Below are 144,179 nucleotides of genomic sequence, written 5' to 3' on the forward strand. Positions count from 1 at the left end.
AGCGTGCGTTGCTTATTCACATGCAAATACAACGAGAAGGTTTGTGCTACGCCACCGCGACCGCGCCCCAGACAATGTTGTCCAGAGTACTCGAAGGCAGCTTTTGTGCTCCGAATTTGTATCGTAACCATCGTTATCATAGTGAACTTACTCTCATCCCGAACAATTATGATATGATTACGGTGTTAAAGGCTTGATATACTCGCTAAAGAACTGATGAATATTTCGAAGCAGCTCTTTATTGTTTTCCAACCCTTCCAGGCGTAATGAACAAACCCTGGTCTACTCAGGATAGCGTTCTATGAATTGAAAATTACTCTTACTCTCTTGTCCTGGACTGAGGACCCGACCCACTAATCAGCTGGATTTTACTGTTAAATAAAGTTTTCTCCTCATCCTTCTCCTCCTCCTCCTCTTGAGTGCAGTTTTCCTATAACGCATATCTGAATATTGGGAAGATATGGCTGCGGGAAATGTACCGAAATATCCCTCCAGGTCTGAACACAGTGTTACTGTATACATTTACCGTATACGTGACTCGTTTTGCTAAATAAACCTCCATACCGGTTAGAAGCCAGAAATAAAACCGGCATGCGCCTGGACACACAGCGGGTTGTTTGGAACTCGACCTACAGTTTTTGCAGCCCATAGTGCATGTAGGCATACTTTCATGCCATGACAACGTAAAGTAACGTAATACAATACTTTCGAGCGTTCGGCAAAGTTGCAAAATCTGTTTTACCTTACATATGATTACCGGGAATCATAATGCCTTCTGCCAAAGCCGACAGCCCCGAAGGCCTGGAATTTGTATTTTCGCTGTTGTCGGTTTCTAGCAGCTGGCTGTTTCTTTTGTTCGAAAGATTGCTTAATACAGAAGCTGACGCGCTCCGTACAGGACCGGCTTCGCAAGGAATGGGGCGACGCCGGCAATGTTTTTTCTGTAGCGGTATCCAAAACTATACTTTAACTCGCGCTTTGAGCTTGTGGTCTCTCTACCTCACAATATGCATAACCCTAGCATTGCACAAGGCAGGCATTCATGCACACTGCGAGGAACCAACGTGGGTTCGAGCTAGTTGAGCACGCTCACGAAACTGAAACGCCGTCGCGCCAACTCAACACCGCCTCTGTTGGGCAGGTGGAGAAAGGGGCGACAAAGGAATATGCCCAGGGTACGGAGGGAAGACGTTTTTTTACATTAACGTCCAGGTTACATAATTTACAGTAGAGGTACGCACTTCCCTTAAGTTATAGGGGCGATGGGGCGCCACGCGCAAGTATGCGCGCGTCGTCGGCGCAGAGCCAGTGGGCTCTTCGGTCAGGGCAAATTCCGGGGTGCGCGCACGTTGTGCGCGCGCGCATCGCCGTGCTGGCCAGATCGGCTCGCAGCAGCGAGAGAGACGGACCCATTCGCTCACAGGCGCGTACCGCACGGCGTGTTCGTCGAGTGGTAGGTACGGCCTTACTATATGCAAGCGTAGGGGCAACAGGAGCAGCCTTAGGCACGGGCCGCAGCCGGAAGGGCTGGTGGGCTTTCGCCGGCGCAACAGAGTTGCAGCCGGCTGGTAAGTAAGCGTCACATACCTTCGGCCAACGCCTTCGGCGTCCTGGAAGCGTCTCCCCGAACGGGCCCCCGCGCAGGGCGCGCGTTCGCGTCCCGGCGAGAGTGGGGTTCGGGAATCGTTCAAATGGGCCAATGAGGTGAGGTTAGCTCCACTACCAGGGCGGAGCGCCCGCTGCGTGACAGTGTTTTATCGCCGCAACGGTCGCTGCAGCCTTCACCTCAGGCAGGAGTTTGAGAAGACGGTTCGGCTGTACACAGTGGCGCCGAAACGAGCCGGCATGTCGGGGAGAGAGGGGAAAAGCACCATGCAATGGCACAAACCTAGCGATTGCGCAATGGCCCGGGCGCCAGGATCCCCACAAGCTAGTGTATGCAAGTTTAAGTCTATTATTGGTATTATAAAAAGTTAGGCACATGCAAAATCTGGTGGGGGCAAGCATGAGACGTCAACCGAGAGCAAAGAAACGGCAGGGAGAGCGAGCCCGAGTGAAGCAGGCGACAAATGCGAGAATCCCTAAGCCGACGTCACGGAGCCGCGCTTCGCAGCGCCGCCCGTGGTCGTGCCAACCGCCAATATCCTCCTTTGGCTTAAAAATGCGGCGACCAGACGTCCCGTTTGGCCGGGACAAACTCGTTTTGAAGGTCCGCTTCTTCCGTCCTGTCTTTTTGTCCCAGTAAACACTCACGTCCCGTTTTCGCACGGCGGCATAGTTTCAAAGTTTGCGCCTAGCCAGTTGTTAAAAGCAAAAGTGTGACGACTCGTATATGTTATAAATATGACCTCAAGTATTTTAAAATATATAAAAAAAGAGTTCACTTTAGATCTTAAAGACTTCAAAGAGCGCTTTGAAGTTTCTTTGCGAAGGCGACTTTAGAAAGGCATTCTTTCACCACTGGACCAATGTCAAGCAAATCACTGAAAAGAAACAACATTAGAAATCTTCAGGCATTTCGACCTGTGAGAGAAGGGTGCAAGTCTTGAAAGAGAGGAAAACAAGAGGATGTATACGCTGCGCTGAAATTTCTGGCGTCGCGGAACTGACCTTCTGTTTTCCTGAAACCACTTGTCCAGGGGAGCACGTTTTTTGTCCATTGTGGACTCGACATGGACATCACCCTGCTGTCAATATTGCGTGCAATGGATCTTGTGCAGCTGAACTTTCTGTACAAGTGCGAATAACTTAACAACCGGGTCTTGCGGCATAAAGTCGTGCTCGAAAAATGTAATCCTCGGCACCCTATCTCAACCTTTTGTCTTTTGTTCACGATGACGATGATTGCTATTGGTCTCCGCTTTGAAGCGGGGTGATGACATGTCATCTTACCAAAAAGGACTAATATAATCATGTTTTACACTTTTCGTTTAATACTAGCGCTGCTTAGGGCAGGCACTAAAGCTTATTAGGCCCGAAATACTTTTTTTTCCCCTGTTACAGGTGGTAACTGTCCTAGGCAATATTCCCCTCTCTGCTTTTCGTCCACCAGCATTCTAATCTTCTTTTCGTCCCCTCTACAGCCTCGAAGTTAACTTCCTCTGTGATACCCTTAAATCCTAGGGCTTCTGGAAGCCCAATATTCCCTTCATGTAGATTTGGATGGATACCCTCACATTCTAACACTATGTGCCGCATAGTTTCTGTTTCTTTTCCGCAGACCACACATACCCCATCATTTTGTGAGTACTTCCCCACAAAACTCTTAGTTCGCAGGCAACCTGCTCTAGCCTCAAAAAGCAAAGCGCTGCCCTTGAATTATCGTAGAAATTTTCCTGTCTGATGTTCAACTTCTCGGCCCTGTACATCTTTAACGACGTTTTAGCTTCCATTTTTTCCCTCCATTTATTTGTTTCAATCTGCCTTGCCTCTTTTTTCGTTACCTTGGCTGTTTTGGATTCTCCACTGTTCTTTCCGTATTTCATCGTTAGCCTTCTAGTCTTCCTTAACCACTGCGTGTCCACGCTTTTCAAGTATAGGTACCTAAAAACCTTAGCTGCCTACCGTCGTTGATCCATTGCTCTCAACCTCATTTCAAAGCATATTTTGCTCTGTGCTTCTCTAAAAACGACGCCCAGCCCATATCTCCCCGAAATGCTTCGTTAGTTGTTTTTCCATGCACGCCTAATGCCAAACGTCCTACCGTTCTCTGGTTCACTTCAAGGCCTGATAGAACGTCTGATTTTAAGCAAAGTACAGCATTCGCAAACGTGAGACCCGGAACCATTACTCCTTTCCACATTCCTCTTACTACTTCATATTTGTTATACCCCCACAGCGCTCTATGCTTCATTATAGCTGCATTTCGCTTTCCCTTAACCTTAAGTTGCTCCTCGTGCGTTCTTAAGTGGTTATCCCCTTCGTTTATCCACACTCCCAAATATTTATATTCCTTCACTCTGGGTATTTCGCCTTGCTGGATAGGCACTATGTCAGTGGTAGCATCATTGAAAACCATTATTCCTGATTTTTCTGCACTAAAATTTAACCCGAGGTCGGTGGCTTCCTGGTCGCCAATATTTATTAGCCGTTGCATATCGGTTTGGTTATCAGCTAAAAGAACAATGTCGTCTGCGTATAACATTCCTGGAATATGCTGTTGTACCCCCCCCCCCCCCCCCCCCAAGTTCGTGTGTCCAGTTTTCTACCTTCAGAAATATGCGACCCCAGCTAAGGAAGAGTTTCTCTGTTTCTCTGCAGGTCGTCAGATTATGGGCAGGGCTTAGCCAAGGAGCGCTAGTGATGGCGTTACTAAAACTGACAATGACACACTGGCGAGTTTCTCGTTCGTATGGCGTTGACATAAGCAACGACAGCTCGAAGGCACAGTGCCGAATCAGCCGAATGTCGGCCTGGTGCGAACACGCCTCTTATGGCACAGGGACGAACCAGGCGCGCTCCAAAGGCGGAGGCGAAGCACTTCGCAGTTGAGCGCCTCCGATAACGCGGAGGGGCGCTCTGCGTACGCCCGGGCTAGTGAACGTTACGATTTTTAAGCGGTGCTGGCATGCTGGCTGACCCATTCTACAGCCGAAAACATGTCAGATGCGCAGTATGCCTATTCCAAAAAGATATCAAGAATGCACAACCAACAACTTTAAAAGCCAAACATGTTGTTGCACGGAACTCAAACCGAAACTTGTTTGAACAGCTCCAATCCTGGACATCGTCCAATTACATCGCAAGACGAATGAGCGTCACAATGCAGTAATTCTTGCAGCCGCCACAAATGTAGCATGGTATTTTTTATTCTTTCCAGCTATATAAATGATTACTGTTTTACCGACCAAAGAAACGATGAAAAAATGTGTTTATTTGAGCCAGTCTATGCAATGAAAACAAAAACAGAAGTTTGACCAATTTACTTGAGTGTCGTTCTATCGATGCGAAGTAGTGCCAATGTTGCACCTAGGTGATGCAGTTTTACGGTAGCGCGCCGCGGGAACAAATGAAGAGCCTGAAATTGGCATACTCCGCCTGGCCTGCGGAATAGCAAAACTTGGTGTTGAGCTACATGATGTGATCCCATGGTGTGACAAGCAACAAATGGAGACGTGGATGCACGATACGTGCTCCTTTTTTGATCACTCAAAAGAGCACGATGGTTAAACCAAGCGGGATAGTTAGGAGGTTGGGTTCAAAGACAGCACATACAAGCAGCACGCAAAAGCTTCTGTACAAGAACCAGGCCATCTTGTTTTTTATTTGATTGATTGATTGATTTATTGATTGTGGGGTTAAACGCGCCGACGCAACGCAGGTGATGAGGCACGCCGTAGTGGAGGGCTCCGGATTAATTTGGACCACCAGGGGATATTTACGTGCACCGAAATCTCGAACACACCTTGCGTTTTGTAGCACCATCACTACCTCAAAACAGTTTTTCTTATTTTTTTACAGCGAAAGCTCTACTACATCATGTCTCTCAAGGTCAATCATCACGTTGCAATGATCTTGATCCACCGAAGCGCAAGCGTGGTAGGTGCGACGTCAGCCGTGTACGTGATTCGCTGCGGAAAGGCGCCGCAGATGTGCTGGCTCAGAGCCTCGCCGCTGCGGTACCACGGGACTAGGCGAGTATTTAACGGCTGCTTTGCCGGCGCTTGGTTCCTGAGTCTCGCCATGGATAGCGGGCTCCCCGGAGCGCCAGTGTGTAAGGTGTAACATAACTTTCATGAAACGCTGTGTGCTTAGGCTTTGCAAAAACAAGCCAAGCAGACCTTTCTCTCGTGGTAACTACGTTTACAAGCGGTGAACCTGACCCTTTTTGTTTGTTTGTTTCTTTGTTTGTTTGTTTGCAGCGAAAGGGACCACCAGGGCTGAAAACTTCAGCAGCTGCGGCCGCAGCAGTGGATTGTGGCTCTGTGAAGGAAAGGTAGCAGGCAAACTCATTTAACCGCGAAGTCGCGTGCTCACCAAATGTGCATGCCCCGCATGTCAACCGATAAAAAAATCGGCCGCGTATCGGCTCCTTTCGTTGCAAATGTCGTCAAAAGACGATAGTCTTTGTAGGCATTTGCCAAGGAAATGCCCCCCTTTGCTTTCCCGCTCACCTCTCGTGCTGTTCCTGTACTGTCGCGCTCACCCTAAGGTAAACACACTAAAGGTTTGCTCAAGGCGATTTGAATTTACCGCGTTCCACTGCTACAGGCCGGGTTTCTCTATGCCAGCGCTGCAGTACGGCGGAGACTCGCGTGAATCGATGCGGCCGACTTCAGTTTTTATAGAACCGCGTGGCCGCGCTCCACGTGCGTTCCAAGCAGAACGTGGAACCTAGCTAGTAGTACCCTTCGTTGCTGTTGCCGCGTGATTTTTCATATACCGTCAGGAGGTGGCGCGGGCAACAGCAGGCGGCAGTTTTCTGCAGTAGATGTAGAATATCATTTGCTATCGAAAAACCAAGCATCCATGAAATGTTTAATAAAGGAACGCTGTAAATATCTGTTGTGCACTAATTTCCTGTCTTATATTTGCGTAATGTCTTGTTCTTGTTCAACAAAGTTGACAAGTATGAACATATAAACCGGGCTTAGACGTTTGCATTTGGCTGTGAGTATATAAGACTATTGCGCAATGTCTATTATACTTTGGCCGGGTGGCTGAATCGACTCACAGACAGACAGACAGACAGACCAAAATTTCTGGGTTTGAGTAACTCAAGAAAGACTATCGTCTTTAAAAACACGAGCAAGGGACTGAGAAAAAAACTGAAAAAGTGTGTCATTGTCAGTCTGCCAGATCGCTCGCGGGGCAATGAAGATTGCAGTCAAAATGGTGAATCCATTGTACAAAACATTACCTAAACAACAGAATTAAATAACAGCCCTTACATCGGGGATTCAAACGAACTTACTGCGGAGCATTACATTTTGTGCTTAGATGACTCGGCCATAAGCCCACAGGTATCAAGGAAGGAACATTTCTTGAATAACGCTTGTGCATTAATCGTCCCCCAAATCTCCACTAATATCTTATCACTAGCTGCTACGTTTCTGAGGCAGAAAATCGGTCGCAAATTTGTGGTGCTGCTGACCACTGTGCTAGTTTACCCTGCGCAAAAAGTGCTCCCCATACATTGGTTTTCCGCTTAACAATAAAAGTTGCGGTTGATTTTATTTCTTTATTACCTATATTAACTTCGCTTACTCTTGCCTTAATCGCTTACGCTTACTCCACCTCTAATTGGCCTTAGATTTTCTACTAGCGTACCAGTCGCAGAGGCATATGCAGCTTGCAGCTCCAGCGAAACGAAGTGAGCGAAGCGTCGCATGTGCACATGTGGGGAGCTATTTTAACTGGTTTAACTATATCGACTTTAGTAAGCTTGATAAAGTCTAGAAAGTAAAGACACATTCCTCCGGGTACAAATTCTTGTCTTGGCTTAGGCGGCCGGCCGACTGACTCGGTCGGAGGGTCCGCGAGCCTGAGCGAGCCGCGCAGTAGCGCAGCCAAGCCAAGCTTGCTAGAGTATGCATCATACGAAACGCGATCGGAAATCGGCGAGGAGGAGGCAGAGAGGAGGACAGTACTTTCGAATTGATTTTTGTGCTAAATAAAGTCGCATACGCGCACCCTGAATGGTCGAAACGTGGCCTACGGAATTTGCGCAAGTAATCCCACAAGGTTTACAAATCTCTTCAGTGTCCGATTAAGACGCATACTTTCTGACCGATGCGACAAGCAAAAATAAGACGTAGAAGAGTGCCTATTTCATCTTTTGTAAAGCAGCAAGTGGGATAAATACAGCAACTTTGAATGGGTGGCTTGTCATTATCACGGTCAATTAGGCAACTCGGTTATGCCGATATTTTTACAGGGAAGCGGTCTGTGGCTAGTTTCTGAAAACTTTTGCGTCCCCTCGCGTCAACAGCGAATTTTGAATCTTGCGACAAAGCCGTCTTTCTCGTGAACGGTCTACATCTCTCAGTCTAACGTAGCTATCTTGAAAAGAATCACACTGAAACTTATCGCCGGGATAACTTTATCATTATGCGTAGCTTTATTTACTTGTTGCAATTATTTCACAGTGAAGTAAACGTTACAGGATTCCCGCCGGCTGTCAATGCATAGCCATGTATACGGACGAAGTATGATTACAGAGAACGCCTGCAACTCTTGTTTCATTGGAACTATCCCTAAACAAATTACATGATAATTAGCCGCTAATACGACTCTATCATTACGTCGAGTTTCATTTACTTGCCATCACAAGTTAGTCCACGGTGAAGTGGCAGACGTCACAGAATTGACTGTCAACGCAGGGTCATCTGTGCGTAGGGCTGTGACTCTTGGTTAATCGAAACAATCGCGCAACAAAGTCTGTGACAGCCGCTAAGACGACTTTATGATTTAGTTCGATACGATTTGGCTGCGTCTTCGTTCTTGCTAGAAGCGTCATTGCCGTGTAGACAGTGCAGCAGGACCGCGCACGCAAGCCACACTTATCGTGGGCGTTTCCAGTGTCGCCACGCGATAAGCAAGAGCGGGGGTTCGCGACACTTTAGCGGCTGTGACTAACGATAACACGGCGCTCCTCCTTCCTCATCGAAGACTGCGAGAGGACGCCGTCGCTTTCATGGGGAATTCTACGGCGAAATACCGCACTCACGTTGTGGCGTTTGGATTGATCCCCGTGGTTCCCGATTTCTGCAGAAATCAACGCACAAGGTACGCAAAAACAGTACGGAATTCGCGCGACGTTAACAAGTCCCGTTATCTTTGTTTTAATTCGAGATCACTTAACTTGGCGGGCGATGCTTAGGAGTGAGAACTGTTCTGGAGGTTTTAATCATATGAGGGCGCGATAAGCAAAATGCGAGCGGTATATGTCTGAGTCAATGCGCCATTCTGGTTCAAGTGGCAGCTTTGGATGAGCCCTTGTTTCGTGTGTTTTCTTGGGTGAAGCGTTCATCTTCTGAAGACCTGCCGTCTTACGGAGATGCGTGCTGAAAAAAGCATCTGTAAACAACTCCGTATATCCTTTTCTAAGCAGCGTTCCGGAAAAATAACTGCCGCTGAGGCGTCCCTGTAATGGATTTCGGGATTTTGCCTGAGAGAGAGAGAGAGAGAGAGAGAGAGAGAGAGAGAGAGAGAGAGAGAGAGAGAGAGAGAGAGAGAGAGAGAGAGAGACTTTATATGTGGTGCAACATGAAGAGGAGGCTCGCTTATCGCATTGCACCCATTTGCTGCAACATGCGCGTTTAGGAGCCGGGGTGATAATTTTATTTCTGTTCCGTATTATTTTTCTTCCGAATACATTAACCAAATATATAAAGATTTGCTCAAAATTGAGTGAGAACTTGTTGAAATCTGCTGCAAAAGAGCCTGTGGGATTTCCCCACGCTACCACGACATCGTACACTATTATCGCTTCTTTCTCCACACATTCCCCCCCCTCCCTCCCCCACCTTCCTCGCCTCCTCCACTCTCATTGGCGGAGTAGAGAAGAAGAGACCACTTTACGCAGCATGAAAGCCAACGCTCCCCTCGCCAGGGAGTACGCCTTCACCCACCTGTTCCTACCGTCCCACACCAGCCACCTTGTACCTGCAGCTAGCATGTGGAAAGACACAAATGCCTCATTCCTCCCGTGAACCCATCCCCCACCCTTGAGCAGCGAGAGCACGGCGCATTGGCCAGCTCCAGGATGGAGGACCAGAGGACCCTGGTCTCTAGAGTCCGGTCAGCGGTCAGATCCAAGGGGTACCCGGACTGAGGTAATTCACCCACAGGATAAACACAAACCAGCTCACCGTTTTGCTCAATGAAATTGATTTCTCCTCCTCCTCCTCCTCCTCCTCCTCCTCCTCCTCCTCCTCCTCCTTTTCTTCTTCAATAAGCAGAAGCATGATCGTCGTGTTTCCTCCCTTACGGAAACTGCAAGAAAATTGCTGCAATACGTGGCGGCGAGCTACAGCTTTTCATATCCTTTCAGGTACTGGCTACAGTATAGACTTTCGCTGTTAGTTTTCGCCAAATACGCCCCTCATGCAAACCCATAATCGCATGCTGCCCGAAGTCGCGCTTTCGTATATTGCTGTGCATCAGAATCCTACCCGAAAAGGTTAACTCAAGGAAAGAGTCACGGGTAGCGCAGTTTGAAATGTATTCGAAGTTTTTGCCATGGCGCATTTTCCTGCGGAAGCGGGACATCAACAAATGAATTCATGATAGGGGCCCCGCGCTTATCCCGTCTGCTTCTTATTCGGTGTCTTCGTCCCGCTTGCTATTGCTCGCGTACTTCGAGCTTCGCTATCGGTCGAAGACCCGACATCATCGTGTGCTTTGTCGTCCTACGCCTCGCTAGCCTGCACAACCGTGCGCGTATCGTCCATTTCACAGCTACGGCTTCACGTATATATACTCAATGGGCTCGCCCGAATGGCACGTGCATGAGAGTTTGATATGTAGAGCTCAGCTTAAGTCGCGATAAAGTGTAAGTGGCTATCTAACATGCGGCGTTTAAGCAGAGAAGACATTTTCAAATACATTGGTAAATCGAATCGTACTATATACCACTATATACATGCAATGTCTCCGTAACTGCTGCCTTTGTGTTCTTCCCCGTAATTCTCTTCCGCTTTGGTTTCGTGTGGTTTTCGAATACTAGCTTTACTGCCTCTGAGCACTGTGTTTGTCACTTGTTTTCGAATGTTCTGGATTACTTATCCACGTTTTTTTTTATTTTACTGGTTCAGTGGACGTATTTTTTCTTCATTTGAAGACATATTGTTATAAGCTCGAGGGTGCGAATCTTCCGCATGCACAAACCGGTGAGATGAAACACTTCCCGTTTGCCGAAACAGCCGAATCCATGAAAGGAGAATACGATGAACATCGATGAACATCGATGAACATGCGATTGAAGTCGCCATTGCTTCATCGGTTTCCTGTGATAGCTAGATTTTGTTGAGAGAGAGAGAAATATTTATTTATTGGAGAGTTTAGCTCCAACCCAAACAGGAGCTGGCTACTCCAGGCATTGGAGTATAAAAAAGGTACAATACTTGCCCTAAGGAACCACAAGGGGTTAGATTAAGTACATTGAGACAGCAGCGGATGAAAGATGCGCACTCAGTAACTACTTGCTCTGTGTAGTACACAAGCACACCCATATATATATATATATATATATATATATATATATATATATATATATATGATTCCTTACGGCAGTGGAATATAGTAAAAAAAAACCAAGAGAACTATATACATCTATATGCAGACGACATCCACGACGCGACACAGATAGTTTCGCCAATATAAATAACACCCTTGTGTGTTTCCACACCCATTTCAGAGCGTTTCAGGGGAATTTGCACGCATTTAATAGTGTTCACACATCTTCGTCATTTGAAAAAAATCCCTTAAGGCAAGGAAGATTTTGTTGAAGTCAGCGATAAACTTTGTATGGTTAGTACCGCAATGAAGAAGTTTTTTTGACGGACAAAGTTTTATTTCGTCTCCTATTCCGTGTCCCTTCACTACGGCGCGTCCTAGACGCAAATGTCGCTAGTTTCGGTTCGTCAAAGCGGCAAAATAAGAATTTTCTTGTTAAACATTTCCCATTCCACCTCACGAGGCTAAGGCGAACCGAAGAAAATTTGGTGTAAGCATCCGAGCTAATTCGCATATTTGCTCTGCCGCTTCCGGCTGCCGGCACTTGCAAGACCTTTCATGGGGAAGAAATGTAACAGAGCGAGGCATGTCGTAGTGGCAACGACGGAGGACACGCTTGCAACGTTAGGTTTCTTTTATTAGTCGCTTTGGGCTGCTCAGGCCTGCTTCCCCTTGGAATTTGTATTGCGAGGTCGCTTTTGTACGGCCCAGGAACTGTTTAAAACTGTTTTGTGCGGTATATTATTAGTGGGGGAATGCGAAGAAGATGAAGAGACGTACACAAGTGATTTCTTACCTCGTGAAGCTTTCTGGCCTATCTCTGTTCTTTCAGTAGTGGTTACTCTGGAGTTTTTCAACGGAATTCGAAATATTTTCGCACAGCGAATACTGGGGGCGAAAGCTTGCTGGCTTCCTGAGCAGTTTCAGTGCCTAGCGCGACCGGGCTCCATAGCTACGGAAATTATCCCGTTGAAATGCATGGGCAGCAACCGTTTGACAACAAATTACAGGGAGAGTATTTAGAGTTCTGCAAAGTATTTTTACAGTGCCCTATTACAACGCACGCATCCTCCACGCTATCTCCCCTAACCAATACACACTCACCTGTCACTTCTGGCCCTCTCTTAATACAACCTATCCCATGGTGTGGGCCTGTCAAAACACCCTATCGCTTACCCCCGATGCCAACCCTTCCCCAGAGCAGTGGGAAGGCCCGCCGGCCAGCTCCCGTCACGCTGACCAGATCTTTCTGGTCAACCCGTGCCAGGGCTACAGCCAAGGCCCAAAGGTATCTGGACTGAGGTGAACCCACCCCACCGAGTGATGGCTCAACAACCACCGTTTGCTGAATTAAACGTTTATTCTGTCATCTCAAGGTATACTCCTTGCTCTATGAGAAATATAACTTCCAGCAACAGTTTCACTATATTCCTGTGGGCTCGGAATTTTGAGCCAGAAAGCTGGGGCTCGTTTAAAACATTACGTCGTAATTAAGGGGCCTTCGTCCTGCAGTGCGCATCCAACGGGTGGTGCTGGTAAAGTCCCTTAGTTGGCGGTAATGATGATCGGGATAATGATGACTACGTTAGATGCCGAGAGCGTCTGCGTGCACTGTACTCCACGCATTTGCGTCGAGGTGATTTTGACCCGAGTCGTCGCGCCAAGCAGCAGAAGCTGACCGAGCCAAGCGGCAGCCCGTGCCCTTGGAGAACTCTCCCTTATCTCGCTCTCCGTTCTCTATCCCTCCTTCTGTTTGTCTCAACGTTCCCGCCGCTCTCTCGCTTGACGGCCCTGACACGGGCCAACGTTGACACGGGCGACCGAACGTCCCGGGACTTTCGATTTGGCGCCCCGATTGATGCCAAGGCAGCTGCTATCTGTTAATAGCCTGCATCCTAACGCAGCTAGCAGAGTTCAGTCTCTCTCATCTGTTCCATACGACTTGCACAAATTTCCGAGAGCGTGCTCTTCTGCGCAGCTGTCTGGTCGCAAAAAAAAAAAAAAATGCAGGGGGCGTTTACGCGCACGTGTTCGCTTCCGCGGAGCAGTGTGCGCAACGCTCTTACGTGAGCTGTGTCACATCGGTGCGGTGCTGCAGCGTCGGCTCGGCTGTGCGCCGAACGTCGACAGCTGTGGGCGCTGCGTGTCCTAGTAAACGGCAACTGGTTTGTGCGGTGAAGAAACCAATGTTGTTTTCGCCGCGACTGCGATGCCATTGTACCGAGGATTACACGTCGTTGGATATGCCGCTCGCAAGCGGTGAACACAGGTGAAGTGGCATTCTTGCGGATTTTGTGACCGACGACTTGGATAAATTCCCTTTCGCGCTTTAGCTGTGTTCGTGTAACCCGCTGTCTACGTCCCCAATAATTCGTGCGTGCCAGAATCGTCATCGCAAGTTGCATTTTTCGCCAGCCTGTGGGTCGATGCAAACCAAGTAGGGGCAAAATTTGACCTGTTTGGACGAAGCGTGCCTTGCGTAGAATTGAGCATTTGTTGTTAGCTAAGCGGTAGCGGTGCCCTGACAGCTCCCTGCCAAAACTGTCGTATTGAGTTATTGTCGTTGCAGCTGATAGTGAAGCCGTGCAGTAAATACACTGGTCCAAACTCTGCCGTAAAACACGTTTAATCGCGCGGAACGTTGTGAGATGGCAGCTCACGTCGCGGTCGGGTAGCTCTCATAACGCAATGGGATGTCACGATGTCACACGCCATCATTAGGAGCACCAAGCACGCATTCTAGCTGATCACCGTCGTTTTCTAACTGTAGTTCACGCCCGGTGTCTGTGCTTAGCTATTAGCGGATGTTTGTCTGGGGAGGGGGGGGTGAAATTTTGACAAATAAAATATATATTGTAATATATAAATAAAAAGATAAAAGAGCAAATGTAAACAAATATAAATATATAATGTAACTAAATAATATAAATACACGCAAAAATAAATTTATAAACATATAGCACAGTAGAACTTCGTCGAGTTTTGAGCGTCAAAGCAGCCGCCCTAATATATAAAATTCGCCTGCAGGAGGTATATAATAATGGACACCACTTTACATAAAAAAAAACATAAACACAGGGGGAAGCCTTTTTGCCATTGCCCAAAGACTCGGACCTGCGTTTGGAAGTAGAATGGGAAGGAAGGAACGATGGGAGGTCAGGGCGGGAAAGAAATACAACTAAAGCATTCTTGAATGCCTTCTTTTCTGATTAAGTCAAGAGAAGCGTAAAGAACGTGCAGTCTCCTCGTGACCTTTTGCAAAAACGCAGAGTGAAAAAAAAAATGCAGTACAGTTACTATTCGCTGCTACAGCAGACACAAAAAAAGGCTGTTCACCTGTCTACCAACTACAAAATATGGTTTGCCCGGTGAAGCCAATTTCGAGGAACAAAAGTGGAGCCGTAAACTTGAAATACGTCTGAATGCGAAAGCTTACTTAAATTCAATCTACCTGCAAGTGAACGAAATCTGTTAGTATGCGTTGGCACAATTTGCGCTGAGCAGTCAAATTACCCTTATTTATGGAAGGCTAAGTAACACATCATTATTATCCGTGTTCACTATTTTTCCTAACTGTGCACGCAACGTTTCCGCTTTACTCGCTGGGATGTTATAAACTAAGGCGATATACATAAGGAACAACCGAACCTTTTTTTTATTTAATTGGGAGGGAGGGCTATTTAATCTGGTTTCAGTTCCAGTTTCAGTTTCAGTTTATTCTCCTATTGAAAATACAGTGTGTAAAAATACATATACAGAAAGGGGTCCCAGAGTAATAAACTGTAATGGGACCCCTTTTTATTTATTGTACACAACTAAGCAATTAGTAGCAGTCGTGAACGCGAATAATATGCATAAACGGACAGCTGCAGTAATAATAATTAACTATGACATGGAAAGAAACTCTATACATATGACAAACATGTAGAAATATTAAATACCAGAAAATGAAGTAGAAGTACAGGAAACATTGGAAAGGAATATGTTAATAAGCACCTACATCAGCGTAAATCGTCAGAGAAAAGAAATGTCCTGAGAGCAGTGCTTATTGAAAAAAAAAGACAGTTGATTTAAATAAAAGAAATCCAATCTGATCTTAATTAATTGGGTTTGATTTGAGGTCGGAAGGCAAGCTCGACATTACTGAGTCCCAGCATATGGGAAATTTCAGCGTCCATTTTCTAAAGTCGACGAATGACTCAAATCTCGTGACGGAAGTTGCGCACAAAATTTCAGATCACAAAGATGCATAATGTGGCCCTACCAAAATTATACTAATTGCAGTTTAACGTGGACTATGAGGCGCACCGTAAAGGAGGGGGGGGGGTGGCCATGGATTAATTTAAACCCCCCAGGGATTCTTACGCATCCAAGAATTTCCTACCCACGGACACTTTTTCTGTCACTGAGAGATTTTTTCGCTCTTCTTCCTAAATTACTTCGTTATACGCAAGTTGGTCCGCACAGTCTTCAAATCTCGTGCTCCTGTTTTCTTTTCCTTTTATTTTTTAGTACCAGCAAAACAATAGTATTCTTTTTCGAGATTTAACTAAGAATGTCCAACAATAGAACTTTCCGACACTACAAACTTCTCTCGGTCAACTTTGGTTGTCGGTTCGGTGGAAGAGGGGGGAGGGGGGGTTACAGAATCCCCCCCCCCCCCCCCCCCCCCCCCCCCCCCCGTAGGTGCGCAGTGGCTCAACCACCATCAGGAGGTGATGCCTCAACTTATGATGAAGGGCGGCGCCACAAAAGGCTGCACGTATACTGGCGGGGACTTAATATTCCGGACCACGCTGGCAAAAGCCACCGATGCGCACTGTGGAGGCCTGGCGCCTGTTGTCGAGACCGGCGGGGCGCGCATGCGCTGGGGGGAGTTTTTTTACTCGCAGGCGCGCTGATTTTCTCGCTTCCCGCAGCGGTGCTGCGATGGTCACTGAAGCACCATGGAGCGACGCATTTGTACCATTCCTTTCATACCGACGGCGCATCTGCGGCCTAATGTGACGATTGCGGCGGCTTTGGCGCAAGTGCTCCTCGCATCCTGATTAATACTTGCGCCGAATGTTTTCTGTTGTATTTATCTGCTTTATCGTTTATACACGATGAGGCTAGCGGCGAGCGAATGGCGTCTCCGCATGAAGCGTGTATAAAGCACAATCACAAGGTGCCCCGCTATCGACAGCAAAGTTCCAGCGAGATTTATTTTGTACAATACTTTTTGTACAATGCTTTTTGTATAATACTTGACCACTGAACCTATCTTTCAGCGCGCTTTCCGCGGGCGATAAAGTAGGCGATTTGCAAGGTTCATGAAGCAAATTATCTCGTTTTTTTTTTCTCTCTACTTCCTTGGTTAAAGATGGTTCAAAGACATACTTATAGAAATTGTCTGTTCGCTCTGCTCGTCGACGTTCGTCAAGATGGCCCTTCGGGTTCCCATCGAGGAACGCCGAAAGATTATTCGCTACGTTTTAGAAGGCCTCCCTCAAATGGGAAATTGCCGTCTTTATAACAAGTCGAGGGATGCTCTTATCCGAGCAATTCATGCCTACAGGGATGAAGGGCGGCTTGAAGATGCCCAGTGAAGCGGAAAGACAAGATCCACAACAGAAGAGGACAAGCTGATTGTTGCTGCAGAGGTTGAAGACCTGTTCCTTATTGCCAAACGGTGACGGTAATTACCGCAAACGAAGTTTGTGCCACGCTTTCTTCTTTAAAAAATACAAGTGCTGGCCTGGATAGGGTTTCTATACGTCATTTAAAATTGGTTGCTCATCTCATTTCCGACACGCTGAGTAACATAATCAACCTTATCTTCAAAAACAGCGTTTTTCCTTCCTCCCTAAAAAAAGCAAAGGTCATACCCGTCTTTAAAAAAGGCGACCGGCTGTCAATTTCTAATTATCGCCCAATCTCTATTCTTCCCACCATTAGTAAATTAATTGAGCAGTTATTTGCTAAGCGCCTGAACAGCTATTTATGTAAATTCAATCTTCTGAGTGATTGCCAGTTTGGTTTCCGATCGGGGCGTTCTACTAACCTAGCCTTACTTTCCTTAACAGACTATATAAAAAAATCAATCGACACCGGAAATTTTGTGGGTTCAGTTTTTTTAGATTTCAGTAAAGCATTTGATACGATTAACCACGCTGTTTTGTTCGAGAAATTACAAGCATATGGGGTAACAGGGCCACCTCTAACATTATTAAAAAGTTATTTGCTCAACAGGCAGTACACAGTATATGTGGCTGACACCTTCTCTGAAACCAAAACATTTAACCAAGGTGTACCCCAGGGTTCCATTTTGGGTCCGCTGCTCTTTATTCTGTATATTAATGACCTTCCGAATTTACTTCATTCCTTTCATTGTGTCCTATATGCCGATGATACCACAATATCCTTATGCGATAAATCTATAACTTCTCTCACCTCCAATTTGAATACTGTGCTCAATAAAGTCGTTAACTGGTGTAGCGACAATTACTTAGTTATTAACCCACAAAAAACTAAATTCATGATTTTCAGGACTTCCAAGAGGCAGACCAACCTTCTCCCCGCCATTATTCTCGGATCTCACACTATTTATCCGTCCGAACAGTCATCATTTCTCGGCATCGAACTCGACCCTAACCTTACATTTTGTTTTCATTTTGCACTACTTAAGCAGAAAACTGCATTTGGAATCCGGGCATTATTGAAGGCAAGGCCGTTTTTTTCTCATCATGCACTGCTATCATTGTATTTCGCTTTTATTCATAGTCATATTAATTATGGCATTACTTCCTGGGGTAATGCATATTCTTCCCATATCTCTTCCGTTCAACACATCCAGAATCAATCCATTCGCATTATTACATGTAATTCATATCGTACTTCAGCTCTACCTCTTTTGCGCGAGAACAATATATTACCAGTGAATCAATTATTTAACTATAACTTAGGCATATTTTTTTACAAGTTACATCACTGTTACGTTTCATACGATGCCATAGATCTTGTTCACTTAAGGGCAAGAAATTTCACCAGGTTTGCAGCCAATAACAACTTTTTATTACCTACTGTGCATACTAATTACGGCAAGAAAACGTCTTGCTTTGCAGCAATTTCATTGTGGAATGGCCTCCCTCTCAACATAGTCTTCATCATCCATAACCATCTTTAAAAAACGCCTCAAAGATTTTTTGTTGTCGTTAACATAGGAAATCCACCTACATTTCATGGTTGTCTGCAAGTGTATGTTCTTGTATGCCTTTATTTTATAATGTTGTAGTTCACGTTCGTTTCCTGTTGTTTATTTGTCACTTTGTTTAATTCAGTGTTTGCTGATTCTCAAACTTGTGTCTCTTGATATTTTGATTTCTTTTTCTTGACTAGATATGGTCAGGTATATTTGTTTTGTTTTGCTGCCTTATATATTTGCGTTGTGCATTTCTCATCGAGGGTCCCGTTACAGTCGTCAGACTCTGGGACCCTCGCCTGTATAATTATTTGCTTGTATGTTTCCGTACAAATAAAATGAATTTGAATTTGAAAAAAAAAAGATTTGGGAGGCACTAAGTAGCAACTAATCTTATGGCGAGAAGTAGCCAATAGGTAATCTTTCGGCGTTCTTCGATTGGAATCTGAGGTGCCATTTTGACGAATGTCGACGTGCAGAGCGGACAGACAATTTATGTGAGTATGTCTTTGGATCATTTTTAAGTAAGGAAGTGGAGAGCAAAAAAAAACCGATGTAATTTGTATGAACCTTGCAAATCACTTTTTGTAGCAGGAAGGGGGCGTGGCACAGAGACTGAAATGGAGGGGAGGATTGCGACCGGAGCGGGGATATCGGGGAGGAGGCGAAAGAACACAGGTGATGCTGATGAAAATGAAAGTGAGGGTGAAGGAGAGACATTGGTGATGCTGATGGGAATATGCGGGAGGGTGAAACATATTCATTCCTGCTGCAATATTCTTCTTCAAGGCTTTACCCCACTTCCTTTCCTCCCTCCTGCTACTCTCGTCTTCCGTTCTTTATCTCCCTCCTCGACCCCCTTTTGCTACCTTTTCACCCTCCTAGGAAGGTGAAAAAGTAGCGAAAGGGAGTCGGGGGTCGCGGAGGGAATGCCGAGATGGAAGTGGATGAGTGAAAAATAAGGGGGAGTGCAAGAGGGGAATGGACGGTGGGGAAGCAAATGGAGGACGGTGAGGGGAGTGAATGATGGGAAAAGGGGGATGGAAAGGCGAAAGAAAGCAGGGAGGAGGAATAGAAGAGGGTTAGGGTAATGGGACGAAACGGGAAGAGTGCAAGGAAAAGGGAAGAGCTGTGAGTACACATGCAGAGGAAAGGTAGAGAAATGGTTGGTGAAGAGAGATGGCGAGAGAAGTAAAATGCAAGTGGGGTGGGAGGAAGAGGAGAATGGTAAGGGAAAGGTTGGAGGGGAGCGCAAGAGATGAGGCTGCGAAGCGAGGGTTTTTTTGAAAGAACGGATAACATTTATTAGGAGGGTGGCTCAAGGCCACGTGGGAGAAAGGTAGGTGGGGGAGGAAGAAGGCATCAGTGATGTCCTAACATGAAGGAATCATGGGTGAACCACCATGTCCGTCTCTTTGATGCGGCCCTTGGAACGGACCCAGTCCACTTAAGCAAGGACCCATGCAGGCCGATCTGTCAAGTGTGGCGCTATGAGTCCTGTGCTGTTCCATACAAGGTGGGGTGATGTGGCGCCGCATCGGACCCAGCGGGATCGCCAGGCTAGGGAAAGTGGCCAGCACTAGAGAGCGCGATACCGAGATGCTTGGAGATCAACCTGCTCATGGCAGTATTTATTCAGGAGTAGTAAAGGCAAAAGGGTGGAGCAACAAAGACGAGGAGAATGGGAGGAAGGGGGAGACGATGAGCATGATGGGTATGAGGGAAAGAAAGGAAGATTCGTAGGTGGCTGCTATCCTGCCACACTATCTGAATCGGTTCCTTGCCTCCAGAGCCATAGCAAGAAATTTTTTCAAAGGGGGTTATGAGTTATTGAAAGGGAAGAGTTTTGCCCAAAGGGACACTAAGCCTCGCTTACGCACTGCCTTGAAAAATATTCGGTGGGTGTTCGAACCTGAAGCCCCAAATCTGGCTACGTCCCTGTTTGGCACCCAATTTTCTTATATTATCACTTATATCTGCCTTCCACGTTTCTATAGTCCCCTCTCTCGGTATCCAGGAGCCTGTTACATGGCTAAAACATTGCCAAGGTCACCTAATCATTGCCCCGTGCCCATGACGCTGCAGGTAGGGGTGGCAGAGGCGTGTCTTATCGTGCTCGGCAGAGCGAGACGGTAGCAGCATGCGCTTCCTGCGGATCGAATGGGCGCCGCTGCGGCTGCCCCTGCACCGGCGGCTGGAGACGCTGGCGGCGCTCTACTACACCTTCTCCTTCCTGGCCTTTGGCGCGCTCTCCTTCCTGCTGGTCGTGTACCTGCTGCTCTGCACGCGCTTCTACCTGCTCCCCGCGCTCTACTTCGCCTGGCTCTTCTGGGACAGGGACGTGTGCGAGCGGGGGGGTCGTCGCAGCCACTGGGCGCGCTGCTGGACTATCTGGAGGTGGGTGCCGCCATCTGGGCCTCCTAGCAACAGAAAGTTCGATTCATCTTGGTGGCATCGATTCATTTTTCTTCGTCCGTGTCTTTGAGCACCACTTTTTTCATCAGGATGGGCCTCCCTGGTTATAATTCCCGAACTGCCTGTAAACCACTCGAAACTCCATCCGGTATTTGTTTTTCATGTGTACTCCCATGGCACACCCTGCTCGAGGGGAGACGTGGGACTGTCTCCAGACTACCGACGAGTGGTAGACTGAGGAGGCCCAAATCTTGAGCAAATGGATTTTGATTGCATGAGCTTTCATGTCTACGCATGGCTGTTATCATGGAGAAGTGAATCGGGGACACTGACCAAGCATGAAAATGTATTCGATGTTTTGGAACCGCATAAGGGTTTCTTACATTTCTTCGTTCCCATGCCTGACCAGACAAACTTTCCCTGGACTCTTGACTCGGGTGCTATCATGGTATAGGTTACACCTGAACGGACAAAGTTGAATTCTCTTTAATGTTCTTTTTTTTGTGCAAAGTTGCAGTGCAGTCGCAACTCGTCAACAATCAAAATGGCCTTGTTTTAATGGGAAATGTCTTCAGGCTAGCTGTCGAAGATTTTGCGAAGCTCAAAAAGGAAAGCCTGGAGGGGAAGCTAGTAAATTGGGGGGAGGAGGACCCATTGTTGACTGTAAGATAGGTGAAAGGATAAGTTAACGGGGTGAGACAAGGAGGGTTGCAAGGAGGAGGCGTGAGGTTAATGGATGGTGGCGAGAAGGCATGAGGTATGTGGCGCCGATTTGTTCACTCAGGTTATGGAAGGTTCTGGAAGACCGCGGTGAAAAGGAGCTGATGGGTGGTGAAGTATGTGATCCCAATTTCAGTGTTTCAAAGGGGCAAAACAATTTTTCAGCAATTTTTCATACATTTTCCTGCACACTGGGATTCAGTAGCTTCACCTATATGTTCAATTAGAGGAGCCATTAGGTCTGGAGAATTGTTTGTGCATAACTTGAAATAAAATAAAAATGGTGTGCAAAATGTTAGTGTGTTGCTTGCATGCTGTTTTCTTTGCTCCCTTCTGACGTGTATAGGCATGTGTGCGCGACAGGCCTGGGGGTCTGGTAGGGCTATCCCAAATTTCTGTAGCTCACTCAAAGCTCAATAAATACATGTCAAGCTTTTTGAGACATCACGAAACTTTCACAACTTAATATCAAGGTAATCAGTGTGTTGCAAAGTTTTAACAGTACGCATTGGATGTGAAAACTTGCTTCATATACAACATCATGGCTAAGCGATGTTTCTGTCAAGCTCTAGAGGCAGTCATTAGTGACCAGTTAAAACACTACTGAGAACATCTTAGCAACTTATTACACAAAATACCTGGAGAGAGAGAGAGAGAGAGAGAGAGAGAGAGAGAGAGAGAGAGAGAGAGAGAGAGAGAGAGAGAGAGAGAGAGAGAGAGAGAGAGAGAGAGAGAGAGAGAGAAAACTTTAATGAATACTGAAGAGGTTAGCCCCACAAACGGCGGGGCTTGCTACTTCAGATGGGGGTGAACATAGTGAGGTGAAAAAAAAGAAGAGTGGAAGAAGTGCGCACCAACAATGAATAAGAGGGAGAAGAAAATAAAATCAGTTCGGAACGTAGAAAAAAATTACAGCACTAGGAGAAAAAAATCTCAGGATCCCTAGTTTAAAGAACATCGGTTAGTCCTGTGTCAGACAGAAAAGTTAAGAGAGCCTTTGTCCCTCGCGCCGCGTCAGCGTGATTTTGCCACGGACCAAGAAAGTGACGCAGCTCTAAAGAGTGTCCTCGTAGCAGTCGCACTAAAGTTCTTTTAACTGTTTTGCGTTGAGTTGTATGCTTCGGGCAGTAACACAAGACATGCTGTATGTCGTCTCTCACAGAGCACACAGAGCACAATGGCGAGTCCGCCCAGCCTATAAGAAAACTACCAGTGAAGGCAACGTTCAGGCGTAGTCGGTGAAGGACACCCTCAGTTTTCTTTTGCAGACCTCGCGGAAACTGGAAATTGCACTGAGGGTCAATCACGTGCAGAGGCAAGGGTATCTTAAGAGGGTCCTGCCAAGCTGATAACTGCAGTTTCCATCCAAGCGCATTCACGGCCGTACTTCCGTCTTGTCTGGAATACGGGATTCCAATAGACACAGGCAGATTGTGCGCCTCTTCCGCTGCTGCGTCAGAGATGACATTCCCCTGGATGCCGGAATGACCTGGTAACCATTGAAGCGAGATGCGGTGCCCGTCTCGTAGCCCTAGTGTGTGCAATGCGTTTAGCTCACGCACAAGTTGGCCGCAGCGGTGGGATGGCTTCATCAGTGCTTGCAAGGCAGGCCGCGAGTCGGTAAAAATCACCCATTGTCGAGCGGGACTATTGGTGATGTGAAGGAGTGCCGCCCTAATAGCAGCTAACTCAGTGAAGGTGGACGACGTCTTGTGACTGAGTTTATCTTTCACAGTTAGTCCCACCGACGGAATCCAAACTCCAATGGCTGACGAGTCAGACTTCACGGATCCGTCTGTATATACCTCAACGTAGCCAAGATAAGCGAACTGATATGCTCCAGCGTGTAGTATCGCAAGGCTGGCTCAGGCAGAGATGATTTCTTGCCTATACCTGGTATGGTGAGGCCTATATCCCATGGTGCAGCTTTCCATGGCGGAAAGGTAGGCTTGCTTGGGCGTTCGAAGTTGGCCGGTAGGAGGCTCCGTACATGCGGGGAAGACGCCTGTGCTAGAGGATGGTCAGCACACCGGGTTACGTGACGGAGGCTGGTGCGAAGGAACTCTTGGGCCTGGAGTGTCTGGGCGGACATACACCTTGCTTCGCAGAGAGTTCCATTCGTGGATGTGCACCTTGGAAGGCCCAGGAAGATGCACAGAGCTTGAGCCTGTGCACACTCCATCACTCTGAAGTTTGTCTTAGACAAACCAATCAGCGCTTGGAGGCTGTACCGCAGAAGGCCAAGGAATAGTGCCTTATAAAGTCGTAGTAGCGAAGGCACTGAGCAGCCCCATGTTTTTCCTGTCAGCATCCGGAAAATGGGCACAAATGAGTGCAGGCGTTCTCTAAGGATACGGATATGGGGGGGCCCAAGATAGTGAATGATCTAATGTAACTCCGAGAAATTTATGGTTGTGAACGTACGGTATTTCTGTTTCATTTATGACCAGAGCCCAAGATAGTGAGTGATCTAATGTAACTCCGAGAAATTTATGGTTGGGAACGTACGGTATTTCTGTTTCATTTATGACCAGAGGATAGCGGGATAAATCCCGCCTCGTAAAGGTGACCGCGGCACACTTTTCGGGTGGAATTAGCAAGCCGCAGGTGCTAAGGTACTTTTCAATTGCAAGAAGAGCTTTCTGCAGTTTTGATCGTATACTTCTCCGGTTTTTGCCAGAAGCCCAGATACAGATGTCATCAGCATAGAGAGATATGTTAACACCTTGGGGTAGCACTTTCGTGATCCGGATGAGACAGATGCTAAACAGCACTGGGCTTAGGACTCCCCCTTGAGGGACGCCTTGTGTAATCTCATACCGCCTTGTGTCGCCTCCCTTGGTGGTCATATAAACGTACCGCTTATGCAAGTAGTTACAGAGCCAAGTGTGCAGCCGCCCTCGTAGCCCTACAAACGCCATTTCCCTTCGAACAGCTTCATGAGAAACGCTATCGAAAGCCGCCTTGATGTGTAGGAACACAGCTACTGTGATCTTTTTCGCAGCCTCTTGCCGATGAATGTCCCTCACCAAAGCAATGACGTTGTCAACGCTGCTTCTTCCTTCTCTGAACCCTGACATCTCTGGGGGATACACTTCTCTGTCCTCAAGATCCCAGACGAGTCGCTGCAGCACCATTTTCTCCATTACCTTCCCTATGCAGCTTAGTAAAGCAATAGGCCGGTAAGAGTTGATGTCGGTTGGCGGTTTTCCTGGTTTAAGGACCGGAACTAGGCGATTTCCAGCTTGCTTCCACGCGGCCTGTCTCCCACGACTTGTTGTAGAAGGTAAGCAGTTGCCGGAGGTCGTTACCGCCGAGATGTCGCAAAGCTGAGTATGTAATGCCATCAGCGCCTGGCGAAGAAAGCAGGGTAACGGACGCAAACGCTAAGATAAGCTCGTGCATAGTGAATAATTCATCCGTGAGCATAGCATTCGTACTGGAGAGCCAATCGGTGAGGACTTCTGAAATCAATGCAGAGCTCCGGGAGCTGTAACCTTGGCGCAAAATTCGTCAGGTACGTCCAGTTCACTGACGCCACGCTGGAGAGCTACTGATGAGAACGGATGAGCTTGACTCGGTGTTCCTCTCAGGCTGCGGAAAACTTGCCAAATGCGAGTTAGCGGTTTGCGGGGATCAAGCTTGGAACAAAATTCTCTCCAACGTAGTCTTGCAAGCTTATTCAGGTGCTTCTGAATGCGCTTCTGGGCATGTCTTGAAGCTCGAATGTCATCTGGTGACAGCGTTTTTCTCGCACGGCGCTTTGCTCTCCTGCGAACCACGCGAAGGCGTTCGTACTCTCCGTCTACTGGTGCCCACGCCTTTGGCGCCAAGCTCCGCCGTGTTGACTGTGACTGGGCCCTGGCAATAGATTCCGCCAGCTCTTCGCTCGTAGACAATGCAGCAGCATTATCCTCCAGCATGTCTCGGAAAGTCGACCAGTTTACAGTCGACAGTGGCCGCTTGATGGTACCGCCGCGAACTCCATCAATCATGGTGTACGTTGGGATATGGTCGCTGCCGAAGCTTTCAATGTCTGGGTACCAGGATGCGACAGTCAGCAGAGAAGTGGACACCATAGTCACATCCTACACGCATGAAGCCCTGCCCCGAAAGAGCGTGGGACAACCACTGTTGAGCACTGATAGTCCTGCTGGGCTGGCCACATCGAGCAGACGGTTTCCCCTTAGTGTCGTCTTAACACTGCCCCAAGCTGGATGGTGCGCATTGAAGTCCCCCGTAAGCAAGTGCGGCAGCGGTGTAGTGTCCAAGAGGGCTTAGGTGCAATGTATCCTGTGATTACAGTGAAAGCCACCTGATTATGCTTCACCGTTGCCGCGACATACTCATTCGAGTCATCTGGCTCAACATTATGCCCTAGAAAAGTTAAGTCATTACGAATTGCTAGGAGCACTCTGCTGTTTTCTGAGCTCGTCAAAGACCGATGCAGAGAGTATCCCGAAAGGCGGACATCCAGACGCAGTCTGGATTCTGAAATGGCGACGACTGGGAACCTGTGCTTATTGATGAGTTGCCTAAAGTCAGACAACCGAGATGACAGTCCGCAGGCATTCCACTGAAACACTGTTGCCGGATTCCGAAGAGTTTGCATCGGCACCGTCATAGCACTCCTAATAGAAGTTACAGCCAGTTTCGAAGGAAGGGGGTAATGGTGTCATGTAGAGTAAGGATAACACGAGTCACAGGAGACGTGAAAGGTGCTAGAACTGACCGTACGGCATCAATTAGAAAGAGTATTGATGAGTCAGAGTTCGTAGATGATTGCACACTCTGCCGGCTCATGCGGTCTTGGCTGGCACGTGTCCAGGCGTGCTGCCGTGGGGCAGCAGGAGCGGTGGGAGGTGTTGAAACTTGTGGAACGTGATCAGGCGTCTGAGGTGGTAGCGGCGGGAACTCGGAGAAGTCAAAATCGGTGTTCTGACTTCGCCTCTCTTCTGTGGTTCTGGTGGTGTCGCGACGCGTGGAGCGTTTCTTCGACGAGACCGCCGCCTTCGCTGCCTTGTAGTCCACTTTGTTTTGGCTCTTGTACCTATAGATGCTTCTCTCTTGTCGAAACGTCGGACAAAAGTTGAAGTCAGCCTCATGAGTCCTGCCACAGTTTGGACAGCGCTTCTCAGTTGAAGTACAGGCCTTCAGCTCATGGTCGTCTCCACAGCGGGGGCAGCGCAATTTGCGTTTGCACGTTCCAGCGATATGACCAAAACGCTGACATCGCGTACACTGCACCGGCTTCTCTTCGTAGTCGTACACCTGGTGTCGAGTGTATCCCAGGATGACATATTCAGGTCTCGTGTCAGTGGTGAAAATAATTTGTATGACCTCTGATGTCCCCATGTGTCGCGCCGATCGTGCTGGGGTTCTCTGCCGCACGCTCTCAAGTATTTCAATGTCAGTGATGCCCTGAGGTACTCCTCTGATGACTCCAACAGCGCAGATTGCTGGGCGAGGTTCATATGCACGCACGGGAATGTCCCCGATCGCTGTTATTTGCAGGAGGCGTTCAGTAGCGTCGGCATTCCTTGTGTCTATAGCCATGAGATTGAGCCTGTAATTTGGTCGCAGCTGCAGCACCCCGTCCAGTACCTTGCCTTCTAGGCTTTCTTTCAGCAGCAGTGGATGAAAGCGAGTAATAATTTTTTTTAATCCAGCGGCTTTAAGATCACAGTAAGCCCATGCTTTGGGGCACTTGCAGCTGCGTTGCCTGCCGCGACAGACAGATCTCTTAGATCCTCGACGTCGTTTGGGAGGCACAACAAGTTGAAACTTATCGTCGGAGGGGAGTGTGCCGTCTTTGGCGTAGTCATAGGTCACGGTGGTCGAAGACTCGGAAGAGATTGAGCTGATGTCGTGATCCATACCTTCAGTGGTGATGTCAGCGCGTGTGGCTGCAATCGCATCCTTTGGTGCAATCCCCGTAGACAGCAATGTTGCAGGAGGTTGGAGAGGCACACTCTGTGGAGCATCAGAAGTGGACGGTAGGCCTAGCGCCCCAGGGGCAGCCGCAGCCATAGAGCCAATATGTGTAGCGGGCGGATTGGGAAGACCCTGAGGCTCCGCGGAGCCCGCGGGCTGCATCGCGAACGTTGGAGAACACTGTTCTAACCACGTTGTCGGTGTAGAGACTTGAGTTCGCACAAAATAATCCAGAGAGCGCAGAGCGGGCCGAACACCACTTCACTTCGTCGTCGTCGAAGCACCCAAAATACCTGGAGGTTTCTTTAGCAATATACCTTTCCAAAATGCCTGGAGGTTTCTAGAAAGGTATATTGCTAAATGACGGTTTATAAGGTCGAGGCTCACTGTAGGTGAATTATATTGCTGCTGTGTTCTTACTAGCATGGTTTCTGTAAGGAGCATCGGATGTTCAAAATAGCTTAATGTTTGTTATCCTTGTGGTTTGGTAGGGCTGGTGTAATCCACAGTGCTGAGCAGACCTTATAGCTTGCTAGTATCTACCTCTTCAATGCCGTCAAGGCCCGAGAAGTGTGTTTGTGCACTCCCTGCAGCAAATTTTTCGAAATGCTGGCAGCGTTATACTTGTTATGGATATTTACGACATCAAAGCACCGGCTTCCTTTTATCGCTCGCCCTCAGAGAAATGAACACCACTTTCAGGTACTTCCGTGACTACTTCCCTGTCCAGCTGGTGAAAACGTGCGAGCTTCCGGCAGACCGGAACTACCTGTTTGGCTACCACCCGCACGGCATTATGTGCGCCGGGGCATTCTGCAATTTCGCCACCGAAGGCACAGACTTCAGCGGCGTGTTCCCTGGCATAAGGCCGCACTTGCTCGTGCTACGTGGGCAGTTCTCGTTCCCACTCCACCGCGAGTTCCTGCTCATGGGAGGTACGTGTGCCTTGTAGCTACTCATGCCAAGTCTTGCTTATCGGCAAGGGAACATTACATCAGCGAGCATGCCGTTACATCTGAAAAAGTAAACGAGGGACAGGCTCTTCATTGGTGTTTAAGCAAAAGTAAAATGCTATTACACTCCAGGGCAATGGCAAAACTACACGTAAAGCTAATTAAAAATAAAGCCGTTCCACTCAATGTGAAAGCTGTCGGAAGTGCAGAGCAGCGATTCGCCATAATGGGCTGTACCGCCGTTATCCGCTCACTGCCACCACCCCACGCATTTCAAATCATCCGCTTTCGCAGTGCTCGTGCGCCCCCTGCCTGAAACTGGGCCAGCAAGAGTTCTGTTCTTTTTATGCTTGTTTTAATTTAAAATACTGGATCTGTTCTGCGTCATTTCGAACGCGTAATTTTTTTCTTGCGGGGCTGGAGCCTTTCTGCGTCATTTCGAACGCGCCATTTTTTTCTTGCGCGGCTGGAGCCCTTCTGCGGCATTTCGAACGCGCCATTTTTTTCTTGCGCGGCTGGAGCCTTTGTGCGGCATTTCGAACGCGCCATTTTTTTCTTGCGCGGCCGCTTTGTTCGCTTACTATCGTAGAAATCAACCCAACGAGCGTTCCTCCCTAACTGAACGCGGGCGCTGCAGGTTAATTACGTATACTTTGCCTCAAAGGTACCTATAGTTTTCTTTGCGCTAAACAAGGAGATGTAGGACGAGCGCCAGCGTTTCACGAGTTTCGAACGCTTATGCCTATGTATACCGCTTGGCTTTCGAAGCCTCTGGGGTACGCTGCGAACGATAGCGTTACCACGGGACGCCCTGTTTCTCTGCTTTGGTCCAGCGAGCGAGCTACGACGACAAGGCGAGCGCCTAAAGTGCTCTGCCCGTAAATGTGGGTACCGGAGGGTGTAAGCTCTCACTTTTGCAGTCTTCCCACCCTGCCAACAACCAAGTGTGTGTCGTCTATCTGTATGACTGTTGCATACATGGCAGGCCATGTCTTTGCTTGTCTCTCCTTGGTGCTGCAATTATAGCCTGCAGGCTTTAATTGCTGCGCTGAGGAAATAAGGAAAAAAAGAGGAACACAGCATGGATTTTAAAAAACAAACCAAGTTTCTTCTGCAGCAGTATAAGCACATGTGTTTTGTTCTGTTTCAGCATCTTTTTTCTTTCTTTTTTTGTCTGTCTCAAACTTAACTTTGTACTTAGGTTGCCATGTGTGAAAAGGGATTTCTGAAAACAGTGATCCATCTCCATGCAATCCCGCTTGACATTTGTACAATATTAAATACCAAATGCATGGCACGTTTACCACAGTGCTATACACACGTACAAAAAGTTGGAGTTTGCCAAACATCATTTCGGAGTCAGATTGCTCAAACATGACACAAAGGCCGCTCGTAAAATTTTTTTTCATCTTCAACTGCTATTGCACTGGATCTTGTGCGTACTCATCACTGCTGACGAAGTTCTGCTGTTTGTTCCGATGCAAATGTCATTGATGTGGCCCCCTGTTGTGAGCCACAGCTGTGCATGCAAATTCACTTGATTCGAGCGCCGTGATTCATTATGTACCTTATCAACACTTGTTTGCTGCAAGCTTAGTGCCAATGGCGGTACAGGAAATCTTTCTGATCCCATTATTCATACAATGGTTTCTCGTGTTGGCGATATCAGACATATGCCAGACCGCAAATAATACTGAACCAGTGTATATCGTAAATTGCTGTATGAAAAGGCTCAGGGTGACGCCAATCAAGACACGCCAGGGCTTGACATGAGAAACGGCGATAATACATTGTAGTCTTGGCATTGGTGCCATTTGCTAGAGACAGCTCACTGGGATTCGTGCATATAAGTGATGAGGTGATAAGTGTTAAGCATATAACGGAGAAGGCAGTGTTGGTGTCTTTCTTCAGAAAATTATGTAGTCGGGTATATTTGTACCCAGAAAAACAAGGTATAACAGCACAAAAAGACTGCTTGTTGTTAGCCGAGGTCAACTTTTTGTACTGCATGTGTGTCTAGTTGCTGCATTGTGTTCACTGGCTAATCTTCATGATGCAGAGGTACGGTTCTCTACTTTGCCTGGGCACCGTTATGCCACGATGATACCAAAATGACATTTTCTCATGACTTTTAGCCTTCACAGTGAAAGAAAAAGCTTATAAAAACAGGCCTTCAAGAATATGACGAAATTCTGGAGGAATGTCGAAATCAGCTCCCAGGGGGAGAATTTTGTGTGGTGTGCGTTTCAGAAATGTTCCTTTTGCATCCATTTCAATTGTGACGTATTTTTAGTTGCAGGGTCACGTGTCAATTTCAGGGTATCGTCTCTCACTGTGTCCCTCCTTTTGTTGCGGGGTCTCTTGGGGTAACTTGTTTTGCGTTGCATCTTGTCATCTTCCTTCATCCAACCAGGGTGTGCTTGAAATGAACATTTTTCGCACGGGGCACCTTGAGTATTCATGGTGACGGTACTGGCGATACCGCGGACCCCGAGCCCCCAAACATAAGCTGGATCCAACCGTGGCGATGTGTTTATAGGTGGAGGGTTAGAAACCACGAACGGTGGCCGTCGGAGCCCAGGTCAAGCTCCGGCGGATGGGCTCTCTGTCTGTTCACCAGGCAGGGAGCTCCGGGACCTCTCAAGCTATTAGGGTAAGGTTTGAGACGAAAGTACCCCCGTCCCCTACTTTTTTCCAAGGAAGTGGATATTTTGCCGGCAGCCGGCATTTTTTTCTCACGGGAATTATGCCGGCAGTGTCGTCCGATTGGCTGGCTCTTTCTTTGACGTCAAATTTCCGTTTCCGGTTTTTTTTTTTTTTCTGCCGGCTGTTCGGCTCTTTCATAATCCCGTGCGCGGACATCGACTACCTCTCAACTTAACCCGCGGAAATGATGTAGTCGTCGGGCGACGATTCTGTCGAGGCTTCCTCATCGGCGTTGATCAAGCCACCGTCGTTTGCCACTGCACCTACGGAAACGATGACACCGTCGGGCGAAGACGTCGCGTGTAGGTGATCGGTTCACAAGTTTTGCCGAGCTTGAAGCGAAGATAAAAGCCTACAGCCAGGCCCACTTTGTGCAGCTACCATCGTAACTGGTAGAGTGCCATCAAAATTACAGGAGCAGAAAATGACCTAAGCTTTCTGGTCCTGTTAACTGTGCCGGCAGCTGGCATTTTTTACGGGGATCGAGTGCACGTCCCTACATGATACATGGCCGGCAGCAGGAGCCTGTTGAACTGACTGAGTATTTCTTTCTCTATGCTGACGGCAACATGTTTCCCTACGTAACGGCTGCCGACACACTACGCCGTCAATTGTGCCGACACAGCCAACACAACGGTAGGTCCACCGTCGCAAAGGGTTAGTGCTGGCATTACATTTCAGGATAATACCGGATATTTTGCTACATCAGACAGTGCTGACATCAAATCCCGGGATTCCTGGGTTCTGCAGGACGGGCTTGTGCTGCTAAGGGCTCTAAGCTGCTTGTCCTGCTTTGGTGTCCTCCACATAACTCCTAATTAGTGGCATTATTACCACATGTGTGCGCTCACCAGCGCACGCACAAGAAACATGCGTGCGGAGCGCTTAACTATAGTTCAGTCCACAAGGTACTAATAGAGCTGAGGCACCTAAATCACCGTGAAGGGGGTTTCGAAAGGACCTTTCAGTCTCCTGTCTCGGCAGGTAGAACCGGAAGCCCCGGCCCCTATTCTCGCTTTCCTTCGCGGTAAGTTAGGCGCCCTCAGTGGGTGCTCAATTGACAACAATGTAGCCTATAGAAATACAATACAGGGAGAGGCATAACAGAAACCACATGTGAGCGTCGAAATGCAAGCGCCCAAGAAGAGCTAGGGGCGCATGAGCGCCAACTTTCCGGAGCGCGCGTGCTAAATACTCGGCAAGCGCGCGTGTGCGAGAGCCTCCATGTGCGAGAGAGCGAAGGAGAGAGAAAAAAAAATTCCGAAGAAAAACTATAATAGAACCCACAGCAAAAAAAAAAAAATGGGAGGGGGGGGGGGTATGCGTAGGGTTAGTGGACACGTGATATTTTTTCGCTCTTGCACTCATGCTCATGCAGATGCAGAAAGCCGCCCCTTTCACCCTAAGCATTACCTGTGGCAAGATGCTGCTCAAATCAAGAGACTTGCAAATATTTTGAACGCAATTATTAGTACGGTATTGCTACTTTTATCTGAACGGACAAAGTTAATAATATGTACGTTTACTGCTACAGTCTTTGATGGTATTTTGATTTCAGTATTTTTTACGAGGAGAACTCGCCGATTGCGCCATGTGTCCAGAATGGACTCTGCGAGAAGAGCGCGTCTAAACTTTGAGCAGACGACATGTGCACTAATGGTTTCGCCACCCTGCGTTTCATTTCAGCCATGTAGGCTGCATAATTTATCTGTGCTTGATTTATTTTCGTACATTTACTATTGTTTTTAAAAATTGTTTCCCAAAAAAAGATCTTAGGCTGCGTTTCGAGCCTTTGTCCCTCAGCGGTTTGTACGTGTGCTGTTCCCCGGCGCGCGCATATGAGCCAGGAAGCGAGTCGCAGTGATACAATTTGTTTACTTTTGCTGCGGACAACCTGCGCAGCTTCCACCGCATTGCACACTATAAATTTGAGGGAAAAGGATCTTGAGGGCCTGCCCACATAGCATTTTACGGCTCGTATGGCAGGCCTGCGCGCGGTGAGCTCCTGTGACCGGACATTGTCAGCACTGAGTCACTGAATCTTTCCGGATTTGGCTCTGAATATCCTGAAATTATTTTTAAAAAAACTTTAAAACGTTAAAACTACTTTGATTCGTTATTCGTATCCGGCGTTATCCTGAAATGTAATACCAGCACCCAAACCTTTGCGACGGTCGGCATATTTAACAGGCGTAGAAACTGCCGGCATAATTAACGACATAGTGTGTCGGAAGCCGGTACGTGCAATCACCCGTAAAAAATGCCAGCTGCCGGCATAATTAACAGGACCAGAAAATGCCGGTTGCCGGCATAACTTTACAACGGGCGTGCCGGCTGCCGGCATTTTCCGCTTTTGTAATTTTGCCGGCACTCCGCCAGCTGCGATGGTAGCGCCACCGTTGTGCCGGCATAATTCCCGTGAGAAAAAAATGCCGGCAGCCGGCAAAATATCCACTTCCTTTTTCCAATGCCACATGGATAAATCAAAAACCCCCACGCAAACCAGATCGGTCCCTGAAAAGGGGCCGCACCGATGTTACGTACCCACCCCTTCCAACTCTCACTCTCCCGAAACCTGATAACTATCCCCGATTCTTGATTATCGAATCACTTGAAAAAGACAAGCCAGTTGCCTCAATGTCCGTTTTTCTGACTATAAAATTCATAGAAGGAATAATCGGTAAACACTACAAAGCCAAAAAGCAAAGAACTGGAGAGTTGCTGGTAGAAGTCACCACCCAGCAACAGGCCACAAGCCTCCTGAGCCAGACCCGTATTGCCGATCTTGGCATCAAAGTCACGCCCCACCGCAGCCTCAACAGCTCGCAGGGCGTGATCTCAGAGTCAGATCTGGCAAACGAGACGGAAGCCGATCTTCTAGAAGGCCTGAGAAATCAGGGTGTGACGGCAGTCAGGCGGATATCCATAAGACGAGACAATAAGGAAATACCTACCAGGCACATAATTCTCACTTTCGACTGTGCAACTCTTCCAGACCATATCAATGCAGGATTCATCCTGTGCTCTGTCCGAGCGTACATCCCGAATCCGCGGCGCTGTTACAAGTGCCAGCGGTTCGGGCATGGTACCAACTCGTGTCGGGGCCAACTAACCTGCGCCAAGTGCGCGCAACAAGGTCATCACTCTGATAATTGTCCCTCTAACCAATTGCTTTGTGTGAATTGCAAAGGACCTCACGGCGCGTATTCGCGAGCCTGCGAGACATTCAAAATTTAAAAGAAAATCCCCGCACGGGGCACCTTGAGCAATCTTGGTGACGGTACTGGCGATACCGCGGACCCCGAGCCCCCAAACATACGCTGGATCCAACCGTGGCAATGTGTTTATAGGTGGAGGGTTAGAAACCACGAACGGTGGCCGTCGGAGCCCAGGTCAAGCTCCGGCGGATGGGCTCCCTGTCTGTTCACCAGGCAGGGAGCTCCGGGACCTCTCAAGCTATTAGGGTAAGGTTTGAGACGAAAGTACCCCCGTCCCCTACTTTTTCCAATGCTATATGGATAATTCAAACCCCCCCCCCCCCCAAACGTGATCGGCCCCCGAAAAGGGGCCGCACCGAAGTTTCCTTTCCATCCCTTCCAACAATCCACATTCCGAAACCTGACAACTATCCTCGATTCTTGGTTATCGAGGCAGTTGACAAAACAAACCCTGTTTCTTCCATGTCCGTGTTCTTGATCACTAAGTTCCTGGAAGGCATCCTCGGAAAATCGTTCGATGCTAAGAAACTCCGTACCGGTGAAGTTCTAGTCAATGTCAAGACGCAGCAACAAGCCACTAACCTCCTGTCGCAAACCTGCATGGCCGATCTGGCCATCAGAGTCACTCCCCATCGTAGCCTCAACAGCTCTCAGGGTGTGATTTCGGAGACTGATTTGTTGAATGAGACCCAAGCTGATCTGTTAGAAGGCCTGAAAGATCAGGGTGTAACTGCAGTGAGGCGTATAACCATCAGAAGAGACAAGAAGGAAATCCCCACAAAACATATAATCCTGACTTTCAACCGCTCCACACTTCCTGAATCCATTAAGGCAGGCTTTATCTCGTGCTCCGTTCGAGCGTACATCCCGAATCCGCGTCGCTGCTACAAGTGCCAGCGGTTCGGGCATGGTACCAACTCGTGCCGGGGCCAGCCAACCTGCGCTAAATGTGCCCAACACCATCTCACTGATGACTGTTCATCCAATCAACTGCTCTGTGCCAATTGTCAAGGACCTCACGCTGCATATTCGCGAACCTGCGAGCGGTTCAAGCTTGAGAAAAAAATAATAAACATCAAGGTCACGGAAAACATCACCTTCCCAGAGGCGCGAAAGAGGTTCGCCTCTTTCCCCTTGGGGAGGTACGCCGACGCAGCTCGCCGGGGGGCGGAGCGGCGTCTGGTTTCGGCGGGGACCCAGTACCGCGAGTCGGACTTGGTCCCGCCCCCGCCCCCCCCTGGGTTGCCTCAGGCAGCCCAACCCGCCTCCGCACTGCTCGCTGAGCCAGCAGCGGCTGTGGGGGCAACCACGTCTGGTGGAAGCGATGCTGCATCCTCCACTTCCACTCCAGCGTCCCAAACCACGGGCGAGGGCGCAGAGGAGATGGACTTGGGGGAGCCAGCGGCAGCTCCCACCACCACCGCACCGCCTGCGCCATCCGAGGCGTTCCTGAATCCCTCGGTGGTTGCGGGCAAGGAAAAGCGCACCCCAAAGGGTTCGCGGTCCAAGGAGCCTGATCCCTCAGGCGCTCCGAGGACATCCGAGGATGAAATGGACGTCGGTCCGTTCTTGTCTGTGGTGCACCGCAAGGAACGCGTCCCGACGCCAAAGCCTCCCGACAAGCCAAAAAAGACGAGAATCACAGCCCCGAAAGACGACACATAAACAACACAGTCCAGTAGCTCCGAACACTTCATAATGGGAAGAGAGAACATAGTACAATGGAACTGCAGAGGCCTCTTTAAAAATCTTGACGATGTAAATGAAATACTGCATGCTAATCAGCCAAGTGTAATGTGTGTTCAGGAAACACATTTGAATTCCAAGCACACAAATTTCTTGAATAGTTACCTGGTATACAGAAAGGACAGGGATGGCTGCACACACTCTTCTGGGGGTGTGGCCATAATCGCCCGGAAATCTTTAGCATGCCACCCTGTCACTTTGAACACTATCCTTGAGGCTGTAGCAATACGCTTAATAATATTTAATAGAGTGATAACGGTATGCTCCATATACATTCCTCCTGATGTTTCACTTTTAAGCTCTGACTTCGAGGCGCTGGTTGACCAGCTGCCCGAACCATACATCCTGACAGGCGACCTTAATGCTCACAATTCTCTTTGGGGCTCTTCTCGTACGGATGCAAGGGGTCGCCTGATAGAGAGGTTTCTTACATCCTCTGGAGCATGCCTTTTCAACAATAAACAGCCTACATATCATAACATAGGACACAACACATACTCATGTCTTGACTTGGCTATTGGCTCCGCAGTTCTATTTCCTCTTCTCGAGTGGGGTGTGGGAACTGACCCATATGGCAGTGACCACTTCCCCACCTCACTTACATACATAGGTAAAGGCCCATGCAGTCCATCTTCCCATAATAGGTTCAATGAAACACGAGCTAACTGGAATACATTTACAGAGACATCCAAACTACACCACACATCCATAGGACACCTACACGTTGAAGAAGCTACCCAACTGCTCACGGCGCACATCCTCGACGCCGCCGAAAAGTCCATTCCCCACGCCTCTGGTGCCCCGCGCAACCAGCGGAGGCCGTGGTGGAATGAGGACTGTAGGCGGGCGCGAGAGGCCCAGAACAAGGCGTGGGGTATCCTTCGTCGGTACCCCACGTCGGGAAACCTCCTCTTGTTCAAACGGGCCAAGGCGTTAGGAAAACGTGTGCGCCGTGAGGCAAAACGAGAGAGTTGGCGTACATTCATAACATCAATAAACTCCTACACAGACACAAGGAAAATATGGACACGAATACGCAAACTCAAGGGACAACAAACACACAGCCTGCCTCTGGTCAGCACTACAGGGGACACACTCGAAGACCAGGCTGACACACTCGCACAACACTTCCAACACGTGTCCAGTTCAGCACACTACACGAACACTTTCCTGAAACATAAAGCCTGTTGTGAAAAGAAGTCCCTACGCGACAACAACAAATCACAGACTTCTTACAACTGCCTGTTTTCACTACATGAGCTGAGGGCTGCTCTAAGCACGTGTAAACCCTCAGCTCCAGGCCCAGACAACATTACATACACAATGATACAACACCTACACGCAGACACACTTGAAGCACTTCTACATCTATATAATAAAATATGGCTTTCGGGGCACATTCCACACTCTTGGAGGGAGGCCGTTGTAGTGGCTTTCTTGAAGGAGGGAAAGGACCCGTCGTCCCCCTCAAGTTACCGCCCAATAGCCCTGACGAGCTGCCTGTGCATGCTCTTCGAGAAGATGATCAATCGCAGGCTCGTGTACTTCCTCGAGTACAACGGTCTTCTCGAGAGCTGCCAGACAGGCTTCAGGGCGGGGCGCTCCACCAATGATCAGCTTGTTGCCTTGGAATCATACATAAAAGATGCCCTCATTCACAAACAGTTCTGCATTACAGTCTTCTTTGATATGGAAAAGGCCTACGACACGGCATGGCGATACGGCATCTTGAGTGACTTGAAGTCATTCGGTGTTTCGGGCAACATGCTTAGCACTCTTTCTAGCTACATGTCTGAACGAACTTTCCGTGTAAGAATTGGTAGTGCACTTTCTAATGTACATGTTCAGGAAAATAGCGTGCCTCAAGGAGGTGTTTTGAGCTGCACACTCTTCATAGTGAAGATGAACTCACTCCGTAAGGCATTGCCACCAACCATTTCTTGCTCAGTTTATGTAGATGATGTGCAAATATCTTTTAAATCATGTAATATGTCAATCTGTGAACGGCAAGTCCAGCTCGGCGTGAACAAACTTGCTGGCTGGGCGGACACAAACGGCTTTAAGCTGAACCCCGTAAAAAGTACTTGCGTTGTGTTCACCCGTGTTCGCGGGATCCATGTGGACCCTGACATTACTCTAAACGGCGTGTTGATTCCTGTAAAAAAGGAGCACAAGTTTTTAGGCCTAATATTCGACAACAAACTAACATTTCTTCCTCATATGAAAATGCTTAAGCAAAAATGCCTCAAACTATGAATATCCTTAAAGTTGTCTCTCACCAATCGTACGGTGCAGACAAGCAGCTACTCCTGCGTCTGTATACTGCACTGGTTGGATCTCGCTTGGACTACCGCAGCGTCGTATATGGGTCTGCAACGAAAACGGCACTTAAAATGCTTGACCCAGTTCTGCATTTGGGGCTTCGCCTTGCTTGTGGCGCCTTTCGCACCAGCCCTGTGGAAAGCCTCTATGCAGAGTGCCACAAATGGTCCCTGTATCACCAGAGGATATACACTGACTTGTTGTATGCCTCTAAAATCATGTCTCTCACAAATCATCCTCTTAACTCGACCATTCATGATGCATGCTCACAGCAGCTCTTTTTAAACCGCCCATCTATTCCCATTCCGTTCCCTCTCAGAGTGAGAGCAGAAGCTTCTGAGCTAGCAATGTCATTTTCATATATCCACAAGACAGCGATCATTGATTTTACTGCACCATGGCAAGCCAGGGATGTTTCTTGTGACCTGTCCTTTGTGCAGTTCGACAAAAACAGGGCACCAAGGGCAGTTATTATGCAGCATTTCCTCTTCCTACAGGATAAGTACCAGTGTGCAGAGTTTTACTCCGACGCATCAAAGACAGCTGATGCTGTGTCTTGTGCTGCGCATGGACCGAACTTTAACATGGCAAAAAGAATGAACTCCCACAACAGCATTTTTACAGCTGAAGCACACGGCATTTTACTTATTTTAGACCACATTGTCCAGCATCAAATTCCAAAGTCCATAGTTTTTACAGATTCTCTTAGTGTTGTACGGGCACTTTTGTCTAGAAAACGCTCAAAAAATTATGTAATCAATCTTGTTTTTAAGGGCCTTATGGTGGCATACGCATCAAGTCTTGAAATAACAATATGTTGGGTTCCTGGCCATTGTGGAATAGCCGGGAATGAAACTGCAGATGAAATGGCCACTGCTGCTACACTCTTGAATTCAGTGGGCATAGCAACACTTCCGTACACAGATATGAAGCCACACATCAGACACCAACTTCACAACACGTGGCAAACACACTGGAGTGAACAGACAGATAACAAGTTACATGTAATAAAACCTCACTTGGGACCATACGCTACTGACTCACTTAACAGATACATTGAAGTTACCTTAGCTAGGTTGCGGATAGGCCACACTCACGTAACACACTCACACCTGCTCACTAGCTCTCCAAGACCTGGGTGTAGCATGTGTGGGGAGGGCCTATCCGTAGTCCACATCCTAATCACATGCAAGGCACTCGACACAACAAGACACAGACACTTCAAGGAACTATACAGACAACACATTCCGCTACACCCTTCGTTGTTTTTGGGGGATAATGCCATGGTCTCTGTGCAACGCGTTTTTAAATATTTGTCTGATGTAAACTTTTTAAACCTCATTTCCTATCATGCGTAATCAAAACTGGCCCTATACACCAGCCATCACCATTGTCGTTAATTGATTTTAGTGTTATTCTGGCTTAGTAGCCACTATTTTCTTCTAAATACTTTTGTTTGGCGCTCTTTGCCCCAGCTGGCCTTGCGCCAAAAAACTCCAACCATCATCATCAAAAAGAAAATCATCAACGTCAAAGTCACGGAAAACATCACCTTCCCGGAGGCGCGAAAGAGGTTCGCCTCTTTCCCCCTGGGGAGGTACGCCGACGCAGCTCGCCGGGGGGCGGAGCGGCGTCTAGTTTCGGCGGGGACCCAGTACCGCGGGTTGGACTTGGTCCCGCCCCCGCCCCCCCAGGGTTGCCCCAGGCAGCCCAACCAGCCTCTGCACCGCTAGCTCACCCAGCAGCGGCTGTGGTGGCAACAACGTCTGTTGGGGATGCCGCTGCATCCACTGCTTCCTCTCCACCGGCCCAAAGCCCATGCAACGGCACGGAGATGGAGACGGAGGCAGTCGCAGCGACCCCCTCCCCCGCCTCACTGCCGGTGCCATCTGTGGTGCTCCCCACGCCTTCGGCACTGGCAGCGCAGGCAAAGAACACCCGAAAGGGTACAACGTCAAGGGGGCCCAGTCCGCTGGGCACCCCCTTGCCTTCAGATGACGACATGGACGTCGAGCCCTTCCGGCTTCCATCGCAGCGGAAGGAACGGGCTGCGACGTCCAGATCAGTAGAGAAGGCCAGAAAACCCCTTCCAAGAGTGGAAGCCCCGAAAGACCCTACATAAATAATCACACTCCAGTAGCTCTGAACACATAATAATGGGAAGAGAAAATATTGTTCAATGGAACTGCAGAGGCCTTCTGAGTAATCTTGGCGACGTGTATGAGATTCTGCATGCCAATCAGCCAAGTGTAATGTGTGTTCAGGAAACACACCTGAATTCCAAGAACACAAATTTCTTGAATAGTTATTTGATATACAGAAAGGACAGGGATGGCTGCACGCACTCTTCTGGGGGTGTGGCCATAATTGCCCGGAAATCTTTAGCATGCCACCCTGTCACCCTGAACACTGTCGTTGAGGCTGTGGCAATTCGAACAATAATATTTAATAGATTGATAACGGTATGCTCCATATATATTTCTCCTGATGTTTCACTTTTAAGCTCTGACTTCGAGGCGCTGGTTGACCAGCTGCCCGAACCGTACATCTTGACAGGCGACCTTAATGCGCACAACACTCTTTGGGGCTCTTCTCGCACGGATGCCCGAGGTCGCCTTATAGAGAAATTCCTTACATCTTCAGGAGCATGCCTTTTCAACAATAAACAGCCTACATACCATAACATAGGACACAACACATACTCATGTCTTGACTTGGCGATTGGCTCAGCAGTTCTCTTTCCTCTCCTCGAGTGTGGTGTGGGCACTGACCCATACGGTAGTGACCACTTCCCCACCTCACTCACATACATAGGTAAAGGCCCATGCAGTCCATCTTCCCATAATAGGTTCAATGAAACACGAGCTAACTGGAATACATTTACAGAGACATCCAAACTACACCACACATCCATAGGACCCCTACACGTCGAAGAAGCTACCCAACTCCTCACAGCGCACATCCTCGACGCCGCCGAAAAGTCCATTCCCCACGCCTCTGGTGCCCCGCGCAACCAGCGGAGCCCGTGGTGGAATGAGGACTGTAGGCGGGCGCGAGAGGCCCAGAACAAGGCGTGGGGTATCCTGCGCAGGTACTCCACGTCGGGAAACCTTTTATTGTTCAAAAGGGCTAAGGCGATGGGAAAACGTGTGCGCCGTGAGGCAAAACGAGAGAGTTGGCGCTCATTCGTAACATCCATAAACTCTTACACTGACTCCCGCAAAGTCTGGACACGAATACGCAAACTAAAAGGACAACAGACACACAGCCTGCCCCTGGTTAGTACAACAGGGGACAAACTGGAAGACCAGGCTAACACACTCGCACAACACTTTCAAGACGTGTCCAGTTCAGCACACTACACTAGCACTTTTATGAAACACAAAAAATTGGCTGAAAAGAAGTCTTTACGTGATAATGATAAGTCAACCTCCTCTTATAACGCGGAGTTTTCACTTCATGAGCTGAGGACCGCTCTGAGCACTTGTAAACCCTCAGCTCCAGGCCCAGACAACATCACATATACAATGATACAGCACCTACACTCAGACACTCTTCTAACACTCCTCCACCTATATAACAAGATTTGGCTTTCGGGGCACATTCCTCGCTCTTGGAGGGAGGCAATAGTAGTGGCTTTCCTAAAAGAAGGGAAGGACTCTTCCTCTCTTTCTAGTTACCGGCCCATTGCTTTGACAAGCTGCCTGTGCAAGCTCCTCGAGAAGATGATAAACCGTAGGCTCGTGTACTTTCTTGAGTACAATGGTCTTCTCGAGAGCGGCCAGGCAGGCTTTCGGGCAGGGCGATCCACTAACGATCAATTAGTTGCACTGGAATCTTACATTAAGGATGCCTTTATACACAGACAGTACTGCATGACCGTAATTTTTGATATCGAGAAAGCTTATGATACGGCATGGCGTTATGGCATTCTTGCAGACCTAAAATCCTATGGTGTGACAGGTAACATGCTGAATACTCTTTCAAGTTACCTGTCTGAACGAACATGTCGTGTCAGGGTCGGTTCGGCACTTTCAAACGTTCACGTGCAGGAGAATGGCATGCCTCAAGGTGGCGTATTGAGCTGCACCTTGTTTATAGTTAAGATGAACTCTCTCCGAAAGGCACTGCCGCCAACCATATCCTGCTTGATGTATGTAGATGACGTTCAAATATCTTTCAAATCATGTAACATATCCATTTGTGAACGTCAGGTCCAGCTTGGGGTAAATAAACGTTCTCGCTGGGCAGATGAAAATGGGTTTAAATTTAATCCTTCTAAAAGTACCTGCGTTGTATTCTCAAAAAGGCGGGGCATCCTGCCCGATCCCGACTTAAAACTCTTTGGTGACTCGATTCCAGTAAAAAGAGAGCACAAGTTTTTGGGTGTGGTGTTTGACGAGAAACTTACATTCATACCCCACATAAAACGACTCAAACAAAAATGCCTAAAAACAATGAATATTCTAAAAGTCCTGTCTCACCAATCGTACGGTGCAGACAAACAACTCCTGCTTCGACTTTATGCCGCGTTGGTGGGGTCACGGTTGGACTACGGAGGCGTTGTGTATGGGTCAGCCACAAAAACAGCACTTAAAATGCTCGACCCAGTGCTTCACTTGGGGCTTCGCCTGTCTTGTGGGGCATTCCGTACCAGTCCTGTCCACAGTCTTTATGCAGAGTGCGACAAATGGTGCTTAGCGTACCAGCGAACTTATGTTGACCTCCTATATGCCTCCAAAATCTCATCAATGAATAACCATTCCTTTAAACCGGTTTTTAATGATACGTCCACAACTAAACTCTTTTTAAACCGCCCATCATTTTCCGTTCCCTTCTCGCAGAGAGTGAGGGACGAGGTGACTATTCATGAGGTCTCCTTCTTAGACACATTCAAATCATCTCACACAGATCTTGTAGCACCATGGCATCTTCGTCCTGTAGCATGTGACTTGTCTTTCGTACAATACAATAAGAACAGGACACCAAGAAGTGGGATTTTGCAGCATTTCATGCATCTGCAGAATAAATACAGGGCTGCAGAGTTCTTCAGTGATGCATCTAAAACGCTCACTGCAGTGTCTTGTGCTGCGCATGGTCCCAATTTCGAAGCATGTAGAACAATGAAGGTTAATACAAGTATTTTTACGGCAGAAGTATATGGCATATTTCTGGTTGTAAGTCACATAGTTGAACATCGTATTCCTACATCCGTCATTTATACAGATTCGCTGAGCGTCGTCCGCGTTCTATCATCCGGAAAGTCATCAAAAAACCATGTCATTAATCTTGTCTTCAAAACAATTATGGTAGCTTATTCCTCAAACCTTGGGGTGACTGTGTGTTGGGTACCAGACCACTCTGGCATTGGCGGTAATGAAGTGGCAGATAAAATGGCCGCCAATGCTGCACTCCGAAACACAGTAGACATGGCAACACTACCTTACACAGACCTCAAGCCACACATTAGACAACAACTCCGTAAAACTTGGCAAGCAGACTGGAGCGAACAGACAGACAACAAACTACACGTAATAAAACCACACTTGGGACAATACACTACTGACTCACACAACCGGCACATTGAAGTTGCCTTAGCTAGGTTACGGATAGGCCATACGCATGTAACGCACTCGCACCTGCTCACGGGATCTCCAAGACCCCTGTGTAGCAGGTGTGGGGAGGGCCTATCCGTAGTCCACATACTCATACAATGCAAGGCACTTGACACAACACGACACAAACACTTCAGAGAACTCTACAGACAACATATTCCCCTACACCCATCGTTGTTTCTGGGTGACGATGCCATGGTTTCTGTGAACCGCGTGTTTAAGTATTTGTCAGATGTTAAGTTTTTAAACCTCATCTCCTATCATGCATAATCAAATCTGGCCCTATACACCAGCCATCACCATTATCTTTATTGATCTTACTATGTCCAGTTTACACGTTTTATACCTACCTTTTGTGGGAATCACTTCTTTTCTTTAAATAACTTCTCTGGCGCTCTTTGCCCTCGTCGGCCTTGCGCCAATAAACACCAACCATCATCATCATGAAATGAACATTTTTAATCGGACACGAAAGGAGCATAACTTAAAATTTCACCCCTGGTATCTCATCTGCTGTTTCCCTGAAAAACTGTCGCAGCAGCCATGCAGTTATACTTGGTGTGTTTGATTGTGGTGGCATAGCCATGACTGTGCGCCGGCTGCTGCTTTTTTGTGACTTGTTAAGACCGAATTTTTTGCCTTTACGCGAAGTGGCTGGGCTGGGTCTCATCTGACTGCTCTGGCTATCCCCGGCATTAGTAAAGATTGTGTTTGTGGAACCCGGATACTGACTGCTTGCAGTCAAGGTCGCTGTCCATTGTGTGGGAATGGTGATAGAAGTTCATTGCCATCACATTGTGCACTCGTAGTTTCCAAATCTGTTCCTACCCTTCACAGCTGCATAGTGGATAAGAATGCGGATCCAGTCGCAACCAAAGCAGCTGTTGCTCTCTCAAAAATGAAAAGATTTCGACGCACATTACAGGTTTTCAAATGGCTCAAATTGAACCATAGCGTTCCGCCATGGCACGCTGCACAGCTGACATGTAGCTTTAGTGCATTAAGCCTCAATTTGATTCAACATATCTATTCCTTAGGCACTGCTCGTTGACACACCGCTGACCGCAGGCATGTGCTCATCGTCTCGGCAGAGCATGGACTGGATCCTGAGCAGCAAGACGCCGGGTAACGCAGTGGTGCTTGTTGTGGGTGGTGCCATTGAAGCCCTGGACGCTCGGCCTGGGAGTTACAAGCTGTTCCTGAGTCGTCGCAAGGGCTTCGTCCGCGTTGCACTTCATCACGGGTGTGTAGGCAAAACTGCGGTATAAATTGATTGTCTCTAAGCTGCACTACCCCTACTGCTCTCCAATATTTGGGGTAATTATCTGAAAGATGTGTATGACAAATTAATAACAGAGGCGTGAGCGTGCACACACTCTCGCTTTTGCGTGATGTGAGGTTGGCACCTTCGTGTTGGCTTTAAGGTAGGTCACCACCTTAGAAAAAAAAATACAAGTGTAGCCCAAACGTTACAGTTATATTTTTAGCTTGTAAAGCTTATACAGTTAGAAACTTTAAAAGACGAAATTTCTAAAAATGTCTAACAAAAAAATTATATCAATCAAAATGTGCGAAAATATGCATGTTGCGCGAACAGTCATAACTACAAAATGGTATGTGCGATTCACACACGACTTGGCAGGAACGTAATGAAGACAATAAACTGTGCATCTAACCTTCACGATTATCACATCTTTAAGCTAAGTTGCGTAATCATAAAAACACTGAAAAATTTGATATTCGGCACGTTTGCGTTTTACACAACTGGCCATAACATAAAAAGTTACCAATTTTTCAGTCATTCTGCTTCATTGCATAGTTCTATATATAGAGAAACAGCACGCAAATTTTGTACGAAAACATTTACTAGAAGCAAAGTTATCACTGTTCGCATAACTGATGGATGCAAAAATCAAGTTTTGAAAAAAATGGCTTTAAAGGTTTAGACCTGTTGTACGTATAATCAAAAACAGTCAATGCGCCTAAAATCAGTCAGGCTGATAGCTTGCTCCCTTCTTGTAACCGACACGATCTCCTTTTGACCGAGCTGAAGCGCACATTTTTTTTGTCTGTTTTGTGTCTTAGAGTTGGCTCACATGCGGCCTTCGTCATACGGTGACAGTCAGTGGTCAGGCACGCCATCCTCGTACTATAACTGTAACTGCAGACCATAAAGTACTATAACTGTCTCCTTGCAAGGCTAGAACTAAATCCTTAAACGGCATACAAAAAAGCACAGACAACCAGGCACAAATGCAAGGCAACGCAAATGCGCGCAACGTGAACAAGAGCGTGCCTCCCACTGCCCTTTAGTGGAAATTTTGAAATAAATCGAATGCACAATATCCCGCAAAATCCGTCCAAAAGCTTAGAATGTACCTAAATAAATTAGCATTACGTAGCGTATATACGAATAAACATTTATGACGACATGGCAGATGCTGCGGAATTGGAAACCTTCGGTTTCGGTTTCGGATGCGCTCGGAGGGGTTAAGCAATGATCATAACTTTTGAACCGATTAAGATAACAGCACAATTTTATATTTAAATATTATTCAATGAACAGGGATGTTGAAAATGCTAAATTAAAAAAATCATTTTTTTCAACTTGAGGGAGAAAAAAATGCTGCAAGCATGGATAACCTGATTGTGCCCTCGTTAATGGCAGTCAAGGAAGTGTAAAGATATGTTGCCTGCATGCATGCGAACAATTAGTGCATATATCAGCTATCTTACGGAATGGGCAGCAATACTCCAGATGATCCAGCAAGTCTAGTGTTGTACATCTTGAAGCTGCAGTAAGGGTCGCACAGGTGATGTCAGCAATGTACTTTGGCTCCATGCGGGGCACAAATGTAGGGAAATAAGAATGCGCAAACAAGGTCTTTGCTCTACGCCTCTTCTGCTGCACTGAGTCACTTGTGTTCAGCGCTAGTCCTAAACACCTTTTAATGTCAAGTCATGCTTTGTATCATGTTTGTTTTTTGTTTGAGCAGGACTCCACTGGTGCCTGTATTCTCCTTTGGCGAGAACGACCTGTTTGTGCAAGCGGACAACGCAGATGGCACGCGACTGCGGCGTCTTCAGACTTGGATGACCCGCTGGCTGGGTTTCTCGCCGCCATTGTTTTTGGGACGTGGTATCTTCCAGTACAGCTGGGGGTGGCTGCCTCACCGCAGACCTATCGTTACAGTCGGTTAGTTCGTGGCCCTTTTATTGCTCCTCTGGAATTGAACAGCTATAGTGTGCGCTCTCGCCGCTGTTGCGTCACAGCTTTGCCATTGCTGTCAGAGACGATATGATAAAAAGTTACCAGCAATGATTGGAAGTAGTGATTTTTTTTATCGAAGTGTCATACGTTACTGGTTGTGTCCACAGAGGGGCAGGTTGGTTATCGCAGGTGCTTGATGCATTGCCAAAAATATTCTGCCATGCACCACAGGTGTAATCATGTTAAACTTTTTGAATAAGTTTGGAATTAAGCAAGAATGCCAACCAGGAGGGGTGTGTCATATGGCATTTGCGGGGAAGCCACAAAGCAGGAACATGTGTGTACTGTACAACAGGAAACTTGTGTTACCATGTCTGGAAAGATTAATTACTACCGATGTTAAATGCACCAACGTGCACCAAAAACAATAGAAGAAAGCAAAATAATGTACGAAGACCAGCGGGCTTCTCTGATGTTGGTGGGCTTTGCAAGCCATAGTAAAACCTACCCGAAAAACAACTGAAAGGCATCTCTAACACCTGCCAGTGAAGCGCTCGACTAAATCACTGCCATTTCTCCAAAATTATGTCGTCCGGATTTTTTTGCAGCCCTAACTTCTTCTGACAAGAGGACATTACGCCAGCATCTATGTTTGGGCCTAGGGTTGGAATTAGTGCATCTCATTATGAAGAAACGTTGCACAAGAACCAAAGCCATAACATTAACAGAGGGTTTCACCTCCAGTTTTTTTTTTAAAGCAAAAGCTTGCTTAGTTGGATTGATGAGGTCCTGCGAAAAACTGACGCATTTCCCTATAGACCGGTTGTTCGACCGAAAGGGCTCTGATAAGGTCTCTGGACATACGGTGCATGCGTGCAACCAGGCTTCCATTGTGTCAAAATAGTTACTTGAAAACTGTGAAAAAGGAACAGTTCTAGATAAGACAGTACACGCATCGATCATGAAGAAGGAGTGCAATAGTGTGCCTCCATCTCATAAACCATGTATCCGTATACATCTAGATAGTTCTTAGATGTGTTTACTTAGTGCGCGAAAAATGGTCCCATGGGGTCGTTCTTCGTTTGTGATTTCGGCCTTTGAAGATTTGACGATTGATTAGAGGCACTTTCAACCTAAATTGGACGCAGTTTTAGTGAAGGCTTCGACGCATTTTTTGACGTAGTTTCGATGCGAGATGCTCTTGCGCTTCTCTCAACTTTTTTAAAGAAGGGTTGGCAAAGTTTTCCTTAAAAACGTTCCTTCTGTATTCCTACAGTAAATATGCCAGTAAACAAACCACTTTTCATTGGTATTAATGTAGTTTTCGCTCTTTTCTATCTCCTTTTTGTTTACACAAAAGTATGGCCTTGTAGCACATACTGTTTGAAGTATTGGACAAGTGCCAGCTTTGCTTGCAGCATCTTAAGAAGCCTATGAATGAAACAGAAGCAAGCCGCAGCTTTCCGTACACTTGTTGCGATTTTTATGACCTTGTAATTTATTTGCTACAGCTACAAGTGGAACAGTGCAGCTAGTCTCAGGTAACCAAGTGTTTATCGTTGTATACGAAGATAGCTTTGTATACAAGATATGTGGCATCTTGTATACAGGTATAACCTCTCCATTAGTAAGCTCAGGATTCACAGTGTGCTGTATGCTCGAAGGTCCCAAGCAAGTGCCAATCAGTGCGGCCACACACAAGTCCAGCCTACTGAAATGTGTCACGGAGGAAGGAATTTCGCAAAACAGCCTTCGTGAGAGCTTCACTGCCCTAGTAGCAAACCCAATTATGAAAGCTTGACCCTGGAAGCTTGCTACCGAAACCATGATAGTAAATCTGACTAGCGATCCACTCCGCTTTTCATTTGCCGCCTACGACACATCGCTGTTTGAAGAGAAGCCCTGATCCCACTCCCCAGGAGGAGACGGTGACGTAACCTGAATCTACTCAGTTAATACTCATTCACCGTGAGTTCCCCTACTGGATGGGGTTACCCTCCACTGTCACGAAAACATGGATCGTTATCCCATTCGCGACCCCCTCTTAACGTGAGGAGTAAATTTTGATAATGATAATGACGGTGTGCCGTGGCGTTCGTATACCCATACGTACAACTGAACAAATGTTTGCTTAGACCCAGGGACACACCGAAAAGGAAAAACTAGCAATATTTTTCGTCTGAAGAGTGTGCAGGGGGAGTTGTATTAGGATTAAAACAATTTCGCGTTACATATTTTCCTCTTCCTTGTGCAGTGGGGAAACCCGTAGAAGTTCCCAAGCTGGAGTGCCCTAGTGAAGAAGAAGTGGATCGCATGCACCGACAGTACACCGATGCACTCATGAAGCTGTTCAATGAATACAAGGACAAGTACGCGGCACCTGGAGCCCAGCTGACCATCATCTGAAGACCACATCAGTTTTCAAGCTGTGGGTGCCAATACCAGCAGTTGCACGTGTCGGGTGTATTCTGGTTACAGGACTTGGGTCAAGTATGCTCATAATGATGTGCTGTGTTCGAAGCAAGCATCGCAAATTTACTATGTGGCTTGGACAGGGATCACTACACTGTTCCCACTTATCTGGTAAAAAGGTTTGTAAATCAATGATGGATTTGTGTGCTAATGGTTCACAGCCACAGGCACACACGTCACCTGTACAAAAATATATCTCTGACGTAATATAGCTTGCAAATGTACAAAGTGTTTGAAGTTGTTGTTACTTTAAATGTACAAAATGTAAATATATTCTTCCTATTTTCTTGTCGATGGGTAAGCCTAATATTTTAATTGAGCCTGCACTGCAGTGAAACACAGAGCAAAAAAAATATCAATAATTTGATGCAAGAGACCTCCTCGTTACTCATGTTTTCAATATTTTTTTCTTTCTGAAGATGAACCCTGGAAGCTAATAATCCTGAACAGTGTGTGTAGCGCTTGAGATAGCAGAATGTTTTCTCTATTGGTTGCAGAGTTGGGATTCCATTTTACCCCCTGATGCTGCCTTTCATTCTGTTACGTAATGTAATGAATTGACCTAGCTCGTATTGCGGTGTAGTGCCTTCACCCAAATACCCATCTTACACCTTGGTCAGGGACGGGTGCTGTTTACTTCCTACTTAAACTGCGTAATGTCTCGGTTATACCAACATTTGCTTCCTGCTGTTAACTTCAAACGTTCTTAGCGTATTAGCCGAGCATTCTGTGGCAGTAGTGTCTGAAGGCTTCCTCACTCACGCCAACTCTGAACTGGCAAACAGCGTTCCGGAAAACAGTGTGTGCCTAGCAGGCTATGGGAGCAACATGCTTGTTTGGGCTCCCAACTGGGAAACGAATGCGCTAGTGTGGGTTGTTTGCTCACGATCACCATCAGAGCATTCTGTCTTGTAAAACAAGGCCTAAGTACCGGATGTAGTTGAGGGGCAGGATGACTTCCGGTAGCACGAAGGATATCACGCCGCAACGGCAAAGGACTTGCCGCAACGTGACAAGCCGTGCCAGTGCCTCCTCTTGCTGCTTACAGTGGAGCTCTTCAATGATCGGTTTCGGATTCGCCACAGACTCCCCAAGAAGCAATCTGGCATTCGTTTTTCACATACATTTATATGGCATAGAAAATCCTCGGGACTATTCGCGGCTATCCGTAGTCAGTCCGAGGCTGTAACTCGACGAGCCCCACTTTCAACCTAGTTAATCAAACAGATGGTTGAGTGTAATGTCACTGACAGTGGGTAAGAGATGTTTGTTCTGGCGTCACATCGTTATAGTACTGTCAGGGGAAGGTCACGTGCTCGACGCTGTGCAAACGAGAAGGAACGACTCAAGGCTGATAGTGTGCCTTTACTGGGCGAATTTCTCTCGGTAGAGAGTGAATAGTAATCACAGCTGAGTGATATGAATTGCGTGTCTTTAATGTCTGACAAGAACTAGTGTAGTTGGTGAAGAGTCATAAAATATGAACATTTCACAAGTGCAACGCAATTGCCTACCAATATGCCATGCAGATTTTATACATGGACCGAACCATGGTGAACTCAGACGTGTTTTTTGCACTAATATTTTTAACGTCGATCAAAGCCATTACCCATTTCTATTAAAGCCATTTCCAGCACCTGTTCCAAAATAACTTTTACCAAAACAAACAGTGACAAGATGCCATTTTTCAGAAGATTAAAACTGATATGGTTAATACTTGTCAACATTGTTCAGCGCAAAGCAATATTTTGTACATTTCGCACCAAGCATAAGTGCATAAAGACCACAGTTTTCTTTTAAGTAAAAGTTTACGTTTGAGGGGGTTTTTAAAACAAATTATAAACCAAGGTTTAAAAAATGGCTGGCGATTACTTGGCTCCCTAATGCGAAATTTGTGTGCAGCGTGAACTGCAGTCTTCTAGGTCATGGCGCATAGCTACTACGCCTCGGGAAGTGATCGCATGATCAGCGAACACGCGGCAGCACGCTCTACTCTGCGTTTATCTTGCAGCACGTCGCCGCCGCCAAGAACGTTATACATAGTGTTTGACCTCCCAAAAAAATGTCATGTGGTTCGAATGAGCCATGCAACGAGGAGGACGCGAAGCACATCCGCACCAGTTGCCTCACTCGTTTTCAGCACTCATTCCTGGATGCTGCAATCTTCTCAGGCAGCACTCACTCGTGGGAATACCTCGGCAAAGTTGGACCGGCTCATTCAAACTAACTCATAAATTTATCTTTTGAATCACCATTCCCTGAAACTCACACTCATTGCTGAGCAACTCATCTACGCTCACCCAAACTCACTCACCGCAAGCACAAAACTCTGAACTCACTCGGGCTCAGAACTCAGAATGGACTGAGAACTCACTCGGGCTCAGAACTCAAAAGGAACTCAGAACTCACTCGGACTCAAAACTTGAAATGGACTTAGAACTCACGTGGGGTCAGAACTCACTCAGAACTCAAAATGAGCTCAGAACCCATACGGCACAAATTTCAAATATGGATTCAGAACTGGGATAGGCTCTGAATTAATAAAAATTCAGTTTTCAGAATTCATGCCGTTTCACGAAACGTCAATTTCTCGCTTTTGGTAAGAGAGGCATGATCTCGTAACTCCAGTGAGGTCGGAGACAATTTACGCTGCAGCATTAACACAGCTACACTTGCTAAGCGTTGATGACTATGTCCCGCTTACAAGCAAATGCATGTATGTATTGGAAACCAAACTCTTGATATGGGCTGCGTGTTCATGACAAGAGGATTTAGGCTCAGGGTGCGCTAGGGCCCAAGGGAGAAACAAAGGACGTTGGGCAAGGTGACGTGCGCTCAGTTCATTTACATCGAAACTGCTTATGTTTTTTGGACAATGTTTGGCAAAGTGCGGGCACATCCACGTAAGCGGCAGCATTATTGCGGAGTCCTGCAAAAAAGTGTGGCGGCACGACGTCACCCTCATTGCGGACAACGGATAACACCACAGCAGGAGAAATTAAGGAGTTCTGACAATGTTTGACCTCTGACTGTGCTTTTTCCTTTTCGCCACAGACGCCACGTCACCGCCACAAAACATCAGTTCTGTCTGCACCTGTAAACAAAACACTTCGCTGCTTTCAGAAAGGTGGCAATTCCCAAGTCACTGTGGTGCGCGGCCAGGGCGACGAAGAGTGCATGACGTTTCATTTCCTGCTTCAACAGGCACTTTTCCATCTTTGAAGACACTCTGCAGTATGAATGATAAAGGGTCGACGAACAAGAAGCGGCACGCCTATATGTACATGATGAGGCTGCTGGTGTGTATGGCGATAAGAAAAGGCGTTCTCAAATACCTCGCGCATCCGGTATATAGAGTATTCTGATAAGCCCTGTACGCACGTGACCCGTTTGTTTGCATACCTGCACACAATATCGATATCTGCGAACGTCAGCGGTCATGTGCACTCAACACAATGTGATCTAAGATTGCCGCCACCTATTTTAACGCCAGTTCGACTGCCGCGAGCCCAGAGGGCCTCGAGCGTAACCGCTGCACATAAGAACGCCGCTTGGGGGTAAGCGTGGCGATGTCGCTTTATTCATTTGCTTATTTAATTTGCTATTCTTGCCTCCTCGGGCTGACCTACACCACAAGACTGCATGCAACTCTTGCTACGGGGAAATATTTGACCTCATAAAGCCAATATAGGGTATTCAAGATATCAATGTGCTTAATAGGAATGGATACAGAGTTTTAATAATATAAATTACCTCGCGGAGGAAAAATACTATGTCCAGAAGAAGAGTCTGAGCTTCCTGGGAAATCCAGATGTAGCTCTGAAAAACTATTCCGGGAGGACATCGTAGCCTTTTGTTGATAATTACGTGCCTTTTTCGAGCAAGTTTGAAAAGGTGCGCTGTATATGCCCTATTGCCAGTACGATGCGAGATGTTTTTATTTCTTATGAAACTTAATTTGGAGACTAACTCTCAGTAAGGTCACAAAAATCGAAAAATGTTTTTTTAAGAAATGAATGAGTTTTTGCGTCTTTTCGTTAAACTGTGCGCTTTGAATAAAGTGCGGATTATTTCTTATGGTGCCAACGTTAACAAAAAAAATCCAAATGCCATTCTTGCTATTGCATTGTCTGTAATTTTACTCCAGGAGTGGTCATTTTTCTTCGCTAGAAAAAAAAGAAAATGTTTGCAAATATGAAGTAAATTGCCATCACTACTCCATGTCAGGTTAACCTGCCTGTCCGACGAGACTCCTTTCTAGCGTTTTGCGCGCTTCAGAAACGAGATTATGCGAGATTCTTTTGTGCTAATGCAAGTACATTTAGCAGCAGCCATCTGGGGAGAATTTCACAAAATATGGAAACAGCGTTTTTGGTTATTATGCGTCTGAACGAGTTTTGTGAGTTTTTCTTCAAACCTGTGTACAAGCTTCGTGCTTTACAACCAAATACCCCTGTCACACGGGCACTTTCAATCGCTATTGAAGTGAATCGTGATAGAGTTTTCGAGTGCGCTCGGCGCACTGCCGCTGCTACACGGCCCGTTTCAATCGCGATCGAAAAGTTGCACCGGTTGCACTCGTGTACGCTAGATGGCGCTAACATTGTACTTCCGGCCGGCGTCTGGTAACTTCTCGCGGTCGTGGGTATACGTAACTATGTAAATGTTACCTCACGCTTATTTGGGTCAAGTTATTTGACACAGTTTGTGGCGTTAGTTGACGTTTTCACCTTCTGTGTCATTACTGAGCGGGGACGAGAGTATCGCAGCTTTCGTTAGATCGCGCTTGGAAGCCTCGATCGCGCTTGAGAAGCCAGGATTGAGTTCGAGCGGGATCGAGCTCGATCGCGATTGAAACTACCATGTAGCATGCGTCCGATCCGGATCGACTTAATCACGATTGAAAGTGCCCCTGTGACAGGGGTATTATATAAGCATAACATATGGGACATTTGTTTAGACTTGAAAGGAGTAGTGTCGGATAAAGTGGAACGTACAACTTCGGTACTTTTAATTCAGGATATTTACCCAGCAAGTTAGAAAGGAATTGGTCCTTTTCAAGAAAAAAATGCATTTTTTTTTCAAAGCAAGCTGGTTTTATAATGCGTGGACTAAGAATAAAAATTATGAATCGCTCCTTCTGAATACACTAATAGGTAGAGATCACTAAAGCTGCGTGAGGCTAAATATTAGCGAATCTGGACATTACATTTCCCAGGGGTCATACAGACAGACAATGAACTCTATTGAAGGTCCTGAGGAGCACTGCTGCCGTTCAGGGCGGCAGCGCTGCGGGCCGCTCCCACGTGGGGACGGGGAGGCCGAGCCTCACCTTCGCGTCGTGGGCCCTCTGGACGGCCCTTAGCTGGTGTAGTAGATCGGGGCTCTCCAAGTCGGAACGCCGTTCTTCCTCGGTTTTGCGTTGAGGGCCCAGAAGTGAGGGACACCGCCAGAGCATATGATCTAAATTGCTACGTTCACCACAATCCGGGAAGTCCGGTTCAAAAGTGTCCGTGTAGAAGCTGAGAGTGGATAGACTAGCATAAGACCTGGTCTGCAACGTTCTGAGCGTGGCTTCCAGCGGCCTGCAGAGTTTCTCGTGCGGAAGAGGAAACCTTCGCCTGCCCAGCTTATAGTGCTGAATAACCTCGTTGAAGGTGAATAAAGTGTCTCTGAAGACCTCCCAACCAATCCCCGAGGAATCACCTCCGTCAGACCAGGCGCGGTGGGTTATCTCGCGCGCGCGGGTGTGGGCTACCTCATTGAGGTTTGTTAAACAGGACAAGTGCGACCCTAGGTGAGCGGGAAACTAGGTGATAGTGTGTGAGGAAATGAACTTATTTCCTAGGATGCGAGCTACCTCGGCCGAAATGGAACCTGATGCAAAGGCCCTAACGGCTGCGCGGGAATCGGTGTAAATTCGATGCCGGCTGTCGTGAAGTAAAACAAGAGCCAACGCGGCCTGCTCGGCTGTAGCCGGGGTGGTGTTCCTGAAAAATGCAGAATTGAGAATTGTGCCTCTGTGATCTAGCATAACTGCCGAGAAGTTTGCCGATAGGCCGTACTGCGCGGCGTCCACAAAGCACACGGAGTGCGGGTCGTCGCGAACTTGTTTTAGTAGGGCCTCGCCTCTGGCCCTTCGCCTGCCTGCATTGTGCTGCGGGTGCACGTTGCAGGGAAACGGGGCGATAGTTATAGCAGCTCTCTGCTCCTTAGTAAGGCCAACCCTGTGCTCCTCCTCTAGGGATGGATTACAGCCCAGAACCGCCAGAATCTCCCTGCCAGCGGGTGAACACGACAACCTGGCAGTCTGAGCCGTGTGCTGCGCTTCGATGATTTCCTCTAAAGTATTGTGCACCCCGAGCTGCATGAGCCTCTCTGTGCTGGAATTCATCGGGATACCCAGCACGCGCTTGATGCTTTTACGAATTAGTAAATTGAGCTTAGCCTGTTCGTGATTCTGCCAGCAGTGCATGGCCGCCACGTACGTGATGTGGCTCATCAAGAATGCATGGAAGACCCTCAAGAGATTGTCTTTCTTGATACCTCCTCGACTGTTCGAGGCCCGAGTAATTAACCGTATCATGCGTGCTATCAGTCTTAGCGGTGATTTTGGCGATGGTGTGCCTGTTACAACCGTTCGACTCGATGAGCATACCGACAACCCGCATAACCTCAACTCTGGGAATGGAGTGTCCCTCACTCGTGTAGAGCGCAAGGTTCACCTCTGACAGTGGGACCCAGCTATTGGGCTTAACCCCTCTCCTACTAGGTCTGTACAATAGGAGCTCCGACTTGCTCGAGGAGAGGCGAAGCCCCGTCCCAGCAAGGAAAGCCTCTGTGCGATCTAGCGCTTCCTGAAGTGCTTCCTCTACCCTACCCTCGCAGCCTCCGACACACCATACGGTAATGTCGTCAGAGAGAGAGAACAATCGTTAATTAAAACTGGCGATGTCAGCCCAGCTAAGATGCCTGGCTTGCTACGTGAATGGGATGACGATGATGATTATAATGATGCGTAGAGTGTGTGGTTGATGCCCTTGACCTCCGAGAGTCTCTGACACAATTTACTCATGGCAATGTTAAACAGGAGCGGGGATACCACCGAACCCTTCGGCGTCCCCCTCGTGCCCAGCTGGATGGGCTCTGACCGGAGATCCCCAATCTTTAGCGTGGCCTTTGTATGTCTAAGAAACGAGCTGATAAACGCGTGAAAGTTCTGGCCAAGGCCCAGCTCCGAGATGGAATCGAGTATGTGGGCGTGCGAGACGGTATCGAAGGCTTTCTCTAGATCTAAGCCTATGATGGCTCTAACGTCCCTCGTGTCCCTATCGATGATCTGATACTTGATCAGCTTCATGGCATCCTGAGTCGAAAGGGACGGTCGAAAGCCGATCATGTTATACAGAAAGAGACCGCGGTCTTCGATGTGCTTGGAGATGCGTTCCGCAACTTTGCCTATGTGCGATGTGAGCGAGATCGGTCTGAGATCAGTCATGTCTGGAGCGCGCCCCGGCTTCGGGATCAGGACGACCGACGCCAGCTTCCACGACTCCGGAACCGCGCCCCGTTCACAGATGCGATTTATCTCCTCCGTAAGGAATGTAATCGACTCGTCATCCAAGTTGCGAAGAAGTCTGTTTGAAATTCTGTCTGGACCAGGAGCAGAACGTCCGTTGAGGGCCGCGAGGGCCTCCCTTACCTCGGGGACGGTAAAGGGCTCATACAGAGCGGCCATTGGAGGACCTCTGTAAGGCGGGTAGTCCGCATCATCCGAAGTGTTTATAGGTAGAAATCACTTGGCTAGCGACTATAGTATTTCCGAATCGGAATTCGCCATGCGGAGTGCGTGTAGTATGTTATCAGTAGCGCGCCTCTGATTAGACCGGGAATTGGATTCACTTAGCAACTGCTTGAGCAGGATCCATTTTCCACCTGATCTCATCTGCCCGTCAACCGAATTACACACCTCGTCCCATTGCTGCTTGTAGAGCGTCTTACAGTGTAGCCCTATTGTGCGATTTAGTTCCGCAATATTTTTTCGGAGTTTGCGGTTCAGCCGCTGGCCCTTCCATCTATCGGCGAGGGCTCTTTTCGCCTCCAAAAGGTTTGCCAATCGGCTGTCCATCCTATCCACATTTAGGTCGGTGACAACGGACTTGGTGGCGGACGCTATGCGCTGCCCAACTGTCTAGGGACGTAGGGGTTTCGGTTTCCCTCTCTTGCCTGATTTTACGAAAAAGATCCCAATCCGTCATCCTAAACTCCTTCGGTGGCCTCTTGCATACCACTAACGACGTGGCCAGAACACAGTGATCGCTGCCCGTCCTTTCCAACTAGGACGGGAAACTTGTGCGCCAGGAACACCACGACGGACCTTACGTTTGTGGCAAACGTTGGGCCCGCTGTGTAGTGCAATCCCAGGGGGTGATGTAAAAGAATTCAAGCAAATTAGAAAGGCCAGCTAGTGTTGTGCCAGAGCGCCCATCACCTATTTGCTGCAAGGGGCGACGCGCCGACAGCGAGGCCGATTCGCGCCTTGACCAAACCGCCCGCGGCCGACAGGCCCAAACTTGCATCGCTGCAGGGCCGCCTCTCCCTTTCCCGTCGTGGCGGCTCAGCCGAACCATGCATCGGGCGAACGGCCGGCGGCAGACATGCCGCTACGTGCTTAGTTACCTTGTTGCCGGCTCAGACCATTTTTTGTTAAAGCAATAATACGCGGAAGGGCTCTGCCAAAGAAACTTTAGAAGGAGGCGCCGTGACTCGGACATGATTTTCCTGCAGTAGCGTGTGATCTGGGCAGAGCGACTAAATAAGGGCTTGTAGGAAGCAGGCGTGAAGCGGATGCTGCTTCCCACATTTATTTCGGTCGCGTAGGCCCGGCCAGAACGAGCGACCGCCCTGCTGCTGAGTCGCATTCCATCTTGTGGGACTCCCGCTAGGGGGCCAAGCGATGCACACACGTCTGCAATCGGCTCCGTGTTTGTCCTTTCTGTTTACCGGCTGGACCCATCCACGCTGACTAGAGAAGCGTCGCGGGATCCGCGAGGCCCCAAGGAACCTCGCGATACCACGTTCTTCGTTTTTGGTGCAGCACAAGGTCAGTTACAACCCGTTGAACATTTCTCCACGCCGCACACCTGGCTAAGCCTAAATAAGCTTGCCACGCCGGCTTCGCTCGCCGGTGCCAGTAACGCACGTGCCCCGTGCGACACTGGTGGAGCTGAACGCGACCGCGCCAGCTTTGGATCACGGCGCCGGCTAGTACCTCGTCATGGAGTCCGTCGTGCTCGGAGAAGATATCTCTCCAGAAGAAATGGAAGAACCCGTATGGGCCAACATTCGGCGACGACAAGCCTCTCTGAAAGCCACCCCCGGCGTCCCGCCCAACACGACGCCAACTGCACATGACACTTCCAAGCAACGTAAAGAAGGTCAGCGCCATTCGCACCGGCAACCGCCTGAGCCTCTGCCGCCCGTTGACATAAAAATTGTTCTCCGACCGCAGCGCTTTACTCGCTGCCTCTGCTTCTACTAGCTGACCACATTCAACACTAAGCGGGTGTTCCATCGAAGGGCGAGGACCAAGTGCGCGTTCAAGCCAAGTCGACCTTTGTTGTAGTAAGCACGTCGGACGAAGCACGAGCAACAAGGTACGAAAACATCTCGACGCTCATAATCAACGGCAAAGAATATAACGTGGCGGCGCATGTATCATCCCCAGAGAACACGTCAACCGGAATCATCTTCAGAGTCGCAGAATGAGACGCAGCAGAGCAGATCTTGCAAAGCATCTTCAACTTCAACCCGCAGTTGAAAATACTCGACGTTCGCAGACTGAATACATCCAGGATGGTGCAGATACGTTTCGATGGACCCCACGTTCCATACTGGGTCAGGTACCACGCCGCTACATACCGCTGTAAACCTTTCCGCCGGAAGACTGAGGCCTGCACACGATGCTGTAACACTGGCCACAGGCAGGACGTTTGCCCTGGGAAGCAAAACAGCTACAAGATGCACCCGGTGTGGTGCCATCGACGCGCCGGAACAGCATCCATTCACGCCCACGTGCATCGTCTGTGGAGGGGGCCATGTGACCGGTTCCAGCGAGTGCCAGCAGCGGTTTCGTCCCCGCAAGACCTTCGCCATGGCAGCCTCCACCGTGCCCGACAAGGATCAGTTTCCGCCGCTACCTCAACGAGAGGAGAAGCTGAAACCACCCAAGCAAGATTGCGGCAAGAAGCAACAAGAAGCCGGCCTGACAACATCGAGCAACGTCCCCGGGACCAAACAACGCAACCAGCAGGTTACGTTAAACATCAGTTTAACGTAACACCCTTAATCCAATGGCAGACATAATTCGAGAGCTGCGCACTATTAGACGTGAAATCTCCTCACTCAAAGCAGAAAACGCGGCTCTTAAGCAGGAAAATATGTTTCTCAAAGCTCCCATGCAAACGGGCGCACTTGATTCTGACCAAGCAGCATCCCCTAATCCCACAAAACGCAAGGCACCATGCAAGCCGAATCTCGAGGAACGAGGATCCACTCCCCCAATCCTAGAACAACGTGTCGGAAAAATAGAGCAGATTCTAGTGGAACAAAAAACTGAGTACACTCTGTTACACCAAATGCTCCTAGGAAACATAACCAGATGTTAGTCCACCATAGACGCAATTACAGCAGAAATGCACAACAATATCCAACGGATAATTACCAGCATAGAAGCGACAAACGCCCCGGTGGTAGATATTACAGATGTTGACATCCCTTGATTCGGCCCAGCAACCTATCAAGAATTCCAAGAACAAAATCACCCAAATTTGGCAATGGAATTGCCGGGGCTTCCCACAGAAGAAAGCTGTCCTATAACTGCATACTCAAAATGTCGATAGCCCACCTGACATTATATATCTCTACAAGAAGTTGGAAAATCTGTAAAACTTCCTGGTTATAAAGCATACCAAGCAGAACAGAACCCAATCACAGCGATACTGATACAGCAAAACATTCCTGCCAGCAGGACTCAATTTGATTTCATCGATATCCCTCACAATTTCATCACTATTTTACCCACAAAATGAAATCAAACCAAACTTTTCCTGCTTAATATCTACAGTAAACCTAAGGCCAAAGATCATAGATTAAACTTACTTTTCTCGCTTGCCCGCAAGGAAGCTGGACTCCATAGCGTAGTCATAGTTGGAGATTTTAATCCGCCACACCTCCAGAATACGAGAAAAGGACAGGACCTTTGGGATCAAGCACGAATGCATCACCTTACACTCGAGAACGAACCGAACACCCCCACCCGGATAGAAAACAGCATTCGACGAGACTCTACACCAGACCTTACATTCACTATACGCATAAAGAAATCACATTGGACTGTAACAGACGTTAACCTCGGCAGTGACCACTTTATTGTTCAAACCGATCTTGAGCTTAAGTACCCAATTAAAAGGCTACCTAAGCAAACACGGCTCATAGACTGGGATGAATTCAGGAAACAACGCCTCGCCAAACAGGACTCCCAAAACAGTGCAGACCTTATAGATTTACAAAGATGAACCACTCAATTTATACAAGACACAGAATTGGTAAGAAAAACCTTTTACCCGGCAATCCCCGCTGACAATACAGACTCACATCTGCTACATTTATGGGAGGCACAGAAAAGCATTCGTAAGCGGTGGAGAAGAAATAAACACGATCGTAAACTCAAGCGGGAACTCGCCGAATTAGAAAAATAAATACAAGAACATGCAACATACCTTGCACAAGCTCAATGGGACAAAATTTGCAACCAGATGCAGGGAAACCTGAGTATGAAACGCACCTGGCATTTACTGAGGCATCTAATAAATCCCAACCACTCCAAAGCGGAGCAGAATCACAGGCTTACTCACACCATTCAAAATTATCAGGGCTCTGATGCATCTGATGCAACACTCCTCGACGAGATCATAGACACATACTTTACCAAAGGCACCCATGATACACTTCCAACCTACGCCGGCCCAAACAACCCTGAACTAGATAAAGAGATTTATGAGGCAGAAATTAGGGGAGCTATCCTTAAACTTAGACCTAACTCTGCATCAGGTATAGACCGGGTTACCAACAGAATGCTAAGGAATACAAATGATAACTCTATTACAGCCATCACGAACTTCTTTAATCACCGTTGGTCTCAAGACACTTTACCTCAATCCTGGAAACATGCAAAAGTCGCATTTATTCCCAAACTATGAAAACCACTCACGCTTAAACATCTCCGACCGATCTCTCTCACCTCCTGCCCCGGAAAGCCCATGGAGCATATTATACATATCAGACTCGTCAAGCATTTACAGCACAAACGACTCATTCCTCACACAATGATTGGTTTCCGACCTAAACTATCCACACAGGACATTCTTCTTCAACTGTCCCACGACATAATCACGCCACAGCATAAACATGACTATGCCGCTATACCAGCATTAGATTTAGCTAACGCCTTTGATAATGTCTCACACAGCAATACTCAAAGGCTCATGCGCCATAGGCCCAGGATCATGCACATACAATTATATCCGAAGTTCTCAACTATTATACAAATCGCCGATATCACTTCCCCCACCCTGACCCTCCCTTCAAAAGGCACGCCACAAACTGCCGTCCTTTCCCCTTTACTGTTTAATCTCGCCACCTTAACCATTCCCCAAAAACTCCAACAAATCCCTAATCTTAATTACGGTTTGTACGCTGACGACATTACACTTTGGAACAAAAAAGGCAGCGACGCTGAAATTGAGAGCACTCTACAAAGAGGACTCTACACCTATTCGCCAACCAAATCCCAGCTGCTCAGAGAGAGAGAGGGAGATAATATTTTATTCACAGGTAGAAAGTGAGGAGGAGTTGTAGGAAGTGCTGCGAGATTCAGAGGCCTCTGTCCAGGCTTCTGCTGACGGCTTCTTGAATGAAGTCAATCAGGCCGCGTTGCTCCTCTTCTCTTCTAGGTGAGGTCAGCCACTCTCTAGTGTCATCATCATCATCACCAGCCTATCTACGCCCACTGCAGGGCAAAGGCCTCTCCCATTATTCTCCAATTGCCTCGGTCCTGTGCCAACTGTGACCAATTTATCCCCACAAACTTCTTGATCTCATCTGCCCATCTAACTTTCTGCCGCCCCCTGCAACGCTTGCCTTCTCTAGGGATCCACTCTGTTACCCTTAATGGCCAGCGGTTATCTTGCCTTCGCATTACAGGCCCTGCCCACGTCCATTTCTTCTTCTTAATTTCTACTAATATGTCTTTGACACCAGTTTGCTCCCTGACCCACTCCGCTCTCTTCTTGTCCCTTAATGTTACACCTATCATTCTCCGCTCCATTGCCCGCTGCGTCGTTCTCAATTTAAGTTGAACCCTCTTAGTGAGCCTCCAAGTTTCTGCCCCGTAGGTGAGTACCGGTAAGATGCAGCTGTCATACACTTTCTTCTTCAGCGACAATGGTAGGCTGCTATTCATTATCTGAGAGAGAGAGAGAGAGAGAGAGAGAGAGAGAGAGAGAGAGAGAGAGAGAGAGAGAGAGAGAGAGAGAGAGAGAGAAGGCTCTTTATTGAAAAAACAGAGAGGTTTGCCGGCATTTACAGACGCCTACATGCTTTTCTGCTGTGGGTTAAGGGTGGAACGTCTACAACCGGGACCAATTACTCTCAGAAATATTTTAGGACCATGGATTTATTATCTTAGAATGTCTGCCATATGCACCCCACCCCATTCTGATCCTTCTAATTATCTCTGCCTCATGGTTGGGATCTGGGGTCTGTATATTGGGTCTCTATTGGGGTATATTGGGGTCTGTATATTGGGTCTGGGGTCTCTAGTGTGTTGTTTTCTAATTTGGATGTATTGAGGGCACTCTGTCCAGGCTTCTGCTGATGGCTTCTTGAATGAAGTCAATCAGGCCGCGTTGCTCCTCTTCTCTTCTAGGTGAGGTCAGCCACTCTCTAGTGTATTGTTTTCTAATTTGGATGTATTGAGGGCACTGCCAAAGAATGTGGTCCTGGGTATTTTTAATTTTGCACTGTGAACATGATGGTAAGGGTGTTGTTTTGCCATATCTAATGAGGTGTAGCCTCGTAGGTGTTTCGAGTGTTCCGGCTTGTGCCTGACTCGGAATAGGGTTTGCTGCTGTCTTGTTAGGTTAGGGTGGGGAGCTGGGAGTAGTCGTTTCGCTGTTTTGTATTCTTTAAGGTGAAGTTGCGGGTGAGTTGCTTCCTGAGATGTCTGACTTTGGCAGCTGTTGCTGGCAGCCTGGATGTATGCGTCTCGGGCAAGCTGATTAGCCTTTTCGTTTCCCAGTACCCCGGCGTGGCCAGGAATCCAGTACAGCTTCACAGTTCCTTGAATATGCTTGAATACGTGTGCCGCCGAGCGGGATGTATGACCTGAGTCTAAGAGTCGACATGCCCTCTTGTTGTCGGTATAGATATTGAGGGGACGGGCTGGTTGGGAGAGGTGGATTACTGCCAACAAAAACGCAAAATTCATACCCCGAATATCCACATACACATGCGAGGCGACCCCATCCCGAAAGTTGAAATAATCAAAATATTGGGCTTAACCAGCTCGAACAACACGCCACACAAACGATAGGTTTAATTCGACGAGTTACCAATAGACACAGAGGCATCAGGGAAGCTGAACGCCTCCGTCTCCTTCATGCCTTTGTCCTTAGCAGGCTGACCTAATCCCTTTCATATCTAAACCAATCTAAAACAGAGCTTAATAGAGTCAAGCTCATACTCAGAAAAGCCTATAAGGCAGCGCTACAACTGCCCCTCAGCACTTCCACTGCCACTTCCAAGCTCTAAGTGTGCATAACACCGCGGAAGAACTCATTGAAGCTCATCTCGTCAATCAAATCACTAGACTCTCAAAAACTACCACTGGCGCTCATATTCTCCAGATGTTACGAATCTCCCCTGTAGGCCCCCCAAAAGACAAAACCACACTCCCTCACGACATCCAATTTAACTTAATTATCAAGCCTATACCCAGAAACATGCACCCACAATTCAACACCAAAGGGCGTTCGCAACGCGCACAAGCATTGCATACAAATACCGCGACAAAGATGACATCCATTACGTCGACGCAGCCGAATATCGGCGGCATGGTGCCTTCTCAATCGTCTCCCATTGCCCTTCCAATCAGGTACAGCGCAACTTCCTGACCATCCGCACCACCAACCCAGCCACAGCGGAAGAGGCGGCGGTAGCATTAGCGCTGACGCAAAAGCCGACCCCCTCCACCATTATCACCGATTCTAAAACGGCAGTTCCAAATTTCGCCTGCGGCTTTATTTCACCTCAGGCACACCAACAAGCCCCCCCAACGTCCCCCGTAGAAATCATCTGGGCTCCGGCGCATGCTGGCCTGGAAGGGAATGAAGTTTCCCACACTATGGCTCGAGAACTCACCATCCGAGCCGGGCCCAGCACGTTCCCCTACCATGGCGCCAGATCGGCTAGAGACCGGATGATCACGTACAACGAAATTACCACCCACTACCGCCCCTCCCTCCGTGTATATCCTTCCGCACACACACAACTCACCATCCAGCAAGAACACACATGGCGTCTTTTACAGACGAACACATTTCCCAATCCCGCTAAATTACACCTAATTCAGACAGCCCTATACCTTTCACCTGACTACTGCCTGCCAGTCTCTCGGCACCCTTCAGCACCTTATGTGGGGATGCCCCAGAGATCCCTACCCGAAAATAACCACATGTGAGCAGTGGGAGGAGGCGTTGCAATGTCCAGACCAGGAGGCTCAAGCTTCACTGGTCGCCCGGACGGCCGCGGTTGCCGCCAAAACAGCGGCCACCATCGTCAACTAACTCTGCTGCCAAATAAATGTGTTTCTTCTTTTTCTTCTTCCATCTTGTGGCGCGTGCAACCACTGACGTTCGCCAGGCACCGTGATGATGATTGGGCGCTGATCGTGACGATGGCGATGGTGTCGCTACAGGGCTCTCCCCTTAGTGTGAAGCGCGGTAAAGTGACAAACGTAAATAACAATGCACGAAAATGCACTATGCAATATGTACAGGTATGTATAATTTGTCTGTAGTCAGCAAGAGTCCATGGGCAGTCAGTGGTCAAGTGGCAGGGGTTGACTAACGGCACGGTGCTGGTTGTCGGCGAGGCAGCGTCCGGGATGTGGGGAACTTCTGGTGGACGAGGCTGGGAGTGGAGGATGGGACGAGTTGGCGTAGGGCGTAGCAGCCCCGAAGAAAAAAATTCCCCCGCATTTCCCCGAGGGGGAGAATGTGAAAGTGCGAATGCACGGTTGTCGGCCCGCTTGCGGCGCTTGCGCTCGGCCCCCGCAGCCCACCGCCTCGCCGCCTTCTCTTCCATCTCTTCTATCGGGTTTGTAGTATCACGTGTACACCACGCAGTTATCAAGCCGCTATAACGCCGCTGAGTCGCCAACGCACGCCGCTGACGACGTAGTTTGAATGCGTTAAAGATATAAGGCGCGTCACTAACACTGATATCAGCGTCGCGTCCGTGGCTTGGTCGGTAGAGCGTCGCGCTGCGGCCGCAAAGTCCTCGGATCGAAACCTGGCGCCGGATGCTGTTTCTTTTAAGAGCGAATGCTCTTTATAAGCGACCCCAAACCATCCACCGCCGGCGGCGGCGGCGGCGGCGGCGGCGTCGGCGGCGTCCGCAGTGCTCCTCTATATTTAAGAAAGAAACAGCATCCGGCGCCAGGTTTCGATCCGAGGACTTTGCGGGCCGCAGCCCGACGCTCTACCGAATAAGCCACGGACGCGACGCTGATATCGGTGTCAGAACGCGCCTTATATCTTTAACGCACTCAAACTACGTCGTCGGCGGCGTGCGTTGGCGACTCAGCGGCGTTATAGCGGCTTGATAACTGCGTGGTGTACACGTGATACTACAAACCCGATGGAAGAGATGGAAGAGAAGGCGGCGAGGCGGTGGGCTGCGGGGGCCGAGCGCAAGCGCCGCAAGCGGGCCGACAACCGTGCATTCGCACTTTCACATTCTCCCCCTCGGGAAAATGCGGGGGAATTTTTTTTCTGTTAGGGGCTTTTTTTTAAATATAGAGGAGCACTGCGGACGCCGCCGCCGCCGCCGCCACCGCCGCCGGCGGTGGATGGTTTGGGGTCGCTTATAAAGTGCATTCGCACTTAAAAGTGACGCCAGCCACGGCCACTGCATAGACGACGAGGCGATGCTTGCAGAATGGGCGCTCGTTGAACAGCCACCCGCTACGCAGGTACACCGACGTTCGGCTGCATGCGCGAAAAGACTGGCATTTCCGACGATGAAGTGCCGAGCACGGGTTCAGGTGCAGCCCCGCGGCGCGGGTTCGACGTGAGGCCGTGGCAAGACGCTTGCACTGACTTCCAAGTCCCAGAACGCCGATGAGCAGCTGCACGAATCCCGAGTCGCCGCCCACAGAGTGCGTGCGAGAGACGCTGGGCAAGACGACGCTGATGAATCGGGGGAGCGCGCCGCAGGAGTGACAGCGACGAAACTCGCTTTTAAATGCAGAGCATTTCAGTAACTCACGATGTCACCCGCGTTGACGTCCGTAGTCCGCACGCTCACTGCGCATGCGCGTCGAGTCGAGGCGATAGCGAACACTCTCTCGCAAGGGGCATTGGATTGGATTCGAACACTCTCTCGCGAGGGGCATTGGCTTGGCTTGGCTTGGCTTGACTTCACTTGGATTGGATTGGATTGGATTGGATTAAAGTGGATTGTGTTGGATTGTGTTGCGTTATAGCCGCGGCACGTTGCGTCATAGCCGCGGCAGACGCGCTGGGGCCGGCGCATGTGCAGTACTCTCTTTTCCGCGGTTTCCTCTCCTTCGGCGTGCTGCGCATATAACCGGTGTGCCGTTCTCCGGCGAAGCAACATCCGCGCTTGGCTCAAACACCTAGAGTCCACGACGCTTTACAAGTACGCCAACGTCGTCGACTGGGACCGGCTTACGCAGTCCCCTCAACGTATATAAGCGGCGGAGCGCGCGTTCGGAATTCAGTCAAGGGCGTCTTTGCTTGGCTTTCGCTTGACGTGACGCTTTGCTTGACTCGAGTAGATGCGACGCATTTACTCGAGTTCCCCCGTGGGAAGATGCGGGCGGCTTTTTTGGCGGGTGCTTCCGACGTCGATGGCGATGTCGCGTCGAGGTGCAGCGTCGCGCTCTTTCGGCGGCGACATCAGCGACTGATGACGTTGGAAGCGTTCCTCGTGTGCGCCGCGCTGCGCTTGGTCATTCGGCAGGCCACGCGCACCGGAACGCTCTCGTGGCGCCCGAGGCAGTGCAGCAGTCGCGGATGCCTTGCCTAAAGCCCCTCCATACTGCTCTCGTCCGCCGCCTAGGTCCCTGACCGTGATGGAGGGCTTTAGCCTTGCCCAGCGTCTCTCGCACGCTGGGCAAGGCATCGACCGAGCGCCTGGGCGGCCGCATGTCTCCGCCGCTCTCCAAGTTCCGGCCGAGACTAACGCACATCCAATAAATGTTGGAAGTCCTATAAGCATACCAGCCGAGTCAGCTTCCTACAGGCTAATGGTGATGAAGGAAAAGGGCACTGACTGAAAAACCTCTAATGCAATGCTCAACAATAGCTTCCTTTACGCTTCGCTACCTTCCGCGTGGCTGCGTCCAAAATAGTCGTCGATTACTTCGAATTCTAATCGCCTGCCATGCACTTTCAGTGCTTTTCTTAATTAAGATCTTGTGATTCTGATTTTTCCAAGTCTAAATTTAATTCGTTTTTTTCACGAAGACAGTACGTGGTGATTGGTTTCAAATTTGAACATATGTAATCCCTCTGGGAAGTCCAGAGAAACGATATCTGTAGGTTAATCGTTAGTGAACTTAAAAAAATCAAGTTAGAGTGAATTACGAAGCTGGATAGTGAAGTTTTTCCTCGAAAGTGATGTGCCATGAAATTGAAACTTCGTGCGGACACCTAAAAAGGAACCTGGGCTTCGATTTTACCCTCTCTCTCTACGTTAATTTTGATTCAATCCGGAAACTTTTCTGGTTAGGAGAGACCTGCGTACTCGCGGCTGGGAGACAATGACGTATCGGGCGCCCGTTTATCAGTGCTCTCGTGGTCGGGAAAGGGAGGTGAGAACGACGCAAGCCACTTGTTGAAGATAGAGAGTGCTTCTCGCTTCGAAGGAGACTGAAAACAAGCCTTTGCCCGACGCAATACTTGACCGTATCGCCGCCAAGTCGCACAGCGCACGTTCCTCCCGGCGCCCGAGTACTGGCGATCTCCTAGGTGACAACGCCCAGAGAAAGGTACAATAATGCTCAAACTCAAAATTTAGCATTTTTCTTACGGTAATAGTAAAACTAAACGTTCTGTGTGTTATTTTATATCGGATTTTGTAACAGAATAACCACTGTCAAAGCTCACATGGCGTTTTGTCCTGACGTTGTACCTGATTCCGCCTCATTATCATCGCACTAATTCTACTCGCGGCGATATCGCAAATAATATTTGTCCATAATGTTGTACACTTGCATTCACGTCGTCGACTGTGCTTGTAACCGCTTGTTAGCTTGGCCCGAACGCGCAAAGCGTGCTTTTGTATCCGTATATCTACGTACCTTCGTCAAACAAGGATTCATCGCTTATTATTTTTTAAAGCATAATTTCAAGTTACATGTGACGCGGAATTTTGAAGTGTTCGTTTGCCGTCAAAAGATTACGCCGAGGGCAGTAGTTCCTGAATCTCCCGGGAAACAGTTTCGACAGACGCAGTCACGTATTTTATCGGGCAGGCGTATGAATTCAGGTTCCATAGATAACGAGGGGAGAATGCCTTGCTCAAAATATTTCCGCAATGTAAACAAATCACGAAACATGGAAGTTGGGCCTGTAAGTTTATGGTACATACAGGAAACATGCGTGCGTTAAACCGGGATAAGCCAAAGTCTTGCATGGTGGTGCGGGATCGCTCTAAACAAGCGTTTCTCCAGTCGGGCAGATTTTTCGGGCAGCCCCCAGGGCGAGGCGCGGGCATTGAACTGCGCTGACTGGCAAGCCTGCCTCGTCATATATGTAGTAATACCGACTATGGCAGTAATAGCCAGCTTGATTTATCTTATCTGACTGCTGAAAGAAAGCCCCTGGCATGTTCATTCTGTGATATCGTTACTGTGTGTGGTCGCAGGGTGAACACTCTTACAGTACCCCTTGTACAAAGAAAAATCTTTTTCCTTATCGCCCGCACACACTTTTTCTTCGCTTATTTCTTTCATCTCAAATTAACGTTTTTCTTACTTACTCCTCCCCGACTTTTCAGACCGATATCGTGTAGATTTCTGTTCTGGCCGCTCGGCCTTGGAACGGCTGATTACTGTAATGTTTTCAATTGTTTAATAGAACGTCGGGAGCGGCATCAGCGGGAACGATGTTTGGTCCTATACGGCGAAAGCTCCATTGCAGTGGGAGGTTCTTTTTTCATTCAGTGTAGAGTTTACCCATGAATAAGGAGGTTGTGACAGTCAAGTACAGGTAAAAGATTAAAAGAAAAATGTGGTTCACACCACTTTCAGAGGAATTGGTAAAATACGAAAGTGAAATGTGCCTTCACAGGATCAATTGAACGTTTGTTCTGCATCGATATGAACTTGTACATCGCTATTTATACTTCTTCGGTATGACACCGCCAGACGCACCAACATTAAACACCGGATTACAGGCACCGGAGCACTGCGTAAACCCGAATGAAAAAATTCCCTCGCACTTCCCCGAGGGGGAGAGTGTGTAAGTGCGAATGCACGGTTGTTGATTGCGCGATTACGGTGGATATCATGATCTTGGAGTGGAGAGGAGGCGCCCAACACCCGCAGTCACTGAGCGGAGAGAGGAGGAGGAGAGTAGCGCCCGCCGTTACGGCGAGGGCTACACGAGCGCCCTCACGCGTCGGAATGCGGAGCGCCCGCTACGCGAGCGAGAGCTCTCCCGCCCGAAGTGGAGAGGAGGCGCCCAACACCCGCAGTCACTGAGCGGAGAGAGGAGGAGAAGAGTAGCGCGTGCCCATCTCCCCCCGTTGCTAGGGAAGACGAGGAGGAAGACGAGGAGCGCGCGCACCCGCAGCTGTTGCTATGCGGACTACGGCGGCGGACGATTCAGGCTCGCTTAAGAAGTGCATTCGCACTTAAAACACACGCGCTCGCAAACCATGCGAACGAAACCGAACGGGTTGCCAGAGAATCGTTTGGTGAACTCACGGTCCGCTGCAGCGAAAGAGTATGATTTGCGGGGATGTCTTGCGGGTGGGATTGGCGAGCGACGAGCTGCTGGCGCGTCGCATTGGCAAATGTGCGACCACTGTGTTCCTGCACCGTGGAGTGTACTGCAGACGGTTGCGTAGCGACGAGCTCAGCTGGCTGCAACTGTCGGCGCTCATTAGCATCGTGATGCACAACTTCGCTTCATCTCTCTTAGATGGCAGCACCTTCTCAATGGAAGAGGTTATAGGAAGGATATATGGTGCGTTCATACGACTGTCTGCGCTTCCGCTCATAGCTCAGTCGGTAAAGTTCTTGGCACCTTCCCACACAGAACACAGTTGATACACAGTCATCAACACCTCTTTATTGACCCTACCTGTCCAGCCTGCGGGGCACTCTACACTCACTACCATTCCCTCTGCGAATTCCCTGCAAACCCATACCCCCCCGTTCCCTCCCCTCACCTCTGGGAGCAAATGTTGCGCGACCCGGGGGAGTCAGGCCAAGTCCTGACCACCTCCCGGGCCCTAGCGGTGGCGGTGGCGGCGGCCCTGCGGGCCTCCTCCACCCCCAATACCTGATTTCGACGGACGAAAAATGTATTCCTTCCTTCCTTCCTTGGAACCTCCCGTTGCGGCGACGGAGTTGGCGCAGACGTGGCAATTGAAGTTTTTCTGGCAATGTCATTTCCGTGACGGACATGACGTCAGCCAGATCTTGGTGTATCCCGGCATAAAACACTTTCGTGTTAAAAAAATGTCACTATAAAAGGGCTACGACTTGGAGAGAGAAAGACACAAGTGCCGTGGACGCAAACCACAAAAGACACAAGTGCCGTCTTGTGCCGACTAGATCAGCGACAGGCACTGTGAGGTTTTCGAAAAGTACCATCTACGCTGAAAATCATACGCGCTGTCCTCGCCGCTTTATTTATTTATTTATTTATTTATTTATTTATTTATTTATTTATTTATTTATTAAAATGCCCTCAAAGCCCGGGGGGGGGGGGGGAGGACCAGGTGACAATTTAAACAACATTAGTAACGACCGTTTGGAGCGATGTCGGATCCGGAATGCTGGACGTGGAGGCGGCGAGGTGGTTGCTTGACTTGACATGAATCGTAGGTCATGCATACTACGAATACCTAAAAATTACGAGCGGCACAGTGTAAGTCGCGTGTCACTGTCCTTGAGTAAGTTCGTGTAGATATTTGGAGAATTCACTCCAGTAGTCGATATCGACACAAGCATCCAGAGGCCATGCCCGATTGCAGTGAGTTCCTCCGACAGGATTGCTAACGGGCGAAAAGACTCTTGTACGGGGAACTATGCTTAGCGTTTAGTGGGAACATGCTAAGTAGGTAGTTATGACGTTTTCACGTGCCGTAATCATGTGGCTTAAGATGTGGGTCGGACAGCGTCATGATCATACTTTTCCCTTTGTGGATTTGCCTTCTTTTCCTTACAACGACTGAGAGGCTTGGCTAATCGCTTTTGTTAGGCCTATGTTTAGGCTTAGCGTTTGGCAGCCCTAACGCTAAGCATAACGGAGTGCTAAGAAAAGTCACTGTTTTTGCGTCAAGCAGCGGGTAGAGTGTTACGACGTAAGGTGTACCTCAAAGCCTAACGGTAGTACTCCTTACAACAAGCTGGCACATGCTCGTACTTTCTTCCCTTTCCACCGCGCCATATAACGTCAACACACGTGAAACCATGCCCGGGTCGCGCATAACACCACTTCCATCTAAGGCAGAGAAGGAATAACGGAAAGAGCTCTTGCGGCAGAATGCTAATGTGAAGTTACGAAAACTTCGAAGAGGCGCTTTTCTCTGGCGGCGTGGAGACGAGTTATTGTAGTAATGCCGTCTCTCCTTGCCCATCCCAGGGGGCGCAGCCTACGCCACCATGCCAGGCTGCTTGCTTGATAGCTTTTGTCGGTGTTGATTACTCTTTTCAGTCAAAGTATTGATGCGAGCCTCATGTAGTTGCTAGCGGGCCGAGGGTTCGGCGAGGTACTTGTTTTGTGGAGCGGCCGTGCTGAGCTCAGTGCCTTTGCGGCTTTCTTACACACGGCAAACTGCCATTGGTTTCTGTATAAAATGGGTCCACTTCACATATCATACCTTAAAACATTTTTCAAGGCTCCGATGCATCATCAAACAACATATTTCACCAAGAATATAGTTCATCCAGTTTCGAGGACGAAAGAATTGGGCGTTGTTACGAATCGGCCAGCGCCGCCGTACTTTCCCACATCACTCCTCGGCTGTGCGGCGAAGCCACTGCGTGCGCCGTTCAGCCGTCAGGCGCCACCATGTCGGTGACTCATCATTCACGTCGGAACAAGCCGGCTCAGACGCTTCGCTATCGACGCATTTCAAACTTCAATGGTTGCCGGCCCGGCGAGGCGCGTCGCAACCCGCCCAAGGACACAGAGGCTTCGCGATCTCAGCGGAGCCCTCCTCTCTCCCCTCTCTGTGACTCAACGTGCGCCGAGGCTACCGACGACTCACGAACTCTGGAAAGAGCGTTGTGTGTGTGTGTGACGTTCGTGGCGTGTTGCCGCTTGTTGGCGTTTTGACCGTTACGGCTTTTGGGTATAAATAGAAGCCGCCCAAGCGCTGTAACCCATTCCTGTTAGAGCGGCGAATCCATGCTGTCACTCTGCTCGAGTCCTGTATTGTAACCTCGCCCGTCGGGGCATTGTTCTTTGGCTTCGGCTCACCTCTGGCTATGAAGTAAACAGTTACGTTAGCCTACGGCTTCTGGACTTCTTCACCGCTGCAACAGCGGCTGGCCGCTCGCATCATACACGCTACCACTCGTATGTCGGAGGCCACGGAGCTCGGATCGGGTGCCCCCACTCGGTCGCCACAGCGTGTAATGCCACCTTCGGCCAACTTGTGTATCAGCTTGGCTGATTAACGCATTTTGTGGTCTCCTGTCTTTGTCTGCATCGCAACTATGGCTTAGTTCTATTCATCTTACATTGCGTCAGTCCTTTTTTATTCCCAGGTGTAGCTTCAGCGTGTTAAACCCCATAATCTAACCTAATCTACGAAGGAAAGTGTGACATCCAGCTTACTCCACCTTGGGGATTTCCCTTAAATCTGGTCTATTAACACCTGTCCATCACTTCGAGTTGTTGATCAATTCGCTCTCTCGTTACAAACTGCTAGCCTCCTGGTTAGCTTCTGGGACGAGCTGCAGACTGCATTGGCTAAGCGATGGGACCTGTCGTGGTCAGATCTCCAGCGCCTGAGCACACCCACCGAAAACAAGGCGCTTCGAGACTGCGTGCTCGTTATTGGGCTACACTCTCTGTGGAGGGCTAGAGTGGACGCAGTGGAGTGCGCTAGGATCCCAAAGCCTGCCAGACGGCACTTTACGGTAAAGGTTGAATGGACAGTGAGCGCGCTGGGGGATCCAGACACCGACTCCGAGCTGCGTGACTCACTGCAAAAGGGGTGCCAAGCCCTGCAGCGCTTCAAAGAAAAAGAAATGCGTCGCTGGCAACGGCTGTGACTCGCGGGTGGTTCTACCACTGCGTTTTCGCAACGTTGTTTTTCACCGATCATGCATCCTTCACATCAACCCAGAATACACATATACATGTTAACACAGTACTTTCCCAACATTTTCTGTATATGCACCGGACACTGCAGTTTGCGCGCGACTCCAGCGCCGCCTCTCGCCGCCGCTTAGCAACTCTGGGTCGGTGGATGTCGCGACCGGCCGTTCAGCGACACAGGCGCTGCGTGCTGCTCGACGTTGTGTGGCGGAAGTTTTTTAAGAAACATAGTTATAATTGCAAGTTGAAGGGTTCGAAAGGATCAAAAGGCTGCAGAAAAGAATTAGTGGCAGCGCCGCTACTGCTGCGCGAAGGACAGCCACAATCGCGAAAGGCAGCCTGCCATCGTTCTGTACAGGTTTCTCGCTCGGGCAGCCTTGGGAGAATAAGCGTCACAAGAAATGATTTTAGCAGTAAGAAAAGTCAAGGAAGTAAGAAAGTCGTGACATTTTTTATCAGTGGAAGGAGTAAACTTATGAGTACGATTACCGTTTATGCGCAGCGCAGACATGAAGGGCCGTAAAACTAAAACGTTTGCTTTCAGTGTTCATACACATCACGCGCTGAGATGAATCGCATGCCGTCGTAGTAGTTGCATAACACAAGGTATTACCGCTTCCGCCACTATTGTTTTATCAGCAGTAACCTTTTTTTAGCGACATTCACGGCACCGAACGGGTACCAAACGGCGGCACAAAAATATACATTCACAGCACTTCGCGGGTGATGCCAAAAGCAATGTCAAGACGGTCAATACGCATCCCGCTTACTGCCCTACTTTGTTCCCCGAAGTGTACATAGTCGTGCCACGCATTCAAAGCGAGAGTGTGGAACGCTATCAAAGGCAAGGTTGCATTCACTCGCGCTGACTTCTTTAATGCCTTTTGCGTACTCTGAAAGTTGGGGTTATTATTGTTTAAGCAGAGGATGCGGAGGAGGAGGAAATACTTTTTTGGAGAATTCTGAACGGCCTGAACAAACTGTATCCCAATTAGCAACTAAGACGACTCTAACGTTACTCACAAGATAGAAGCCGAAACTAAACGGATTCTTTGTAAAGACAGCCACCGCTCCGCAGCAGATTTCGAACTGTGTGGAACTGCGTTTACTTTGTCAACAGCTAATAACGTTTGGAATGCGTTGTTAATTAGTGACAACACCAACTGAGCTGAAGAAGGGCAACCGAAAAAGTAACTGTAGTGTGGTTGCGCGAACAGAGGAAACAATAACACAAACACGCTTCTGTCGTGGAGCGCCGTTGTATACGCTGGCTACAGACCTAAATTGGCGCTGTAAATAAGCCTCCCTTGCTGAGAATGGGACTTCGCAACGATGTCTGTCCCGTCAATTTCTTTCACGGCGCACGCTCGCGGGAACGTACAATCTCTAACTTCTCGTGCACGCGAGGCCGACAGTGGTAGTTCAGCCCCGTAATTGTCCGGAAATCGCACAGAAGCACTTGAGACACGGGGAAACTATTTGCCAGAACAAGGTCGAGACACCTTTCAAAAACAATTGCAGAATCGCAAAAACAAACCGAGAGGTGCCGAATATATGAACGCGCGGCCGCCGTCTGCCTCTCACCGACCCAAAGTTAGCTCAAGCTTCCGCGGGGCGGCGCTGGGTGTACTTATTCGTCGCGCCCTCTGAGCAGTGACCGGTGCCTATAGCACTATGGATTTTACAGTGTTTTGTGCCGTCATAGTTTCCTGTTAGAACCCTTCGTTGTACCTACAGTCTTATATGCGTTGTGTATTTTGTGACTAGGTGAAGACTCGCTGGAGTCGTGACTGAACGTTCCGTCGCGACAGTATTTACGTCTGTCGTCGTCAGTGCCTCGTGCTTGTCAGTGCATCATGTATATATGTACATCTGTGTAAATAAACGTTGTGTAAAAACAAAATCCTGGTTAGCTCAGTTGGTAGAGCGACTGCTCCGGTTAAGCGGTGGTCCCGGGTTCGAATCCCGGACCAGGACCAGTTTTTCTTCAACTGCGAAGTTTTTGAGAAAGCTGTACAGCTTTCCTTTATAGCAGTACGGCTGCATTGAGGCGGATGTCAAACATTCCTCAGTGGAAACTTACTCCACCTTGGTGATCTCTTCTAAATGTGGTAGACTAATCTATTCTCTTTATTCCCTGTGCTCCTCCTCATTCGCTTCCAAATCAGAAGAGAACGTGGCTGATAGCTCACGCAGCCGGACTCTCTGGTTTTTGATAAAGCTTATCTACTTCTCCCTATCAGCAAATCAATTGCGTACTCTTTCTCTCAGGTAGCCCTCTCACTTCCTCGTCGATATTTCTAGTAGTTTGCAGCACTGGCTTTGACAATGCGACTTCATTGCTCTGCCGGTGGCACCCGCGAACCTCAACGCCGCTTTGTGATTACACAATACCTGGTACGCCACAGAAATTTTAGTTCCTGCGCCGTACCTTCCACTCGGTTGCGCAAATCAGCTCCTTTGTCCGCCGTATCACAAGTCCACACGAATGCGTCTGTGATCTTGAATTAAGGCTCTCAAAATAGAACTCCAAAGGACTGCGGTTTAGATAAGGTATAGGTTCATGCGAGAAGCAAATAATCGTATCCGGCTACCGCTAGACAATACGCGTGCGTAAATTGTTTCACCAAAAGCGAATGCACCTTATCTTTTCCCGGGGGCTGTTTTGCGGGATGTTCGACGTATTACTCTTTCGAAAACGACGACGGAACCTATACGACGTCCTCGACATTTGAGAAGAAATTTCGCCCTTTCTACTTCTTCACGCATGCATTTGAGTTTAAGTGTCGACCCAGGATGTGTTAATGCCTTTTCTTGCTTTTTAGCTAACTGATTTTGATTGATTAATTGTAGTGATTAACGCGCCGACGCAATGCAGGCTATGAGGCGCGCTGTAGTGAAGGGCTCCGAATTAATGTTGCCCACCTGGGGGTCTTTAACGTGCGCCGAAATCTCGTACAAGCGGGCGTTTTTGCTTTTCACCTCCATTAGAAAAGGGGTCGCCGCGGCCGGGAATCGAACCCGCGTCCTCTTTTTAGCTAATTACGGCTACATCATGCGTCACACTATTACCGCAGTCAAACAAAATACGCACTGCATGCAGTGCACACAAGAAGGCACCCGTTTCTCGATTAAACCCAGCCAGCCAAAGTTCTCCTTTTCATTCGAAAGTTTGTCCTGTGGCATAATAGACGAACGCATTCACGGATACACGAACTGGTTCGCGACGAAGTCAACGTAGACTGCCTCCTCACTCTGTCGCAGCGGATAGCGACGAAGGTGGTGCAACGCCGCTTCAAAATCTAGAGGAGGATTTGTAAAGCAGACTCAACGCAAACGAAGGAGTTTGAATAAACCTTATGAATAGCGAAAACGCCTGCGTGTTCGAGATTTGTGCGGATGTTACAGATCCCCAGGTGACAAAAATGATTCCGCCGCCCTCCAGTATGGCGCGCCTCGTTTCCTGTGTAGCGTCGGCGCGTTAAACCTCATAACCAATCAAATCAATAAGCTTTGGGGCATCCAAGGTTTTCAGCTATGGAAAAAAAGCGGGGTGTAGGTGGGTAATTTCATGCTTTGATAATAGGAGGTTGAGCGCGCACCTTCTATCATACGTGGATACATTTTGTCCCTACTGCAAATCAGCGAATGTAGAAGACAAAGGTATCGCCAAATAATACCGATCAAGGGAGAGATTAAAAAGTTAACATGAAGCTTTGCGTGGGTAAAGAAAAAGTCAAGATGGTCTCACAGGAGGAGGATATGAAGTTCAAGATTGCATCTGAGACACCTTTATGGTATAAATAATCAAATAATGCAACCAACACTTTTCGCTGAGATGATAGAAGCGGCCGCGGTATACCGTGGCCGGAGCTCGGACTCCGAGCTCGGAGATATATAGATCTGTAGCTGATGCGATGAATCTTCTGTGCGAGGTGATTTCTTTAAGGCTGTATGTTGGACACTCTAGCAAGATGTGCTCAACTGCTTCCGGCAGTCCACAGTTGTCACAATAAGGATTTGTCGTTAGATCAAGGTGTGACGTTCCGGCATGGCCACGGGTGCTACCGTTCGTACTAACCCGCGTGCGTATACAATGCCCGTCCTTCGCTGGGACGGGCCCAAGCCGATCCTAAAGTATGGTGGCTAGACCATACTTAAAGTGCCGGCAACGCTGGTGGAGGCGACAAGTACGCGCGGGGAGCGAACAGTGACCGCACGGACCCCCCCCCCCCCCCCCCCCCTTTTTTTTTTTTTCCCCACGCAACCTGTGGAAGGTATAAGAAGGCGCCGGAGCAAGCCACCGGGGTTGCCTTCTCCACCCGACGCCAAGCGATCCCGGCGCAGAAAGCCGCCGTAGGGGTTATCCGATAGCGCGCTCCAGCATTCCGGCCTGAGAACGAGACGGGGAGGAACGCTGCTCCCTGAGGTGCAGGGAGCGGCTATCGGAGCAGGAGCGCGCTTGGGCCCGTCCCCGCGAAGGACGGGCATTGTCGCACTCAGCATAGTACGAACTGTAGCACCGGTGGCAACGTCCGAACGTCACAGAGGCGATCGGGGTAGGAGTTCGTGAGTGCTACGTTAAGACGCGAATGGTGGTTAAGAGTCTTAAGTCGTCGTGGAATCTGCTCCGGTAGGCTCATTCTGAGGCCAGAGTCTGCATGGTGCAGGAAAGGGTGCTGAGTGGCGGCTTCGTTTGTGTAAGGCAAGCTCCTTCGCTAGCGCTGCTGCCTCGTCTTTTTTGCCCTTCGCTTTTCTGCCGTGCTTCCTCTGGGGCATTTATTCCCCCCTCCTTATCCCCGCAAGCAGAATGTAGGCGACAACATGCCGGCAGACCTCTCTGCTTTGAACTAAAAAAGAGCTCTCTCTTTCTCATCAAGCCAGACATGGGGAAGGGGGGGCACAAGGCCCCTAGGGCAAGGCCGGCGTTATGGGGCCGGGGTCCGACAAGTGCGAAAGGGGCCCCTCGTGGTTGCATAATCGAAACCGCTTGCAAGGTTGCTTTGTTGCTGTTGTCGTATGTGCGAGAAAAACTTGTCATCTACGACAGGCACAAAAACCAGCAACAAAACAACCTAAACAACCTCAATGTTCTAATCTAGACAAAGGCTGTGTTGTTGGAATTTTTCTCAATATAGCACGCATATTGTTCCCATTTTGTCCAGATGTACGGCATTTTAAAGTAAAGCTTATTATGAATCTGGAACACTCATCGACGGAACGAGGGCGCCTGCTAGTTTTGGTTACACTTGTTACAAAGAAGGAAATTATTTTTGATTGATTGATTGTAGGGTTTAACGCGCCGACGCAACGCAGGCGATGAGGCGCGCCGTAGTGGAGGGCTCCGGGTTAATTTTGACCACCTGGGGATCTTTATCGTGCGCCGGGAAATTATTTTTACTGCTGACAACTGAGCCATTGTTGGCATATTGAGTTCTTTTGACAAAACAAGAAGGTGGCCCTTCTGTATCGGGCGTTTTCAAGTACGAGTTTTCGCTATGCGTTTACTTTGCAGCAGGAACGACTCCCTGAAAATGATGGAGCTGATTAAGTTACTAGCTCGAAAAAAAATATGGAGGACGCCTAAGCTTCGACTTTAAGTTCGGAACGGGGTAGTGTTATCGGGCCCTTTTCGCATCGCGCGAACACTTTATGATGGGGAAAAGTTCCCGCTCCTGTTCGGACGCCATCTGCTGAAGCAACGCCTTACGCTTCGGGGTCAGTAGCCACAGTAAGGTGGCGATCCTGGATTTGTCGTTCAGCGTTGCAGAGGGATACATGTGCGCGGCGAACGACCCGTCTTCCCTCGCGTCTACCCGCTCCGGCAGCAGGTCGGGCAGCGCGTCAAACGTGCTAGCCCTCGCCATTTGCATTTGCCGCGTGGCAGCAGCCAGTGTCAGCCAATGACGGGGCGCAGAACGTCACTGACAACATTGCGTGCGAGAAACGGTACGGTAGGCTGCCGCATGGGGGCGCACCGCACGTAGTCGCTGCGTCCGATAATTCTGAATACGCGCTGCAGTCGCACGCGCAGCATGAATCTCGAATCCTTCCAAACGGCAGCGCGGAGCTTTCGCAGGGCCGGTTGCTGCGCCGGAAAAAGGATCTATCCCGCGCACTTGAGTCTGACGCTTTAGGTTTACCATTCCGGCAGGTATTGGGTGACCGCTTTCACCGTCCGCATGAGTGAAGATGCGAAGCTCAATTTTCGCCTATATTTTCACTTCTTTTTGTTCTCGCGCAGCGTTGTTGACGCCAAAAGTTCGATACTATTGAGCGGCGAACTGTTGTAGCTGGAGATATACCTCTATCACTTCACCGTTGCTGCCATGGAGGAAAGGTTGCTGCCATAGAGCCAATACTACTGACTGTTGCTGCCAGGTTGTGCCAGCACAATGTTGCCGCCGCAACGAGCCGCGCATCGTAAGGCCTGAAGTCTGCGGAGCGGGCGCCCCCAACTAGAACATGACAGGATGGTTTTTGCAGCACGGTGGCCGCTCAGGGGCTTTTTTCGTCGAAAGCGAAACAGGCACGAGTAAACAAAGCTGTGAATATTATTTACGCCGCGACCGGTGGGACAGCAGCAGAAAAAACAAGAATGTTGCGTCAATACTTACCTAAGCTTGTACCAGATACGCCGTGTAAGCGAACACGACGTAAACGAAAGCGTCTTTTTTTTGTTTGCTCGCAGAGCTGGAACCGAATGAATCATGGGGTTCTTGGGCGCGAAGTGGACTCCCCTGAGGCTTCCTTTGCACCGACGACTTGAGACACTGGCGGCGCTGGCATACAGTTTCATATTCTGTTTGTTCGGCTTTGTCTCTCTGCTGTTTGCTGTGTACATTTTGTTGTGCACCCGCTACTACCCGCTGTCCCTGTTCTACGCCGCCTGGATGTACTGGGACAGGAAGACGTGTTCCCGTGGAGGTCGTTGGAGCAACTGGACTCGTTCCTGGGTCATTTGGAAGCAAGTTCACTCTTGCTGGATGTTCTAAAATGCAGCAAGTCCTCACAAACAACCGCATAAACGTAATTAGTATTAAATTAAAGACTGTGATTGAACCAAGCACGGAAAGCTTTCGAAATTCTCTCCTTATAAGGAAAACGAATGGCAGACATCTTAGAAGTGTCTCTATTACAACGAAAATGCCGGCTAGTAGTAAAAGGAAGGCTGTTGGCATTTTAGGTTTCCACTCATGCGAAATTTCGGAAAACGATTAACACTGACAAATCCTACCGCGGAAACACTAATTTATGTATGTATGTATGTATGTATGTATGTATGTATGTATGTATGTATGTATGTATGTATGTATGTATATGTATGTATGTTTGTATGTATGTATGTATGTATGTATGTTTGTATGTATGTATGTATATGTATGTATGTTTGTATGTATGTATGTATATGTATGTATGTATGTATGTATGTATGTATGTATGTATGTATGTATGTATGTATGTATGTATGTATGTATGTTTGTATGTATGTATGTATGTATGTATGTATGTTGGCCAGACGTGAGAAACTAAAGTTAAGAGAGTGAAGTTGGAGGTCATCCAGGAACTGCGATAAGCACAAGGTCAATGGACGAACTAAAACTGAGGTAGAAAAAAACAAATTCAGCTACGTGAGCTACTCTCACGGAAACTATTCAAGGGTAAATGCAATTTGGTCTAGACCGGCTCAAGGCTAGCAACGCCTTTGGGGGGATGGATTCACTCCAGCCAATCAAAACATTGTTTTTTTTTTGTAATTACTAGTCACACGAAATGTCTCACGGAATGATGTATGTTAAATCTGCTTTTTAGAGGCAACATTACTGCTATAAAAAAACGCGCGTTCAACAAACCCCTCAAATAACTAGCAAAACGCAAGTCTGCCGGTATTTTCGCGAGGCTTCCGTCGAAGTATACGGAGTAAAAGTGCAACAATAACAGGGGAAAAATGTGAAAGGTTGTTTGCCAGGAGCGTTCTGTAATGACGCCAAACTTTCTTGCTGACCGATGCGTTTCTGCCTACACAAACACCAATCATCATCTATATGCACGTTAAAAGGAGGATGCAATATTTTCTTGAACTATTTTTTTTTTTTCAAAATATGAAATGCTTTCAGAACCTAGTCAACAAACGCATCCAATACTTCGATTTGAGATTCACAAAGTGTTTCAGCCAAATATTACTGCTCTATGCCCATTAGGTAACTTAGGAACTTTATCAAAAGTTGAATCTCTTTTTCGCAATTTGGACACTGGACACTTGAATGACGTTATTCAAGTGATGACTCGGCTATCGGCCGGCTAACTTTGAGTTCTAGCAACGAACACATTCGATAGCGACTGTACAGAAAATCGTTGAAAGCGTCAAGAAGAATCTTAAATGCGCACCTGCTGCGTCGAGCAAAATGACGTAGTGCCGCGAAGTGCTGCCGGTAATTGCAGCTTTAGCAGTGCTTCGAGGTACGAAGGAAAGGGGGAAAGCAGTTATCAAAAGTGTTGCAAGTCTTCTTAGGGTGATTTGGAGATTCTCAGTTAAGTTTTGAAGACGCGTACATACGGTTTCCTAGGCTGCCGAATAGGTATAACCGCGGGGCTATCCCCGTGGCGTCCTGAGAAATACGCCACCTTTTTCATCTCCACGTATCGAGAGAGCGAGACACTCTGTCAAGATTTCCTTCCTCTGTGCATGCTAGAACAAGCTACTCACTACCAAATAAAATTTCTTGTATTAAATCTGAGGAAATGTGTACTTAACGCAGATACTTCCGGGACTACTTCCCGATCCAGCTCGTAAAGACGTGTGACCTCCCGGCAGACCGAAACTACCTGTTCGGGTACCACCCGCATGGCGTCATGGTTGCGGGAGGAGTTTGCAACTTCGCCACGGACGCGACTAACTTCAGCTGCCTCTTTCCCGGAATTCGGACGCACCTGGCCACGCTGAATTTCCAGTTCTACCTGCCTTTCCACCGGGACTTGTTGCTCTCTGGGGGTACGTACCTTCACCGGTGAACATAGTGACACCCGCCGCCTCCTGCATGTCTGAAAATCTACCAATGCTGAAGTCTTTACAAGTTGTTCGACACTTTATGTTTCAAAGCAGCCTGAAAGATAAGAACTATGAGGCGGCACAAGCAATCCACTAGTAGCGGTTACCCATGGCGCCTTTTCGCGTATTTCAGCGATAGATGTAAGGCCTAGACCCGGTGAAGAAATCCTATGCATTCGCTGCAACATGATTCCGTCGCGCAAGGATGTCTGGCTACCACAGATGCACGTCAGTGAAAGACCGATGAATTAGATGTGGCCTCCCCGGCTGGAGACGGTGACAGTAGCGGACAGAGGTCAATCGGATGCCCCGTGCCTCGAGCGTAGGACAATTGATTGATTGATTGTAGGGTTTAACGCGCCGACGCAACGCAGGCGATGAGGCGCGCCGTAGTGGAGGGCTCCGGATTAATTTTGACCACCTGGGGATCTTTATCGTGCGCCGAAATCTCGTACACACGGGCGTTTTTGCTTTTCGCCTCCATCAGAAAAGCGGCCGCCGCGGCCGGGAATCGAACCCGCGACCTCGTGCTCAGCAGCGCAACGCCTTAGCCACTGAGCCATCGCGGCGGGTCGAGCGTAGGACAGAATAGCTCGATTTTGAAGACCGTGCTTTCAGGTAAAGTAACGGTGTGGCGTTGACCTGATGGCCGAAACGGCTTCAAAACTGCTAACACGTTGAGTGTGTTCTCAGCAAGACCCGTCAACGATTACCAGTAATCGATTGTCACCGGCTTCGCTCGACCAGCTAAACAGAATTCTCACGCCTTGACCGTATGGGTCATGTCAATGTTAACGAGTACCAAGACGAAAAGTGCTTTGGTCGTACAGATCATAGCGGAGTGCAGCCTCCCACTAATAATAGACCACAACGTGCCTAGCACCATCCCTATTGTCAGTGCATGCACTGATATACATGGCCTTCATGCGCGATACTGACACCTTAGTGCATTTACTAGTGCTTTACTTCGGAGATTACAGAGCAGTAGTGCTAAGCATGACCGATAAATAAAATGTATAATAGCCGTCACTGCCATTTTGCAGCTATTCTGCGGGTTATTGCTTTCGCTTACCAGCGTTCCTGGACATGCTTGCACGGCCGTAGTTCCCGGCTTTCGACGTACCGGCCTTCCGGCGCCGGTAGCGTTTATTCAAAGGATTCCTGATAACTATCAAACGCGCGCAATAGTTGGCGACAGGAAGCTGTGGATACACGCAAAGGCCATTGAATAGTTCCCGCTGACAGGCGGGCACCAAGACAACTCATAGGCTAGGTATAGGTTAACGCAACTGGCCACGCGCGCAAGGCGACGCAATGAACACCGCAGCAAGTTTTCTCGAAGTGAGGAAAATGTTTGAATAAACTGCTAGGAAGAGCTCGACAGTAACTGGGTGCTGTGATTCAGCACATATTTTTCTGTCCCATAGTCGCCGTCATAAATTGTAGCGCATGTTTCTACTCAATTGCGCGAATGATAACGAAAGTGCCATACTCCATTTCCACCATGGTGAGCTACCACCTTCTGGTCCTTGGTCACAGGTATGTGCAGCGCATCCAAGGAAAGCCTGGACTGGATCCTCGGCAGCAAGACGCCGGGAAACGCGGCTGTGATTGTGGTGGGCGGAGCTGCCGAAGTACTCCACGCCCGCCCCGGGATCTACACGCTGTTCTTGGCCAGACGCAAGGGCTTCGTTCGCGTCGCTATCAGGCACGGGTACGCGGGTGACTCGGAAATGTGTGTGCTGACATGTGTGAGCTCAGGTCGCTTTGCGCAATCCTGTTGGAGTGGAGACTATCAGGTCAATTGCTTATGCTTTGTACATGTGCTTCCGTCAGCGAGGCAGAAGTGTCGCGTGCCACTGATTTTGCCAGGAGGCCCAAGCTTAACTGGTCGCTCGGGAGGCCGCGGTCGCCGTCAAAACGGTGGCCACCATCGTCAACTAACTCTGCTCCAAATAAATGTTTCTCCTTCTTCTTCTTCTTGCTTCTTGGGAATTTAGTTAGAGGTGCACAAAGAGAGGAGGAACCGTGGGGATGAAAGGTCACGACACGCGACTCTCGACATTTACGGCCGTGTTGGGGGCATCTTCTTGACTGAGGTCTTACGGAGATCCGCGTAACAGTGGCTGCAGCGCTCTACACGGCTACAATGGCCGTAGTTTTTCGTCAGGCAGCGGACAAATGGGCATCCTGAAAGATCCGATTTTTGAAGCGGCTAAAAGACCCGTTGACGGCCAGGTGCTGCCGTTTTGAAGCATTCGAGACACATGCTGCACGTGCGCCTTCGGCGCGTCTTAAGGGCAATGAACGCGCGGTCTGCCGGCAGTTCCATCAGTTCACATAGCAGTAGACGCGTGCACACGCGCTTCGTTTTCCGCTCATCTGTTTCGCTCTTTAGAAACTGTTTTGCTGTGACGTTTTAATTTGCTTCTATCCGCCTGGATGTCGTATTAGAATACACAGCCCGAGGTTTAAAGATACTGGAAAACTGCAAAATATTGCGGGAATCTTAACTCACCTTATTGGTTGTATATGGAACAGTTATCACGATGATACACAACGCAGGAAAAGGCAACGCAGGAAATGTGCGTTTATGCGTATTGGTGGTTTTTAATGGATGGGAAATCAGGCACTGAAGATACTAACGTTCGATCTTAATAACGCTAAGCTATCCGCCATACTTCGTGAAAGCTCTGAACAAAAACTTCAACGCCGTTCCGTCTGCCATCTGCCGCACGCAGACGGCGATAGCATCCCTCTGAAACTTTGCAAACGCACTCTTGTGCTTGTGTAATTACTGAAGCCTCCAGCTAATTGTACCAGCACAAAGTTGCGCTTGCGAATTTTGCGAAATGTGAAAATGCGACAGTGACGCATTTACTAGCTTTCATCTTGCTGCGCCAGGTGTCAGCACACGCCTTACTGGTTTGCTCTGCCTCTTCGTAGAGGACGGAGTCTGAGTACCTCAGAACCTCGAGAACGTTCTGTCCTAAACGCAAAGAAAAATAAGCGGAAACATAGCCACATACACCTACGCTTAAAATTTGCAAGACTGAGATAGCACGAAAACTGACCGCAAAAGTGTTATGCCACTACGGTAGTCGGCACTGCAGTTGCGAGCAGGACATGGTGTTTTTAATGCGTAGCATTCTTTGCCAAGTGCCCCCCACCCCAGCCAGGACCGTGAAACACGCTGCATTTGCACAAAAAATGCGTAATGGACGGAAGTGACACAGATAATCGTTATAATAGGGTAAATTGAGATAATTGGTCAGAAAGAATAAAAATAAACAAAAAATGAGACAAATTGAAAAATACATAATTAGAAAAATGAACTGTCGAAATTAAAAAGATGCATCTTGTACAACTCCTCCGAAAAACGAGGATTAAAACTAAAGGACCCCGAAACAGAACGTTGTAAATATCAATAAAATTGTGAAAACTGGCAAACCGTCTAACGCCTTGCATTTTGATAAAAATGCAGAATCAGCGGGAGTAACACGTTTAATCGTTATAATAGCGTAAGCGGGCATAACTAGTCGAACAGAATTTGAAAAAACCTAAAACGAAAATAGAATTCTTCCTTACAAAAATGAACTCACGAAATAAAAATATCCAATCTCTGCAGCTCCTCAAAAAACCATGGACTAAATTAAAAAGCCCGAAAAGAAACTCTCGGAATAAAAAAATTTTGAAAACAAACCGACCGTGCACTGCACCTCGGATCTTTGGGAAAATACACAATTGGAAAAGCAAAGACACTTATGCGCTGTAATTGTATAAATTTGCATTATTCGAGAAAAGAAACCTAAGAAAACTTAAAAACGATAATGCAACCAGCGTCTTTGGCTACTCATCAAATCCGGCTTTAAAGTAACCGTGCAACACTTTTTCAAATTTTTTAAAATCCTAAATGCTTGCAGAACCTAGTCAACCAACACATTCAGTACCTTGATTGGGGGGTCGCAAAGTATACCTCAGCCAAAAATTACTGCTCTATGCTGACCAGATAACTTATCAACTTGCTCAAAATATTTTTTTCTCTTCCCCAGCCTTGGCATTCTTCGGTCGCTAGAATACCGTCTTTAGAGCGTTGTAGCGGCTATTGGCCGGCTTTCTTCAGTTGCAGCAATGAACGCATTCGATAGCCGCATTGAAAAGAAAGCCGACGAAGCAAAGCTGAAACGGAAGGCGCATCTACCGCGACGAGCAATCCATGCAGTGCCGCTCCGCGCTGGTGATAACTTAACTTTTGCAGTGCTTCCAGCGGCGAGGGAAAGAGTGACAGCGTTTATCGGAAGTGTAGCTCTATGGTGTAGCAGAGTCCCTTTAAAGAAATCGCAATGCAGACAAGCGGCATAAGAATGTTACGCATTATTAAAGAATTATCTGAATTTCTGCAGACTTTATTTTGTGCTCGGCCGCAAACAGGGGATAAACTAATTCCCAAAATTTGCATTACACAGCCGATTGAGGGATTCCTTTTGTTACATGCCTCAATGCAGCCACAAATAAAACGTGTAAATTCACGGCCACGCCCTTTTAAGAGAGTGGTGCCTGTCTAAGCGGGCGACTGTTCATGCAGGACTCCCCTCGTGCCCGTCTTCTCGTTCGGTGAGAACGAACTCTTCATGACAGTGGAAGTTCCCGACGACTCATGGCTGCGACGCGTACAGGGCTGGTTCAAGCCTTTGTTTGGATTTACTCCCCCACTGTTCTGGGGTCGAGGCTTCTTACAGTACACCTGGGGCTGGGTGCCTCGCCGTAAACGTATCGTCACGGTCGGTAAGTCCTGTATCAGGGCTATTTTACTCTTTATTTGCGCCATGAATAATAACAGGTCAGACGCAGAGCGCTTGATTGCCGGGAGATGAAACGCCACTCATCGCTATCTCATCATCAGCGTGAAACGACAGTATTTCTTGGGTTACCCTCTGTCTGTCTGTCTGTCTGTCTGTCTGTCTGTCTGTCTGTCTGTCTGTCTGTCTGTCTGTCTGTCTGTCTGTCTGTCTGTCCCTATATATTCAGTCAGCCAGCCAAATGTTAAAGGAAATATTGATCATGTAGTTACATAGGCAAAAAGTTTCCAAACAACTAATACTGACAGCACACTTGATATCGTCAGCACTGTTGAGCAAAAAGAAACCATTAGGCATATTTGAGGCGGAACATAACACAATGGGTACCAGCGGTGTTTTTTTTTTTTGATGAAAATAGATGCGGGTTCGATTTTTTTGCGATAGCAAATAAAAAACGCACTGAAAAGAATGTTTTGACAGAAACTACAGAAAAAGGGCTCGCGCCCAAGTCTGGACCTTACGCATTATTCCAAGTCCAAAAGTACCCAAAGTTCCAATAGGTGGCGGGCGAACAGTGCGAGTGGGGGAAAATTGTGTTGGCTTGAGCAATCCGCCATCGTGTTTGTTGTGAGAGGAGCGAGACGGGAGGTGAAGAGCGCGAGAGGAGGGCGGTGCAGATCGTTTACGTGTCACAACGTTTCAAGCACACTGTTGACATCAATCAACCGAACGGGAACAGGTTTCTTTGTCGCGATAAAGACGCCTCCCCCTCGCCTACCATCCCGATCCCAACGAAACACAATAAACGACTTCAATGTCGCTTCTGTCGATCTGTAACGTAAGCCACGTTTCAGTGCCCACGATGAGATCTGAACTACACGTATGAATAAAAGCAGCAAGTTCATCCTGTTTGCTTCTAATAACGCGAAAATTAAAAAGAAATAATTCAATTTAAGAATTCGATTCAAAAGAATTCAATCTACAAGAACTAGATAAATAACTCGAATTCATTTCAGCCACGGCACATGTTTTTTTTTTTTTGCCCTGAGAAACCCAAGAAACATGGACGTTGGTTTATGTTAGGCCTGAATTTGGCGCACTTGTGATTGTGTTGCACTGCTCCCTTTCTCGCACAGTGGGGAGGCCCCTGGAGGTTCCCAAGGTGGAGTGCCCCAGCGAAGAAGAGGTTGACCGGGTGCATCGGCAGTATATGGACGCACTAGTACAACTCTTCAATGACCACAAGGACAAGTACGCCGCCACTGGATCGAAACTCGTCATCGTCTGAGCCTTAACTTCATATATAGCGCTGTAGCCGGAACCAAAGGACTGTGTTTCGACTGACAACGAACTATATACAGCAGAACTGATTTGGGGATTTGAAAGCGCTTCGTGCGACTCAAGTCGAAGAAGCGGCCAGCGATTACGCTTCTCCGCAATGCTAATTTTGAGCGCAGCTGTATTAGTGCACGTATGAGTCTCACTCACCACTTTCGATACTCGGAGGTGGGCTGGCTTGGTGGTATAGTTGTAGCTGTTGCTTGAAGAAAGGTGAGTAATGCCATTTTTGCTCAGCGATTGCAAGCCGGTGGACCACCGCTTAGCGTCCGCTTCGGCACCCTGTATGCGGCGGCACATCAGCGTCCGCTCGGGCTGCGCGTTTCACAGAAGCAGCAGATACAAACGCTGCCGCAGCGCGGCACCGCTGTCCTCTTACCCACCCCCTCCGAAGCTTTCTTGATCACGCCACTACCATACTCTCTTCTCTTTCCTCGTCGCTCTTTGGTCGTTATCACCGTTCTTTCATTCTCCACTGTGCTTTGCGTTCACTCGGTTACACATTTGACGATGGCTAACGACAGCCAGCGGCGTCAACCACTCCTAACAGCTCTCGCAGGGCTTTTCTTCATGCAATATTGCCCGTACTTGGATGAAGTTAATATTGCGCCTACATATTTCATTTGACATTGTTGTAAATGCGTTTAAAAAGCGTTTGTCGATTATCCCGTGCTGCACTAGGACTAACCGAGGCCGGCGGAAATGTTTTTTATATACATGTATGCATACATAAAGTCAGCCGACGTGCCGTGTACGGTTGTTTACGCACGCTTGTTGTCGGTGTTTGTGTGATACTTCTGCTGTGATACTTTAATTTCGCGGTGTTGCATCTTGTTGGTTTTATTGAGCTGATAATAAACCGGTGATGACGATAATGAATCCCTTCGGGTGATCTTAACCACGCAAGGTGCTCGAGTGTTTTTGTTCTAATGCGCGACCAATAAATGAATAAATAAACGGCTTTTTCAGCAGAGAAGCAGCCATTGGAGTATGTAGCAGCGATGTATCACGTCTTCTCTATACAGGTGCTGCATATTTGGTTTAGTAAGGAGCCAAGTTTCAGCTCCGTATGTCATCACCAGCAGTATGCACTAATTGTAGATGTTTTTTTTTTTGAGAGATAGATGTAGCTTACGTTTCATTATTTCGGAGTGCTTGGCGAGAGCTCCCAATCCCATAATTATTCTGCCCCAGATTTCTCTGTCGTGGTTGGGATCAGAACTAACCGTCTGTCCGAGGTGGTTGTATTCTTTTTCTTCTTCTAGCGTTTCGTTTCCTGAGCTGAAGAGAACGTTTTTTGGCTGGCTGATTCCTCATTGCTTTATATTTATTCACATTTACTTTTAGCCCCACGGCCGTGCTTTCTCAGTGTAGTTGCTCACGAATTGTTTCCAGGTGTTCTGCAGTCTTACTCAGTAATACTATGTCGTCCGCAAACCTCAAATGGCTCAAGTATTCCCCGTTTATCCTTAATGCCGTGTTTTCCCAGTCAAGCTTTCTCAATACCCCTCCAGACTTGATTTGAATAGTTTTTGCGTGGTAGTACCTCCTTGTCTTACTGCCTTTCGGATTGGGAATTTATCGCTTTGCTTGTGCAGGGTTATCCTGCTCGTGCATTTCTTATATACGTCTTCTAGAAGTCTTATATAGGTCTCCTCTATTGCCTCGTCTTTTAGTGCTTTCTCATAGTGTATAAATGCCATGTAAAGGGTTTTATTGTATTCGGCGGATTTTTCTATCACTTTATTGACAACATGGATTTGATCCCTTGTTGAGTGCCCTTTCCTAAGCCCAGTCTGCTCTCTGGGTTGTTGAAAATACAGGCTATCACCTATGCGGCAATTATAACTTTGATGAAAAGCTTGGACAGAGTATGCTGACGGGTCCGCAATTCTTGAGGTCCTTGGGATCCCCCTTCTTAAAGGGGCCCTGAAAGGCGACAGAAACATCCCTGCGGGGTTTCGTGACGTCATGAGCGTAGCGCGGGCTGTTCGCCAGCATGCGAGCACCATAACGCGCCAACTTTAGGGGAGCAGAAAGCAGAGTGGATTACTCGGCTTAGTATGCTTCCTACCCCCCCCCCCCCCCCCCCCCCACACACACACACACACACCTAGCGGCTCAGTGGCATAGAACTACCACGGAGGTCGGTTCTGAACAGGTATTGTTCGTGATGACATCATCTTTGTCGAAGTTCGGTGGACGGTGAAAAAGAAATAACCGCGCCCATGGGCGTACCCGGAGTTTCCTTATCCCTGTCTGTAGAACTTGCAGCCAGCTGCTTCGTCCTCATAAGAATAGATTCAAGAGAGCGGGAAAACAAGACACACAATTGTGTATTATTCGTTAGGCGTAGTCTGTGAGCTAGCAGTCGTTTAAAAAATGCTTACGACATATTACCTTCATTAAGTGTCATTCATTTATTCATTAATTCATTCATCAGCCTATTTATATTCAATAAAATTACGCCACATTACTGTCGGCGTTGTTCGCCTATCTGGACAGGACTCACGTCATTGCAGTGATTTAGACTTAAAAAAAAAAAACAGACTTTTCAATCCCACTACTGACACGAACTGAACGTCACCTTTCTGTTATTTTTCTCTTTTATTTTTATTCTCTTTCTTCCTCTTTCTTCTGCCCTGTAATATATCGGGCCTTTTCTTTCCTCCTTTCCCCCTTCCCCCGCCGAGTAGCATGTCGGTGTCGAAATTCCGGCAAACATCTCGGCTTTCGCCTCCAATAAAGAGCCTTCTCTCTCTCTACGCCACATTGTGCCATGTCATACTCATTGTGGCTTAAGCTGCATTTACCGGTTGACATCACAGGGCCTCAAAATAATGTTAGGCCCAAGGTGGTTAACACTCGCGCACACCTGAATGTTGCGCCAGTGAAGCTAGCAGAGTGCCACAGGTACATTGCAGCACATACACGCAACGCTGTATTGAACAACGCTTTAGAAATATTGTGCCCGGTGTACTGACTGTCTTTTCCTTCTCTCTCCCAAATTTTCCCGGTCGCATTGCCTACAATTGAACAATAAAATACTACAACGGCAAGAACTGTCGAGACTTTGGGAGCGATGCAAATCCTTGTCTGCCACGCTGCGACATATATACACTGCTAGTTTTTCTCATATCATGCGCTCTTCAGGTAACAGCTCCAAACCTGATAAAGTGTATACGAAAGAACCACCGGAAAGTATTGGATCCAATAGAATAACCTCCATTGAGATGGGGAAGTCCTCGGGCACTTGGTGGTAGTCGGAGAAGGGGAGAGAGTAAAGAGGAGGGGGCGATCAGTCAGTCATGACTTGAGCTGGTTGGAGTGGTGTCTGGCGTCTTTGGAGGGGCAGCGTAGAGAGCATCTTGCATCTAGACCACTGAAAAGCATGAAGGGCGAGTTTTTGCAAAAAGAGGGTTTTGTAGCGTAAGCTACACTGGCCGAGGTTGAGCAGTTTTGCGTGTGCCGTGAAGGGCCGTTCTGCGCAAGCGCGAGGGACATTGGATTGAATGGGAGGGGATTGGCTTGGCTTGGCTTGGCTTGGCTTGGATTGAATTGGATTTGGATTGGATTGGATTAAAGTGGTTTGTGTTGGATTGTGTTGCGTCATAGCCGTGGCAGACGCACTGATGCCGGCGCGTGCCCAGGTGTGCGCCTCAATTGCGCAGTAGCCAAGTCTGACGCTGCACCGGAGCCGCTTCATAGCTGTTTCGCGTGGCTCGTGAAGAGCCGTGCTGAAGATGCGCGAGGAGCAGTGACTGGACTGGACTGGACCGGACTGAATTGGACTTGATTAGACAGAACTGGGCTGCACTAGACTGGATTGGACTGGATTGCTGGATCTTAGCTCACGCTACGTATATCCTGGCATAGCAGAGCTAAGCCACTACTAATTTTTTTCTTTGATTATTACCTTCATGCGAACACCTCTGCTCTTCTTCGTAGAAGAAGAATGCGGAAGTTGTACCACTTCAATGTGGTCGGTTCTCATAAGGACCACGCGGCGTTCATGGCTGATACTGAGAATTATTAATTCCCAACCATGTTAGTAGGATAAGCTACCCATGTTAACCAACCACAATCGTCAATGTTTTGAAGAAGAACTGGCTGGTGGCTAAGATCATCATCATCTAAACATAGAAGAAGACGAGATTCCTGACCGATGTGCGTCATAAAAGCTCAATTATGCGTCGCTCCTTAAGCGAAGAGGCCGTAAAGGACCGTTCAGCTGACTTTGGGGCTTCTTCTGAGAACACTACGCCCTACCGGCTGCAGAAGGGACCGCATCTCCGCCGAGTTAGCAGCACCATTAGTACGTACAGTTCCGATGATAAGCCCTCCGCCATCAGCACTCCAAGAACAGCGCCCTTTGACACAGAATCGCGAAGGAAGCCGACGGTCGTCCAAACAGTCAGCTCTGTGCACCCGTCGAGAACTCCGAGCAATCGCGAAGTTGCTCTCTTGGCCTGTCCGGTCGTCATCTCGCTCGTGGCAGGCGTCGCACTCTTCGTAGGGCTCCATCTGTTCACTGAGAAAAGAGCCGATGGGCCCGACACGGAGCCCAACTGCGCGAAAGGAAAAACGATGGAGTCGGTTTACCACGCGCTATGGACCGCCGGTAACCACAGCCTCGACCCTTGTACCGACTTTTACCAACACGTCTGCCGAAACTACGACAGGTCTAGGCAACAAGGCATCTTCTTTCACAGACAGCACGCTATCCGGGAAGTTCTGCAGGTGGGTCCAATATGGGTACGCGAAGATTAGAACTTATCCTGGCCCCGTTGTGCATTTGTGTTCTACGAATCATTTCTGGCCCGGAAACTGGCCTGTGGCAGTCGTACGCGCACATAGGCGTGTGCACACGAAGATGCATAAAAATAACGTGAGTTTTAGCAAGTATGAGCGTCTGATTGGTAAACTTTAAGACTGTTGCTAACCCTTTGTATTTCCGCTAGTGTTTCACGAAAAAAAGTATGGCTCTAGTTTACTCCGGTGTATGTGGAGGGAGGCTGGATGGTATGGTGGGTATAATGAAAATTAGTGTAGGAGTATATTCAGAACGTATTTCTACTATCTGAACTGCAAACTATTATGCCGGGGCTTTCGGCTGTTACGGGATAATTGTAGGACCAGCACAAACGTAACAGCTGTTTGTCTGAGTGTCATGGGTGTTGTTTTCGCCAATTTGTCCGTCTTTTTATTTCTACTGCCTTACAAGGACCTTGGCACGCCTGCGCGCGTTCCGCAGGGAATCTCGCGGACAGACACGGCCCGACTTCTGTTCACCTACTACAGGACGTGTCTGTCGGCGCAGTGGGAAAAAGAGAACACTGCAAGGCTCGCTGTGCGCGCCCTTTTGGAGTTCTTCCACGTGGACCCCGAAAATGCAACACCACTGAGGATGTTCGCTCTCATCGTCAAGCTTCCAGTCGCGTACGGCCTTCATGGCACCCTGCTCATCTACCAAAATCGGCAGGGGCCGTTACCCGCCACGCTTCCTCCTCGGTTGAAGTTCCGTGCAGTGACGGCACGCGAAGAATCCCCCGCAGCACTCTTTCTAGTTGCGATGCCGGGACTCTTCTCTCCTCAAGCCCGCCATGAGTCACGTGCCCAATCATATTTAGCGACTGCTCTGGCCGAAATTCGCGATGCAGTGGGACTCAACGTCACGTCGGAGCACTTACACGGCTTCGCTGCCCACCTGCATCGAGTTACTGGTGATGACGACGTGTTCGAAGGGTCAGACGTGAGCCTTCTAAGCCGTGTCGCTCCTGGAGTGTCGGCGAGACTGTGGAAGGACGTTGTCGAAGAGTCGACGGGAGTGCAAATGAGCCAAGAGTTTTTCCATTCACCGCTATCCGTCATCAGCCACCGCTTCGTCGTTTTAATGAACAGGACATTACTGCCTGTTACAGCCGTTTTCGTCGTCGCCGAGGCAGCGGTAATGCTGGCACTAAATAACACGGCCGAGACGGGGGATCCTCACGCCTACGGTGTATTCTGCGCTAATTCGGCGTATGAGCTGTCGCCTCTCTGGCTTCTTGACGCCCTTCTGTCCTTCCCCGCCGGTGTCGAGCATAACCACGCTGTCTTCAGCGTCGCCAACGCTTTGGTCGACACTATTGTGGCTGAAGTTAGGGAAATCCTGGAGCCCGCTGAAGCAGTTTTCGCCGAACGTAATCTACGCGAACTGAGCATTGTGCTCCCCTACCACATTATTTCGCTGGACCTGGCTCTGCCGATGCTGGTGAAAAATTTCTTTTTAAACGTCCTCCACGTTCGGCAGCGCCGACTTACACGCTCGAGATACAGGTCAGACGCTGTATAGCTTTATCTAAAGTTAACTTCCTTTTCATAAAACAGACTTGCAGACTCAATTTTGCGAATTGCATGCGCACATTTATCGCATAAAAATTGTGCACGTAGTGTAACGCACATAAAGTATGTGCTGCACTTTAGTTAATGTTTTGAGCACTTACCTCGGTGTTACTCCCCCGTCCGTCGTGTTTCGGATATTCGGGAACACAAATTCTAGTACCCTTTAAGTGATGAAGCAACAGAATGGCTAGTGCAGCTGCTACTGCAGCAAAAAGAAAAAATGTTGCGCTCTCGAAGTAGACTACCGATAGTTCTGAGGACAGTAGTTTTTTTATAAGATCGATAACACTATGTTGTGCAAGTTAAAGCTATCCTTTTGAGCCTAACCCGTCTGCATGTGCACTCTTTCAAAGCAATGGCCATAAGGTCACTTGCAAGCAAAAGCATTAATTCAGCAGAATGTGGTAGTCAAATGCCATCAACTTGAAACTCGCGTAATTTGTGTACCCGAACGTTCGGCAATGTTCTACAATGTCATCAACAGTAACATAAACGCGTGGCCTAGATGGATGACTTACGTCTACCAGTTTGGCTGAAAGAGGGCCAAATCCCCCTGACAGTAACTAACCTATCATGCCGGTATATCTTGCAATTCAGCCACAGCGCCATATACCTTTTGCGAAGGCTGTAGAGTCGTGATCAAATGAAACGCAGTTATGAAAATATGAACATGAACACACAGATATCGTAATTTCGTTTCATGCAAGTCAGATTGACTTATGGCTTAATTACAATGAGAAAGTTGGGAAATCCAGCTTTGGAGCTATGGCCGGTATTCAATCGCGAGGCGCGCATGAAGGCAACCATATGAATGCGCCATCACTGTTTACGTCGGGCTCCGCGAGATGGCGCTACTTGTCCGTGTCCGTGCTAAGGGCATGATATGGGTTGGACATTCCAACCTCTAGCCCGCCGAACGCAAATTAATGCCTCTACTGAAATGTGAGTGCGATAAATAACAACTCTGTTGGCACTACCGTTGAGAATCAGGTTGAAACGGAGCAGACGACGCACGCCGGTGTTATTTTTGTTCTTCGGCGTGCGGCCGCAGTGGCATAAGCCGCGCCATGATTGTGGCGCTTCGGCCATGTCCGTGGCCATTTCAGTCTTGCCAAATGATGAAATTGACAGCTAAACGTTTCAATGAATACCGGCCATAGCAATGGCGCGCCATTATTAGATCTTCACGACCAGTAATTTTTAATGTTGCGTGTTCTGGTTCATATTCTTTTGTTCTCATTTCGTTTGTCCATGGCTTAACATTCATGTGAGTGTGCGAGTATGCGCCCAAAAAGCAGCTTTAAAGAAACCTACATATAGCTGTAGTGTGCCGCAGCAATCCTTAAAAAAACATCTTGCGCTACTACACGACATCGCCGATGCGTGTTCAAAGCTTCAATCTCCAAACGCTGCCTTGTGCAGGTCTTTGACGGGCTATTCACAGATCCTGGTGAGAGCCTTAGAAACGCGCCTCGTTCTGCGGGAGCCAGGAGTCGTCAGCATTCCGCTGCCCATATACACAGCCATCCCACTGGACGAGACGCTGCCCGTACTGCGGATGGCGCTGTTCGGTTTTGTTCTGGCCGACAGCCTGTGGTCCGTGCTTTTCGGCATCAACAACTGGACAAGCAGTAGTCTAGAGGCCCTGGAACGACTAGGCTGCTCACAACCATCTGAGAACGTCGACCTGGGGTCGTTCCTTCTTGTGAAAAGACCGCAGTTGGCCCTGGCTTCTACCATTCGGGCGCTCAATATGAGTGACTGGCACGAACAGCGCCTATACTTGGGCCGCTGGTACAGCTCGCCAAGCCAGCTTTTTTATCGCCTCGTCGCGTTCTTCTTCTATTGCAACGACTACATCTACACGGTCACGAACTATAGCAACGACCAGCTGAACGAAGACGTGTCTCGAATTCCCGATTTCTTCGAAGCGTTTAAGTGCTCCAGGGATCGCTTGCGTCCCAAGTGTCCCGAGCACGGACCCATTGACGATGCCCCCACAGTCGCCTAGCTCTCGACGTCAGGGGCTGTAGGACTCGGGATTTATGCCGGTTTTGTGTTTTCTGCATACAACGATATACGAAATGCTCGCGCCTTTCTTAAAACAAGCGGCGCAATGATATATCCGACAGTTAATTAATTTTCTGGATTAGACCGTACCCTCTTGCTGGCCTGCTAGAGCGTCTAACGGTACTCAGTGATTTGCAGCGGTCAGCATGGGATGGAAAGACACCCAACACTGCACTGTATGGTGACGCTCCAGCATCTAAAGAAAACGAATATCGTTTATTGAACGCCATTGAAGGAACGTAATGATTTCCCCCATGAACTTGTACACTATTGTGTTGAAAACGCTGATGCAGGTTCTTCACAAGTCCACGCAGTGGTCAAGGCAGCAAAACAACACAAGGCAACTTAACTGTTACGCACGGGGCGTCTACAAAGTAGCAAGAAGGTTCGAATTCAGGTTCGAATTCAGTGGTCGCCGAGTACTTAATTACGGCAACAAGTTACTCTAATTGTGCGCTGTTTTCACGTTAAGGTCCGGGCGCATTACTGTATTAAAACTGTCCATATTAGCAGCTTAGGTTATGAATTGCTTGATTCCGGTACGCAATTTCTTTTAACCTCCTATATAGACAAGCAGAGTGAAGCAAAATAGAGAGACGAGCTAGTTGGCGAACATCCATGCGAGAATCTTAAGCGAAAAGTTACACGGACGAGAAAGGGCAACGAGATCAGCGCTGGTTTCAATTTCCTTTCTAGCGCCTGTGCAACTTTGCGCTTAAGCTTAACTCATGCAAGCAGAGTGCTTGGCCGAGCAGTGTCCCCTTTCTTATTGTCTGCGTCAAAACAGAGTTGCCTGTTCTTTTTTTTTTTTTTTGCTACGTAACGCGCCAGGTAGATTAACTCGTTTCATTTGCAGTGTAGCTCACATATTGCTCGCCTCACTGGGCAAAAAAAGTACCTCCCCTGGATCCCCGAAGCCAGGCCCTGTCAGCTAAATTTGCACTGCTACATGTAGCATGAAACATCGAAATTCCCACCGGCTGCTACAGCCTAACAACATGCCTAGTTATGTGGATTGGCCAGTAACGGTCACAGCCGTCAGCAGCTCGATGCTTATTATACAATATCCATGTGACCACGAAGGAGGAATAACGGTAGAAGCATACAAGGCGGCGGTGGTTAGAGTGACGTTACGTTTTTGCAGACGCCCACAACATGGCTAGTTTTAATGTTGGTCTATCTTGTTTATCAGTTGTCTCCAAACCCAATGTAACCATTCGGATGAATCGGCGAGGGACGATGGCAGCATCCATCAGAAGCTCACTTCCGTCCAATTCAACATTTTTCGTTTGGCTGCGAGGTACTGCAGCATACCCGCACACAAGTATACATACCCACTGAAAGAAATTGGCCAATGACGATTTCAGCTGCCGTGCTGATGATAATGATGATGATGATAGTTTTAATGTTCGTATCTGGGGAAATGAAGTAAACGGAAGCGCTACTATGATTTCTCCCCCTCACATGGCGGCCCGTAGCCCTTGGACGCGAGCGGCATCTTTGGCCATTTGAACGACTCTGAGCGGTGTTTCAGGTTCCGAACTAAACAAAAAGTTCTCCCACTACTCCGGTCTTTGTCTTTACCTTTATCTTAAGCCTGGTTATCTCCACTGCAGGCCGAAGGCCTCTCCCAAAGACATGCAGCCACGCCTGTTGAGTGCCTGAAGGCCGACAGTGGGATTGTATAATCAATGACAGGTTTTTAGCAAATGTACTCAACCAGGGTTGCTAAATCCTTGCGTGGTAAGGAAATTCTGTTTGTGACCCAGAGAGCCTCACCTATTATGGCTGAACCTATCTAGTACATAAAAGAGATGAAGAGGCGGGTCGCTGGGAGCCAGTGGTGAAGCCATGGTTGCAACCCACGGCAACAAACAATCAGTATATAGTCACAGACAAGGCACACACTCATCACACGCACAATGCACATTTAAATATGAAATATGGGCATTAACCGGCGACGCCCGGCTATGTTAGTATTTATTTTCTAAGGCGATGTATTGATCAAAGCAAGGTAGCTGACGAAAGCATTTAGTGATCGTGATCCAAGATATAGCGCGTTCAGCAACGCGCGCCTGTCGTCTTCGTAGTCGGGGCTTTTGGATCGGCTGTCACTGTCGATGCTGCTTTCGCAGCTGCTGAATCTGGTGCACTGTCGTTTTCCTTTGCCTAGTGCCTGCACCTTTCGGCGCCTTTACAATTTATGTATTTCGATTCCTTAAATACCCAAAGGGCGTTGCAGAAGGGAGTGGTTGTTGGCATAAACATATGTGGATACAAATTGCACAAACAGCGACAAAGAATATCAGTAGTGAAAAGCAAAAATGGGGGTAGAATACAAAATAGAATGAGAGCATAAATGCGGCCATGATGAACAAAGTGATGTTTAATGCCAGCCTTCAATTAAGACGAATCGGTTATATAAGCTATTGCAAAAGGTAGACGATTCTATTCGTTAGCTGTTTTGTGAATGACTGAGGCTAACAATTAGCGTTGCAAAGCTGAATGTATACTTTATAGCGATGGTCAATACGGTCTGCCACATATGACAGCGCAGAAGAAGGGGAATGCATTTGCAAAGTTAAGTTTATGAAAGGCTGACAAACGGGCAATTTTCTGCGTATTTTGGGCTAGGTTGGGAAGGTTCAAGGGGCATTTCATCTAGAAGCACCAGATGCCTCAGCATAGTGAGACAAGATGAAGCGTGCCCAATGGTTTTTGTATGTAAATGAGATAATAATAGTGAGTATCCCACACTGCACATGCATACTCAAGTTTAGTTGGAATAAAGTTTTAAATAACCGTAATTTAACATGTTAAGGTGGCATAGAAAAATGGCGTGGCAAATGCCCAGGCATACGGGTAGAGTTATTAGCAATCAAATTTACATGATTTTCGGTGGTAAGAATTTCTCAGACAAGTATTTGTAAAACGCAACAAGTTCGAGTTTAGAGCCTTGGATAAAGAAGCCGCTAATATTGGAGTTATTAGTTGGTCGAGAGAATCTAATTCTTTTACATTTTTGAGTATTCAAACGCATTTTCCGTCTGTTCCAAGGAGTAGAAATATTGTTGCGGTGAGTCGGCAGGATGGAATTGTCTCAATCTACAGCGATAGCTCTTTGAATAACGCAATAATCTGCGAACAATCTAATGTTTGAATTAACCACTGCATGCAACACATTAGATAAATGGAGAAAAGCAAAGAACCACGAACGGGTCCCTCTGGAATCCATGATGTTACTGAACAGTGGGGTGATTGAAATTTATTGGCAGTTAGACATTGAGTCCTGTTAGATAATCAACTTTTTATGAAATAAAGAATGCGGTGATCGAGATTTAATTTGGTTAACTATATGCACAGTAATTGGTGATTATTCATTAACTAAATCAAAAGCCTTAGAAAAGTCAATGACAATACAATCAATGCAATATCCGTTATCGAAAGCAGAAGTAATGCCATGTATGAAGAAAATGAGTTCCGTCTCGCAAAACAACGTTTAAAGAAATTCATGTTGCTTAGGGGTAAGAAATGAGTTCTTCCCCAGAAAGTTGGCCAAGGTAGAATATAATATATGCTGAAAATCTTTGCAAGAAATACTCGTTTGTTACACCTGCCTGTAATTGAGGGGGGAGTAAGGATCACCAGATCTAAATAATGGCACAACTTTTCCGATCTCCGGGCCATTAGGTAACCATCCCGAACTATGGAATTGATGAAATAGACTTCATAATATCACAGCTGAGCCCGAATTTGTATTCTTCAAAGAAATTGCGTTGATAGCGTCTGCACATGATGGCGACGAAACCTTTGGTTTCTAATCAAGTACACCATACCGTACAAGTCGGAAAGTACAGCGTCCATAGTGATAAAATAAAACAATATCGGACATTTTAACAGCAGGGGAATGAGAAATTGATTTCGAATATACTAAATTTCGCACAACACAACAATGACATGGCGTAATCACGGCACCGTCACAATCAGTTGGTGAAATAGCATTCATGGAAGGGTAAATCAGATATTGAAAAATTCCTGCAAATGCAAAACCAGCTGCGGGATAATCACGAATTTGCTAAACGGACATACCTGCTGCCGTGGCTCAGTGGCCGAGGCGTTTTGCCGTTGAGCTCAAGGACGCGGGTTCGTTCTTGGGTGCGGTGGCCGCTTTTGGAATGGAGGCGAAAGCGCTAACAACCGTGTGTCGAGATTTCGGCGCGCGTTAAAGATTTACAGGTGGTCGAAACTAAACCGGAGCTCTACACTAAGGCGCTTCTATAACGCGGATGTAGCTTCGGCGTTTTGTCCTCATCATCACCATCATCAGCCCGTCTACGCCCACTGCAGGCAAAGGCCTCTACCTATAGATCTCCAATTATAACGGTCCTGTGCTAACTGCGGCCAATTTATCCCCGCAAACTCATTGATCTTATCTGCCCACCCAACTTTCTGTCACCGCATGCCACGCCAGCTTTCTCTAAGGATCCACTAGGTCTAGGGATCTAGGAATCTAGGCGCGTAAACCCCAATAATTTGAAAATTTCTAAACAAACATTTTAACCTTTTTCACTCCAGTAGGGTGTACTGAAGATGTAATGAAATTGAGTTTTATGGAGCTGTTATTCCGTAATAGTAATCTACCCGAGAAATTTCAACACTCTTCGACCAGAATTATGGGTTCGGCGTTGATATGCCATGCCATTTTCATTTCATTGAGAATGTAATTTATAAATTGATCGCCCTATTTATCGTGAGAAAACAGTAAAATTGGTATTTCAGAATTTGTGCAGGCAACATTTATAAGTAAAACTAATTGAATAACTCTACCCCCTGAACACACATTAAACACATCAAGGATTCTGTAAAAACACGCAATTTACCGCAAAACCCGATTCGCCTCCTTAGAGGCTGGTTATGGCGAAATCCCATAGAGCACTTTATAGGCATTCGGATGGGTTACCTATATCAGCAACAACCAATGCAATATATCAACGGGCCCGCGAGGCAGAAGAAACTTCTGTAAATAAAAATGAATGGAACTTTACGAATGTCAGAAAAAGCATGTACCACCGGATAAAGTCAAAGCACAAACACGCTTCCCTCACGAGGCAACCTACAACAGCCGCTGCCTTAAACGAATCCGGTCTGTGAAGTCCGGCTCCGGCATCGTCAGTTGGAAGCAGTAGTCCGAGAGCAAGTTTCCGGAACGCCAGACCCCCTGCGCAGACATTCGTTGGAGGTGTCAGGAACAGTTGGCTTTATTTGACTCACGTTGCTAGCGCTGGAGCGTAATACAGAAATATCAGTGTCTTGAAAGAAAACAAAACTCGTTTCCCATATTTACATTTTATTCAGTATGACCTATCGCTTGTATATACGGAAACACCCAGAGCCGGTCACCTGTAGTTCGTGGTTGGTCTTCCGTTCTTCTGTAGACTCTCACCAGAGAGGATATTCAAAAAGAAGAGAGAGAAAATGGGCAGTCGAGTATAACTTCGTAGAAGAGAGAATAATATGATATAATAGGATATTTGCGAACTGCGTAGTGCTGGCTAAGAACTGACAGAAAGAAATGGACCCATATCGGCTTGCTTCGCTGCAAGAGTCGTCGAAATGTGACTGTGTTTAAGCCACCCCTGACGCGTGATGCCTCCTCCACTCTCCCGCTCATATTCTCAAGGCTCTCCCTCGTTTGGGTCCATACTGCTATGTCCCTCTCCTACCCCTGACACACCCTATCTATCCCATTTTCCTAGCTTCCCCTCCGTTCTGATCTTCGCTTTTAACATCCTCCTTGTCATGCCTACGTCCACTGCAATATTCCTCCCCATCGCGATGTGCTCACTTACTGAATTACTCCACACTTACTCTTCGAATTCTGATATTTTCTGGCTCATCTAACTTCTGAAAACCCTATCTCACAGATCCGTTTACGCTAACCAATCTCACGTCCTTTCTGATCCTATGTCTCCTTCGCCTTTCTTCACCCTCGGGCCTTTCCCCTTCCTTTCTCGCTCCTATTCGCCCCAACAAATCTGACTCTCACCCCGTTCCTTTCCTCCTTCTCAGTTTACCCCTTTCATTTTCACCCTTACTTTATGCCCATTCCTTTCCTTTCTCTTCACCACCCTTATTGTCCTTACTGAATTCCTACTTCTTTTCTCATATTTTTCGCTTATGTATTCCTACTCGTCCACCCATACATCCCCATTTCCCTCCCTCCCCTCCTCAATTCTACCCACATCCTCTAGACTTGTTAGCCTCCTTTTTCTACTCTCCGTCTACCCACTCTTCATTTTTCCCTTGTCTCTTCCGCTACTGTTCCTAATTCTCCTCATCTACTCTCGTTAATCCCATGAATTCTATAAATTTTGTTTCTCCGTGATATTTTAACCCCATCCCGCTCATTATCGCTCCGCCCAATATCACTCCGCCCCGGTGACTTCATTCTTGCCCACAACTTCGTACTACGCTGCCCACCCATTATTCTGTCCCTCTTTTCATTCCCGGACATTCATCCACTGAACTTCCATCCTCCTCTTCTCTTCCCTTCTTTCCTTTCATACTCCCCTTCCTAGAATTCCCCTTCAGCTAGTCTTTTTTTCTCGGTCCCACTCTCTCCTCAAATCCCATCCCCTTCGCTAATTCCTTTCCATTCCGCCTTTTCGCCTTCTTCCCTCATTGCCTCCCTCTCCAATTGCACTTCTACCCTCTTCTTCCCCATTCCCTTTTGACTAATCACTTTCCCGTCTACTTCTCGCTTGAATCTTTTACCCAACTCTGTGTATCCCAACCCGCCGCGGTGGCTCAGTGGTTAAGGCGTTGTACGGCTGAGCCCATGGAAGCACGCCGGCTCGATTCCCGGCTACGGTAGCCACTTTTCGGGTGAGGCGAAAAGCCAAAACTCCCGTGTGTTCCATATTTTGGCCAAGTTAGATCCCCAGGTGGTCGAAATTAATCCGGAGCCTTCCACTACGCCGTCTCTGTAGCGTTGGCGCGTTACACCTCATTATAAATCAATTATCTTTGTATAGCACTTAAGAGCTGTAGATTCCCCTCGCACTCAAGGCATCTTGGACTGAGGAACCCCTTAAAGATTCAATATTGGCGGTGAAATGTTTTAGGGGCACCCACTGGCTCCTGACGTCAGCTTAGGGAATCGCGCCGCTGTCGTCTGCTCCACTCGCCTGTGCTAGGTTTTTTTTCGCTATGTTTTCTTTTAATTACTCGATTGCTCTTTTTTGAAATCTTGGTGCATGATAGCTGGGACACCATGTATATTATTACGTAATCAGAAAGTTTTTTGTGTCCTGTGCTTTACAACCACGCTTGCAGCACGAGTGGAGGCCACAACTGAAATCACGTGACCGCATAAGCGCAGGAATTGTAAATGTGCGCCTCAAATAACGGCTACTAAGGGAACGTACTTCTGGCCTTAGCCAGGGCTTTGCTGTTTCTTCCGGCTCTTCTTCATTGCGGGACACGCCGTCTTCCGTGGCGACGCATCTCCGGTACCAGAGGGCAGTGCGTTCCTCAAGAAGGCGCAATTCGACGGACATGCGCTCTCTGCCGAACTCCTGCACGCGCTGGTCGAAGCGACTCTCGAAGTGCGCGTACAGATGCGCGTCAGCCGCGTTCAAGACGCGCAGCGCGTCCGCCAGGCGGGGGCTCACTGGGCGTCGGTGTCGGTTCTGCGCAAACCAGGCGATCGTGAGTTCAAGTTCCACACAGTCGAACCAACGTGGCGAACCAACGTGGATCTACTACATACGCTGAACGATCTTTATTCAACGCCCCGCCGCCTAATGTCCACCGTCAAGTTTTCATCGTTCACTTTCGTGGTAACTGAATACACCGTGAGATTCGTAGTCTACGATCAGTATGAGGAACGCATTGTCATCTACTGTTAATCTCTCGAGCTATGGTCAGATGAGGTGGTTGACGAGTGACTTTAGGGATGCATTGCATTGAAACGCACAGCGCACGAATACAAGACGCAAGACTTGATTCTTGAAATGAAAATTCTACAAATATCTCAGGCACTTCACCACAAATAAAAATACGCAGACAACCCGCGATGTTCCCTGAGGGCTGGAAACGATATAGTTGCTCGCTTGCGTAAATACACACAAACATTGAGCGATGGTACGCCTGGCTTTTTGGAAAGCGAGTCTGTATTTTGGCGGTAGTTTATGTACACAAGGCTTCGTGTACCCAGAAAGAATCCTTGGATAAAGAGCAAGCTTGAATCAACTAGACGGCCTGGAGCGTATACGCACAGAGGCCGATACAAGAGAACGACGTGTCAGAGAAACTAGCGGGGATGGCCATGGCCCATGCGACTGGGATGTCAATGGCGGTTCTCGTGCAAAGGCGCGGGACAACCCACTTATATACGTTAGCATTTCGGTGTGTTCTCAATGGGGTTATAACGCTTGATGTGTCCAACTTTCGTCGAAAAAGAAAATGCTCTTCGATGCATTCATATTTTCACATTAAAACAACCTAGACTACTCCTGAAAATCGTCTTCCTAGCAATACATTAGTGCATAGCAGTGAAGTAGAGTTTAAGGAGTTTTAATGTAAAGCTCTACATATGGGTACTAAACGTTCACTGCGTAAGAAAAAAGGAAAAGGCAGAGAGAGGCACAAGAAAGCTTACACGACACAGTGGGCATTTTGTCCATGCCCGTCCTGTCGGCGAAGTCCTTTTTTTTTTGTGGAGAGGATTTTAAGCATGGAATATAACTCGGCCAAATCTACACCTTATTAAATCCGTAACAAAACATTCATAGGGGACCTTATTGACGCTATGCCTTTGATAATACAGTAATAAAACACGCCTTATTTTTGCCGTAAAATATGCGCTGCAAACATGAATTTGTATCTAGCAATTAAGCCGACTTTATTGGGGCTCGGTGGATAGCAGAGCAGCCTATGCATAACCGACAATTTTTGCACTTTGCACCGTTTTTGTTCCGCGTATGTGTGTTAAACGACACAACAAGGATGTACTGTGACCTACGAATAACAGGGTGCGGACATTGTATAACAATGAAGAGAGATAACGTCCATTTAGAGAATATAAAATACAAGGAAGAATTTTTCTTCAACTGCGAAGTTTCTGCGGAAGCTCAACAGCTTTCCCTTGCAGCCGCATGGCTGCATTAAGGTGGATGTCAAATTTTCCTTCACAAAAAGAAAAAAAAAGTTTCTTTTTCACTGTTCATCGTGAAATGATGTCAATGTGCCTGACAAGGCACGCTGGAGGTGAAACTGCTCATACAAGCGCAAAGCGCATGATGAGTGTCAGATGTACATTAGTCCCACGAGCTTCCACCTCCATGAACAAAATGCGCGAAGGTGAGACACGTACGTTCCCGTTATAAAAGATAAAAAATGATGTCACAGCTGAAAAATCCTGCCCCAGCCGCGAAGTAAAAAGCGTACGCACTTGCCGAGTATTGTGCTTGAAGACAACCACGTCGTCATAGTCCCAGCGCAGCAGGTCTCGTAGTAGCACCAGCGACTCGTTGATTCGCTCTGCCACCATAACCAAGTCAAAGATGGCATCCATCTGCTCTGTGAATACGTGTACGGCCGACACATTTTCGAAAAAGGCGGGCTCCAAGCCGAGATCAAAGCTCATCTGGTTTGTGCCCACCCAGCCAAAAGCCCTCTCGAACGCCAGCAACCGCAGGACGCCGCCATAAGACGCCCCGGCGTCAGCCAGCTCTTCCAGGCTGAGGTGTGTCGTGTTCTGGGGTAGCACAAAATGGAAAAGCCTATGCATGTCGCAATAATAATCAATCAATCAATCAATCAATCAATCAATCAATCAATCAATCAATCAATCAATCAATCAATCAATCAATCAATCAATCAATCAATCAATCAATCAATCAATCAATCAATCAATCAATCAATGTTTATTATAGTGCCCAGGAACAGCGGAGGGCTTCGTGCTGGAGCACTCAGAGGGGAAAATGCAGCACTGTAGTACATCAACAATTGGCTAATAAACACTCAGGGAGCAAAAAAAAAAGAAAGAAAGACCTACAAAAAACGGCAAAGAAGATTAGAAATAAAATAGTGCAATCCAACCGACTTTACACAATCAAGTCGTGCTGGCGCACAGAAAAGGTATAAGACAGCAATGAAATGCATCAACAGCTGGCAAAAGAACAGTGAGTGAGCAAAAAATAAGAAGAAACTACAACTTCAAAGAAGAATAAAAATACCATAGTGTAATTTTAGGCAACATTACACAATCAATAGAAACTGTAATGTCTGGTCAGTTGCAAGAAGACATCTTACAATAAGCGTAACTATACGGAAGGGTGAGGGAAAAGAAGAAAGTTTTTACAAGATTCGGGAAGCGTACATTTTCAGTTTCAAATGGACGCATGAAGTGAATATGGCAACTTTTAATAATAAAAACGGCAGAAAAAGAAAAATTCTACGGTAATTACAGTCGCAGTATCAGCACAATACACGAATAACCAGGAACAAGAACAAGCTCGGTGAAGTCAATGCACACGTCAGGACGATAAGTGAAGAAAAAGAGCACTGTCAAGATGAACCTAGTGTGTCAGAGCTGACAACCCGGCCGAAAAAAAAATAATAATACAATATAGTACAACTACATTATACATATATATATATATATATATATATATATATATATATATATATATATGTAGCGATGAATGAGTTCCGGGATTCGGTTTCAAAAATACACGAGAGGGTAGACACACGTATGAAAACGATGATCGAACTAACGTTTCGACCGGGGTCCGGTCTTCGTCAGAGTAAACTTCGGTAATTGAGCGCGCTTAATATATAGACACGAAATGATAAAGGCTGACGAATAGTCTTGCCACTTTGCAGATACAAATCAACAATAATAAAATAAGAAGAGCACACGTGGTGTTTGTACACGTGTGAATTAACATGACGTTTTCAAATACAGAACTTGTACGGAATATCGGAACAGATCAGGGAGGATCAACAACTACCCTTTAGAAAGAAAATGATAACGTTCGGGGATTACAGCTTAGCACTTAATACGCAAACACATCAGGAGCAGTATGTAGATATAAAAAAGAAAGAAAAGATGTCATCGTTTCTGGAAACATTTCATATCGTTTCCGTTCGCGTAACCACACAAATGAATCGGTAAAGCCTCATTGAAAATGGTGGCTCTGCTTCTACGGTTCCAATGGGGATAATGCAATGACGCCAGCATATCAGGGCAAGAGGCACGTTAACGTTCCTACACTTTCATTGATACCCCGTTTGACTGTGTTAAATTTATGAATTAAAAAAGACTCACGCACTTCCCTTTCGTGATGCGAACGGAAACCTGATTCCAGTATAGTAGCCCTAATTTTTTCGAAAGAGTGACCGGGAATATTTACATGCTTAGACAAAGGAAGCCCAGGAGAGGAACGTGCGTGCGCCGTTCCTCTAGAAACTAGAAAGATTTCTGCGGAAAAATCTGCGGCCTTGGTAGCTTTCGATAACGATAAGATTTCCGCAGAAATCTTTCTAGTAATGAAACCGCAGCTATTGATAAACTGAGAGAGCGTTGTGATATTATTATTAAGCCTGCCGATAAAGGAGGCGCCATTGTTATAATGAATACCAGTGACTATGTCAATGAAGCCCACAGGCAACTTGCTGATAGTTCTTTCTACAGGCGCCTTGATTACGACCCAGCCTTAGAATTCAAAGCCACAATCGAAAATACTCTTAAGAGCCTCTTTGAGACAGGGAATATAACTTCGAATCTTGCTAAATCGCTCCTCCCACTCAGCCCTGTTGCTGGTCGTTTTTATCTGTTACCCAAAATTCATAAAAAAGACAACCCGGGTCGTCCCATTATTTCTGGAATAGGCACTGTGACAGAGAATCTTTCGCGCTTTGTTGATAACCTCATTAACAAAATACCTCCAACTCAGCGTCTTTCATTAAAGACACGAATCACTTCCTATCTGATATAGCCGATCCTATAATTCCGCATGGTTCACTTCTTGTAACTCTTGATGTGGCATCGCTTTACACTAACATACCGCACGCAGATGGTATAAAGGCTGTTCTTAACTTATATGAACGCTCAGATGATGACAAACCGATTGACAGGTCCGGGCTAGCAACCATGCTCAAATTAATACTTGAACTAATCAATTTTCAATTTTCCGATGAACACTACCTTCAAGTAAGTGGAACTTCTATGGGCACAAGAATAGGCCCTAATTATGCAAGTATCTTTATGGGTGTCCTGGAAGACAAATTTCTTGCCGACCGCTGCCTTCAACCCTTTTTCTACAGGCGTTTCATCGATGACATCTTCTTAATTTGGCAACATGGGGAATCTGAGCTTTATTCCTTTATAGCTGATTTTAATAACGCCCACCCGTCTATTAACTTCTCGCACAATATCTCAGAATCTACAATTGACTTTCTCGACGTAACCGTGTCCCTAGTCAATGGAAAATTGTCGACTAAACTCTATAGAAAGCCCACTGACAGGCATCAGTATCTGCACTTCGAAAGCTGCCATGTTAAACACAATAAAACTAGTATACCATACAGCCAAGCTCTTCGTTTCAAAAGAATATGCTCTGAGCAATCAGATTTTGTTGATAACTGCGGCAAACTCCGGGAATCTCTAATCAAGCAAAACTACCCTCAAGAATTAATTGACGATGCTCTGAAGCGCGCGGATTCCCTGGACCGCAAAACGCTTCTCGAACCGCAGAATAACACAACGGCTGATTCACAACTCAATCTTGTTCTCACCCACTCGGCGTCTGCGCCGAAAGTCACAGGTATTTTAAAGAAGCATCATAATATCCTTATGCAAAGTCAGCGACTTAGAAGCATTTTTAAAGAGCCACCGCGCGTAGTCTATCGCCGTTCAAAAAACCTACGGGTCATGTGACCTCTTCCACGATCGCATCGCCACCTTCGCATGGATGTTCTCCTTGCCAAAAAGCTCGTTGCATAGTGTGCGCCCATATGACCACGTCAGTAACGGTAAACAGCACAGCTTCTGACTTTTCCTTAAAAATTAAAGGCAATTATAACTGCGATACGTCGAATGTAGTATATCTCCTAGAGTGCCCAGTCTGCGCACTCCAGTATATCGGCCAAACCGAGACGTCTTTCAGGCTCCGTTTTAATAACCACCGGGCGCACGCACGTTCCTCTCCTGGGCTTCCTTTGTCTAAGCATGTAAATATTCCCGGTCACTCTTTCGAAAAAATTAGGGCTACTATACTGGAATCAGGTTTCCGTTCGCATCACGAAAGGGAAGTGCGTGAGTCTTTTTTAATTCATAAATTTAACACAGTCAAACGGGGTATCAATGAAAGTGTAGGAACGTTAACGTGCCTCTTGCCCTGATATGCTGGCGTCATTGCATTATCCCCATTGGAACCGTAGAAGCAGAGCCACCATTTTCAATGAGGCTTTACCGATTCATTTGTGTGGTTACGCGAACGGAAACGATATGAAATGTTTCCAGAAACGACGACATCTTTTCTTTCTTTTTTATATCTACATACTGCTCCTGATGTGTTTGCGTATTAAGTGCTAAGCTGTAATCCCCGAACGTTATCATTTTCTTTCTAAAGGGTAGTTGTTGATCCTCCCTGATCTGTTCCGATATTCCGTACAAGTTCTGTATTTGAAAACGTCATGTTAATTCACACGTGTACAAATACCACGTGTGCTCTTCTTATTTTATTATTGTTGATTTGTATCTGCAAAGTGGCAAGACTATTCGTCAGCCTTTATCATTTCGTGCCTATATATTCAGCGCGCTCAATTACCGAAGTTTACTCTGACGAAGACCGGACCCCGGTCGAAACGTTAGTTCGATCATCGTTTTCATACGTGTGTCTATCCTATCGTGTGTATATATATATATATATATATATATATATATATATATATATATATATATATATATATATATATATATATATATATATATATATATATATATATATATATATATATATATATATAGATAGATAGACAGGGTGTCCCAGCTATCATGCACCAAGATTTAACAAAAGAGCAATAGCGTAACTCGGCGAAAAACCTAGTGCATAATGTTTGCAGTCCAGTGGAGAAGCGGACAGTATTTTTTTTCGTTAATGAGACTTAATTATTTATTTGAAATTAATTATCTAACTCGAGAAGTACTGTCCTAATCACTGAAGTGTCAATGAGGCACTTGCAGGTACCCACGTGGGGTATCTAACTGCGGTATTTTCAGCGACGAATTAATTATGTACACATTTATTCTGACTGATAAAGAAAACCCGCAAAATATGAAAGATACCACGTGACGGCGCCTCCGCGCGCATCGTAAAGCAACGCCCTCAAGCAGGCTGCCTCTGAGTTAGTCAGAATGAAATAAACAAAAGAAAGAAAGAAGAAATCGCGACCGAGTTTTTGCCTTATCTGCACACACGCCCCGCGAATCTTGCTGTTGCTGCTCCTTCCATGCATGTCATTATCAAGGTGATGTGCTGACTCTTCGGGCGGGTAACACGCGAAGCAGTTGTTTTCAATCAGCTTATTTGGGGACGCTGCTTTACAATGCGCGCGCAACGCCATCACGTGGTATTTTTCATATTTGGCGGGGTTTTTTTATAAGTCAGAATAAATGAGTACACAATTAGTTCGTCGCTAAAAATACCGCAGTTAGATGCCCCTCGTGGGTACCTAAAAAGGCCTCATTGACAATTCAGTGATTAGGACAGTAATTATCGAGTTAGATAATTAATTACAATTAATTAGTCAAGTCTAATTAACGAAAAAATTACTGTCCGCTTCTTCACAGTACTGCAAACACTATGCACTAGGTTTTCTTGTAGTTACCCCATTGCTCTTTTTTTAAATCTTGGTGCATGATAGCTGGGACACCTTGTATATATATAGGGAGCAATAAAACTTACAAAGATTCTAGGGAGAACAAGAGAACTTGGAACAAGGTAGCGTCTACGGTTGTTGCCGACGTTTACGCAAGAGACTTGCCTTCGTCAGGGCATATATATACGCACATAAAAAGAGGCTGGAAGTCTACAACACCAATAGAAGCATAGGGAAAGGGTTAGGGTTTTTTACCACGGGTAGTTAAGCAAACATTTTTGAATTTACGTATGAAGAAAAGAAAAAAAAAAAAACGTGCGTCCAGAGTGGGGACCGCACCGACGCCTTCCGATTTGATCTCCGATATATGCTCTCCTTGACAGGTGTAACATTAAGGGACAAGAAGACATCAGAGTGGGTCAGAGAACAAAAGATGTTAAGGACGTATTAGTAGAAATTAAGAAGAAATGGGCGTGGGCAGGGCAGGTAATGCGAAGTCAAGAGAACCATTGGTCATTAAGGGTAACAGAGTGGATACCTAGAGAGGGCGAGCGTGGCAGGGGGCGGTAGAAAGTTAGGTGGGCAGATGAGCTCAAGAAGTTTGCGGGGATAAACTGGTCGCATTTAGCCCAGGACCGGGATAATTGGAGAACTAGGAGAGAGGACTTCACCTTGCACCCGCCGCGGTGGCTCAGTGGCTAAGGCGTTGCGCTGCTGAGCACGAGGTCGCGGGTTTCATTCCCGGCCGCGGCGGCCGCTTTTCTGACGGAGGGGCAAAGCAAAAGCACCCGTGTGTACAATATTTCGGCGCACGTTAATAATCCCCAAGTGGTCAAAATTAATCCTGAGCCCTCCACTACAGCGTGCCTCATCGCCTGCGTTGCGTCGGCACGTTAGACCCTACAATAAAAAAATCATAAAACTTTGCCGTGCAGTGTGCGTAGACAGGTTGATGATGAAGATATCATGATGATGATGTCACTAGCTAGATACACCGGCCAGAGGTGTGTCACTAGCCAGCCGGATACACAACTCATTAATGTGACTAACAACCAAGCAAAATTCTAAAAATGAAAAATAAAACACTTTCCTCGCTGCCGCTACCTTTCAGACTCTATTCCTGATGCACTAGATTTTTCTACTTCCGGAAAAGAGCCCACGGATGTCGCTAGTAGAATTCGGCGAACGCACCTCAAGCCCGTAGTACGAGTAGAGCGAGTCGAACAGCGAGGCCGGTTCCCGCACGATAGTCACGTAAACCGCTTCTGGCCCCAGCACTGCGCGAATCTCGGGCTCGTTGAAGCGCGCGTTGTGGGCGAGCACATCGAAGGGCGGCTTCCCGGGCGCTACGGAGCGGTTGAAAGGCAGGGGATGGTCCAGGTTCGTGTCACTTTCCGGCAGCACGAAGCGGAGTCCATGGCTCTCGCCGTACCGCAGCAGCACGTTCTGGACGCAGGTGCTGGCGCATCTGTGCGTCTTGAGAAAGCACACGCTGCGTTGAGGAACCCGGGCCGAAGTATCGCCGCTGGTCATGTACTTGGCTCCCGTCGACGTCGGCCCCGGCCTTGCACGGAGGGGAATAGGTGCCATTCATGTTTTCAACACGGGCTCTAAATATTCAGCTGTAGGTAGAAGGAAGGATCAAAAACTCGCCCTCCCATCCCTACTCAAGCATTCCTCCTCCTAGAAGCTGCACTGCTCCCCCACCTCTCTCCCTCTCGAGAGAGAGAGTCTCTCTCTCTTTCGTCTTTCGACACGTTCTCCCGCTATTTTGTATCTACCTCTTACTCAACCCCTCTCACCCCTACATTCATCCTCTTCCTCCTTCCCTACGATTTATATCAGTGGCAGGCAAGCTTTTGAGGTAGAGGGCCGAGTTTCAAGTAACCGACACGGCGGGTGCCGGACGGCAGATCGGGGGGGGGGGGGGGGGAGTGAGGGGGAGTGGGGTGGGGTGAGAGGGGGGTGCTTTGCAGGCAAGGAAAAAAATTCGGAAAATTGAAAATAATGTATCAAATAGAAATAGAAAACATAATAATGTTTACTTTCAGTACAAATGTCGCCAGCTTTGACGCCATTTTTGGTCAAAGCTGTCATTCCGGCCTTCAGATAGGAAGTGACAAGGGGAAGGGAAGGGGGCCGCTTGCTACAACCGGAAGCCGCATACTACGGCTTCGCGGGCCACACGTTACCGACACCTGATATATATCGTCCACCTTTCTTCCCTCCTTCTTTTCCCTCACCTGTACACCTCTCCACACTCTTTCTCTACTTATCTTAACATATACTATTCTCATTCCTCCTCTCCTCATTCTCATCTCATTCATTGCTATTCTCACACCCGGTTGCTCTTTTGTACGACTCTTACGCCCGCTTCCCTATCTCTTTCCCCCCTCTTATTTTTCCCTCCCCTTATATCCTCCCGCTCTTCAAATTTGCTTCTTCACCATCACTATGATAGATTCGGTTATGGTTCAGCCGGAAGGACGCTTTTAAAAGGACCCTTGGTAATGAGAATTGAAGATAAAAAAAAAAAAACAAAACAAAAACAAAATGTGAACGACCGTATCAAATATATCCATTTAAAACACACCGAATGCGGCTGCATGTATAAGGCTATGGACCTACGCTGCCCTCAAGCACGGTGCTCACAAAGCACTCTTCAGGCATGGTGTGCAGTACGTATCATACTTACACGTGGGACAAAGTCGAACTTGAAAAGTAAAGAATTCTGCTTACATGTCGTTGCCTTTGGTAGGAGATACTCGACTGCCTCCGTGTTATTTTGATTTCTGCATGTGCTGCATCCCCTTTTTCGGTCCCGTGCATGAGTGGGACCGCCGGGAGAGTACAGTTCCCTGACGCCGACTTTTTGTAATAGATATACACAATTATATAGTAAAACTCAGCTCTGCGTAAACGTTGCCGCTACATTTAGTTCATCCACTATACCAATGATAAAAGGGGATCGAGGCTTCTGCGCGCATACCGGTGCTTCTTTCTATTTCTTTGTCGCAACACCTAGACTGGATAGTTAGCTGAAAATATCTTACTAAAAGTGTTACCACGCATTGAGGGTGAACATTTTTGGGGTGTATTGCGTGCCAATGTTCTGCATAATGTTTGACATTTTCTTGAACGACTTTTATTCTTTTTTAAATAAGAATAAAGGTAATAAGATAAACCACCATAAAATCTTTAGGGGCTGCGTGAAAATTTTCAGGTGTAAGGCTACAAAAAGGTTCCCGAGTTGTAAGCGCCGGCTGTCCAACTTTTTCTTGCACGGTTTTCCAAATGATTGAAATGATCGCTACAGAGTACAGCTGCCGTTCTTTGTACATTGTTAGGGGTTTTTAGGTTGTATAGGAGGGAGCAATGCGTATGAATATTAAACCTCGTATGAAAATTTGACTGAACTGGAAATTGAGATTTTACGTTTTGTGACGACGGGTTCGGTACTAAAGGCAGCACTAACAAAATGCTTAAGATTCTGCATGAAGTCAGAGTCACCGGGTATATAAAATATACCTGCCATCAGTGCTGCTATAGCAGCAGCGTAGTTTCGTTCCCGTGTTGTCGGCAGTGGCCGCTTCTACTTGAATGCCCTAGAAAATTTCTTTGTAACATCGTTTCGTGTATTCGAATAAGTGTTAATCGCTTGGTAGCCTGTTCCTTCGCAAACTGTCGCTTTTGGCCCTTTTCAGCAAGCTATTCTCAAACTCGCCTCCTTCCTCGGCTGCATGTTTTTTGAACAGTAGAGCAGTCTAAGCTTATACTTCCGCTGTATAGCGTTACCAGAAAAAAAAGAAAAAAGAAAAAGACCAAGCGCACGTGAGCGTGCGCCTCGTGGGCAGCGCCCGGCGTCGGTCAGCTCGACCTTCGAGAACACTCTGCCCAGCGTTCATGGCGTGATCTCTCGCGCGCTCTTCTAGCCGCCAGCCAACAAGTGGCAAGCAAAGACGCCGAGTTCGCGCTAGAACCCGCGGCAACCAGCTTTGCGTACTCGGCGTCTGTAGCGCGAACTCGGCTAACGCGGTCCACTTTGAGAGAGATTTGAAAGTCGGTGGACAAAACGATCCGCGCCTGCCAGTCATGGAGCAGTTTCAGCGGCTGGTTCGGAAATGCGTGCGAGGTATAACATCGGTGACTACGGCGAAGGGAGAGGCGCCGCCAGCACTGCTGTCTCTCCAGCCTTGCACGACTAGTGCAAGGTGCGCCAATTTTGTTCACCTTTCCTTTGCTTTTGAGGGCGAAAAGCGAAACCGACATTGTGTTCGAGATTTCGGAGCACGTTAAAAATCCCCAGCTGGTCAAAATTAATCCGGAGCCCTTCACTGCGGCACGCCTGATAACCTGTGTAGTTTTAGGCGCGTTAAACCGCGCAATCAATCAATCAATCAATCAATCAATCAATCAATCAATCAATCAATCAATCAATCAATCAATCAATCAATCAATCAATCAATCAACCAATAAATAAATAAATAAATAAATAAATAAATAAATAAATAAATAAATAAAAAAAAAAATAAATAAATAAATAAATAAATAAATAAATAAATAAATAAATCACGTTTCGTCGAATTTACGTCGTGATATGGTGAAGTTAAACTCATTTTTTAATATATGTTCGGTCCTGCTCAGATTCAAGCAAGGTCAAAGCAATGGAAGTAAACAAGTTATGAAATACGACGGAAAGGTGTATCACGAAAAGTCTGAAGTTATTTTCGATGGCGAGATGGATATGTGGCTATAGATTGAGCGGGTTGTACATGGTAAATTATTAGCAATAATAAAAGGGGCCGCTAAGCAGACAAAGACGAAGTAAGAAACATACACCACATACAGGCGCCTGTATGTGGTGTATGTTTCTTACTTCGTCGTTGTCTGCTTAGCGCCCACTTTTATTATTTCCAATAAGCATGAACCAACTAGCTCAACAAGTTTTGTTGAGTTATTTGCGATTTGTCTAACCCCTCTGTACCATTGTGAAATTGTGCGCCCCGCGCTACAACAAGCCGGATTGTCAATTTTATCGCATGATGAGTCAGTACCCATCGTTCGCCATGAGGTCTAGTCGTTGCACATAGAAGAGTACTGTTAGAATCCATATGGTGAAGCCGATCAGCAGGATAAACGATTGCCGCTGATGCAACAGGCGGGCCACCAAGTACTGCCGTACATCCTGCACAGAACGTCCGTCACATTATACGCCACGTACTGATCCCTCAAATAGGAGAAAACGTTATGGCTGAACATCGACGTAGTTTCTGATTAAACGAATGGGGGCGCTTCGTGTTTTGTATGAGCCACACACGTTGCTTTGACGGCACTCTCATTTATTTGATACTTCCCCCAGAAGTATCCGCTGCGGCCTGTAAAGAGTTACCAATTAGGATAAGACGGGCAAAATCGAAAGTACTCATAGAATTGTTGAGCTGTTTCGCGGTGTTCGCCTGTAGTCTGGTAACTGTTTCTAGAGAACCGGCAGCGGTCATAGCTGTCCAAAGTAGCGTCCGATTTTTTTCTCCCTTCAGGAATGTAAGCCCGACATCTCGAGTAGTATTTGAGACTTGGTTTGATTGCTTTTGTTTCCTAATACATCGAATTGCAGGCATCCAGCCCTGAGAAAAACAGATTATTGCCAAATTCTAACCGAGCTTGCGGCAGGGATATGTAAAGATGCACTCCGAAACTTGCACGAAATGCGAAATGGCACAAAGAAAGCTGGGACACACACACACAAAAAAAGGAGCGCAGAAACATGAGCCCAGATAGAGGGAGGAGATATTATTGGCAAATTGCGCATTTAGCTAGAAATGTTCAAAAATAATCACCCAAAAACCATACACTTTAACGGAGATGACGCTGGAATGTTTCCGTGGTTGTTCGCTCACATTTTAATCCCTTAGATGGGATGACGTCAAAAGCAATTCTAAACATGTGCTCCTTGAGTTTTTCACCATGCTTTCGCGCTGACCTTTTGTTCCTTCGCACAAGTCGATCTCAAACGAAGTTTAAAGAAAAACAGCATGCGAAAGAGTTTAGGCCTTCGAGACCAAAAAAGAGGGTTTTCGAGTAAAATGCTACAAATCGCTTTGTTGCATGGACAAAAAAAGTTGTGCACGAGGAATGTCTTCCCTATTTGCATAGAGTTTCTGGAGACACATGACAGCTTGGAATTCTATGCTGGCTGAGTGCAGCTACCATTTACAATGTAGCAAAAAGCTCGAGACCGCGATAGCCCTCTCAACTCGAATTCCATGCTGACATGACTCAGCCTTGCTTTAGGCGTTTTTTTTCGAGCTTCATGCTCGATTAATATGGCATGTATTGTTGCAGTGCGGCAGTCACCTACAGGTAACATGTCTATTCTCGGCAACTCCGACTGAACCCATACCTTTGCCTATTAAGCGCAGAAATTTAAAGTTACTTATTACCAACAACGCCGCATTGTCGTGATAAATGTTCTATTCTCTTTTCAGTAACTAAAGACAGTTCTGCGTCCATACGCGCTGTAGGCGTTTTTACAATTATGCTTCGTACGTAGTCGCAAGTACTCACATGCATCGTTTGTAGCGTTTGCCGCAGCTGGCGATCACAATGACCGCCTTCTTTTCTGGATGTTCACTGACTTCCACCCGTGCGAGACATACAGCGTCTGTGTGCCTTACCTGATGGCTCGGCCCCATCGACTGTAGTGCGACAGGTGCCACGGCAGCAGACCCATTCCGCTGCTTGCTGTTCAGCTTTCGCCCGGAAAGGCTTCGCTCAAGCTTCCAGCCGCTTTGTTTTTTCGAAAACATTATGCGCCGCCAGGGGTGATAAACCCTGTGTTCTGAGCAGTGGATGGTAAAAAAACACCTGCGCTATGTCACGTTATTAAAAAAATTGCGGTAAGAACAAACATCAAACACAGCCACGCAAGGAGTCCGGCAAGTAACTGAGCAGCCCCTGTGCGACGAATCTTTTGAGGACGAGGTGCGTTGCTGGCTAGTTAAAACCGAAAATGTCTGTCTGCCTGCCTGCCTGTCTGCCTGCCTGCCTGCCTGCCTGCCTGCCTGCCTGTCTGTCTGTCTGTCTGTCTGTCTGTCTGTCTGTCTGTCTGTCTGTCTGTCTGTCTGTCTGTCTGTCTGTCTGTCTGTCTGTCTGTCTGTCTGTCTGTCTGTCTGTCTGTCTGTGTGTGTCTAGTTTAGGTCACCCGGTCAAAGATAAAGTTCATATCGGCAAAACTTTTCCAAACTGAATGCAGTACCATTCATACTTGCCAACATTAGTGATCGAACAGAAAACATTCGCCATAGTTGAGGCGAAACATCAATGCAAACTGGTATAAGGGAGTGTTCTTTTATCTAAAAATACGCCTGCTTGATTTCTGCGATAGCCAAAAAAATACGCGTTTAAAACAGTATTTTCACACAAATACACAAAAATAACTCGCGTCCGGGCCACTATGCTCGGTCAGCATTCTGCATATGTATGTAAATTATCCACATATATTACGAAGAAGAAATGTGCATTGGCAAGGCATGTAATGCGAAGGCAAGATAACCGTTGGTCATTAAGAGTGGCAGAGTGGATTTCTAAAGAACGCAAGTGGGGCAGGGGGCGGCAGAGAGTTAAATGGGCAGATTATATCAATAAGTTTGCGGGGATAAATTGGTCGCAGTTAGCACAGGACCGGGATAATTGGTGATCTATGGGAGAGACCTTAGCCCTACAGTGGGCGTAGTCAGGCTGATGATGATGATGGTAGTAATTTATATATATGCGTGTGCGCGTGCGCGTGCGTGCGTGTGCGTGCGTGTGCGTGTGTGCGCGAGTGGGTGTGTGGGTGTGTGGGTGTGTGGGTGCGTGGGTGTGAGTGTGAGTGTGAGTGTGAGTGTGTGGTGTGTAGTGAATGCAGGTAATGGAGGGCTTGTCGAATGAACACAGAAACAGGGAACAGCAGTCAAGAACGCCAAGGATGACAAGGAGAAAAGTTGGTTCGTCATTTATTCTTCTTGAAACGGGTATAGTTTTCGAACTATTGGAAAAATAAAAAAAAGTGGTGGAAAACATGTTCCCCAGGTGGGACCCAAACCCACAACCTCCAGAATTATGGTCTGGTGTGATACCAACCTCACTGCCGGGAACGCTGTGCTCCCCTTCACTGTCTGGGGTATTCATTTTAAGGTAATTGCTCCCTGCGCTTCGGGGTGGTAGCCAGCGCCACTCTGTCAACTCTGGTTGAAGGAGACCATCTTCTTAACCTCCGGGTCCTGACTTGAGCTTCTACGACATGTCGGAAGTGGTTGAGCAGCGTTGAAACATCATAAGCTGCCTATGACACCAAGACTTACTCTTATGAAGGCAAGTGCTTTACCGCCACGTGAGTAAACATTCTCGGTATTGTTCTTGCTACGCGTCCGACTGTTTACTCATACTATTTCTCTACGTTGTGTGTGTTTCTCATTACCCCTCACTCTATCTTTTTCTTCCTCTCTCTCTCTCTCTCTCTCTCTCTATATATATATATATATATATATATATATATATATATGGGTGCGTGGTTTTCTTTTTTCTCTCATCAATAATAAAAAAATGTAACTTCAATAACGGTAAAAAATAGTCTGAACGATCCCCTATGCCTTCTTTGGCATTGCGGACTGCCCGCATTTCTTTTATATATATATATATATATATATATATATATATATATATATATATATATATATATATATATATATATATATATATATATATATATATATATATATATATATATATATAATCCACGGAGCAAAAAAATTGGAAGATGGTAGAGAGCACAAGAAAAGAAAACTTCGAACATGGTAGAAACCATGATTGTTGCCAACGTTTCAGCAAAGAAACTAGCCTTCGTCAGGGTGCAGGGCACATACATACATACATACATACATACATACATACATGTTGTGACTTCCTCGTCTTCACCCCTTCCAGCAGACGACGCTGATCATCATCATTTTCATCATGCTGTTCACGAGCAGCCGCATGCTCTCGTGGCTGCGTCGGCTCGCTCCACTTCTTCTTCTGTTTTCCATTAAAGCCTCATCTGATCACGACGTGTCGCTCCCCTTCCTGAGAATCGCGCCGCAGCTGGAGGACCCAGAGGTCCAACACATGGTGCCGAGAACCCGGGACTTCTAGACGACGCCAAGCCCATCGACGCACGGAGCCGCGAAAGCCCAGAAAAAGACGCGGCGCCTGCGATCTTGGCGAGTTCCCAGCTGCGTGCGACCCAATAGAACGACAGCTTCGACGACGCCGCAGCCTACGGGCGCAACTGGATGGCCTTCTGACGGAAGCGGAAGGCCACATAAGTGGCAACAGAGAGGCGACGGCAGGAGCGGTGAGTGTACTGCTCGAACGAATCAATGCATTTTATGGCCAGATAGAGAAGTTGGACGAGGCGATATTTGAAGAGACACCGGATGACCTAGTAGACAGCGAGACGACAGACGCGGGACAATACCGCGACAAGGTTGTCAGCGCTACCGCGAACCTTCGTCTCAAGCTGCAAGATTCCCGGTCTTCAACGCCACGTCCGACGACCGTCCACCCATCACCGACTGGCAAATGCAAGCTTCCCCAGCTAGAGCTCCTCAAATTTGACGGGAACCGCAGATCGTGGCAGCGATTCTGGACGCAGTTTTTGGCAGCCGTCCACAACAACGACGAGCTCAGCACGGCTGACAAGTTTAACTACTTGAGCAACCTCGTGACTGGAGCAGCTGCATCGGCCATATCTGGACTGCAAGCGACCGAAGAGTGCTACAAGGACGCCATCGAGATATTGAAGAAGCGCTTCGGAGATGATCGCATCATTGTGCAAGATCATCTGCGAGGCCTCCTGGACCTGAAGCCGGTGTCATCGTCATCCGACGTCCTACAACTGAGGCACCTTTACGATCGGGTCCAGGTTCATATCCGAAGCCTCAAGGCGCTTGGCACGAGCTCCACGACCTACTGCACCATGCTGCGTGAAATCCTGCTAAGGGTACTACCGACAGACATGGTCCTGCGGTTCCATGAGGGGCGCAAGACGTCATTTTCCCCAGATGCCGCTTCATCGAACCCACACGGCGACTCATCACTGTTGTGACATCCTCGTCTTCACCCCTTCCAGCAGACGACGCTGATCATCATCATTTTCATTATGCTGTTCACGAGCTGCCGCATGCTCTCGTGGCTGCGTCGGCTCGCTCCACTTCTTCTGTTTTCCATTAAAGCCTCATCGGATCACGACGTGTAGCTCCCCTTCCTGAGAATCGCGCCGCAGCTGGAGGACCCAGAGGTCCAACAATACATACATACATACATACATACATACATACATACATACATACATACATACATACATACATACATACATACATACATACATACATACATACATACATACATACATACATACATACATACATACATACATACATACATACATACATACATACATACATACATACATACATACATACATACATACATACATACATACATACATTAAAGGCAGCAGACGTTGGAAACAATCGTGGTTTCCACCTTGTTCGAAGTTTTCTTTTCCGGTATGTATATATTGAGAGACAGCCCCGAGATGCTAAAGGACCACTTTTAATTAGGCTGCCGAGCACAGGTCACCGAAAGGCGTAACAGCCCGGGGATGATGATGGTTATACACAGATGACAGTGGCGATGGGTTTGGATGGGTAGAAGGAACAGAGGGATTGACCCGCCGTGTTCCACACTGGATATAACAATGATCATGTCGCGCCCACGCATAAATATTACAGCAGTACACTCCCAATGATATATATGTGCAGAAAACTAAAATAATGCTTAATAATCACGGGAAAGCACAGCGGTTTGAGATAGGGGGTGAGGCAGAGGAAGTGGTAAGCGAATATGTCTGCTTAGGCCAAGTAGTGAGTCTAGTGACCCCGCATCCCAACCGTGAGACAGATATAATTAGAAGGATAAGAATGGGGGGGGGGGAGTGCATTCGGCAGGCATTCTCAGATAATGAATGGCAGCCTACCATTGTCCCTGAAGAAGAAAGTGTACGACAGCTGCATCTTAGCGTTGCTAACATACAGGAGAGAAACTTATAGGCTCACGAACAGGGTTCAACTTAAACGACTCAGTGAGCAATGGAACGGAAGATAATAGGTGTAACATTAAGGGATAAGAATAGAGCGGAGTAGATAAGGGAACAAATGCGTGTTAAAACATAATAACAGAAATTAATTAGGAGAAATGGGTGTGGGCAGGGCATGTAATGCGAAAGCAAGATAACCGTTGGTCATTAAGGGTAGCAGAGTGGATCCCTAGAGAAGGCAAGCGTGGCAGGGGCGACAGAAAGTTAGATGGGCAGATGGGATCAAGAAGTTTGCGGGGATAACTTGGAGGCAGTTAGCAAATGACCGGGTTAATTGGAGATCCATGAGAGAAGCCTTTGCCCTGCCGTGGGCGTTGATATGCTGGTGATGATGATGATGATGATGATGTTAAAAGGGTAGGCAGTCAAGAAAGCCGAGGCAAGCAAGGGGTAAATGGGATATGTCATTTATGTATGTATGTATATATGCACATACATGCATACATACACACATTACACACATGCATACATAATTACATGCATGCATGCATACATACATACATACATACATACATACATACATACATACATACATACATACATACATACGTACGTACGTACATACCTACATACATACATACATACATTATAGGCAACAGACAGATGTTCAAAATAGATTATGGATTACCGATGTACGGTACAAATGAATATGGGATAGACATAAATATTGGCTCGCCTTGGCTTCAGACTGAACTGGAAACCTTTGGCTGAGGAATCCCATTCTCAACCAGCGGACATTGGGGGGCAGCTTCACCCTAGTTCATTTTAGGATGCTATTGTGTTTGCTGAAATGTACCTAGTCTAAAAAAGTGGCAAATGCCAGGTAGTGCATTCACTACATTGACATTGAAGATGCTGCTTGTTCTTTTCTTACGAATGCATCAAACGAAAAATTATAGGGATATATGGCTATACAGCCCAAGTCTGTCTGATTGCAACATGTGTTTGTGAATGTCGCCGCATTTTTGCCGCTGTGGTCTGATCAACGCGACATATATTTTGGTGCCCACGTTCCGGAATGGCGCTGGTTGCGGATAAGAAAAAACAAACATGATGAATGGCTGAATTGCCTGCAATTACAGCCGCAGAAAGACGGTGTCAGGAAACCTCTGAATCACGGTATGAAGTTTCAAGCACACGCGCACTTCGTCCACAATGAAAGCTACAATACACGCTGTCTGTGACGAATCCGCTCGGTAAACTCCAGCTCAGGCATTGTTAGTTTCACGCAGTCGTCCGAGAGGAAGTTTCCGGATCTCCGCAACACCACCTGCAGCGGAGTTCATCGGAGATGTTCAGGAAGGGGTGGCTTTTTTTGATTCATGGCGCTACGGCCATGTTGTAAGAAAGGAATCCAAATTGGTATGAAACAACAAAGTTTAGTTTCTATCCGGGATGACGAATTTACTATGAGGAAACACGCAGATCCATTTCGGGAGTGCATAGCGCACCCCCTTCCTGGGTTCTTCTAGAACGGGAGATTTAGGAAAAGGAAAGAAAAAAATGGGCAGTGGTATGAAATTTTTACACAGACCATTGGGAACTAGGCACTGCCTGCTGAGCATCCTCACCTCCCTCCTGTTTTTCCTTCTTTCTCTCTGTCTCTAAATACTTGTGCCCTATTTTCTTGGCCCTTCCACAACACTCCTTTTTCTTTGTCCATCTCCCTCCTCTGATCCAATCACCATTGCCAGTTTTCTTTACGCTTGTCGACCCCTTCCCTTCCCCATAGTGATCCCCAACTTGTCGCCCTTCTCTAGTTCACTTCACCATTCTTTTCCCAGTCATCCCCTACCATCCCCTTCCAGCTACACTTCTTTGAGGGAGCTTATACGGGTAGGGGGTTCATGCATGTTATGTCTGTTAACAAAAACTCCCGAGTAACCCCGGGTTTTTGAAGCGCGAGGCATTGCAAAACCAACGTCCCGGTGTGTGTGCTACTAGCAAGCGGTCACCACCGAAATCGCACGCCGTTCAAAACATTGTTTGCACTTCAATCTGATACACCTCAACACTTGGATATGCATCTTGAATAGATTGGTTGTAAATAGGCGCTATTTCCAAGATAAGTAGGTTCAAAATAAAAGTGCGTGTGCGTATCTACGGGCCTTTCTTAAGGATGATCACCGTCAACGCTGAACAGAAACAACACTTTCTCATGCCGTTCACCTAAATTGTGTGTCACCTTAATGCCATGTCCTAAAAAGCCTTGCTAGTCATCTACCTCCACAGAGTGGAATGGCCAACGTTTTTTTTTTTCGCATTCTCTCCCTCCTCCTCCGTACTTCTAACTTTTAGTACCCCAGTTTCTTTCCTTCTCTTCCCCTTCGCACTCTTCTCTCCCTCCCCAACCATTTATACACAAACTTCCAGTGGGTCAGTAAACCCAGTTGCAAGTGTTCTCACTCACAACATTTCTGGCTAATCTCGAGCGACAAAAGCTCTATTGTTTTTCCTGCGAAGCACAGGACTTGATCAGACTCTTTAAACAGGACTCTATTAATGAGCGCATCATCTTCATCACAATAATTATCATCATCTCTTCATCGATTTTATTTTTCATACATCTGTTGTAGCAAGCTAGGCGCCTTGGCAGGGCTAACCTTACCAGTATAACTAAAGACTACTCTCTCTCTCTCTCTCTTTCTCTAATCGAGTGACAGACAGACAGACAGACAGACAGACAAGGAGCGACTGTCATTCCTAATGAATATTTGTAAGCGGACATTTTTTGGAGTGCGATCGGCCAGTTCTTCCGAGCATTGGATTTTCCCTCAGTCCGTCTTTCTTGGTTTTTACCTGTTGTGAAGTAAATCGGTAGTAATAGAATGAGTTCAGAAAAGCCCTAAAATGGCCACAGGTAAAAAATGTAGGAATGAAAATCTTGCGCTGCGTGTTTTACTACGTTTTTAAAATTTTAGCAATTAACGAAGTGGGCTGTTTCGCTAAGTAGCAATTTTTAAGTAAAATCTTGTCGGCATGATTTGTGGAATCCGTGAGGTACAGAAAAGTGTGCAGAAAATTGCGGGCACTTTAAATTGGAGCGCGAACCCGCACAAGGAAACAGCAGCGCTGTACTAGGGTTTCGGAGTAGGGGCGACGGACCGTTGACCGTAGACACGCCCTGTATAGTATAGTATACGTCGCCGCATAGGCTGAGAGCTTCATTCCACATAGCTGTGGGTGACTACATACCAGGCCCCGGTGGTGGGCAGGGAAGGTTGAGTAAGCACGCCAAAGCGGAAGAGGCTAGGAAAGCTCTAAACGCGGCTTGTCGTATCCGCAGTTAGGAGGATGGGGCTCGACGAGGGTACCATGAAAACAGAACGTACTACTTTCGGACTGATCCACAACTTCGGTGTCTCTTTTGGCTCTTTTCTATCGGCGGACTCGTTGTCGCCCGCGACGTTGCATCTCCGGTGCCAGGCGGAAGTGCGTTCCTCGAGCAGCTTCAATTCACGGGACATGCGGTGTGGGCCGAACTTCTGCACATGTTGCTCGAAGCGGCGCTCGAAGTGGGCGTACAGGTGCGCGTCAGCCGCGTTCAGCGCACGCAGGGCTTCCGCCAGGCGGGGGCTCACAGGGCGTCGGTATCGGCTCTGCGCAGAGGCAAGTGCGTGCTCAAGCTCTTCAGAGTAGGACCAACTGGGCGACATAACCGCATACGCTAGACAATTGAATACCATTGTTGCCCCCTTAAGGTCAACCGTGAACTTCTCATCGTCCACCCTATCAATATAATGAAGCCCATCACAGATTCGTAGTTTATATTGCCATGTAAGCTCGTTGCCTTCTACAGTTAATGTCGCCATCTATGGTGACATTGAGGGTGTTGTTTCCCACCGCGGTGGCTCAGTGGCTAAGGCGTTGCGCTGCTGAGCACGAGGTCGCGGGTTCGATTCCCGGCCATGGCGGCCGCTTTTCTGATGGAGGCGAAAAGCAAAAACACCCGTGTGTACGAGATTTCAGCGCACGATAAAGATCCCCAGGTGGTCAAAATTAATTTGGAGCCCTCCACTACGGCGCGCCTCATCGCCTGCGTTGCGTCGGCGCTTTAAACCCCACAATCAATCAATCAATTGAGGGTGTTGTTGTTGTTGATAAACATTATTGGCACACACACCCACACACACAAAAGACTCCCAAAGTCCGGGGTTCTTAACGGAAAAAAATTGGGCCCATCTCCCCGCGAGGGGGACTCGAGTAAAAAATGCGTCGCATAGGGGTGGGTGTATTGCGTTAACGTTTAGTGTTTGGGGAGTTGGTGGTAGTGAATGCGTTGTATCAGCAGCTTCTTGACGTAGTTTGAATGAGTCAAGGATATAAGGCGCGTTCGTAGCCTTTGATTCTGTGTCGGTTTTGTGGCGCAGTGGGAAGAGCACCATGTACCTCGCGTTCCGCCCACAGGTAGTGAATGCGTTGTATCAGCAGCTTCTTGACGTAGTTTGAATGAGTGAAGGATATAAGGCGGGTTCGTAGCCTTTGGTTCTGTGTCGGCTTTGTGGCGCAGTGGGAAGAGCACCATGTACCTTGCGTTCCGCCCGCAGGGTCGTGGGATCGAAACCAGGCGGCAGTAAGTATTGTTTTTTTTTATATAGTGTAGGTGGAGGGGTGCGGACCTGTTGTTGAGAGCGAGGGGGGTAGCGTGATGCGGGAGAGGAGTAGCGGGGGAGAGGGCACACCTGCGCGCTGAGCTGTTGCGCACGGACGGCGGACGCTACATGTGAGTTAAAGAAATGCTCTGCATTTAAAAAATATCTATAGCGATGGGAGGACCTGACGAGTGAGCCACCAGAGCTCGCCACCAGGCCGCTTGGTCCGGTCCCTCCGGCGGCGCGATACAATCTTGGAGAGAAGAGGGAGGAGGTGAAAATGATTTAAGATGAGTTGGGAGTGATTGTTTCGAAAAAAAAAACATTTCCAAAGAACGTGCGGCGTACTGGGAACGCCAGAACATTTAGAGCACCGTGCAGGGCTGCGATGGACTTCTAATCGATGTGGTATGTGTGGGGCGTGAAGGCTGTGCGTTTGCGCTTGCCGGATAAGACAAGCATCTGCCCGGGATAACAGGTGAGAGGGAGACGGAAGAGTCTGCCTATCCTTGACTAACTGTTGCACTGTCTCGCATCGATGTAGACGGGCTTGTCGCACCTGCGTCGCTGGGTGGAAAGGGGTTGGCCAGGGCGTCTCCGAGTCTCCCGGTTGGGACGGAACACGGGAAAACTGATGCGCCAACTCGTTGCCCGGTATGCCTGCGTGACCAGGAACCCAGTCCAGCACGTAGCTAGTACCAGTGTGTTTGGCCAGATAAACGTGGAGTGTGCGCATCATATTGATGGGAAGCAACTGCTCCTGGAGCAAGCGGAGAGCATCCTGACTGTCGCTGTGAATCACGTCGTTACCGGGAGTGTCTAAGGATAAGACGTCAGTGATTTCTTGAGCCTCGAGAGAGAGGACGGAAGGAACGCCCGAGTATCTTTTCTGCAAGGGCAGGTGGGCAGGACGAACAACTACTGTGACCCCGCGTGCGTTTTTGGTGGAGAAGGAGGCATCTGTGTACATAACTGTTTCTAGATCACCGTAGCCGTAGTGAAGAGTGCATATTCGAGCTCGACGACATCATGAATGTGAGGTTGCGGATACATTGATTGGAATGGTAGGAACTGTTACGCGAGGGAGAGGATACCAAGGGGGGTATATCGCTGTAATGTCGGGTAATGACGATACCTCGTAATGAAGTGACACTGAGGTGATGACATTGAGGTGAGGTGACATTCGTATTGGCTGCAGGATGAAGGCCTCCCCGTTTTATTTCTAAAAGCTGCTGTCACGTTAATAAAAATCCTGAATTAGCTCCGTAAGACGAATATCCGGTGTCGTGGCCCATGGAGGCGGCTAATAAAACGACGATGAAACAAAGAATGCAAAACAGGTGAAAGAATGCTGAAATAACTGCATAGGGGCAGGCTGGAGGGGAAAGGGCTAAAACGTGAACAGTGGAAACAGGGACCAGAAAGAAAAGAACCCAAGACGAAGCGCAGGACGAGGAATCTTTCTGATCCCTGTTCCCACTGTTCATGTTTAAGCACTTTCACTCCAGCTATGCACCAACAACTAGCCCCTCAACATAGGCGAGACTGTTAACTAAAACTACTGGCGTGGCACCAATGTTGAAAGTGATAAGAAAGGACAAACAAAAGATAAAAAGACGCGCGGTTTCCCACCAGGTGGTGCGAAAGCAGTGCGATCCCGGAAACACTGAATAGAATAAACTATGTCACAAAAACGAATGCCCTATTGCAGAGGTGGGGCAAGAAGAGTGTGAGAAAGATGGTGTCTACGTGTGTAAGCAATACGTGGCGTACGCACTTGCCGAGTATTGTGCTTGAAGATAACCACATCGTCGAGGTCCCAGCGCAACAGGTCGCGAAGCAGCACCAACGACTCGTTCATTCGCTCAGCTACCATAACCAAGTTGAAGGTGGCGTCCAGCCGTTGTGTGAATGCGTGCACGGCTGACACATTTTCGAAAAAGACGGGCTCCAGGCCGAGGTCAAAGCTCATCTGGTTGGTGCCCACCTTGCTCCAGGCTCTTTCAAACGCCAGCCACCTCAGAGTGTCATCAGATGACGCCCTGCCGGCTACCAGTTCTTCTAGGCTGAGGTGAGTCTCGCTCTAGGGTGGCACAAAATGAAAACAAGAAACACACATAACGGCCGTCACCATGACGTACACCAGCACCAGACACACCACCATCATTGTCATCATCATCATCACTGTTCATCGTCGTCACCGTATTGTGTACTTTGTAGTGTGCAAGCAAATCTCATTGCCTTTCATCTGTTCGCACACACACACACACACACACACATACACGCACAGGCGTGTGCACGCACGTGCGTGTGTGTGGGTGTGTGCGCAGACACACAGTTGACCCTCATTACTTTAAACAACTTCCCGTTAATTCCAATTGATGGGGTCCCGTGAACAGCATATGTACTTTAATTTGAGAAAACCTCCGGGGATACACATGAACTATACCGTTAACCGGCCTTGTTACCGTGCTGCACGGGGAGTACCCCCTGCCTACAGCGCGGCCACGCGACGGCCGCTGATAGCTAGTCACTCTTCCCCCCGCTCCCGGTATTAGCGGTGGGCCGTGTCTGCCAGTCATGTAATGAAAGAGTCAGCGATCAGATCAGGTTCTCGGAAGAACCTTCTGCTGAGTGGGCCGATTATTGCGGTGAAGGAAAGGTGGGTCATTATGCAGCCAGCTGTCACTAGATGTCAGTAACCAGCAAGCGAAAGGCAAAGATGGCAGACAAATGTAAATCGAAGCTTTCTGCGCCTCACTAATGGCGTCGTTCGTCTCGCAGAACGCAGTACAGGAAAGTCAACTTTGCACCGTGGGTTTCACAAAACAATGATGATGATAAGCGAAGGCATATAAGGCGCCTCATGGAAGAAACCGCGTCGTCTCCACTAACGCGAAAATTGGGGAGGAGCGAAGCATGCAGTGTATAAGCGTGTTCTTGGCGCCTTGGCATTTTTTTCCCACGGAGATGAAACCGGGAGTAGGGGTATACAGCTTTGCTGCAAAAGTCTCGTCTTTGAAGCACAAAGCGTTCTAGCGCGAGGCGTTGGAAAACGAGTGTCCAAGTGTGTTCTTTTAATACGCGATATTCTAGCCCGAGGCGTTGGAAAACAAGTGTCCCAGTGTTTTAGTGTGGTGACCACATGAAACGACGACGACGACGACGACAACAGGGGACACCGACAGCTCGGGCCCTAAGAAGCTTCGTCCCTAAAACGCTCCCCGTGGTCGGGAGGGAACTTGGCTTTCTCGCGTAATGAAGCCGGCGCTTATCCGGTTTCGCCGTTCCGACACGGTATTTGGATTTTGGACTCCGATTTTTACTCAAGTGGCAGGGAGAAAGCCTCGCGTTTTAACTATGTTTCCCCTAAGAAAGGGGTTTTGATTTTTTTTTTCTACTGACTGTCGCTATTATAGCCTTATCTGTGGTGTGCTAGTTTTTCAGGCCTGTGGAATGATTACGCGGGAGTAGCTAAGTCATCCGTACAATCTGACCGAAATAAGATCGTAGAACGCACCTCAAGGTCGTAGTACGAGTAGAGCGACTCAAACAGGGACGCCGGTTCTCGCACGATGGTGATGAAGGCTGGGTCAGGCCCCAGCACGGCGCGCATTTCGGCCTCGTTGAAGCGAGCGTGATGGGCGAGCACATCGAAGGGCGGTTTACCAGGAGCCATGGAACGGTTGAAAGGCCGCGGGTGTCCCAGGTAGTTCTTGCTTGGCGGCAGCACGAAGCGGAGGCCATGGTTCTCGCCGTAGCGAAGCAGGACGTTCTGGATAGACGAGCTGGCGCATTTGTGCGTCTTGAGAAAGCACACGGTTCGGCGAGGAACCCATGCCGAAGAATCGCCACCAATCGCGGACTCGGTTCCTGTCGACCACAGCCATAACCTTGAAAAAAAATTAATTTGTGCAGCTCAATGTTTTCAACGCAAAAAAAACCAAAAAAATTCAAGCGTCCGTGGAATAGGGGAGTAATATATTTCTCAAAATCTTGCTGTTTTTTCTTGTCTGTTGTGTACAGTATGTAATGCCGATTTGCGCGGGACAACAACTACGGCTCCCAGCGACCGAAGGGGTGCATCCAGACCGCTGACATTGTAACTGGAGGCATAGTCATCCCTTTTTCACTTACCCTTGGCCTAAAAATCCCCCTACCAACTCTACGCTCATCCATAGCGGTGGCCAAGCGCAACAAAAGGGAATAAGCCTGTTCTCACTCACTCACTCACTCACTCACTCACTCACTCACTCACTCACTCACTCACTCACTCACTCACTCACTCACTGTAAACGACCAGAGCAGCCTTGCATTCCACTTTTCCCACACATGCATAGCACACATGCTATGCAATCATTTTCGAAGTACGCCAATTCCCGGAAGGTCAAATGAGGATGCACCTGTTTTTACTACAGTGTGCGTTTTGAGGTACATAGGTAGAATGTGTTCAACCAAACCAAGGTTTTGTGCAATATGTATTTCAGGCTTCGCTTCACACGAACTTCACCATCAAAATGCATGCGTATAAGCTCGCCTAAGCCTCGTTTCTAAGTTTGGTTCATTTCTGTAGAACATTTTGTCAAAAATAGAAAGTTCAATGAAACTAAAATTTAGAAATTGCGCTATATATATATATATATATATATATCAAGGTTGCAGTCGTCATTGCCAGTGCTATTCGGCTTTTTCCGAAATATTTTATAGGGCCGAATGACGTGTGTTTGTCACGTTTCTTTGATACATTGATAAATAAGCGAAAATAGAAGTCGAGAAAAAATCCGCCGTTTTTTCCGGGAGCGGGACTCGAACCCACATCTCCGCATAACCGGTGCGGTGCGTTCGCCATTACGCTATCCCGCAGCGGCTTCTCTCTCGACTTTACCGCGACGGTTTATATTTACAACTGCTCTTAGGCCGAACAACTAGCCCCTATATATATATATATATATATATATATATATATATATATATATATATATATATATATATATATATATATATATATATATATATATATATATATATATATATATATATATATAAATATATATATATACATATATATATATATATATATATATATATATATATATATATATATATATATATATATATATATAAATCCGCCTATTTTCTTTCAAAGTATGTAAAATTTCTTGTGCCTTGTGCATATAGCTTGTGCGTATTTAGTCCTTGATGGCTTAATTGACAGCGACAAGCTCGCGCTCGGCCAGGCAAGAGTGGAATTCAAGACTGCACTGTTTTTCAGATTATAAAGATGAATACGATGTCATGATTCCACTGCTAGTTACAGGGTACACCCGCCGATCTCTGCATATACATAGTGTGGAGTTTTGCCCTTCCTAGGAGAGAGCATATGGATGATACCGGGTATGAAAAAGGAGGCTTATCTGAACAGAGCCTTATAACAACAGAAATTAGTGACTTAGCCGCAAGCATCTGACAGTGTCGTACCTACAGGCCGATGCCGCGGAGTGGGTTGGGGAATTTGTGGCGGTGTTTGTTGACGTCGCGGCAAACGGGAGGGAATCGTCCGAGAGCTTACGACGACCATAATCTTCCTTGGCGAATCCCCGTGAGTCATTATGTAACCAGTTCGAAGGCATTTCGGAGCTACTTCTCAGAAGCTACAAATCTGCATTATCGTGGATTCACAGAACCAGCATGACACGCACCTGCGATGTAGCCGTAAAGTATCACCAGGCGAAGCTGCAATGCTTGCGTATCCAAATCAGGGAAGCCGATTTAAGTGTACTACAAAAGCCGTATTCTGTGGGTCGTAGCGCTACAGCAGCGGTTAAGTGACTTGCCTGTCAGTACGAGTTCCTGGGTTTGATTCCCCGTACTTTAACTTAACTGAAGCTTTCATAGTCATTGCCCAATGCTCTTGAATGGGCGTGGGACCAGACGGTAGTATACATTCAAAATTCCACAATGAGAATCTAACAATCTGTATCATTGTAGCTTCATGGAACCAGCATGACTTGCATACGGTGCAGCAATAAACAGCCCCCACAGGGAACCGAATATTTTCGCATTCAAAGCAGATCTGTAAACCTAAATGTACATCGAAAGGCGTGTTTACCTGCGGAGTAAATACAGAGTAGCGGTCATCTGACTGTCACCTATTGTGTACGAGTTCGGTTTCCTTGCTTGGAAAGATTTTTTCTTTGTTTATTGAAGACGCTCGACTCTGGGGCCCATCTGTTGCTAATAACGCCGGATTTTTTACCTCATTGGGGGCATAATGCTTCCCTTTAATAAGAGATACCAACCCGAACATCCGTGCCCGTATAGCAGCGGGCTGATTTCAGTCACGCGTGCTCCCGGGTGGCTGCTTATACTGATACGCCCTATCCCACATTGTTTTGATAATATCAGGTCTTATCACTCAAATGAATCCTTCGGCGCTCTTGGCCCTCACTCAGCCTTGCGCCATAAAAAATTCAAGCATTATCAATATCAGCTCAGGTTTTCAAACGCACATGTTGATCATTTGGTAGCCAGCTTCTTCGCAACCTGCCGCTATTGGATACGCCACAGCAATTTGTTCCGTAAGGGAGTACGCCTGCTTCCTCAAATGCAATAAAATTTTCGCCCTTCATTCAATCGACGTCATTATCAAGGACACTTAACCTGCTCTTTTTATTTTGCAATATATGTTCGCTTTTGCTCGGACTCAAGCGACCTCAAAACATAGTGAACAAGCTATGAAATACTGTGTGAAAGTGTGCCCTGGGGAGCCCAAAGGAATTATTTGATGCTGAAATAGTTTGCTATAGATTGGGCGTACTAAGTACACAGCGAGCCTAGTAACAGTTTGCTCCCACCCCTCCCCCCAAAACAAAAATGAAACAGTCGATGCTAAAGCATCACGAGTCAGCACCCATGGTGTGTTGTGAGGTCCAGGCGCACGGCACAGAAGAGTAGTACCAACACCAGTGTGGTAAAGACAACCAGCAGTGTGAACGATTGCCGCCGACGCAGCAGGCGCTGGCGCACATCCTGCAAAAAACGTACGTCGCGTTGTACACCACCTGGTGATCTCTCCGATATGGGCAAGAGGCATCGCTGCATATTTGCGTAATTAAGTGGTGAGAGCATTCCTGTATATTTGGTATGTCACATAGCTTGCTGTGGTCATGCTCTAATTTGCTGTATACTTGATTTAAAATATTTAAGTGCCTTTGCCAACTGTGTGCGTAGTTGGCAGGCGAAGCTGTTTGGATCACCGCAAGAATGTTTGACACTGCACTATAAGAAACTGTTGACAGATAATCATCATCATCATAACCTCAAATATCATCGTCTTTGCCTTTTCCAAAAAATATTTTCCCACATCATTCACCTGCAAGAACAGCTGATGCTTCCGCCTACATATATTTCATCCGCGATGACCATGTAAACAAAGTTGGTGTTCCTTCTTGTCGAACTAACCTTTATAATTTCCTTCATTCCAAGAACCAGCGTTGACTGGAACCACCATCCCGCCTCCATTGCTGCCATCTCATAACATTTCCAATTCAAGACTGCCCTAAAAAATCTCGTTTGTTACAGTGTGTCGTAATACTATGTACTCCCACCTATGTATTACCACTGTTGTTTGTCATAGTTCTGTACCCCCCCCCCCAGTCTATTCTGTAGTGCCTCTTGGCCCTGGAAGTATTGTGAATAAATAAATAAATAATAAATAAAACATCATCGTTATCATCATCATCATCCTACTCAGGTCCACTGCAGGACGAAGGCCTCCCCTATCGACCTCTAACCACTCCTGTCCTGTGCTGCCCGAGTTCACAGTTTAGCCACGAAGTTCTGTATTTCATCCACCCATTGTGTTATTGGCCTACCCCTTCTTATATGCCCATCTCTTTGTATCCATTGTATTGCCCTAATTGTCCACCGGTTGTCGGTTGTCTCACTACATGGCCAGCCCAAGTCAATTTCTTTTTCTTTATTTGAACTATGATATCGTCAATGCTAGTTTGTTCTCTTAGCCAAGTAGCACGTTTTCTGTCCATGCATATTATACTTAACATTATTCGTTCCATGGCCCGTTGAGCCGACCAGAGTTTGCTTTCTAGTTGTTTAGTCAGGACCCAAGTCTCAACTCCGTATGCCATCACCGGCAGTATGCACTGGTCGTAGATTTTCTTTGAGCGACAGACGTAACTTACTTTTCATTATTTGGGTGTGCTTGCCGAGTGCTCCCCAACTCATACCTCTTCTGCGCTGTATTTCCCTCTCGTGGTTGGTGTGAGTACTAACCATCTGTTTGTGGTAGTTGTATTCTTTTAATTTTTCTAGCGTTTCATTCCCTAAGCTGAAGAGGACGTTTTCGGTATGCGTATTCCTCATTAGATTAGATTTATCCATATTTGTTTTTTGGCCCACGGCCGTTCTTCATGATTGTATTCCGTAAGCATTGTTTTCAGGTGCTCTGAAGCCTGACTCAGCAATACTATGTCGTCCGCAAACGTGAACTGGCTCAGGTATTTTCCATTTATCCTTAATCCTAAGTTTTCCAGTCAAGCTTTCTAAATACCTCCTCCAGACATGCTGTGAATAGTTTTGGAGGGATGGTACCTTCCTGTCTAGCACCCTTTCGGATTGGAAATTTATCGGTTTGCTTGTGGAGGGTTATACGGCCCGTGTATTCCTTATATATGTCTTCTAGAAGTCTTATGTAGGGAGGTTTCCTCTATTCCACGGTCTTTTAGTGCTTCTAAAACTGCCGTGAGTACGAAACCAAACGCTTTCTCATAGTCTATAAATGTCATGTAAAGGGCGTTTAGTGTACTCTGCGGATTTTTCTATCACTTCGTTGGCGACGTGGATGTGATCCATGGTTGAGTGCCCTTTCCTAAACTCAGTCTGCTGTCTACGTTGTTGGGAATACAGGCTGTCATATATGTGGCTAACTTTGGTAGACAGGTTGTAAACATCCGAGAGTAGGCTGATGGGTCTGTAATTCTTGAAGCCCTTGGGATCTCCCTTTCGATGAATCGAAATAATTTTGGCGTTTTTCCAGGCTATGGGCACTTTTTGAGTCTTCAAGAATTGGAAAATAGTACAGCAATTTTGCCAGTACTATCTATCCCCTCCTTCAAAAGTTTTACGGTAATGCCGTCGTCACCTGCAGCTTTTCATATTTTCGTACCTTCGAGAGCCTTTGGAACATCGCAAGTTGAGTAGTTTCCTCTGATGTAACGTCGCTTGCACATAGTCTGGTGTATAATCGTTCTGATACCTTCATTATCTCGTCCAAGTTGTGCATTATATTTCCTTGTTCATCTCTGAGCGCGCACATACTGTCTTTGCACGTGGCTAGCTTTCTCTCAGTTGCTTTCAAGCTTCCCCCTATTTTCAACGTTTCTGCGATCACCGCCATGTTATATGCACTAATGCCGTTTGTTTTACTTTTGTTAATCAGTTTTGACAACTCGGCTAATTCCATCCGATTCGCCGTACCTGACACTTTCATGTTCTTACGTTTGGCAATTAGTTCCTTTGTTTTCTTAGTAAGTTGTTCAGTTTTTTTCCCTACGTGTTGCCTTTCCTACAGCTGCTGCTGATTCACTGGTTGCCGATCTGAGGTTGCCATTTAGCCCGTCTACACTGACGTCATTCTCCTCGTTAAATTGAAAAGCGATAATTTGTTTTGAAGAGTTGTGTTTTAAACTCCCGCGACCTGGCTCTGAGCGATTCTATGTGGGGTTTCTTGGTTTTCGTCAGTTTACTTCTTTCGATTTTGAGATTCAGACTTAGATTTCATCTCACCATCCCATGATAGCTGCTCCGAATTTGAGCCGTGGCCCATTTTGTGTGCCGTCTGTGTGCCAGCGACGACAGATTTCCTATCTGCCGACTTCAGGGATAATTCCGTGTTATAGCGGGGTAGTTGGGCATTGTTAAGCGCAACCGGCGTAGCAACGATAGTTGTGCTAAAACAAAGAGCGGTTTAGCGGAGTATCTATTCCAGGGTCTTGTAGCGCACAGCGACAAGGATTATTATGCAAAGATTATAGCGCAAGAATTATGGCACAAAAGCAGGAACTAATCATGACCAACACCGAATTATTAACATGATGCATAAATGCTTTGCCGGTGACTTTACTCTGACAAGCTTACTTCATATGTTAGTAATTACCGACTCGGCTGTGTAAAGGCCGCTTCTACAATTCTGTTTCTGATAGCGTAGAGCAACTCACATGCATTCTCGAACACAGCTGCAGGGTGAGTCGACGCTTAGAACCGGATTGCCAGCTGTGGTTTTCTGACTGCTCGCTGATTTTCTCCAGTGAAAGCATCACCGTGTCTGCCTGCCTTACCCGGTGACATTCCGGCGTCGGCTGTAGTGCAACAGGTGCTGCCATGGCTGACCCATTTCGCAACTTGTTAACTTTCCACCGGAAAGCGTTCGCTCGAGCTTCAAGCCGACTATTAATGCTAAATCCATATGTGTGCCATGGGGCTATAAACACAGGGTTCTGAGCATCGCTTGGCAGGGAACAACCACCCGCAGTCATCCAGTTTGAAGAAAAAAAACCTGGTAGTGGCGGGCTCGAACCGAAGGACTTGTTGCGACAGGAAAGTGACTGAACCATCAGTCTTCTCCTACGCCACTCGGACAAACACAGCTTTCGAGGCACCCAAATCGGGCTGAAAGGCTGTGAAAAGTGGAGAATTAAAACGCAAAACTTCCGCGCCCCTTTCGTGGCTTCATAGCACCGGCTTTTTCGGGTGTTCAGAGAAAAAATAAGCACAAAAACTCCCACCTCCCCTCGCGGGAACCTCTGTGTAGATGCGACGCATAGGCGGAGCGGCGAAGGGACCGCGTTTTATAGCGCTCATAACGTTGAGGGGACTGCGTAAGCCGGTCCCAGTCGATGGCGACGTTGGCATACTTGTAAAGCGGCGTGGACTCTAGGTGTTTGAGCCAAGCGTGGATGTTGTTTCGCTGGAGAACGGCACACCGGTTATATGCGCAGAGCGCCCGAAGGAGAGGAAACCGCGGAAGAGAGAGTACTGCACATGCGCCGGCCCCAGCGCGTCTGCCGCGGCTATGACGCAACGTGCCGCGGCTATGACGCAACGCAATCCACTTTAATCCAATCCAATCCGAATCTAATCCAATCCAATCCAAGCCAAGCCAAGCCAATGCAAGCCAATGCAAGCCAATCCAAGCCAATGGAATCGAATCCAATCCAATGCGCCTCGCGAGAGAGTGTTCGCTATCGGAGAGGAGAGGGGGTGAGCGGCGGAGAGCGCAGCTGGCGCGGCGAGGAGAATGGGGGAGGGGCGGACAACGCCGACAACGACGACGACGACGCCGGAGGGACAAGGCGAGTGAATCAGATGCTCTGCATCTAAAACGAGCTCGCGCTCCTCACCCCTTCCTACTTCGCGCAGGGAAGGACTAATGCTTCCGGGGCGGTGTCAAAGGGGCACGCGCGAAAACCGCACGCGCCAAAACAGCACCGACGTAACAGCATGGCGTCAAAAGAGCACGCGATAAAAGCGGATGGCGACAAAAGAGCACTATGGCAAAACAAAAGTGACATAACAGCACGAAGTCAAACAAGCACGCGTCAAAGGGACATAATACAAAAGCGCACAGTGATAAAAGAGCACAGTGATAGAAGAGCACGCGAAAAAAGAGCAAAGTGCCAAGACAGCACGCGTCAACGAAAAAAACAGCGCGCCTTTATGAATCGCCTAAATGGGCAATTATTTAAACTTTTAACATGCGGACAAACATTAGAGAGTACAAAATACTCTCTATAAGCTTTTATTTACGTTCTGTCGTACTTCCTCGAGGAATGAATGAGTGACTTTATTTCGGGGAAAAAATGTTCGACTTCGTGACCTAACAAAAACGCAGCTTATGCCTACTAAAACTGCGCCACGTATGCTAGAAGCTATAACACAAACATAAAATGCTCTGTTCTTTTTTGTTATATTATATTTTTGTACTATTCCTCACCATAGAGAGATTGTCTTACTGTTCCTCAGAACGATAAATGCTTTTGAAGTTTAACGCGCCGACGCTACACGGGCGATGAGGCACGCCGTAGTGGAGGGCTCTGGATTAATTTTTACCACCTAGGAATCCTTAACGTGCGCTAAAATCTTGAATACACGGGCGTTTTTGCTTTCCGTGTCTATCAAAAAAGCGCCCGCCGCGGCCGAAAATCAAAACCTGCCTGGTTGGGCTCAGCAGGACGCAAAACATGTCGCATTGCTTTTTGAGTTGCTTCTTGTAAGATGACATTCATCTTTCCTTGTTAAGATTTTTTCGTAATGTCATACTTACACCTATATCGATAATTTATCGCTATTAATAACATGTGACGTCCTATAATTTTCGCATTTCACGTTTGTTGTTATGACGGCCGGAAAACTGAAAAGTTCGGTTCCGCTTTCATGACTTTTACATACCGCGCAATAGCCTCTTACCTGCTTATCAACTGCAAGTGCGCGTGTTCATATTGCATTTTACAAAAAAAAAAAAAAAAGGTGAGCGCTCTAAATGCCAAAATGCCCAAATTGTTCAAAATTAATCCGGAGCCCTCCACTACGGCGCGCCTCATCGCCTGCGTTGCGTCGGCGCGTTAAGCACTACCAGCAACCAATCTAAATGCCAAAATGCACCGTAGGTGCCCGTGACATCGAATCTTTCTACAAATGAGGGTGCCCGAAACTTTAAAGGGGTCATGGAAGACGTTTTGAGCGCACTAAATGAACAAGCACAATCGTTATGTTGGGTGGTTACCGTCATCTGTGCCAAGTGTAACTTTTTTATGTGCAGCGGAATTAAGAAACATGCCTCCTTTCATTGCGAAGTTTGTAGCCGCGCTCCCACCCTTTCTTGCGTGTTTTTGGGCTCCGGCATTCTGGCGCATGTACGTGATCGATACTCCCATGTGTGTCACGAAGCAGAAATCCTGCTATTGGGCGGCTTTTTCTCGCAATTTCGGCAGAAAAGCGTCGTCTGCTCAGCGTCGGCAGGTCGCGTCGGCATCAGCGCTTACTGCCGCACGCAACGCTATTGTGTTCGCCTCGCTGTAATGTTCATCTCGCAGTGGCACGCGCGCGCGCACGCACACGCGCAGGCACACGCACGCACACATGCACGCATGCACGCGTGCGTCCGCAAAGTGCGTTTCGGTTACGGGTCTGATTCGAGTGACTGTATTTCGTTTCGGCTCGACTAAGTCACTTAAAGCATCGGTTCACTGCTTTGATTGCTACTACAAAACGAGTTGTTGGGCTAGTCAATTTACACTGAACCGGAGGTTTTGCGCAACACGCGCAACAAAGACGAGGGCAGCGGTGAGACGATACTGGCGCAACCATCAACCATCAGGGGTTGATAGTAGCGTTTCTCTCGTCTGGTCACCGTCCTTGTATTTGTTGACCTTAGTCTCTTATTGAGTTCGAATTACTTTATTGCCAGTTGTGAAAAAAAAACTCATATTTGTAGTTTAAACCGACCATGAAAAAATAAATGCTTAGTTCAATCAAAATTTATTTTGAATGAATGGCTGGTTTGATTTCATTGATCTTTTCCCAGTATAAACGTCTCGTTCAAGAATAATTCTAACTTGTAGGGGTGTGGCTGAATCCAGTGACGCACGCACACAAACACACACACACACACACACACACACACACACACACACACACACGCATACATACATACATACATACATACATACATACATACATACATACATACATACATACATACATACATACATACATACATACATACACCAATATTTCCTCGTGGAAATAGGCCATGAAAGGCTGTAGTATTTAAAAGAATATTTTAGGGACATTTCGGTTGAGGCACCGACCTTAGGCCTTTATTTTGTTGTTGTGGCATAATGGTGTCCTAAAAAATGACGCATCTCGGAACTGTTATAAGACATAACCATCAGCAGCCCTTGTGCAAAATACAAAGCACAATCGCTTAAAGGGACACTTAAATGTACACTCAAGTGGGCTCAGGTTGGTAGACTGGAGTGTTGCGGATGCGAATATACAACTCGCAGCAGCAGTTGCTTACTAACACCGGCAGTTCCAAAAGCGTAAAAAAAAAAAAAAAACAGGTGTCGGCTCCCCTTACACTCTCCGGCACTGCAATTTGGAATATCACATATTGCGAACACATGGTCTACTGGCGTTTTTAAAGCTTGCCTAACCGTTTTTCTGCAATAAACACTGAGACAGCAGGAACACATAAATGTAAATAGATGTACGTGGGAACTTTTGCAGGTAATGATCTTTTTAAAAGACACAATCCTTAGCTAACCAATATTGAAAATGACGTTCCAGCCTGTGCTTTCAGCTTCGATTTGCTGAAATGCTTCTCCTTGATCTAGCGCCGTTGCTGTAGCACCGTGCTACGGACAGGGTTGAATCTTGGCGGGAACGGCGAAGCGATGAGCCGAGCTTGTGAAGTTGTGAGCCGTACGCGGGGATTCCGAACCACCGAGATGGCTGGGAAACGACTGAAGCAGATGAACAGGTACTGAAGAACAGGACCTGCGCTCCACGTCGGCACGCAGCACAGCGCCCATCGCAACAAGGCAGAGGCAATGGCCCTGGACGTACGGCCGGCGAAGACCACAGATACGAAGCCCCAGCGCGCGGACGAAACGTAACACGTCCTTACAGCTCGGCAGTGACAATAAAATTCCTGGGTGATGGTACCCATGGTAACAGCGGAGGCCTTCGATGCTTTTGGTAATAGCTTTGCCACAGAAGTATTTTGGATGTATTTGTCAGGCGGCCGATTTATAACTACAGAAAGAAAAAAACAAATGGCTCTAATCCACACTGTGAAGGTGGTTTTAAAGAAAAGCTGCGAACGACCCCTTCAAAAATTCCACATGCGACGTCACTTGAATTCATACACGTGGCTCTAGAAAGAGTGAAACCAGATATTCTGCCAGCCGTTACCTAGAATTTGCGGAGGCGCCGTCCCGAACGCAGCAACGTCGACCACGGCCGGGCTAGAGCGGCGGACGCCGCCGCTGTAGCACGGCTGTGCGTTGGAAGGAAGAAAACGGAGAGGAGCATGCTTCGAAGGGTGAGACAGCGGAACCTAGCCACCCTGATGTGATAGCTTGGGGCTACACCACCACGCGACAGAAGCGGAGGCACCGAAACAATCCGGCATGTGAGCTTAGTGATTCTCATTTTTACAGGTTTAAACTAAATGGCTTGGTAAGTTTCAGAATTGCGAGAAAGCTGACGGAACTTATATAATCGCTATATATCAGAACCAGTTGCTCCATTCGTC

At 47.5% G+C, this 144,179-nt stretch overlaps 4 protein-coding genes across 9 annotated transcripts; 2 read left to right on the plus strand and 2 right to left on the minus strand.

The window, feature by feature from the left end:
* The first annotated feature begins 8,590 nt into the window (after positions 1-8,590).
* LOC144170721 (2-acylglycerol O-acyltransferase 2-like) lies at positions 8,591-49,962 on the plus strand. 3 transcript variants are annotated; one of them, XM_077700695.1, is made up of 6 exons: positions 8,591-8,727; positions 20,444-20,755; positions 28,130-28,362; positions 45,056-45,230; positions 46,984-47,183; positions 49,453-49,962. In XM_077700695.1, the coding sequence occupies exons 2-6, from the start codon at positions 20,499-20,501 to the stop codon at positions 49,602-49,604; spliced, it is 1,017 nt and encodes a 338-aa protein (XP_077556821.1). In that variant the 5' UTR covers positions 8,591-8,727; positions 20,444-20,498; the 3' UTR covers positions 49,605-49,962. The 3 variants fall into 3 exon arrangements, with proteins under 3 accessions (XP_077556821.1, XP_077556820.1, XP_077556822.1); XM_077700694.1 differs by lacking the exon at positions 8,591-8,727 and adding an exon at positions 13,203-13,447; XM_077700696.1 differs by lacking the exons at positions 8,591-8,727; positions 20,444-20,755 and adding an exon at positions 13,210-13,447.
* Positions 49,963-53,162: 3,200 nt separating this feature from the next.
* LOC144170722 (2-acylglycerol O-acyltransferase 2-A-like) lies at positions 53,163-90,603 on the plus strand. Of its 4 annotated transcripts, none has more exons than XM_077700698.1 (6): positions 53,163-53,227; positions 81,234-81,509; positions 83,302-83,534; positions 85,131-85,305; positions 88,177-88,376; positions 89,527-90,603. In XM_077700698.1, exons 2-6 carry the CDS (start codon positions 81,253-81,255, stop codon positions 89,676-89,678), a joined length of 1,017 nt encoding a protein of 338 aa, XP_077556824.1. In that variant the 5' UTR covers positions 53,163-53,227; positions 81,234-81,252; the 3' UTR covers positions 89,679-90,603. The 4 variants fall into 4 exon arrangements, with proteins under 4 accessions (XP_077556824.1, XP_077556823.1, XP_077556825.1 ...); XM_077700697.1 differs by lacking the exon at positions 53,163-53,227 and adding an exon at positions 68,891-69,027; XM_077700699.1 differs by lacking the exons at positions 53,163-53,227; positions 81,234-81,509 and adding an exon at positions 68,891-69,027.
* A 9,594-nt stretch (positions 90,604-100,197) lies between these two features.
* On the minus strand, positions 100,198-119,761 carry LOC144170723 (galactose-3-O-sulfotransferase 3-like). Its single transcript, XM_077700701.1, has 6 exons — positions 119,636-119,761; positions 118,126-118,256; positions 114,263-114,635; positions 107,637-107,942; positions 105,610-105,873; positions 100,198-103,400 (listed from the first exon to the last, which is right to left on the minus strand). Exons 1-6 carry the CDS (start codon positions 119,639-119,641, stop codon positions 103,296-103,298), a joined length of 1,185 nt encoding a protein of 394 aa, XP_077556827.1. The 5' UTR covers positions 119,642-119,761; the 3' UTR covers positions 100,198-103,295.
* Positions 119,762-125,182: 5,421 nt separating this feature from the next.
* On the minus strand, positions 125,183-139,242 carry LOC144168644 (galactose-3-O-sulfotransferase 3-like). Its single transcript, XM_077697589.1, has 6 exons — positions 139,078-139,242; positions 135,753-135,871; positions 132,363-132,735; positions 130,620-130,925; positions 127,583-127,849; positions 125,183-125,520 (listed from the first exon to the last, which is right to left on the minus strand). Exons 1-6 carry the CDS (start codon positions 139,240-139,242, stop codon positions 125,413-125,415), a joined length of 1,338 nt encoding a protein of 445 aa, XP_077553715.1. The 3' UTR covers positions 125,183-125,412.
* Between the last annotated feature and the right edge of the window lie 4,937 nt (positions 139,243-144,179).

Source organism: Haemaphysalis longicornis, unplaced genomic scaffold, assembly GCF_048455015.1.
Source record: "Haemaphysalis longicornis isolate Haplotype H1 unplaced genomic scaffold, Haemaphysalis longicornis Haplotype H1 scaffold_2, whole genome shotgun sequence".
Taxonomy (NCBI): Eukaryota; Metazoa; Arthropoda; class Arachnida; order Ixodida; family Ixodidae; genus Haemaphysalis; species Haemaphysalis longicornis.

Excerpts from the sequence above, each read along its gene's own strand:
- LOC144170721 (XM_077700695.1), top strand. The coding sequence starts at position 20,499 with ATGCGCTTCCTGCGGATCGAATGGGCGCCGCTGCGGCTGCCCCTGCAC. Across the intron at positions 28,363-45,055 it reads CGAGTTCCTGCTCATGGGAG|GCATGTGCTCATCGTCTCGG; the intron begins GTACGTGTGCCT and ends CGCTGACCGCAG. Across the intron at positions 47,184-49,452 it reads CAGACCTATCGTTACAGTCG|TGGGGAAACCCGTAGAAGTT; the intron begins GTTAGTTCGTGG and ends TTCCTTGTGCAG.
- LOC144170722 (XM_077700698.1), top strand. The coding sequence starts at position 81,253 with ATGGGGTTCTTGGGCGCGAAGTGGACTCCCCTGAGGCTTCCTTTGCAC. Across the intron at positions 81,510-83,301 it reads CGTTCCTGGGTCATTTGGAA|ATACTTCCGGGACTACTTCC; the intron begins GCAAGTTCACTC and ends TACTTAACGCAG. Across the intron at positions 85,306-88,176 it reads CGCGTCGCTATCAGGCACGG|GACTCCCCTCGTGCCCGTCT; the intron begins GTACGCGGGTGA and ends CTGTTCATGCAG.
- LOC144170723 (XM_077700701.1), bottom strand. Across the intron at positions 105,874-107,636 it reads TCAAGCACAATACTCGGCAA|AACCGACACCGACGCCCAGT; the intron begins GTGCGTACGCTT and ends TGGTTTGCGCAG. Across the intron at positions 103,401-105,609 it reads AGCCCTGGCTAAGGCCAGAA|GGGGTCTGGCGTTCCGGAAA; the intron begins GTACGTTCCCTT and ends ATGTCTGCGCAG.
- LOC144168644 (XM_077697589.1), bottom strand. The coding sequence starts at position 139,242 with ATGGCAGCACCTGTTGCACTACAGCCGACGCCGGAATGTCACCGGGTA. Across the intron at positions 132,736-135,752 it reads GACCTCACAACACACCATGG|GTTATGGCTGTGGTCGACAG; the intron begins GTGCTGACTCGT and ends TTTTTTTTCAAG. Across the intron at positions 130,926-132,362 it reads ACTCGTACTACGACCTTGAG|AGCGAGACTCACCTCAGCCT; the intron begins GTGCGTTCTACG and ends GTGCCACCCTAG.